Consider the following 144,179-nt stretch of genomic DNA (forward strand, 5'->3'; position numbering starts at 1 on the left):
CCTTTTTCATTTGACATGCAAATTAGGAATTTTATAGACACGCGTAAACAGCTTTTTATTGTGTGGATCCATTAGTATGTTATTTTTTTTAACCACTTCAGCCCCGGAGGATTTTACCCCCTTCTGACCAGAGCAATTTTTACAATCTGGCACTGCGTCGCTTTAACTGACAATTGCATGGTCGTTCGACGCTGTACCCAAACAAAATTTGCATCCTTTTTCCCCACAAATAGAGCTTTCTTTTGGTGATATTTGATCATCTCTGGTGGCCGAAAGAGAGAAGGACGTAACCGTACGGGAGCCATTCTGCCGCACTATATCTGCGTTAATAAACCGGTTAATAAACAGTACTACAACCCAAATTCAACCGGTTCAAATTCAACCCAAATTCAAAAGCAACCGGTTAATAAACAGTACTACAACCCAAATTCCAAGTTAGGACAATGTGCAAAATCTACATAGATACAGAATGCAATGATTTGCAAATCTCATAAACCCAGATTTTGATCACATAAAAAAATAGAAACAAAATAGAAAACATATTACAACATTTTTAAACAGAAAATGAACCAAAACAATAAATGCGATTTTAAAATTGATGACAGCAACACCAAGAGCTGGAGGAACATTTTGCAACTAATTAGGTTAATTGGCAACAAGTCAGTAAAAAGAACATCTTATGCCCTGTACACACGATCGGATATCTGATGGAATCTAATCCGATGGATTTTTTCAGCGGATATCCGATGAAGCTGACTTTCATCAGTTTTGCCTACACACCATCAGTCAAAAATCCAACCGTGTCCAACGCGGTGACGTAAAACACTAAGACTTGCTGAGAAAAATTAAGTTCAATGCTTCCGAGCATGCGTCGACTTCATTCTGAGCATGCGTGGATTTTTCTCCGATGGAATTCCACACAGACGATTGTTTTTTTCTATCCGTTTTTTATCCATAGGAAAATTTTAAAACACGTTCTATTTTTTTTCACCGATGGAAAACAAATCCACACACGATCGGTTTGTCCGATGAAAACGGTCCATCGGTCCATTTTCATGCTTTAGAGTTAGGCTAGGTTCACACTGCCGATGGATGCGGCTCATAGCAGGGGTCCAGTGCGTCCATGTTCTCCGTTTCAGGGACAAATCTGGAATGAATTTTTGCCTGAATTCGGTCCTGAAACATGGCCAAAGATACACAGGACTCCTGTGCAAGCCACTCTGTAGCCGCCACACCGATGTGTGAAACGGCTTCATGGAGAGCCGGTCACAATCTCCTGTCATGCAAATTAGATGCAGGGGAAACCGCATCCATTTCGCACTAGCTTAAACCCAGCCTCAGAGTGTGGGTAGAGGTTTACCAATCTGTTTCAAGAATTTCAGAATTATGTTCCTGAACATAAAATTGCAGACCGTATATCATCATCTATAGTACATTATATCATCAAAAGGTTTGTCGAAGCTGGAAAAAGCTCTGTGGACAAGGGACAAGGCCAAAACACATTATTGGACTGATGTTTGGGCCCTCCTGCACTGCATTAAAAACAGGTATGATTCTGAGGCACTGCATGGGCTGAAGCATACTTCCAAAAATCTCTGTGAACACGGTTTGCCATGCTATCCAAAAATACAAGGTAAAGCTCTGTCATACAAAGAAGAAGCCATATCTGAACATGATCCAAAAGTGATGCCATCTTCTTTGGGCCAAAGCTCATTTAAAATGGTCTGTTGCAAAGTGGAAAACTGTTCTGTGGTCAGACAAATCGAATTTTGGTAACCAGTGGCACTGCATCCTCCGGACTAAAAAGATTAGGGATCTTCCAGCTTGTTATCAGTATATTTATGTATATTGTTATATTAATGTGTATCGAATTAGCAGCGTGTACATCTGGAAAGTCACCATGCACCATGAATATTAAAAGATACAGTATATCCAAGTTTCAGAGCAGCAAATTCTCCCATCCAACAAATACAAATATTCGCCACCACACCATGGATCGCAAATAACGTCCAAAATGTTTTAATACAAAGAAGGCATTACAAAAAGTGCAACGTTTCAAGGCCATGCAGGACCTCTTCGTCAGGCAAGTCGATTACTTGCCTGACGAAGAAATCCTGCGTGGCCTCAAAACATTGCACTTTTTGTAATCCCAATGTTTTTGGGATTTGCTGCTTGCATTAGGAAATAGATTGGACATTATATCATATTTGCTTGTTTTAAACTTTTTTCTTACATTTCTTCAGTTACTTCCTGTTTTTTTACCTAGGCAAATTATGTCATGCATCCCAGGATTTTTCAGGAGGGTTAACAACTGGGTTACTTTTTAGGTAACCCAGGAGTCTTCAGGGGGGAGGAGAGGAGGTGGGGTTTTCTCAGCTAAGAACACGCTCCTGTTTGAATGCTTTAGCTAAGGGCAGATGGATTCCAGGAAGTATTATTTTGAGTAACCCAACGTCCTATCATTCCCGTCCCTAAGAGTGGCGAGACCTCCCAGTGTTGGAGTTTAAACAAATTTTGGGCCTCACATTCTGTATAGGACTCACCAAAAAAATTATAAAAATTCGTATTGGTCAAGCCACCCCATCCACCACATGCCGATCTTCTCCGCTGTAATGCCCACAAACAGATCTCTTATGATAATGAGGTACCTACATTATAATGACAATACCCAGTGCCATCCATGAAATTACACAAATTATGACAAGCTTTATAAAATTCGGCCACTTCTAAATAATTTTTTTGAAAAATTCCTCCAGTTGTTTACCCCGGACCAACATATATGCGTGGATGAGTCACTTGTCAAATTTAGTGGCAGGCTGGGATTCAAGCAATTTATCCCCCGCAAAAGGGCCCGCTATGGAGTGAAAGTGTATAGATTATGTGACCGAGCCACAGGGTAGACATATGCCTTCATAGAGTACGAAGGGAAAGAAACCCAGCTGCATCGCCCTAATTGCCTAGACTACTTAGGATCAAGCGGGAAAGTTGTTTGGGACCTCATATACCTACTACTGGAGAAAGGTTATCACTTGTATGTAGATAACTTCTACACAAGTCTGTCCCTGTTCCACAACCTTCACCGGAGGAAGACACCAGCATGTGGCACCGTGTGACAAAAAAACAGGAAGGGCTTTCCTCAAAGGCTCGTCAATATGAAGTTAAGAAGAGAGGAGACCCCCAACTCTTCCTTGGCTACCAGGAGGAAATTATCACTTCCCTTATATTCCCTGCTTCCGGTATGAGAGGGATGGCGCAGACACAAGGGACACTGACATGGTCACCTATACCTGGCAGGTAGTTAGTAGGACTCTCCTGCAATCCTTTTCTTGTGTCAGTTGTACATATTAAGGAATCTTAGTTTTATTTCTGTTGATTGCTGAATATAAAAATAAACAGATGGATTTATTTGTTCCTGCCCCCAATCCTTCCTTTGCTCAATGCCTGGACCACATACCCTCATCACTGTGCTATATGGTTTCTGCTGCACCACTGGCATGGTTATATCTTCTTAGTCCTCCATAAATTTAGCAGACATTTGTGCTTAAAGTAGTATAGGCAACACTTTGTTTTTCCATTTTAGATAGAGAAATGGATGGTTATAGCCCATGTAAAATTTTTGCCCCATAGCCAAACAGGAAGTAAGAGGAAATCTCTGCATATTATGGAAATCCCCCCCACTGGAAAATTTCAGGGCAGGTCTTAAACAGTAAGGGGTGTGACCTTGACAGGAAGGGGTGTATCATATTTAAATTAGGGGTTGCTCGAGTTTAGTCAGGCCTAGGGCAGCACAAAACCTTAATACACCACTGCTTCTGCCTACCGCATCTGTACATACCTCTGCCTGATTTGGAACTGACCTTGGACTGTTTGACCATGTTTTTTGCCTGCCTCTTGAACTGATCTTGTACCCTGCTACTGAAGTAGTGGGATTCATAACACAGGGGTCTCACATATCTGAGGCACTCCAGAATTGTTTTTCTGGATGCAGAAAACATTTTTTTTGTTTTTTCATTCCCAGATTAGGGTCTGGAGATCGGAGGCGTCAAAGAGATTTGGTTGGGAGAAACCTCTACCCCTGTCCCCATTCTGTCCTGAACGAGGCCCTACATCTGCCTGCTGCCTGTAGGACTTACTGCCATCATGCCATCATGCCTGTATATGGACAGTATCCCTGCCTGCTGCCTCTACTGACTGTGGACAGTATTCCTGCCTGTTTCCTGGACAATTGCTTTCGCTGTTGCTGACCAAGTCCCTGCCTGCTGCCTGGACCAGTGCTATCCTCTTGTGGACACCTGCGCTGCTAAAACCATAGGTAATATTTTGTTTACCCTTTGCTCAGCAGCAGGGGTGGACTGACAACTCATGGGGCCCCCGGGCAATAGAAGATTATGGGGCCCCCGAGAGGCAGGGCAGCTAAAATCTCAGGCATTTCACATCAAAAGCATGTCGGTTTCAGACATATCAGGGACAGATGTAAAAAAAACACAGATTTTTACATACTGTCCCTGGTTTTATTGAGCCTGGCAACCCTAATAGGGCCCCCTAGTGGCATGGGGCCCTCGGGCAGTGCCCGAGAGTCCCAATGGTCAGTCCGCCCCTGCTCAGCAGAATGTATTTTGAGGTGTAATTCTTGGTATGTGCATTCTATGTGTTTCTAGAACACCAGACAGTGTTCCTTGCATGTTGGGCCTCTGTATGTGGCCAGGCTGTGTAAAGGTCTCACACGTGTGGTATCGCCATACTCAGGAGGAGTAGCAGAATGCATTTTGGGGTGTAGTTGAAAGTATGCAATTGTGAGAGAAATAACCTATTACAATGACAATTTTGTGGGAAAAAAAAGAAATCTTCATTTTGCAAAGAATTGTGGGAAAAAAATTACAACTCCAAAAAACTCACCATGCCTCTTACTAAATACCTTGGATTGTCTACTTTCCAAAAAGGTGTCATTTGGGGGCATTTGTACTTTCCTGGCCTGTTAGTGTCTCAAGAAATAAGATAGGCATAACTTTCACAAAGTTTACTAATTTGGGTTATTTTTACCAAAGATATGTAGCTGTATAAATTGTGGACAAAATTTATGAAGAAAAATTACTAATTTGCAAAATTTGAACAGAAACAAAGAAAAATGTGTTTTTCAAAATTGTCACTCTTTTTTCATTTATAGCGCAAAAAAATTAAAAACACAGTTGCGATTAGATAACACTAAAAAAAAGCTCCATTTGTAAGAAAAGAAGGACAAATAATATGGGTACAGTGTTGCATGATTGAGTAATTGTCAATCAAAGTGTGAGAGCACCGAAAGCTGAAAATTGGTCTGGGCGGGAGGGGGGTCTAAGTACCCAGTAGGCAACGTGGTAAATGAACTACCTAGAGTGCTTAAAATCACTCTGAGGCTGCTTTCACACTGAAAGTGCCGCTGTTTAAGTTGCGCTTTTGCACCGCTTTTCGACCGATATTGGGGCACTTTTAACCCCAAAAAGCTTTTTTTTAGGTGCTTCGGAAATGCTGCCCATTCATAGCATTGCCCCAAAAATGCTGCTTGCAGAAATTTTCGGAACATCCCTCAATCGCACCACCCAGGTGTGAAAGCACCCATTGTAAGAAATGAGGGGCAGTTTTCAGACGCTTTACAGGCTCTATTTCCATCGCTAAAATGCCTGAAAACTGCCTCAGTGTGAAAGGGGTCTAATAGTTCATTGAGAATTACAACCCTACGGCTGCAACAATGCGACTGCTTCTCACTACTAGTTCCTTTTTTTAAACACCAAAGAGGACCTTCCAAACTCAGTGGATTTGTTGGCATAAACTTACGCATTTATGCCTTAGCAATGTTCACTTATTCACATTCCTGCGTTATATGAGGGGTCTTCAAAAAGTTTCTGGACTCTTTTTGATCACCAATGAATATATAAAAATATGGAAACTTTTTGAAGAACCTTTGTATAAAATATGATGGGATCTATAGATTTATATGAATGAATTCTGTTAAACAGGGCATTTAGCACTCTCTGCATGTAATGCAAAGCAACCCAGTTCATTACAGAAAACACTATTACAGTTTCTGTAAAAAAAAAAGTGCATAAACATACCTCCCAATCCTGAAACTTGAGAAAAGACATTTTGAAATGGATAAAACATTAAAACATGCACCAAGCACAGTTCTCTTTGGCAATGGCGGGCGTCGCTATATTTCACTGAATACCTAGAGAGGCAAGGTTAATCAGAGTCTGAGCCTACTTAGGTCCTGTTCACATATGGCTTAGCAGGAATGTGGGTTCCCACTAGCAATTTAAAAAGCTCCATTCACACAGTTCTGAGTGCCATGCATAAGGTAACCTGTTCACTTGGAAGCCGTTGATCGGCTCTTCCTCACTCGCATCTGACAGACGCGAGTAGAGGAGAGCCGATCGGCGGCTCTCCTGAAAGGGGGGGTTTGCGCTGATTGTTTATCAGCGCAGCCCCCCCTTGGATGCCCACACTGGACCACCAGGATGCCGCCCAGGACCACCAGGGAAGCACCCAACATGTGGATGGCCAGGTAAGTCCCCATGGCCATCCACATGTACAAATGTATGCATAACATATGCCAATCAGTGCCCACAAATGGGCACTGACTGGCACCAGCATGGCACAAACAAATTTGTGTTGCCCAGCAATGCCACCCACCAGTGTCATCAGTGCCACCCACCAGTGTCCATCAGTGCCACCCACCAGTGTCCATCAGTGCCACCTATCAGTGCTCATCCGTGCCCGTCCATGCCACCTATCAGTGCCACCCATAAGTACCCATCAGTGCCAGCTATAAGTGCCTATTAGTGCCGCCTATGAATGCCCATCAGTGCCGCCTATCAGTGCCCATCATCAGTGCCCATTAGTGCTGCCTTATTGGTGCCCATCAGTGCGGCCTTATCAGTGCCCATCAGTGCCCGTCATTGAAGAAGAAAAGGTACTTATTAATAAAATAAATTAACAGAAACAAAGAAAAACGTTGTTTTTTTTTTTAAATTCGCTTTTTTTATTTGTTGCGCAAAAAAAAAAAAATCGCAGAGGTGATCAAATACCACCAAAAGAAAGCTGTATTTGTGGGAACAAAATGATAACAATTTTGTTTGGGTTCAGTGTAGCATGACCGCGCAATTGTCATTCAAATTGCAACAGCGCTGAAAGCTGAAAATTGGCTTGGGCAGGAAGGTGTATAAGTGCCTGGTATGGACATGGTTAATGTAATAGTTACAAAATACACATTAGAGTGCAACTGTTGAGAAAATAAAAACACACAACATCACAAATAGAGTGCAGGGGTTAGGTCAATGTTTTGTACTAGTGACATATACATACTTGCTCCAAGTACGTTGTATTACTATTAGGGTTGGTTCCAGATTTTGAATGGGAAAGCATGTACAGCCTGGCTATATTGTTATCAGCCTCCCTTTCCTTTTCAAGACAGAAGAAGGATAAATGACATTTGTTCTTCTGATTGGGTTTCAGATAAATATTTGTAGAAATCTTTGAAGAAAAAGAACTTCATCATACTGATTCCTTGTATAAATATTCTTTTTTTTTTCTCTAACACATGCTATTTAAAAATATAATGCTACGTTGTGCTGCCACCTAGTGACTATTTAATGAATCACACTCATCACTTTTAGCAGATTAAAAAACCTTTTAAGGCCTAATGCCACGTACACACGATCATTTTTCGTCATGAAAAAAACTTTGGCCCGGATTCAGAAAGGAGATATGACGCCGTCGTATCTCTGAGTCCGGCCGTCGTATCTATGCGCCTGATTCAGAGAATCAGGTTACGCATAGATATCCCTAAGATCCGACAGGTGTAAGTGTCTTTCATGCTGGCCGCTAGGTGGCACTTCCGTTTGTTTACAGGAGGAATATGCAAATTACTATTTACGCCGATTCAGAAACTAACGACCGCCCGGCGCTTTTTTTTTATGTCGTTTGCGTTTGGCTTTTTCCGGCGTAAAGTTACCCCTGCTATATGAGGGGTATGTGCGGCGTATCCTATGTTAAGTATAGCCGTCGTTCCCGCGCTAAGTTTTGAAATTTTTACGTCGTTTGCGTAAGTCGTTCGCGAATACGGCTGGACGAAATTTACGTTCACGTCGAAAGCAATGACGTTAAAAAAAAACATAAAATACGCGGGGTCAAGGCAAATTTAAATACAACACGCCCCCAACATCCCAATTTGAATTACGCGGCCTTACGCCGCAACACATACGTTACGCCGCCGTAAATAAGGGCGCAAGTTCTTTCTGAATACAGAACTTGCGCCCAAAGTTACAGCGGCGTAACGTATCGGAGATACGTTACGCCAGCAGAAAGATGCGCGCATCTTTCTGAATCTGGCCCTTTGTTTTTAATAAATGTCATTTAAAATGATCGTGTGTGGGCTTCACATAATTTTTCAGGTTCTGAAAAACGACAATTTTTTTTTGAACATGCTGCATTTTTTAACAACGTTTTAAACAATGTCGTTTTTCGGGTTGTAAAAAATAATCGCGTGTGGGCTAAAATGATGTTAAAAACCCGCGCATGCTCAGAAGCAAGTTATGAGACGGGAGCGCTCGTTCTGGTAAAACTAGCGTTCGTAATGGAGTAAGCACATTCATCACGCTGTAACAGACAGAAAAGCGCGAATCGTCTTTTACTAACACAGAATCAGCTAAAGCAGCCCCAAGGGTGGCCTCATCCGCATGGAACTTCCCCTTTATAGTGCCGTCGTACGTCACCGCGCTTTGCTAGAGCATTTTTTAAAAACGATGGTGTGTGGGCAACGTTGTTTTAATGATGAAGTTGAAAAACATCGTTTTTTTTTAATGCCGAAAAATGATCGTGTGTACGCGGCATAATTCACACCAAAGCATTTTTGGTGCTTTTTGCAGAAGCACACTACAGTCCTTTTAACGACTTACGGACCACCCGCCGTCGTTATATGTCAGTACTTTGGCGTTTTATACCAGAATCTTCACCCCCTCCCCCCTGAAAGGTGCCAAATGTGACACTGGAGGGGGGGAGGGATCCAAAAAGCGCAGGTTCACTTTTTGTGTGAACCTCCGCTTTTAAGATAAAAGTGGTCTGAGCGTCAGAGATCCTTACCAGCAGGTAAAAAAAATATCTCCTAAACCTTTGTGGTTTAGGAGATATTCCCCTCGCAATAAGCCGCTGACTGCAGCAGCACATTCGCACAGGGGATTCTCGGCTGAAAGCCTGGCAGACGCCCGACCTTGCCCGAAAGAAGTCTCCCGCGTGCATGCACGGGAGGGACGACATTGCGGCTCCAGCCACTCACAGCGATGCACAGAAGACACGCCGCTTCAACATGTCATCTCCCTCGGCATGGACCAGGTGAGTTACCGATGCTTCGTTCTAAGATAAGTACTTCATAAGGGGCTAGGATGCAGAGCATCCTAGCTCATGATGCCTTTTGCCTTACAAGTGACAACAAAAATAAAAAAAATTTGCGACTATACAACCGCTTAAAATAGTGGTGAAACATCTTCATCATTGGAGAATAAGTCCTGTTGAACATCACCTGGATAAATGAAAACCTTCTGAATGATAATTTTAAAATCTTAATGATGTATCTCTCACATTAGCCCTACTTTACACTTACAGCTGTAAGTAACCTCTATGTCAGCCTTTTGTACCCATTTTACCCCAGAGGAGCCCTTGAAATAATTTTCAGATCTTTTGGAACCTCTGATAAAAAAAAAATTTGGGGGCCAGAGGAAAAATGGCCCTTACATTGATAGCCAGTGGGAACAAGTCAACCCTTATGGTGGTGGTCATAATAACACCCTTATAAACTGCTAAAAAGATCATTGGTTTCATGGTGTCATTGGACCTGGAACTATGTGACACCGTGAAACGGGAGGCCAATCAGCCACAGCTGAAGCAACCTCACGAGGAACCCTGGTTGGGAATGGCTGCTCTATGTGCACAGCTCTATGTGCACAGCTTAACACCCTTTCCATCCTAAAATCTTGGTAATGCTACTTACCCATCTGATGCATGACTACAGGATCTCCTTAATCAGGTCTCTTTCCCAGCCTACTAGATAGACAAGTGAAAGAGGTCATATCTGTTCTATGCTAAGATGGCAATCACAATCATGCAATAGAGGCCTGATGGGTACCGAATATTGCCTTTTCCAAACAGGAAGCTAGACTAGGCTGTGTCAATAGAATTTTAGGTACAAATGCTTATTTTGGCTCTATAAGACTGATAAAAAGCATCGATCACAAGTTATTCTCGTGTTGCAATAGAGAAAGCAATAAAGGTAAAAGTCATGGCTTGGGTGTTGTACCAACATTAAGGCCACTGCACCATAGTGCACTGAGCCCTTTGGCTTAGGGTACTAATTTTGACCCATAGTTTCAGGGAATGCTTGGCACTGTTGGCAGGGGTCCAAATAAGCCCTTACACTAAACCTAGGCCCAGATTCACTTAGGAGATACGATGGCGTATCTCCAGATACGCCGTCGTATCTTTGAGTCTGAGGCGTCGTATCTTGGCGCCTGATTCAAAGAATCAGATACGCCAGAATTTGTATAAGATATGACCAGCGTAAGTCTCCTACTCCGTCGTATCTTAACTGCATATTTACGCTGGCCGCTAGGGGCGTGTACGCTGATTTACGCCTAGAAATATGTAAATCAGCTAGATACGCCTATTCACGAACGTACGCCCGGCCGGTGCAGTACAGATACACCGTTTACGTAAGGCTTTTTCCGGCGTAAAGTTACCCCTGCTCTATGAGGCGTACCAATGTTAGGTATGGACGTCGGAACAGCGTCAAATTTTTCACGTTTTACGCCATTTGCGTAAGTCGTTCGCGAATAGGGCTGGGCGTCATTTACGTTCACGTCGAAAGCATTGGCTTTTTGCGGGTTAATTTGGAGCATGCGCACTGGGATACTTTCACGGACGGCGCATACGCCGTTCGTAAAAAGCGTCATTTACGTGGGGTCACAATAAATTTACATAACACACGCCCACATCCTCCACATTTGAATTAGGCGGGCTTACGCCGGCCTATTTACGCAACGCCGCCGCAACTTTTCTTTGTGAATACAGCACTTGCCTGTCAAAGTTGCGGAGGCCTAACGTAAATAGGATACGTTACGCCCGCACAAAGATGCACCCTCCTACGTGAATCTGGGCCCTAGTCCGTACCTAAAAAATATTATATTAGTTTGTACCTCAAAATGCAAACTTGGATCAGCCTGTCTCTGTTTTTCTTGTAAATTCCATTTGGTCCAAGCCATCAGTTGCTGCCACTTCAAGCCTGCTGCCCAGAGCAATATCCTCTGCAGTCTTTTTTCCATGCCGCCTCCAATTTTTGAACCACCAGTACCCCAGTCCCTCAATCATGGCAACTCAGCACCACCAGCCAACAACTTTGCCATCTATAGCCATCTATAGCAAAAATGTACTTACCGATCAAAACCAAAACTTCCTGTTGGATTCATTGTTCCAAGAATCATATTTTGGCACTTCTTAAACTGCTGATTAATGGTTGTTTTCCTGCATCATGGAGTAGTGAAAAGTGATAAAGTGCTTTATTTCAAAACAATCTCAGCTGCTAGACACCGCACTAGATTAACGCTTATATAAAGGGCTATCCATGAACTCCAAAATAACTTAAAAAGTGCCATGCTACCCAAAACAATTATACTGTACACACAGTGCAGTATTGATATGAATAGTACAATAAAGTGAACATTTCAGAAAAATGTATGTAAAAATTTCCTTTTGTGAAAATAATCAAATGAACAAAAGAAACAAAAGTCTGTGGGGTTTATTTACTAAAGGCACATAGGCCCGGATTCACATACATCGGCGCATATTTATGCCGCCATAGCGTATCTCCTTTACACTACGCTGACGCAGCGCAGAGAGGCAAGCACCGAATTCACAAAGGACTTACCACCAAATCTGCGCTGTGTTTCTTAGGCGTAAGTCGTCGTAAGTGGAAGTGGGTGTGAGCCATGCAAATGAGGCGTGACCCCATGCAAATGATGGGCCGAGCGCCATAAAGCTACGAATAACGAACGGCGCATGCGCTGTCCCGTGGACGCATCTAGTGCGCATGATCAGAATCACGTCAGAACTACTCCCTAAGATACGCCTGATCACTGCCTACGACATGAACGTAACCTACGCCTATTCATATTCACGTACAACGTAAACGACAAAAGATACGACAGCTTGTGTTCCCTGGTCCATACCTTTGCATGGGTTGCGCCTCATATATGGGGAATAACTTTACGCCGGACGTACGACTTACGCAAACCGTGTATATTATGCGCCGGGCGCAAGTACGTTCGTGAATCGACGTATCTCCCTAATTTCCATATTTGAATAGGAAATCAATGGGAGCGCCACATGCGTCCAGCGTAAATATGCGCCCACGATACGCCGGCGTAGGCAAGTTACGTCGGTCGGATGAAGCCTATTTTTAGGCGTATGTCAGTTTGTGGGCACGGCGCATAGATATGACGGCGCATATTTGCACTTACGCGGCGTATCTCAAGATACATCGGCGCAAGTGCTTTGTGAATACGGGCCATAGTCTGTGCACTTAAAGTGCAGTTGCTCTAGATCTGAGGGGAACATGCAAGGAAAATAAAAAACTGCACAGTATATTTGCATTGTGTTTGTTAAATTCAGGAATTTTAGAAAAGCATGGTATTTTAAAAAGTATCTGCATGTGAACAAAGGTTTTTGTTGTATTTTGTGATGTATTATTGTACTGTTATACATATGATTATGTGATGTTTGCACTAGGTATAGTTTGAGCGCTGCGCTGCTTATTTTATTTTTATTATTTTAGTCATATGTGAGTAAAATATTTTTGGTACTAGCTGACTATTTATTACGGAAACATTTTTTTTTGGATGCATTGTAACACTATATATTTATATACTATGTATGTATATATATATATATTAGTGCTGTCAGTTAAACGCGTTATTAACGGCGTTAACACAAACCCATTTTAACGCCGTCAATTTTTTTATCGCGCTATTAACGAGGTTCACCCTTTAAAACATTTTTTTTTTGTCAGCATGTACCTCTTAACCCTTTCACGCCGACGGGACGCATATATGCGTCCTCGGCGTTCGGGGGTTATACCGGGATGATGCCTGCAGCCGCAGGCATCATCCCGGTACCGTTGTTTAGAGCGGGCGATCGGCTATCCAAACATAACAACCGATGCGGCTAAAAGCCGCTCGGTTGTTATGCAGGAGGAGCGGGAGGGGACATCCTCCCCCTCCCGCCGCCTTTCGCTGCTCTGACCGGGCCTCCCGTCCCACCGGGAGACCCGATCCTCCATCCGCCGCGTTCTTTGTTCAGGCGGAGACTGACACTAAGCCGTAAACGGCTTTGATTCAGTCTCCGCATTGAAACCACAGAAGTGGCGTCATGACGTCACTTCCGGGTTTCTCGGCTGCCAATGGCGCCGGATTTAAAAAAGTACACAGTATTCAGAATCGCCGTTTTCGGCAATCTGAATACTTTGAAGTGCAAAGGAGGGCTCGGAGGTCTTTTAGACCCCGATCCCTCCATAAAGAGTACCTGTCACCACCTATTGCTGTCACAAGGGATGTTTACATTCCTTGTGACAGCAATAAAAGTGATCAAAATGTAAAAAAATAAAAAAACACAATTTAATATTATAAAAAATAAATAAATAAATAAGAAAACAAAAAAAAAATGTTTTAAAGGGTGAACCTCCTTAATCGCGCGATTAATCGTGAGTTAACGATGACATTAATGCGATTAATCGCGATTAGAAATTTTAATCGCTTGACAGCACTAATATATATATATATATATATATATATATATATATATATATATATATATATATATATATATTAGGGCTGTGGAAATTAACTATTAATTCATCGATTAATCTTTAATTTTTTTGATCGATCAAAATTCTTTTGATTGTTACTCACCTCTCCGCCGGCTTCAGGGAGTTCCGTCGGAGATCCGGTGATGTCACGGACACCAGCGGGGCTTGCCGTGTCCATCTGAAGGGCTCCTTTGCTGTGCCTTCATATCTGCATCCCGGCGGGACCTTACTATCTGCCACACGCAAGGGCTGTTACACTTCCCTCTATCACTTCCCTCTATTAACCTGGGATTCTACAACCATCCACTGGGAGTTGTGATAGTTCCCTTGACGGGACATCTACATGCCGACGGACTGATGTTAACCCATCCTCATCTGGATTCAGCAGTGGTATCGTTGTACACATTTTTATACCAGTATCATACTTAGCTACATGTTTTTATGACTGCTTTTGCTACCGTTTGGTATTACTCGCACCATTTTTACAGTTTATGTAGCTACATCGATTTTATCTCCAGTGCAATATTTATTTTGTTACCTACTTGAAGACTATAAAAGTTTTAATGCTATTTTCATTGAGAGCTGCCTTTGTGTGTTTTTTGTATCCTGCTATCCATTTTTCCAGTGGTTGGTAGCTGCACTGGGAATCAGCCTGCAAGGAGATCAGCTAAAAGTAGTTGGATCTGTATGTGCGTTATAATTAATCAAAATTAGTTGATTAATCGATTAAAAAAATAAAACGATTAATCGAACACAAAAATTTTGATCAGTAACAGCCCTAATATATATATATTAACCTTATCTTTTTATACTTCATTGTACAGCCTGTGAATGAAGTAATCATAAAGAGTTCTATTTTAGCACCTGAATTGTATGATTCTAGGTTATACTATTATTTGTTTCAAACATACTAACTGCTCTATTCATTCACGACTTTAACCACGTCCCACTTGGCCTATAGCAGAATGACGGCCGTGCTGTGGTTTCATTATCCTGACTGTACATCATATGATTTCCAGCATGATAAGCCACTTGCGTGAGCCCTCTGAGGATGTTGAGCTCAGCTCCTTTGATGCAATTGGATAACATTATTTCTCTGAATATGAGCTGTACTGTCATTCGATCTGATAAAGTAAAAGGTTGGGGACGGACACAAAGAAAAATTTGCATAGTCATTCTTCCAACAAATTTATGTTTACATTCAATATGTGTGAATTAAGCAAAAGCAAAAGGGAAAATTTATATCAAATACTTACCGTAATTTTCCTTTCCTAATGGACTCCATGGCAGCCTACATGTGGGTTAATCCCGCCTCTCATAACTCATAGGACCCTACTCCCATAAAAGGGAAAATTTATTATCAATACTTACCGTAATTTTCCTTTCCTGATGGACTCCATGGCAGCCTACGTGTGGGTTAATCCCGCCTCCTCTCCAATGCTATAGGACCCCATACCCATAAAAGTCAGCTCACCTATCAGTACTGTGTTCCGTAACTAGCCGACTCTTGGACCCCTTATTAACCTTTAGGGTGGGAACTCCGTCTGCCATGGAGTCCATCAGGAAAGGAAAATTACGGTAAGTATTGATAATAAATTTTCCCTTTTCCTGACTGACTCCATGGCAGCCTACGTGTGGGAAATAACTAGCCAAACCACACGGGTGGGTATGATGAACAGAAAAAAATTCAATTTGACCCGTCAACCAACAGGATTTACAAATACAAAATCACAGAAGATAGCGAAGCAGGCTCACTACAAAAGTGACATAAGGTCTTAATGGAGGCCATAGGGCCGTTTCACAGATAACATCTGGAGCAATGTGCTGGACTGCTGTCCATTAAACCACCATACTCCTGGTGGAAAGTGCCTTCACTGGCTCCGGAGGAGCCAAGCCCTCGACTCTACAAGCTTGTTGGATGGACTGAACGATTCAGGCCGCAATCATTCTTGACAGAGGCTCAGCCTCCCTAAATACCTAATTCATGCCCATTTCCTTAGAGCTTATGAGAATGAAAAAACAGACTTAAAGCGCACCCAAACCGGACAGGGGTGCAGAACTGACCCTCGAGGAAAAAAGAATCCAGCCTGAGAGGATGAGGCACCTGATCCCAAAAGCTGAGCTAGCTCAGGGAGGGAAAATAAAATCAAAGCTTGTGCGGCCAATAAGGAGCTACTACCATCACTTAGATCGCTTCCGCGTGAGGTCTTTTTAGGAACGTGAGGATGAATGCGAGTGGTCAGAAGGCGTATGCCCTCTTGGAACCCAATCGATTTGTCAGGACATCCATACCGGAGGCCTTAACTGTACGGCCCTGAGTGAAATCCCTCTTAAGCTTGAAGTTGCCAGTGAAGAGAATAGATCCACTTCGGAATTGACTTCCCAGGAACAGGATCCACTTGAATGTCTGCACATGAATAGACCACTTGTTGGTGTTTAACCGAATACGCGTCAGGAAGTCCGCTTGGACAATCTGGGCTCCGGGGATGCAAGCCGCTGAAATGCTGGAAAGGTTCTTCTGGTCCCAAGACAGAATGGGCTTGACCTCCCCCCGAGTGCTCCCTCAAACTCTTCATATAGGAGATCGCCGTGGTGTCGACCATTCTTAATGAAACTGACTCCCCCTTATGGAGACGGGAGAAGGACTGAAGGGCACCCTAAGCTGCCTGAGGCTCCAGAACGATCTAGCCCGGGATGAGAAGAAGCATAGCCAATTTGTCTTGGAGCAGGATCCATTCTGCAGAGGGCTCTCAAACCGGAACTGCTGGCATCAGTCGTGACCATGACCCATGAGATGGGGCAATTACGCCGGTTTAGAACTGAAGCCACCAGAAGAGGTTGCCCCTCATCCTCGATACGTGAAATGGGTTGACTGTTGCCCCTTGGTTTCCGTTGCTGTCGACAACCCAGCTGGAAAGAAGGGCGTACGTCTGCAGGGACCACTTGACCATAGGGATCGTGGAGCCCATTGGGCCGATAATCTTTGATACCATGAGGTCTTCAGCCATGAAGAGAAATTTAATTCTCCTCTGGAAAAAACGAGATCTTCCCCACTGGGAGTGGGATGGTGCCTTCCACTATAGAAAAAACAAAGCTGGGCTCCAAAGTACAGCGGGCGCTGGACTATTTCTAGGTGGCTCTTTCACTGATCTAGGAGCCATCCACAGCTGGCCAAGGTGGAGACTACCTTCTCCCTGTGAACCAGCAGCTACCCTTTGTCTTGGGACAGCAACAGGAGGTTGAAGTAGTGAAAGGACGTACGTTCTGATGAGAGCCACTATGGCCAGATGAATTCTAGAGAAGACTTGGGTGGGGTTGACAGCCCAAAAGGAAGGAAGATGAAATGTAGATGTTATCGTCCAACTTGCAACCGGAGGTATTTGAGAAACTCCTTCGACCAGAACATGGAGGTAAGTATTTTAAGTCGATTAAGAATAGCCAGACGGAGTCTACATTTGACCCTTCATACTACATATACTTGTTTAGGTAAGCTAAAACTGTCACTGGTCGCCATAAACCTTTTCTCTTGTGCTACGAGAGAGGGGGGGGTATACCCCCTGGGAATTTCCGTCCCTTGGGACATGTACCGCTGCTCCCTGCGACTTCAACGATTTAAGTCCACACAGATGTGCCAGAAGTTCCAGCCAGGCCTTTAAGGGTGAGCTTCTCCCGAGCGTTCAGAACCTTCCATACTAGAAACTCTTCCGATCAAACAGACGCCTAACCTTGGGGAAGACGTAAGTATAAGGCCCACTAGCCGTGACCGAGGCTTGAGTATGGAGACATATGTTCTCTGTCCAGGTTTCCAAAGCCTTAGCCATAGCTGTTAGCGCCAGGTCAGGTCAACAGCCATCCCATAGATTTTCTTGGGTCTTGGCTTATTCTTCTCTCCAGCCCGTCCTGAAGGACGCAGGATCTTTTAAAAGAATGGCAACCCATTTAGCCAACCGTATTAATGCTGCAACTATGGGGGGAGTGTTCCCAGAGACTTCACTTCTTCTTTCATGAAGGGGTATACTCTGGAAATGTTTTTTTTTTATTTTTTTATTTTTTTTTGATGAAGCAGTTTTCATGTCCACCATAGTCCACTCCGATGATATCCTTTAACTCCGTAAGAATCTTAAAGAACCTCTTCGCTTAGCCGGGGGTGGAAGGGTCCACCCACCTAAGGGTCTCCTTAACCATCCTGACTAGTGGGGGAGCCAAAGAGCCATCAAGGCCACTGACACTTTACATCACCTTCCAGCTCGCTGACCGAAGAATCCGGAGAAGCAGCGTAGGGCTGTAAGGATCCAAATCCTTTGGGCCGCATCAGCCAAGGAGCCATGTAGAATGGTGGACTGGCTCCGTGTGTGGGATGTATCCCATTTCTTTAGGGATTGATCTACCACATATTTCACCAGAGACTTTTCATACTTCATAGTTTCCAGTCTCTATTTCCCTCAACCGCCTGGGCATCACATTGGTCACATAAGGACTTGCCCTCCGGGACTCGTGTCCCATATCCCCAGCAGGCTCTGCGTTCAGAGCGGCTGTCACGGCAGTGGGTAAGGTGAATGGAGGAGGAATGGAGCGTCTCCTCTATTTGGAGGAGGAATGCAAGGTCTCCTCTATTTGGAGGAGGAATGCAACGTCTCCTCTATTTGGAGGAGGAATGCAACGTCTCCTCTATTTGGAGGAGGAATGCAACGTCTCCTCTATTTGGAGGAGGAATGCAACGTCTCCTCTATTTGGAGGAGGAATGCGACTTCTCCTCTCGTCGGAGGAGGAATGCCATGTCTCCTCTCGTCGGAGGAGGAATGCGACGTCTCCTCTCGTCGGAGGAGGAATGCGACGTCTCCTCTAGTTGCAGGAGGAATGTGACTTCTCCAGTTGCAGGAGGAATGTGACTTCTCCAGTTGCAGGAGGAATGCGACTTCTCCAGTTGCAGGAGGAATGCGACTTCTCCAGTTGCAGGAGGAATGCGACTTCTCCAGCCGCAGGAGGAATGCAACTTCTCCAGCCGCAGGAGGAATGCGACTTCTCCAGCCGCAGGAGGAATGCGACTTCTCCAGCCGCAGGAGGAATGCGACTTCTCCAGCCGCAGGAGGAATGCGACTTCTCCAGCTGCAGGAGGAATGCGGCTTCACCTCCAGTTGCAGGAGGAATGTGACTTCTCCTCTTCTGTCTAGACGGCGAATCTCGTCTAGATCTAGACAATAAATGGAGAAAGTTGTGGTCTGGCAAGGTCTCGGACATCCTGGACCACAAATTGCTGGTCCGATCTTTTGAAAGAGCTGCAAAAGAAAGATTGGGGGGTGGGGACACCAAACGCAATCTCAAACCCTTGAGAATGCAACCTCAGCCCCCTCCCCTTGCCTGCACCTACCCAGTGCGCAAGGGCTGGCTGCAAAAAGGCAGTGACCTGTCCATAACCTCTGGACAGGACGTCAGCAAAAAATACATACAGTCTGCGGATGACCCATAAATGCTACCCAGGCCAGGGAAGCCAACCAGAAGAAAAAACATCTATTTATTATTATTTTTTGTTTTTATATTATCAAAAATATAAATTTTTTTTTTTTTTTTTACATATAGTGCATCCTGGTGCAGACTCAGCATGGGGGAAGCCACCGCTCACTGTCTGAGGAAAATTCCCGCACTGACAGGAGGCAGACATTTGAATCCCCGGCCTGGTGACGTCACTGCCCCCTCCACCTCGCGCCTGCGCCGTGAAGACAGCCTAACGGCACCTGCGCGGTCGCCGGACCACCTGCCACTGCGTGAACACGAGAGCCAGGCCTCACTATCACAGAGGCCCCGCACATGCGCAGAGTGGCAGCGTCCGTGACCCGGAAGTACCGTGGCACCCTGGAACGCAAATGCATTCCATGCGCCGTGAGGGGACACAGAGGTACCGGAGAGTACCAGAAAATAAAGGGAAACAAACAAACAAATAGACACAGAGGCGACTGCCATGGAGGAAGTGAAAAAGGTTCAGACCTTGCCAGCCGTTGATGCGTCCACCTTCAGGCATACCGTGGCAACCTCCATTCCATCACTGGGGTGTATATTTTTGGAAGTGCAGTTGTTCACCTTTTTCCTTTCAAGCTTTGTTTCCATGCATTGCCTGCACCCAGGCTTCTGAGAGGACACTGATTGCTTAGTGCACTCAGCTGGAGCGGCAGATCCCTTCTTCTCTATGGAGTGTATACTGCCAAAGAATTGCACAGGCCAACTCGTAGCTCAGCCCTGAGCTGTACCGCATGGATGATATGCCAAAAATTCAGGAAATATTCCAAACGGACGCCAGCAGGAACAAACGTGATGTAGGTCCATGAGGAGGACAAAAAAGGAACACAGTACTGATAGGTGAGCTGACTTTTATGGGTATGGGGTCCTATAGCATTGGAGAGGAGGCGGGATTAACCCACACGTAGGCTGCCATGGAGTCAGTCAGGAAATCTTTGCTTCTAGTCAGAGACCGTGTTCCGTAATATAGCCTACTCCAGCAAAGGGAGGGAAATCCTGCTGCCATGGAGTCCATCAGGAAAGGAAAATTACGGTAAGTATTTGATATAAATTTTCCCTTTTCCTGACAGACTCCATGGCAGCCTACGTGTGGGAAATGACTAGCCATACACACCCGGCTGGGCAATTGCTGGTTAAAGAAAAAGGTTTAATTGACTCCGTCAATAGATAAAACATGTAAACCAAAATTAACCGAAGATAAAGAAGCCGGTTCTACGCAATATTGCGTCATAAATGTGTTTAACGACGACCAAGAGGCCCCTTTACAGATCACTTCAGGGGAGACATGCCGGACAGCCGCCCATGATGTGGAAATGCTCCGAGTGGAATGAGCGGTCACTGCTTCTGGAGGAGCCAAACCCTTCGCCTTATAAGCCCCTTGGATGGCTTGGACGATCCATGCTGCAATGGTTCTGGAGGAAGCACGCATTCCTTTGTTTTTCCCATGAAAGGAAACAAATAGATGATCAGATTGGCGAAAAGACGCTGTAGCCTCCAGATATTGCGTTAGAACTTCTCCGACATCCAAAGGATGAATATTAGAGTTCTCAGATGATCGAAAGGTGAGGAGGACGATTTCCTGGTTCTCATGAAAACCCAATGTTACCTTTTGGATTAGAACCTAGCATAGGAATCAATACAACACGATCTGGGAAGAATATAAGGAATGGTTCTTTGGATCCTAGAGAACCAATTTCGGAAACCCTCTTAGCTGATGTTATGGCTACGAGGAAGACAACTTTGAGGGAGAGATCTTTGATAGATAGTTGATCTGTGTTGACTTTCTGAGAAAAAATCCAAGACCAGGGGAAGGTTCCACTTGGAGAACCTCTGTTTCCTTTGAGGTCTCAGCCTCATAGCTCCTTTAAAGAATTGCCTGACGAGAGTGTGTCTGGCCCAGGATATACCTGTGAAAGCAGAGATAGCCAAAACCTGAACTCTTAAGCCTCGTACACACGATAGGTTAACCAGAGGACAACGGTCTGAAGGACCGTTGTCATAATTTAACCGATGAAGCTGACTGATGGTCCGTCACGCCTATACACCATAGGTTAAATAACCGATCGTGTCAGAACACGGTGACGTAAAACAGAACGACGTGCTGAAAAAAACGAAGTTCAATGTATGGGTTTTTTAACCGATGGTCGTGCCTACGAACGATCGGTTTTGACCTATCGGTTACCAATCCATAGGTTAATTTTAAAGCAAGTTGGCTTCTTTTTTTTTTAAATGGTTAAATAACCTATGGGGCCCACACACGATCGGTTTTGACCGATGAAAACAGTCCTTCAGACCGTTGTCCTCTGGTTAACCTATCGTGTGTACGAGGCTTTAAGGAGCTAACTGATAGGGGTAGATCAAGACCTGTCTGAAGAAAACCTAGAACATCTTGTATTCTGGGATCATTAGGAGAACCGTCCACGGAAGAGGTGTAGACTGAGAATTTTGACCAAATTCTTTGATAGACCTTTTTGGTGCTTGCTCTCCTAGCATTCAATAAAGCAGAGATTGCTCTGCTTGGGCACCCTAATGCTTCCAGCCTTCCCCTCTCAAAAACCAGGCCATCAGATGTAGATGGGTTGGACATGGGTGAGGGGTTATTCCTTGCAACAGGAGATCTGGCCTGGTTGGGAGCAGAACTGGATCCCGGAAGCTCGGTTGTAACAGCAACGGAAACCATGGTCTGTTGGGCCAGTATGGAATTATCGCTACGAGTCTGGACAGGAACCGGAGAATGACAGGAACTGGGGGAAAGGCATAGGCGCAGAGCCTCCACTGATCTGTCAGGGCGTCCACCCCGAAGGCCTGGGGACAGTGACATCTCATGTAGTACTTCTCCAGCTTGAAGTTGCATGGAGACGCAAACCGATCCACTTCTGGTACAATTCCCAGGGAGAGGATCCAACTGAAAACTTCGCTGTGGAGGGACCACTCGTTATTGTAGAGTGACGTTCTCGAGAGGAAATCTGCCTGTAGATTCTGAGCTCCGGGAAGATATACAGCTGTCAGATCTGTCAAATGTGTCTGTGCCCATGACATGATTGGATCTGCAAGTGCAAGTGCACTGCAAGTGCCTCCCTGGCTCTTGATATACGATACTGCTGACGTATTGTCAAGCCTTAGGAGAACTGAAGATCCCTTTATCGAGTAAAGAAAGGCTTGTAGGGCACAAAAGGCTGCTTGGAGTTCCAGGACATTGGATATTATCCTTCGGGATGGGAAGTCCCACTTTCCCTGAGCTACTTCTTTCAGGCAGAGAGCCCCCCAGCCTCTGTTGCTGGCGTCCGATGTAATTGTGATCCAGGAGACGGGGGCTATGGAATGGCAGTTGAGGAGATTCTTGCGCAATAGCCACCAGAGAAGACTTTCCCGCATAGACGAGGTTATCCGTATGAAATGATCCCGAGATCCTGGATCCCATTGCTGGAAAAAAACCTTCTTCCACTGTGCCCATTTCACAATGGGGACCGTGGACACCATAGTGCCTATTATCTTGAGACATTGTGAGGCTTTGAGGAAAGGAGACGCCATTGCATGACGAATTCTGTCCCGAACCACTGGGATTTTTTCCAGGGGTAAGGAAATGGTACTCAGTACTGTATTGAATCGGGCACCGAGAAAGATCAGAGATTGTGTAGGCTCTAGATGACTCTTCTCTCTGTTTAACAGCCAACCAAACTCGGTCAGAGTGGATATGACCTGGGATCGATGTATCAACAGCTGCTCCCTGCTTTGTGAAAGTAATAGCAGATCGTCCAGGTAGTGATGTAGTCGATTACCTCTGGTTCTGATTAGAGCTACGACAGCCAGTAAGAGCTTCGAAAATACCAGAGGCGATGTTGTAAGCCCGAACGGGAGACATGTAACTGGAGGTGAATACTGTCTACTGCAAACCGAAGGTACTTTTGAAACTCTACCGCTATCGGGACATGAAAGTAGGCATCTTTTAGGTCTATGGACACAAGCCAGTCGCCTGGTTGAACCGTCTGATGTATTGTGAGCAGTGACTCCATTTTGAATTTTTCCTTTTTGATAAAGGTATTTAGATGTGTCAAGTCTATCACTGGTCTCCAGGAGCCGGTCTTTTTTAGAACCATGAACAGGGGTGAGTACATCCCTTTGAATCTTTCGGCTGTTGGCACTTGTATGGCAGCGCCCTGGGCCAAGAGAGAGCTTGTGTATGATAGAAGGATTTGTCTGTGGGTACGAACTGAAGTGTGGGTGGATTGACAAATGTCCAAGAATGACCTGAAGATACTGTTTTGAGAGTCCAGAAATCTTTTATCAAGGCGGCCTAGACGTGTCGGAACTGAAGTAGCCGAGCTCCAACTTGTTCCGTCTGAGCCGACCCTAAATCAAAAAGACTTAAGAGCCTCACGTCCACCAGAAGAAGCCCCTTTTGTGGATTTCTGACCAGAAGGCTGGTTTCTTCTCCAGCTCTTCCTGAATTCACGACCAGGTTTGTACCGACGAGCATCTCTTGAACGATCCTGATCTTGCCTAGCAAAAGATCTTCTCTGACCGAAAGGACGACGATCCTGGAGAAGGAACCCCGACTTATCCCCTGTGGCATGGGTGATGGCGCTGTCGAGCTTATTCCCAAAGAGGGAAGACCCTTGAAAGGGGATCCTGTACCTTGCCTGTTTAGAGGCAGGATCAGCTACCCAAGGGCATAGCCACAAGGCACGTTTAGCTGTAACGGAATAGAGCATAACCCGTGCCACCAAGCGGATAATATAAAGGGAGGCCTCTCCCAAAAAGACGGATGCCATTCTTAGTTCATGGACTGGCATGCTTCTGACTATATCTTCAGAAATTTTTGCCAAGGTAGAATCCACTTCATCTGTCCAGGCCTCCATTGCCTTAGACAGGGCTGCAAGGGCCAAAGCTGGTTTACAAGCCATGCCTGCCGTAATATATATACGTTTGAGATCCGTATCTATCTTTCTTTTCAAACTTTCCTTAAAGGAAACGGTATCTTCCAGAGGGAGTGTGACGTGTTTTACCAGCCTCATTAAAGCAGCATCAACCAAAGGAGCTGATTCTAAGTGTTTCACCTCTTCACTTTTGAATGGGTACATCTTTGCTACTTTAGAGAGCAACAAGTTTTTCCTTTCTATGACAGTCCATTCATCAGTGATAATTTCTCCAAGTTCACCCAAAAGGGGAAAGTTTGGGCGCTCCTTTTTGAGTTGTTTGAAGTACTTCCTTTGTTTAGAAGGTGCTTCTACCGGATCTTCCCATTTTTAAAGCGACTTTGACTGCTTTGACCAAGTTTGGTACTAGGGAAAAATCAAACCCTGTTGAATTGTTAACACTTTCCACTTCACTAGCGGAGGATTCACTTGGGGAGCGGTTACGCTGAGATGGGCCCGGAGCTTCAGGGTCATCCTGCACAAGGACTGGAGCTGGGTCAACAGGAGGAATGATAGTACAGCTGGAATCAGATTTGTTCAGGGATTCCTGGACCACTCTTCTGACCAGAGCCTCCACGTGTTGGTCTCCATCTCCTCTTTCCCTTACTGCTCGGGAATAACATGGCTCACAGAGGGATTTACCTTCCGAGACCTAAGCCCTACATCCCCAGCAAACTTTACTTTCAGAGTGGCTGGAATGGCGGTGAGAATGACGCCCCAGATGTGGATTTGGATTCCTCTCTATGGTGTCTAGAGGATGATCTGGGACGTCTAGAACTCGACCTGGAATGACGATGTTGTGATCTAGATTTGTCATTGTCTTCACGTTCCGAAGGCTGATGTTCAGACTTAGAGGGGCTGACAGGGAAGAAAGAGTTAACATGCTCCTAAATAACAAATAAACCCAAACAGACAGGCAGAGAAAAAGAAATTCCATCCTACCTGCAGCGTAAGGGTTGGCCACTGGGGGGCGGTGACACATCCATAGCAGGAGTACACAAACTGAAAGCAATCCACCAAGCAAACAATAAGGGCAAGGCATGATAAAACAATTCAGCATAATAGAACAGAAGTGCAGCATAGCGTCTTACCTCAAGAACAGAGATCTGTGCCTGAGGAAGCAGCAATCAAAGCCAGCAAGATGTCCCGAGAATAGCTGTATCTGACAGCTATTTAAACCTGCCGCCCTGTGATGATGTCACCGCGCTTACCTCGCACACCGCGCGCCTGCTCTGTGTCCGGCGTGACCCCACGGACCTCGCGCGCATGCGCGATCGCGGCAAACTAGTCCGGACTGCGCACGCGCAACCAAGCCTCGATCAAGAACGAGACTTGCGCATGCGCAGATAGACTGAAAGCGGCGAACTGTAACGCAGATGCGTTCCAGCGACCATGATAAGGAGGAAACAAAACGGAGCCAGGACAAACAACACACAAAAACAGTTGCCATGTAAAATAAGCAATACATTACCGAAGCATCCACCCGATCCGGCCTGGAACTGGGAGCTATGTTGCCCATACTGCACGACCTGGGCATTTTTCTAAAAGCGGCCTCCTGCTAATAGCTAGGACGTTTGGCCATGTTGCCGCTTGCCTGCCAATGGCTGGCTAGTAAGCTCTTCAAGGCATCGCACTCACTGCCCGTGTCCACCCTGCTAACAGCTGGCATTTGTTGGACTCCAGAACTGCCTGAATTGTCAATCTTCACGTGCAAATCACCAGGACTGGACCGGAATACATTTTTTAAGGTAAGACTACCTAGGTCCTAGGAGGAGGACAAAAAAGGAACACGGTCTCTGACTAGAAGCAAAGATTTATGGGCCTAGGGTTCTATGAGGTATGGGAGGCGGGATTAACCCACACGTAGGCTGCCATGGAGTCTGTTAGGAAACTTTTTTTTAAGCAATTATCTTATCTGAACAAATATATTTTTTATTATAGCTGAAAGTAAAATACCACATTATGGCCACTAGATGGCGTTTAAAAGCATTGAAAATCCATATGTCGTTGTAACATAAGATACAGGGGGTCATTTACTATAGCGCCAATATGCGATTCCTCGGCACATAAAAATAGCACCCAATTAAGCCAATTAAGACTTCAACTGGGTGGACATGCAAATGGAAAATCACACTATCGCTATTGCCGCAAATCGACATATGAGGGAATAGTTGAAGTCAATGAGGCTCGAAACCTGCAAAATCTAAAGTCCTCACTGAAGGCTTATGTGCAAGTTATTTGCCATAAAAAGTGTATGGGGACCCGGGTACTGCCCTAGAGGACATGTATCAATGCAAAAAAATATGTTTTTTGCAGGACTAGAGAGTGAGACAGTGAGACACTTGTATAAGTGAAGGGAATGGAGGGCCAATAGTTCAAGACTGAAGCTGTAAACCATTGGAAAACCTGCTGTCATTTAGCTAAGGCTATAAAAACTTGTAAACTCCGATTGTTAGCTTAAACTTTAAACATGACTATGGGATTCTCCTAGGAAAATCATGTTTTAGAATAAATGCCCCTTCCTGGATCCTCCCACTACCCTATCTTCAGCAGCAGATAAGCACACAAAGGAGAAAGCAGCAGCCCAACTAACTCTCTAAGATTATTTTCAGCCCTAAAAATAATAAAGTCTGACTTAAAGCGGTTCTCCACCCTAAAGTGGAGTCCCGCTGATCGGAACCCTCCCCCCCTCCGGTGTCACATTTGACACCTTTCAGGGGGAGGGGGGTGCAGATACCTGTCTAAAGACAGGTATTTGCACCCACTTCCGGCCACACGCTACGGGCAAAAGACGGGTTTTTCTGACTTCCCGTCTGTCGCCCGTTGTGTGCTGGGAACACTCGGCTCCCAGCACACAGCGTGTGAGCCAATCGGCGGGCGCAGCGCGACTCGCGCATACGCCGTAGGGAACCGGGCAGTGAAGCCGCAGCGCTTCACTTCCTGGTTCCCTGAGCGTGGATGGCGGGGGGAGCAGCAGAGAGACGAGCGATCGCTCGTGCTCTGCTGCGATCAGCGCTGGACTCCAGGACAGGTAAGTGTCCTAATATTAAAAGTCAGCACCTGCAGTATTTGTAGCTGCTGGCTTTTAATATTTTTTCCCCATGGCACATCCGCTTTAAGAGCCTCTATGAAAGAGGATCTGGCAGAGGCAATTCTCTTCCTTAGAACTCTACATTGAATTGATTTGCATTTGCTAAGCCTAGAACTACATTTCAAGATTAATATAAACCATTTCTAGGTTTTACAGATTTTGTTTTTGGTTCATTATAGATAAGCTTTGTTTTTGTTCTAAAACAACCAAATAATGTGGTTTGTATTTTTGAACTGGTAAAAATCCTGTTCCTGATGTTTATGCCTGCTGCTACTATCCAGTCACTTGATTGATTAACCACTTCCATACAGGTACTTACGCAGCTTCCCGCCCAAGCCAATTTTCAGCTTTCAGCACTGTCGCACTTTGAATGGCAATTGCGCGGTCATGCTACACTGTACCCAAACAAAATTGGGGTCCTTTTTTCCCCACAAATATAGCTTTCTTTTGGTGGTATTTGATCACCTCTGCGATTTTTTTTTTTGCGCAACAACTAAAAAAAGCCAGAAAATTTGGAAAAAAAATTACATTTTTATTTTTTTCTGTTAATTTTTTTGTAAATAAGTTTTCTCTTTCAATTACGGGCACTGATATGGCGGCACTAATGGGCACCGATGAGATGGCACTGATGGACATCGATGAGGTAGTACTGACGGGCACAGATGAGGTGGCACTGATTGGCGGCGCTGGTATGCGACACTGATGGGCACACATAGGCGGCACTGATGGGCACACATAGGCGGCACTGATGGGCACACATAGGCGGCACTGATGGGCACACATAGGCGGCACTGATGGGCACTCATGGGCGGCACTGGGCACTCATGGGCGGCACTGATGGATACTTATGGGTGGCACAGATGGGCACTGCTAGGTGGGCACTGGGCATGGATGGGCACTGTGGGGTGGCACTGATGGACACTGGGGTGGCGCTGATGGACACTGGGGTGGCGCTGATGGACACTGGGGTGGCAGCACTGATTGTTGCCAGTCAGTGCCCATTTGTGGGCACTGACTGGCATCTTTTTTCTTTATGTTTTTTTTTTTATTTATTTTTTAGACTTTTTTTTTTTTTCTGGCTTTTTTTTTTTTTTTTGCCCACCCTGGTGCTCCAGGGTGGGCATCCCTGGTGGTCCAGTGTGGCGATCCGAGGGGGGGCTGCGCTGATAAACAATCAGCGCGAACCCCCCCTGTCAGGAGAGCCGCCGATCGGCTATCCTCTACTCGCGTCTGTCAGACGCGAGTGAGGAAGAGCCATCGGCGGCTCTTCCTGTTTACATCGTGATCAGCCGTGGTTGGACACGGCTGATCACGTGGTAAAGAGTCTCCGCCGGAGGCTCTTTACCGAGATCGGAGATGCAGGGTGTCAGACTGACACCCCGCATCACCGATCGCCGCGATGCGCGCCCCCATGGGCGCGCGCGGCATGAAATCGGCATGAAATCCTGCAGGACGTTCTAGAACGTCCTGTCAGGATTTCATAACCACTTCCCGGACGTAAATCGGCCATAGGCCGGGCGGGAAGTGGTTAATACATTTTTTTTTTATAAAACGTTGTTTTCATTGTGTTTGTCTTTTGCTTAAACTGTGCAATACAGTAGACTGTTGGCTTCCCAGCCAGTAGTCCTGTGGTAGCCAGGTTGCGTTTCTCTCCCTCAAGGAACATTTATCTACCGACTCCACAGCCCTGTGTAGAACAGTGCTGCAGCAAAATGACATTTCTAAAGGAAAAAATTGATTTTGGTTATAATGTATTGCCAGCTCCCAGCAATATAGATGAAAAAGCAAGGAAAAAAACTGCGTAGGGTCCCCCCCAGTCTATACAAGGCCTTTCGGGTCTGATATGGATTTTAGGGGAACTCTTCACTCCAAAATGTAAACAAAAAATTGGCCTAGGGGTCCACCCCAGAAGCCATACCAGATCCTTAGACTCGTACCAGGCCACATGCCCTCAACATGGGGAGGGTGCTTTGGGATCCCTCCCAAAGCAGACGAAGGGCAGGCGGACCGTTGTAATTCAGGTGCCCGAAAAGGGGCCAGACACCTGAATAGGGGGTGTCAGCAGCGATCTTAGATAGATTCATGCAATGCATGAATCTATGGCGATGCTCCTTCGACCCTTTATGGACGCACCACCACTGCAACCTTTGATCTTTCATAAATAAGCAAAAAGGAATTAGCTGAAAAAATTCCTCCCACTAAGGCCCCTTTGACACTTGTGCGAGCTGAAAGTCACGTGATTTTTTTTCTGCAATTTTGATGCGACTTGTAATGCCTGTGTAATCTTGAGGTCTATGGACCTCAAGTCGCATCAAAGTCAGACCAAAGTAGTGCAGGGACTACTTTGAAGTCGCTGTGACTTGAAGTCACACAGATATGAATGGTACTCATTGGAAATCTTGGGGTTCGACTTGTCGTGCCACTTTGCAGTCCCCAGTCGCAGGACAAGTTGCACAAGTGTGAAAGGGGCCTTAATGAAAATTCTACCCCCAGGAGGGAGCTCAGAGATAGATTAGCAGAGAGCTTGTCTATTCATAATACAGCTCTGCATGTTTCTTGGTTCCTCTGCCTGTGTGTATGTGTGGGGGGGGTGTCTTTCCTCCAATCAGCTCACGCAGAGTGTATGCCCAGACTCCCCTCCCATTGCTGAAACAGAAAGAAAAAATTCTAACATGATGTGTATTTTTTAACCACTTAAGGACCCCTTCATGACGATATACGTTGGCAAAATGGCACGGCTGGGCACATCAACGTACCTGCATGCGATCCGGTCCGAAGCTCCGTGACCGCGGCCGCGGGACTCACGGACCCGATCGCCGCTGGAGTCCCGCGATCGGTCCCTGGAGCTGAAGAATGGGGAGAGCTGTGTGCCCCGTTCTTCACTGTGGCGGCGTCATTGATCGTGTGTTCTCTTTTATAGGGAAACACAATCAATGACGTCACACCTACGGCCACACCCCCCTACAGTTAGAAACAGAGATGAGGTCACACTTAACCCCTTCAGCGCCCCCTTGTGGTTAACTCCCAAACTGCAATTGTCATTTTCACAGTAAACAATGCATTTTTAATGCATTTTTTGCTGTGAAAATGACAATGGTCCCAAAAATGTGTCAAATTTGTCCGAAGTGTCCGCCATAATGTCGCAGTCACGAAAAAAATCGCTGATCGCCGCCATTAGTAGTAAAAAATAAATAATTAATAAAAATGCAATAAAACTTTCCCCTATTTTGTAAACGCTATAAATGTTGCGCAAACCAATCGATAAACGCTTATTGCGTTTTTTTTTACTAAAAATAGGTAGAAGAATACGTATCGGCCTAAACTGAGGAAAATTTTTTTTTTTATATATTTTTGGGGGATATTTATTATAGCAAAAAGTAAAAAATATTGAATTTTTTTCAAAATTGTTGCTCTATTTTTTTTTAAAGTGCAAAAACTAAAAACCGCAGAGGTGATCAAATACCACCAAAAGAAAGCTCTATTTGTGGGGAAAAAAGGACGTCAATTTTGTTTGGAAGCCACATCGCACGACCGCGCAATTGTCAGTTAAAGCGACGCAGTGCCAAATCGCGAAAACTGGCCGGGTCCTTTAGCTGCCTAAAGGTCCGGGTCTTAAGTGGTTAAAGAATATAGCAAGCTGAAGACAGCAGATATACATGTAAAACTTATGTAGGGGGATTTGTTTCATCTCTGTGCATCATCTGAGGCTGTTCCCTTCACTCAGTATAGGGAGGATTTACATCCACTTTAATTATGGAAGCTGCCTGAGAATTAAGGGCCAGATTCACAGCCGAGATACGACGGAGTATCTCAGATACTCCGTCGTATCTCTCAGAGTATCTATGCGACTGATTCATAGAATCAGTTACGCATAGATAGCCCTAAGATCCGACAGGTGTAATTGTTTTACACTGTCGGATCTTAAGATGCAGTACCGCGGCTGCCGCTGGGGGGAGTTTGCGTCGTAAACCAGCGTCGGGTATGCAAATTAGGAGTTACGTCGATCCACGACGGTTTTTCGCTTTCGCTACGTCGCTGCTAGTCTAGTTTCCCGTTGCAAAGTTAGTCGTCGTTTTGGGTGCCTTAACTTTACACAGCACACGTATGTGCTGTATAAAGTATGGCCGTCGTTCCCGCGTCGAAATTTAAAAATTCACGTCGTTTGCGCAAGACGTCCGGGAATACGAAGTACGCTACGCACGTCGCTGTTCGAAAAAATTACGTCACTTCGCGCAAAGCACGGCGGGAATTTCGAAAAGGAGCATGCGTAGTAGGTCCGGCGCGGGAGCGCGCCTAATTTAAATGGCACACGCCCATTTAAATTACGCGGGCTTACGCCGGAGGCCGCCAGCGTAGGTTTTCATTGCAAGTGCTTTGTGAATCAGGCACTTGCGATGAAAACTTGTGGCGGTGTAATGTATCTACGATACGTTACGCCACCGCTAGTCTACGTGAATCTGGCCCTAAAAGCCCAGTTAAACCTTCTGCATGTATTATTTTAATGCAGTCAGGTTGCTTATACAGTATGCTGCAGCACAGCACACAGTAGAAAATGGAACAAAAGCACATATTAAATACTGTCTATGCAACATTAAAGTAATAAATACTAAAAGGTTATTGAACTTTAATGCTGCCCATGCACCAGTAGAATTTGATTTGAACATTTTTCATAACATTTTTTTTTTTTTCTAATGGTTAGTTACTGTAGTTTGGTGCCATGTTTCATGATTTATATCACTTGGCTCAGACCAAATTGAACTTTTCTATATAGTAGGGTGACCAATGAGTATAACACAAGTGGAATTTGGGTGAGCCAAGATGGTTTTCATACAGGAATAGCTTGGCTTCTTATACAACATTTCCCATTGAAATGCATGGCTGTCATGATGCCACGTTTGGTGCCATATTTTATGATTTATATGACTTGGCTCGGGCCAAATTGAACTTGAATTAATAGAGGGATGCCCAATTATATGAAAACAAGACACATCTGGGTGAGCCAAGATGGTTTTCATATAGAAAAAGTTATGTTTTCAGAATTACCCCATTAAATACAAGGCAATTAGGGAGACAGAATTGTTGTTAAAGAGGAGTTCCACCCAAAAGTGGAACTTCCGCTTAATCCACTCCTCGCCCCCCTTACATGCCACATTTGGCATGTAATTTTTTTGGGGGGGAGTGGGGGCTTCAGGAGGAGTGGGACGTCCTGTTCCACTTCCTCCTTCCGCCGAGGGGCTGCTAAGGCGAATAGTCATATCGCCTTTTGGCAGCCCCTCCCTGTAGGCGATCGCCTGGGACACGTGTCCAATCGGATGGCGCAGGATGGATGGCGCAACCGAAAGCTGTCACGGCCGGGTGCCCACACTTGGAATGAAGACGCGTCGCTGGAACGTCGAGCAGGTGAGTGTGTGTTTATAAACATTAAAAATGACTGGAACACCCCTTTAAAGTTCCCGATTTTATTATAAACTTTGCAGATGATTGTTTAGTAAATAATCACTTTTGTGAATGAAGATCCAACCTGAATAAGAAGCTGGCCGAATAACTGCTCAAGGACCGCCTCACGTAAATTTAGAGGGGGTCGTTATTTGGCTCAGACAAATATGATTGAGGGCAATTTAGCCTCTGTTCTAGCCATGGCTGTGCTGGGAGTAACCACCTTCGCTCGCTTGGGCGTGTTATTACCACCCCAGGCCAAGGGTGGCAGCAGCAAAGTCAGGGTGTATTGGGTGTTCCCCTCGGCAGTGAATCAGTGGGAGTGGTTGCCTCGCTGTGCATGCTGGGAGGGGTACTTAAGGCACAGATGCCATTGGTGGGGGTCAATTGTTTGCGCCTCATGGCCGCCTGGCCTGGGGTTGCGTGTTTCTGAATCCTGGCTTCGGGACCACGTTGGTCCGGGGTTGCGGCTTCGTCAGGTAGGCCCAGTAGTCAGACTGGGGCCTGCTTTTTCAGAGGTGATCCTGTGCTGTCCATCCTGCGGGAGGAAGCCACTTGATGAAGGTAGCCAGGGGAGGACCTATCCTGGAGAGGACCATGCAAGAGGCTGGTTTCTTGGGAGAAGGCCTGGAAACTTCATCGAAGGATGCAACGTGCACTGAGAGGCTTGACAGTGTTGGGTCTAAAGTTCTACTAAAACAAAGCTGGAGAGATCCGGGTGCTGAATCCTGTGTCAGGGGATTTTGGACCAAAAATGTCTCCTCATAAAGGAAGGTCTGTGGCAGAGACTGTACTTTATTCCGTGCGCCATCCCGGCTGCTAGGCCAGTGAGAGGGACCTATGCGGGTGAGCTATACCCACTCTGGCTAGAGTGGCGACGAGAACTGTTTGCTGGAAGCAGGAGTGTTTCCTATTTGTGACTATACACCTGAACCTACCTACCTACCTACCCTTCCACCCCTCCAACTTCTTTTCTACTAAGTTCTACAAATAAATCCCAGAAAAATAAGTTTATTGTGTGGAAATTGGAATTCTTCAGACTCTCACTTCACCCTGGACGGCGAGAAGATAGAGGTAACGTGCCACCCAAAATTACTCGGCAGCTCCTTCGGGGGTAGTGCTAAATGCGCAAAATCACGTATATGAATCCCGTCTTCGGCTGTCGGGCATGCGCGCCCTCCCTCTGTGATTGGAGCCAATCAGCGGGCCAATCTGCGATGGCAACCGTTCGTAGAGAGCCAGAACAGCAGTCTGCCTATGTAAACAAGGCAGACCCTGTTCTGCCAGAAAAGGAAAATGGAGATCTCATGTTTCTTCTAAGCAGAAACACAGATCTCTGCTTTCCTTTAGTCAAAGCATTTCCCCTACAGTTAGAAAGCACACACAGGGGACACAGTTAACCCTTTGATCACCCCTGATGTTAACCCCTTCCCTGCCAGTGTCATTTACACAGTGTAAGTGCATTTTTTTTTTTAGCCCGGATCACTGTATTGTTTTTGTTGTAACTTGTCCCCAAAAAGTGTCACTTAGGCTGCATTCACACCTAGGTGTTTTTACACCTGACGCTATTGCAGCCTGCAATACGCTGGAGGGGTGATTAAACATTGTCGGCTATGGAGATGGTTCACATCTCCACGCCGAAAAGCTGTACGCCTGAAGCTCAAAACAAGTCCCGGACCCTTTTCTTCAGGCGGCTTCGGCGTTCAGCATAGCCGACAATGTTTAATCGTCCCTCCGGCGTATTTTAGGCTAAAAAACAATGCGTTTTGTCGCGGCAAATCGCGGCACAATACGCCGCGTTCAGGTGTGAATGCAGCCTTAGCCTAGGTTCACACTGCTGCGAATTCAAAATCGCGGTAAAATGCGTGATTTTACCGCGATTTCGCGGCCGCGATTTTGCCGCGATTTGCCGCGATTTCAGCCGCAATTTAATGTAAATCGCGACCCGAAATCGCAAAAAGTAGTACAGGAACTACTTTTTGAAATCGCAGATGTGGCGTCGCACTGATTAGGACAGTGCCATTGCCGACAATTGCCGCCGATTTGAGATGCGATTTGACATGTCAAATCGCATCTCAAATCGTTCCAAATCGTACCCAGTGTGAACCAGGGCTCAGTGTCAGATCTATCCCCTGCAATTCCGCTAAAAATCACTGATCACCGTCATTACTAGTAAAAATTATTAAAAAAATAAAAAGTCCCTAAATCTATACAATAGTTGTAGATGCTATAACTTTTGCGCAAACCAATCAATATACACTTATTGGGATTTTTTTTTTACCAAAAACATGTAGCAGAATACATATTGATCTAAATTGATGAGGACATTTGATTGTTTACATGTTTTTATTGGAAATGTTTTATAGCAGAAAATAAAAAGTTTTTTTTTTTTTAAATTGTCAGTATTTTTTTGTTTACTGCGCAAAAAATAAAAACCGCAGAGGTGATGAAATACCGCCAAAAAAAAACTATTTGTGGGGAAAAAAATACATCAGTTTTATTTGGGTACAGCGTTGCATGACCGCGCAATTGTGAATTGTCCGTTAAAAATAAAGAATGGCCTGGTTATGAGGGGGTAAATCCTCCTGGACTCGGAGCTGAAGTGGTTAAAGCGGTGGTTCCCCCTTAAAACACATTTCTAACAATACATTTGGAAGACTGCTTACACTGCGGGTAGGCTGGCTTTTTTTTTTTTCGTACATACCTCGATATCGCCGTTTCATCCCTCGACTTCCGGGTATGAGTCTTGTGGCGGTGGGCGTTCCTAGTTGATTGATGTTCCTCCGACCGACGCATACTTGACGGCACGACTTTCCGAAAGAAGCCGAACGTCGCTGCGCAGGCGCCGTATAGAGCCGACTCTATACGGTGCCTGCGCAATGACGTTCGGCTTCTGTCGGAAAGTTGTGACGCGCAGTATGCGCCGGTCGGAGGAACGTCAATCAACTAGGTCCAGCAAGACTCGTATCCGGAAGCCGAGGGATGAAACGGCGATATGCGATATGATCGAGGTATGTACGAAAAAAAAAAAAAAAGCCAGCCTACCCGCAGTGTAAGCAGTCTTCCGAATGTATTGTTAGAAATTTGTTTTAGGGGGAGCCACCATCTGCATCATACATGATACCCCACTTTTTATTATCATCACGCTATGTGGGCAAGTTACCAGGGAAACCACCGGGAGGATGCAATGGGCGGAGCAGTCCCTGCTGACGTCGCAATGGCCCGCCCTATGGTTCCCATGGTGGAAAAAGTCCCGGCTCGCTGTGATACGTCTCAGGCAGCAGTGTCCCTCCGCCCAGACATGGAGTGCCCGCACCTTACGACCAGTGTTTGCATTGCTCCGGACTCCGCTGCCTTCCCCAGCGGCTGCCCCTCTTCGTGGTGCTGCAGCGGTGAGTGTGGTTTCCTCCTCCCCGCGCTCCGCCCGTAGGGGGGACGCAGCGCCGCCTGCCTGTGGTGCTCAGGAAAGTCCCCGGCTCCGGGCGCGGCCTAGTAGGGGAATTGTTGTTGTTAAGGGCAGGGACAGCCCGGATACAGTGAGCACCGGGGAGCCTTGTGGCTGTGTAAAGCTTGTTATATATCCAGCTTTTCCTGTGTCTACCCTGAAAGAGAAATGGAAGCCGCTATTACAGTGCCTGCACCTAGAGGAGGCTGACAACAACAAAGCCTCCCTCCAAACACGTGCACCCAGCCCTCCCCATAGACTGCATGGATAGGGCCTGCCATTGTGTCTGCGGGGGGGTCGCATTGATGAGCCAGGTGCTGGGCATCCTGCACTGATCAGCTCTGTCTATGCCAGCCTGGGATCATCCTACACTGGGCATCGTGTGCTGTCTATGCCAGGCTGGGATCATCCTACACTGGGCATCGTTTGCTGTCTATGCCAGGCTGGGATCATCCTACACTGGGCATCGTTTGCTGTCTATGCCAGGCTGGGATCATCCTACACTGGGCTTCATATGCTGTCTATGCCAGGCTGGGATCATCCTACACTGGGCTTCATATGCTGTCTATGCCAGGCTGGGATCATTCTACACTGGGCATCATGTGCTGTCTATGCCAGGCTGGGATCATCCTACACTGGGCATCATGTCCTATGCCAGGCTGGGATCATCCCACACTGGGCATCATGTCCTATGCCAGGCTGGGATCATCCTACACTGGGCATCATGTGCTGTCTGTGCCAGGCTGTGATTATCCTACACTGGGCATCACGTGCTGCCTATGCCAGGCTGGGATCATACTATGTTGGGCATCATGACCCATCTTTGCTAGGCTGGAATCATCCTGCGTTGGGCATCATGCAGTCAACATCCTGCACTGGGCATCATGTGCTGTCTATGCCAGGTTGGGATCATCCTACATTGGGCATCATGTCCTATGCCATGCTGAGATCATCTTACACTGGGAATCCTGTCCGGTCTATGCCAGGGTTGGATCATCCTACAATGGTCATCAAGTTCCATCTATGCCAGGCTGGTATCATCCTACATTTATCATCGGCCCTGTCCTGTCTGTGCCATGTTGGGATCATCCTACAATGGTCATCGGCCCTGTCCTGTCTATGCCAGGCTGGGATCATCCTACAATGGTCATCGGCCCTGTCCTGTCTATGCCAGGCTGGGATCATCCTACATTTATCATCGGCCCTGTCCTGTCTGTGCCATTTTGGGATCATCCTACAATGGTCATCGGCCCTGTCCTGTCTATGCCAGGCTGGTATCATCCTACATTGGTCATCGGCCCTGTCCTGTCTATGCCAGGCTGGTATCATCCTACATTGCTCATCGGCCCTGTCCTCTCTATGCCAGGCTGGTATCATCCTACATTGCTCATCGGCCCTGTCCTGTCTGCTAGCTCTGACCCACACTGTTCATCATATCTTGGCTATGTCACGTTTCTGACTGGTTTCTAAATTTTAATCCAACCCAAATCTAAAAAAAATTCTCGCAAAGGCATCACTTCATTGCAGATGCTTCAAGCGACTGTGCTTTTTCTTTTTTTTTTTTGTACAGTGGATTTGTCAAGCTTGCGGTTTGGATGAGATCATATCAGACAAATCTATGTAATAAAATAAATAGCATTTATTTTCTGATCCCTTTATTTAATAGCAGTAGAGGCAGTGTTAGCCCCATGCCTTTGTGTCCTCCGGCTTCTATCACACAGGCTGCATCATTTTTTTCTCTGCTGCTGCTTGTTCCCATTCTAGAGAAGCGAGGAAATCCCTAGGTGTGGGTCTGGACAGAGGATGGCGGTGGGGAGGTGACAACATGGGAACGTGCCTTTTTATTGTTACAAGTCCTTCTCTGCAATGCTTGTGGTTCCTGAATCCTGATTTGTCTGGGCGAGGCTGCGTGTAGTGGTCGCTTTTTCTGCCACATTCCTGTCTGGTACCCTTTCTCTCTGTGATCTGGAATTGCCATGGCAACAGTTTATCAATATGATGATTATACAGGATTTATAGAATGCCAACAGTTTGTGCTTCCCATTATAAAGGGAGACAGTACAATTGCTATATAATTCAATATGCAAGGGTTAGGAGGGCCCTGCTCTGGAGAGCTTACAATCTAATAGTTTAGGTTGAATATGTTGGTATTTATTTATCACTGGTATGTGTATAGTGTTGACAATTTTACAAAGCGCTTTACATACTGTACATTGACATCAATCCCTGCCCTCAAGGAGCTTACAATCTAAGGTCCCTATCTCACATTCATACATCCATTTACTAGGGCCAGTGTAGACAGGAGCCAATGAAAGCAGAACTAAACCCGACACTTTTTAACGGTTTCCCAAAACGGTCAAATTCAAGGCATGCAACGGATACCTGTCACATTTGCTTGTGATGTCAACCGAACTGTCAGATCATCAAATATCTGTTGTAACTGATTGCATGTGCAGCACCATGGCAACTGCAGATCAAGCAGAGGCTTTTTTTTTTTTTCCAACTAGTGGGTTGAAAACAAAACTGAGATTCTTCTTGCGCCCACACAAGCGATGTGGATGCAGAGATCTCCCCCCAATGTGCTATTATATTCTGACAGCAGAGATCAAATTTCAGCCATTTCAACCAATGGGAGGCTGTGCCAGTGTCCTGTTGAGAAATGCCCCCTATCGAAAAATGCCCCGGCCATAACTGCGCATGTGCGGTGGACCCTCAGAACAGCTGAGTTTACATCAGCTGTTGCCTCGCGTTGCCGTTCATGTAGGAGAGGGGCAGATATTTACATGTAGGAGAGGGGCAGATATTTACATGTAGGAGAGGGGCAGATATTTGCATGAAGGGCAGTGCTGGGGGCGGAGTTTTTATCGATGGCCAAACAAATCTACTAAAGAAATCTTTATCTAATATAGAAAAAGCCCCCCTTTAATTGACTAAACACGCCCTGCAAACATTCAAAATGAATAGCAGATAAAGATTTATTTTGGAAATTTCTTTGCCCATCGATAAATATTTTGTCCCCAGGACTGCCCATCATAGAAAAATCCTCCCCCTTCTTGTAAATATCCACTCCTCACCTACATGGACGTGCCTTGGCCACGCGAGACAACAGCTGATTGTAAACGCAGCTGTTCTGCGGCGCATGCGCACTTCCACCAGGGCACTATTCGATAGGGGGGCACTTCTTGACAGAACACCGGCACCACTGGGATCTGAAAATCAAAGGAGCTGGGCAGAAAATGGTCAGCTGGACAGTGACTGCAGCCATAAAAATTAAGAATACCTCCGCGCCAATTATAGAAAATACAAAAATTAAATAAGAATTGGCTACTATCCCCAAACTTAGTGAATATATCACTAGTGCGAATTGAAAAAGAATGGATAGGGGGGCGCTACCGTTGGGGTGGGAAAAAAATTGATTCGATTTAAAAATCGAGTTGGTAGGTCAAATCAATTCATATTAAAAAAAAAAAAAAAGATGATTTTTTATTTCCCAAGGACCGTCGCTGACACCGCGCCGGTCCTGGGGAGCTGTGGGCAGGAGTTTTTAGATGAGGCCGTGGCTTCGGGCTAGTCCGCGAGGCTGGATGCCGTGGACTAGGCCGAAGCCGCGGCCTTGCCTAAAAACTCCTGCCTGCAGCTCCTCGGGACCGGCGCGGTGGCCATCAAAAAAATAATAATCGAATTATAAATCGAGTTTTTATAAAAAAAATAGAATCACAGATTTTTTTAGAGGGGGGGGGGGGGGGATCGCCCAGCTCTAGCTACCGTGAATGATTAATACAAAAAATAAATAAAAATTGGAATCCAAAGTTTCCTGTTGGGGTGAATATGGACAAGAGAACTTGTGATCGCCTTACAACAAAAAAATATGATAACAGGTGTATGTGATTACCATACAGAGAGCAGTACAACCTGCTCAAAAGTGACACTAGATAGATTTTATATAGTAAAAACCTTGGTTTGTGAGCATAATTCGTTCCAGAAACATGCTTGTAATCTAAAGCACTTGTATATCAAAGCATTTTTTTTTTACAGGGTATAAAAGAGAAGAGAGGCACCTCTTCTTTTTTTTATACTTAGTTGTGACATGACACTCTTGTATCAAGACATCACTTGTATATCAAGGCAAAATTTATTAAAACACTTTGCTTGTCTTGCAAAATGCTCTCAAACCAAGGTTTTACGGTATATAAAATCTTAAACAATAAACAATGATCTGGAACGTGTTTACAATAATAGATAATAATCATAATAACAGAAATGGCTCGAGTGATCAAACTCAAAACCACAGCGTACAATAAATAAAAGTCCAGTGTGATGAACAAAACTTTCTTCCAATGTTGAAGATAAATGGACCACCTTCACCAACTAAAATGTCACCCAAAGTGCTCTGTAGATGGGTGTCTGCTTACCAGATGGTGTTGACCTTATTGGTTAAAAAAAAAAAAAAAAAAGGTAAATTTTAGGCTTTAGCACAATATTGCTTTCTGCAATGATGGAAACCGTAGACTGGATCCGTACCTCACCCCAATTGGGAATCTCAGACGAGATATGTGAGAAAAAATGTGGAGGAAACCAAAATAGCGTAATCCCATTTATTTAACCACTTAAAGTGGAGGTTCACCTAAAAATAAACGTTTAACATTGCATTTATGAGATTAATGACAATTAGAATAGGCTGTTTTTTTTTAAAAAATACGTCCGTACATACTATACATACATACTATGCGTTCTCACCACCGCTTCCGGATATGATGGTCGGGACTGGGCGTTCCTAATTGATTGACAGGCATCCGACTACGCATACGGCGCGTCACGAGATGCCGAAAGAAGCCGAACGTCGGTGCGCAGGCGCCGTATAGAGCCGCACCGACGTTCGGCTTCTTTCGGCATCTTGTGACGCGCTGTATGCGTCGGTCGGATGCCTGTCAATCAATTAGGAATGCCCAGCCCCGACCATCATACCCGGAAGCGGCTGTGAGAACACATTTAGGAAACGGTATGTACGGACGTATTTTTAAAAAAAAACAGCCGATTCTAATTGTCATTAATCTCATAAATGCAATGTTAAAAGTTTATTTTTAGGTGAACCTCCACTTTAAGGACCGCTTCCTGCAGATATACGTCGGCAGAATGGCACGGCTGGACACAAGCACGTACAGGTACGTCCTCTTTAAGTGCCCAGCCGTGGGTCGCGCGCCTGCGACCCGGTCCGAAGCTCCGTGGCCGTGGGACCCGCGGACCCAATCGCCGCTGGAGTCCCGCGATCGGTCCCCGGAGCTGAAGAACGGGGAGAGGTGTGTGTAAACACAGCTTCCCCGTTCTTCACTGTGGCGCTGTCATTGATCGTGTGTTCCCTGTTATAGGGAAACACAATCAATGACGTCACACGTCCAGCCCCGCCCCCCTACAGTTAGAAACACAGATGAGGTCACACTTGACCCCTTCAGTGCCTCCTAGTGGTTAACTCCCAAACTGAAATTGTAATTTTCACAGTAAACAATGCATTTTTAATGCATTTTTTGCTGTGAAAATGACAATGGTCCCAAAAATGTGTCAAAATTTTCCCATGTGTCCGCCATAATGTCGCAGTCACGAAAAAAATCGATGATCGCCGCCATTAGTAGTAAAAAAAATAAATAATAAAAATGCAATAAAACTATCCCCTATTTTTTGTAAACGCTATAAATTTTGCGCAAACCAATCGATAAACGCTTATTGCCATTTTTTTTTTTTATTACCAAAAATAGGCAGAAGAATACACTGAGGAATTTTTTTTAGATAGATGGATATAGATATATAAATATATTTTTGGGGGATATTTATTATAGAAAAAGTAAAAAATATTGATTTTTTTTTCAAAATTGTCGCTCTATTTTTGTTTATAGCGCAAAAAATAAAAACCGCAGAGGTGATCAAATATCACCAAAAGAAAGCTCTATTTGTGGGAAAAAAAGGACGCCAATTTTGTTTGGGAGCCACTTCGCACGACCGCGCAATTGTCAGTTAAAGCGGCGCAGTGCCGAATCGCTAAAACTGGCCGGGTCCTTTACCTGCATAAAGGTCCGGGTCTTAAGTGGTTAAAAATGGTTAAAAAAGCCAAATGGCTGCTTACATTAAAAGTGCCATCGCCCAGCACTGAGGCTGGATAGCATGTAAGAAGGTGGATGGTGTCCCGCAATCGGAGTAATGACTGGCGTGTGTTCCACCTCCGACGGCGAACAGCCAGAGGGACCGGAAGTGATGCAATCGCACCGCCTCAACGTAAGTTTTGTTATCGCGTCTTCAGGAAGCGACTGCAGCCAATCAGCCAGGGGACGGAGCCGAGTCATACAATCGACGGCTGTGGATTGTATGGCACGGGAGCATGCCTGCAAGTTAACCCCCTCCGGGAGGGAGCTTCCCAGAGGGGGTTAGCTCTTGTGGGGAGGAGCCGTGAGAGCCGCCGTGGGACCCCAGAAGAGGACGATCACGGCCATTCTGTGAAAAACGAACTGCACAGTGGAGGCGAGTATGATAAGTTTGTTATATAAAAATCAAAGCTTTAGTACCACTTTGGATCCTGATAGATTTCTCTAGTTCAACCTGTGGATATAGCTAGTTTTAGAGGCGTGTTTTTTTTTTTTTTTTTAATCACTTTGAAGAGATCTTTTCTGAATACTGTTTTGTCTCTGGGGCATATATATTGTATTAAAAATAGACTTTATAAGGTGGCTGTTTTGAAATGGTGTTTCATCATTGCTGGGAGGATATCCTGTAAGCAAAAAGCATCATCAATGTTGGGAGGATATCCTGCGAGTAAATGGCATGTTGAGGATTTGTAGCCATGTCATCACATAAATGGAATAGCAGTGATATAGATCTGTATCACATGACCAATGACCATTGGACTGGGTAGAAGCTGCTTTATTACATCCTTTGTATAAAAGTGTGGCTGTTGCCTATAGCAACCTGTCACATTCATTGTTTGAAAGATGAAACTTATTTGCTGTGAATGACAGCTCCACTTTTTATGAGCCCAACAAGTCCTAGATGACTAGGATCAGAACACTGCCTTGGGGCATGCCACAAACTGCCTGATGCTAGAAAGCAAGAGATACAATTTGTGTTGCATTCTCCTATTAGTATGTGTTCAATACACCGTCCAGCCACTTTATTAGGCACACCTTTTCAATTGCTTGGTAACGCACATTTCTTAACAGCCAATCGCATGGCAGCAACACAATGCATTTAGGCATCTAGACGTGGTGGAGACAACTTGCTGAAGTTCAAACTGAGCACCGGAAAGGGGATTTAAGTGACTTTGAATGTGGCATGGTTGTTGGTGCCAGACAGGCTGCTCTGAGTATTTAAAAAAAAAATGCTGATCTACTGGGATTTTCACACACGGTTTACAAAAGGAAAAATATCCAGTAAGCGGCAGTTGTGTGGCCAAAAATGAATTGTTGATGTAAGAGAAGGATGGGCAGACTGGTTAGAGATGATAGAAAGGAAACAGGAACTCAAATAACCACTCGTTGCAACCAAGGTATGCAGAATACCATCTCTGAACGCACAGCACATGGAACCTTGAAGCAGATGGGTCACAGCAGCAGAAGACCACACCGGGTGCCACTCCTGTCAGCTAAGAAAAGGAAACTGAGGCCACAATTTGCACAGGCTCAGCAAAATTGGACAATAGAAGATTGGAGAAACGTTGCCTGGTCTGATTAGTCTCAATTTCAGCTGCGACATTCAGATGGTAGGGTCAGAATTTGGCGAAAACATGAAAGCATGGATCCATCCTGCCTTGTATCAACGGTTCAGACTGGTGGTGGTGGAATGGTGTGGGGATATTTTCTTGTCATACTTTGGGCCCCTTAGTACCAACTCAGCATCGTTTTAAACGCAATGGCCCACCTGAGTATTGTTGCTGACCATGTCCATCCCTTTATGACTACATCTTCTGATGACTACTTCCAGCAGGATAATGCGCCATGTCACAAAGCTCAAATCATCTCATACTGGTTTCTTGAACATGACAATGAGGTCACTGTACTCCAATGGCCTCCACAGTCACCAGACCTCATCCAATAGAGCACCTTTGTGTTGTGGTGAAACTCGCGTCAGAGATGTGCAGCCGACAAATCTGCAGCAACTGTGATGCTATCCTGTCAATATGAACCAAAATCTCTGAGGAATGTTTAATCTATGCCAAGAAGAATTAAGGCAGTTCTAAAGGCAAAAGTGGATCTAACCTGGTACTAGCAAGGTGTACCTAATATTTCATACTTTCACTTTTTTCTTGTCTATTGAGGGACACAGGAACTCTAATACAGTTGGGTTATACTGATGCCTATGGGAGGTTTGTCATACTGGCAATTAGAAACATTTTAGGCCACCTCCCACACTGTATTGTACTGCACTGGTGAAGTAAAAAGAAGATACAATTTGTAAAACAAAAATATTTTCCAAAAAAATACAACTGTCAAAATACTCACAATTCCTCTTACTAAACACCTTGAAATTTCTACTTTCCAAAAAGAGATAATTTGGGGGATATTTGTACTGTCCTGGCATTTTTGGGCCTCAAGAAATGATAATTCGTCAATATATCGGGATTGATCAATTTTCTCATTATGCCATAGTTTGTGGACTCTATAACATTCACACAGATTACATAATTTACACTGATTTGGGTTATTTTCACAGAAGAAATGTAACGGACTGCAATATTTTATAATGGAAACAAAGAAAAAAATATATATATTTTTTTTTCATGTGTGTTGTTTTTTTTTTTTTTTTTTTTTTTTTTTTTCTGTTTAACAAAAAAAAAAAATAGGGTTGATTAAACACCACCAAAAGAAAGCTCAATTTGTGTAGGGAAAAAATAAAATTATAAACAAAAATTCATATGGGTACAGTGCTTCAGGACTGAGTAATTGTCGCCTGCCAACCATCAAATGACCTCAGTTGATCCGTTTTTTCGTCAGTTTTTTCCGACAGTTTTTTCATCCGTGTTTTTTTTTTTTTTTTTTTTTTTTTTTTGGGCTTTTTACATATTTTGATGAAAAACGGATGTTAGCGGATCGGATGGTAAACGGATCATCCGCTAACGTCCGTTTTTCATCCGTTCCGTTTTTTTGACGGAAGAAAAATAGGGTTTTCTTCCGTCCAAAAAAACGGAACTTAACGCAGACGGATGCTAACGGACGTTAACCCATAGGGAAGCGTTGCGGTCCGTTAACGGACGTCCAAAAAACGGACGAACGGAACGGACGTGTGAAAGAGCCCTAAGTGGCACCCCGTTCGAGAGAGAGAGAGTAATATGGACAGCCGGATGGTCCCTTACCGGGAATGATGGACTCCTAACACAGGAGTCAAACTCGCCTTATACCAAGAGAACGGCTTCAGACGTTCACACCGACAGCCGGTCTGATAAACGGACACCTCCCTGCAGGGATCACTCGCGCGGTGTAGCCTTTGGGCGGGTATCTGGTTGTTCACCTCCGATCAGCTGCTCTCATCCCTCCGTGAAGATAATTTAATGTTGCCGCTCCAAGAGCATTCAGCTCAAAGAAGTTCATTAAGTAGAAGGTGCAATATTAAAAAAAGAACTTCATAGTGCAGTAAGCAAATGGCACGTTATTCCAAAAAAAAATTCAAAGCACAGCAAAATGCAAACAAAATCTTTAAAAAACAGCTGCTAGTGTTCAGTTAGCTTGCCGATATGGTGTGACGTCTTAGGACTATCTCTCACCGACGCGTTTCCTTGTAATAAGCATCTACTGGGAATGTTGAGACGTAGAGTAGAGACATATCTGTAAACCCTATACAATCCTAACGTGACCCATTTACCGTTCCCTGTCCCACCCAGATTGCACCTACTGGGACAGTGACTTCCCGGGGGAGATTTACTAAAACTAGTGCATACAGAATCTGGTGCAGCTGTGCATAATAACCAATCGGCTTCCAGGATTTATTGTTAAAGCTTAATTGAACAAGCTGAAGTTAGAATCTGGTTCCTATACACGGCTGCACCAGTTTTAGTAAGTCCTCCCCTCCCCATGTTTCTTCATCCTGGATTTCAGACTCTTCATGGATACAAAATGTTCTATCACAGAACACACCTGCAGCTTACAGCATCACCAAACACCCACGTTTTTCTGTTGCTCTCAATTTCCTTTTTCTGACCTCCTTGTTTTTCCATCCCCACACAGTTCTGTTATCTTCTCCTCCTGACTGTAAACCACTCTTATTTCGTCCAGTCAGGTTGCAAGAACTGGCCAATCGTCACGCTTTTATGTGGGTGATAAAAAATAGAGCTGCCCTCTATCCCTAGCGTTTTCTTTGAGTCACCAGAGAGTGTTTTTCAGTCTCCATGGTAATGAATAAGGTATTTATATAGCGCCAACAGTTTAGGCAGCGCTTTACAATATAAAAGGGTACAGTTACAATAAAATAAAAGAGGGTTTTAGGAGCCCTGCTCATAAATAAGAGCTTACAATCTAAGAGGGTATGGCAAGTAAGACAAAAGGTTATAACTATGGGGATGAGCTGATGAAAGTGATAAGATTAGTTGGAGGCATTATGGGCATCCCTGAAAAGATGAGTTTTCAGGGATCGTCTAAAGGCAGCCGGAGTAAGTTGGCTGGACAGATTGAGGTAGAGAGTTCCAGAATATCGGAGAGGCTCTGGAGAAGTCCTGGAGAGGAGCATGGGAGGAGGAGGATACAAGGTAGCTAGAGAGTAGGGGGTCTTGAGAGGAAGGTTTGGGTGATATTTGGAGATAAGATTGGTAATGTAGCTAGGTCTTGTGCTATGATAGTTCTCACATTCTTTCCCTATTTTGTTTTAGTGAGATTGGTTGGTTGTCTGGCTGGGCAACCCTCTTCCTATGATAAAGTTTTCCTTGCCTTAATCCTTAGGGTTAGAAAGCTTGAGCCTTGATGTGATATGCTCCGCAGAGTTGCAGTACTAATGTGCATCCTTAAAATGAATTAGTAATTATTATTTTTTTCTGTTCACTTACCTGATTTATGCCTTAGCCGCTGCACGTAATTTCTGGTCTTTCATTCTCTCCTGGGAGATCTTGGTCAGCTTGACATGGCACTCCTCCTATAACATTTAACATTGGCGTCTATGGAAATTCTTGGTCAGCTTGACATGGCACTCCTCCTATAACATTTAACATTGGCATCTATGTAAATTCTTGGTCAGCTTGACATGGCCAGCTGACCAAGATTGCACTGCACTTGTGCGAGGTCGGCATACCTTTGTTACATTGCATGAGTATTCTATGGGTATTTTTATCTTAAAAGTTATATTTTGGCCGGAACTCCGCTTTACTGTTTTTGTGTAGGGAATGTAATAATACATGTATCCCTTTTCTTTATTTTCTGTATATGAACAAAGACTTATACCTGGGTATATTTTGATCTCTTGCAGTGTGCCGTTCAAATAAAAGTCCATGGGTCTGTCTGACATGTTCCAGCGTGCACTGTGGAAGGTGAGTATTGGATAACGCTGTGTGGATTATTACCCCCCCCCCCCCCAATTGGTTGATTTGTATGAATAAATACAGTTCCACAAGCAACATATAAACATCGCGGAAGCCAAGTAGTCATATTTATAGACACAATATAATGTCACTGATCTACTGGGCTGCTTAAAGTGGTTGTAAACCCTTTTTTATAACTTTATGCTGCAGGTAAGCCTATATTAAGGCTCACCTGTAGCTACCCAGGATATCTCCTAAACCTGCACGGTCTGCATGTGCCGAAGTGATCGGCACTGGGGCAAACTGAAGCATCGCTGCTCCTGCCAATCACGGCGCCGGAGCCGCGATACCCGAAAGTAACTCCGGGACGACATGTTGGGGGCCGGAAGGGGTAGACGTGGACCGCTGCAGGGGCTTCAATCTGAGGTAAGTAATACATAATGAGCTAGTATGCTATGCATACAAGCTCATTATGCCTTTGTCTTGCAGGGTGTTTTTTTTTTTTTTTGAGGAGGAGGGTTTACCTCTTTTAATGATTTTGAAGACCTAAGCGTGAAATGATACGCGTCTACGTACGTGAAAAACATAAATAATTATGGTATAGTAGATTAAAAATTTTTTTTGTAAACCCCTGAAACAACTTTGTAGTTCATTTCTTTGCACTGCGGTTCTGCTTCTCACCAAATATTCACCACACTTAGACTGGCGTCACACCTATGCATTTTTAGTGCTTTTTGCAGATTTGCACTACAGTCCATTTACCATGGTTTCCCATTGAACACGTTCTGTAGTGCACTTTCACGCTGGTTTGCTTCACAACTGCCAGTAAAATACTTAATGGAGCATTTTGCATTTGCGGTGACATGTGAGTTGGTTCCCATTCATTTCAATGGGAGGAGCATTTTTGGTGCCCCAGTGTTAACACCTTTATTGATTTTAAAGGTAAGTATTTTTCTTGAGCTTTTCAGGGACCTTTTTTTAATGCAACCGCGCTTAAAAAAAAAAAAAAATTCTCGGTGTGAAAGGGCCCTAACAATATTATTATTATTATGATTTTACTTGGGTGAATGCTACTTTAGAATGTTATTTTGCATTGAGCTTATGTCATTTTTGATTTTCTACTATGACACTGTTTTCCCCCTGTCTATATGTGGCACTGTATCTTTTCATCTACCCGCCCCCCACTCTGTGCTGTAGAAGGAGCCCTCTCACCCTCTCTGTTCCCTTCTCCTTGGCTCTGTCTTCCCCTGACTATGCGTTGCAATCTGTGCCCTCTCATGCTCTTCTCGGTGACCTTGGCTTCAAAGCATAACTAGGCAATAATACTTACCTTCCACCAGTTCATCCATCCATGCTACAAGGTTCTACTCTGGCATTTTCTATCCAGGCTTCTTCTGGGTGTCGGTGTTTAGCTGTCTTTATTGTCCTTCATGGGATGGTGTAATTCCTGCATAAGCAAAGGGGTGCAGTCATCTCGGTACACACACAGTGTGCCGTAATGTAAACTGAGCTGCATATCTGCAGCTTGGCATACATTCTACAGGGGGTTGCAAATGGGCTGGTAAGTGTATTTTAATGCAGAAGGGACGTTGCATGTCTCTTCTGCAATAAAAAGCGCATTTGCAATTTTTGGGGGGTTTTCAGCTTTAGATCCACATTAGAGTCCTTCCAAATTGTATTCGCTATTAGAAAATAAAGGCTCATTACTGTGCTTCTTAAGAAGCAATCCAGCAGCAGCAGAATTTACATTCAGGTTTGTAAATCTACTACTCAGTATGCTGCAGAAATGTCCGAGTGCTTTGCAAGTACTCTGAGCATTTTCTCAGCAAAGACAGGATTGAGACAGACATGATTTTTAAAAGCTGAACTCCAGGCAGATCTAAAAGACACAAATGAATGTCATTTTTGTGTTCATTAACCACTTGCCGACCAGCCGCCGTCATATCGGCTTGTTTCCACAAATCGTGTAGGTGTACGTCGGCACTTTTAAGGATGATGGCAGGCGCACGCATCTGATGTACGTGGTCGGCGACCGCGGTGTCTGCCAGCCACCCACAGTCGCGGACACGAGAGCCAGAACAGGGGTCTGTGTAAACAGATAGATCTCCGTTCTGATAGGGGAGGAGAGACAGATCTGTTGTTCCTACGCCAGTCAGTCCGTCCGTCCCCTGTTAGAAACACACGTGAGGGAACACATTTAACCCCTTGAATCGCCCCTTAGTGTTTAGCGCTCCCCTTCCAGTGACAATTACACAGTAATCGGTGCATTTTTTATAGCACTAATCCCTGTATAAATGTCAATGGTCCCAAAAAAGTGTCCGATCTGTCCGCCACAATGTTGGTCTTGCTAAAAATCGTAGGTCGCTGCAAGTACTAGTAAAAATAAATTTGCGCAAACCAATCAATATACACTTATTGCGATGTTATTATTTATTTTATTTTTTTAACCAAAAATATGTAGAAGAATACATATTGGCCTAAACTGATGAATACATTTCCTATTTTTTTTTTTTTTTTTGGGATATTTTATTATAGCAAAAAATGTATTTTTAAAAACGCAGAGGTAATCAAATGCCACCAAACGAAAGCTATATTTGCTCTTCTACTTCCCTTCTACCCATGTTCACTCTCTATTACTCTGCTCATTCTTATTTTCTTCCATCCATGTCTGTTCTCATTCAGTTTGCTAATTCTGCTCTTCTTCCACCCATGTCTGCTCTCCTTCGCTCTGATCTTTCTCGTCTTTGCCACTCATGCCCACTCTCCATCACTTTGCTCATTTTCTGGAATGTTTTTTCTTATACTGAAACAAACAAAATTGATTAACAAACATGTATATTGAACATAATAATGTAATTATCACTTTTGGCATAAAGGTATGTGAACGGCCATGCCAAGAAGCATTATGAGGATGCCCAAGTGCCACTTGCCAGCCACAAACAATTTGAAAAGTTAGAAAAGGAAAAAACACAGCACACTGTGTGTATGGACTGCAGCAGCTACAGTACATTTTGGTAAGTCTGGTTAGTTACTGTGTTTTTTGTTTTTCACTTTCAATAGATTTTTATTGAAACAATTTAAGGTACAAAACATGGCTTATGAGAACTTTTTTTTTTTTAAATTGCCCAGAAGACGTTAGACAGCTGGAATGTAGCTGCAGAGAATGTAAAAACATCCAACAGTATAAATGGCATGTTAATAAAACTTGAACCCTGCAGGTTAGATTGGGTATAAATGAGCCAGGTAAATTTGTCGCAGGGCGCAAAAGCAGATCAAGACATTAAGTCTGAATAAATGTGATCTGCAGTAAGGAAAGCGAAAGGAAGGATGTCCACCATAGGAAGTTTGGAAAGTGAGGTGGGGTAAAGCCTGTTACACACTATGGCCCAGATTCACAGAGAGCGGGCACACATTGGTTTGCGCTATGGCGGCGTAATGTACGCCACGCCGGCGCAGCGCAGAGAGGCAAGCATGGAATTTAGGAAGCCAGTGCTCCCCACGCTGCGTCGGCGTGGCGTAGGTTTCGAAGGCGCAGGTCGGCATAGGTGGAAATGGGTTTGACCCATGCAAATGAGGCGTGACCCCATGCAAATGATGGTCTAGGCGCCAGACAAGTACGTTAACGAACTGCGCATTCGCCGTAACGTGGACGCATCCCCATGAGCATGCTCACAACCACGTTGGAACAACTGCCTAAGATACGCCGGATCACTGGGTACGCCATGAACGTAACCTACGCCCAGCCAGACACACGTCAAACGTAAAATACGCCGCCTTGTGTTCCCTGGTGCAGACCTTTGCATGTCTGCTGCTGGGTTACACCTCCTTTATGGGGCTTAACTTTACGCCGGACGTACAACTTGCGCGCACCTTTCGTAGCCTGCGTCGGGCGCACGCAGGTTCGTCAATCGCCGCATTTCCCTGATTTGCATGTTTGAATGACTAATCAATGGGAGCGGCACCATGCTCCCAGCCTAAATGTGCGCCCACTCTACGCCGGCGTAAGCAAGTTACGTCGGCAGGGTGAAGCCTTTTTTTAGGCGCATTTCTGTTTGTGGGTCTTGCGCACAGATACGACAGCGCGTAAGTGCTTTGTGAATCCGGACCTATGGGTCAGTTCACACCAGATGCAGTTCCGTTCAGTTCTGTGTGCTTTTTTTTCTGCACAAAATGCATTCACAATACTTTCCATGTATTCCAATGGCTCTAGTTCACACCATGCAGTCAGTTTTCGGTCAGTTTCTGCACAGGAAACTGACTGCATAGTGTGGACTAGAGCCATTGGAATACATGAAAAACACAGTGCATGCATTTTTAGTGCCAGTTCACACCAGACGCAGTTCCATTCAGTTCCGTGTGCTTTTTTTCTGCACAAAATGCATGCACAGTGTTTTTCCATGTATTCCAATGGCTCTAGTTCACACCATGCAGTCAGTTTCAGGTGCAGAAACTGACTGCATGGAAAACACTGTGCATGCATTTTTAGTGCAGAAAAAAAGCACACAGAACTGCATTTGGTGTGAACTGGCCCTTATGAGTTTTTTTCCTCCCGTTCAACCCGAAAGAAACTGCCAACTGCCAGTCGGAGCTGCTGTACTAACTATCCAAAGTTGGTGCAGTTATCTCTTCCGCTAAACTATTGTTTAGCGGAAGCACTCCGCCAGAGCACTCCGATTGGCACTTTCTGCCATTGGCGGAGAGTACTGTTTGGGAGTCGGCCGGCTGCTGGTTTTCCCGCACGCTCGTCCGACAGAAGCCAGCCATACGGCCGCCTTCTGTCAGACAGGGTGCCACACACACACGGACCGGCTGTCGGACAGTTTTTATTGAACTGGTTAAAGTCTCCTGACATTCTGCTCATGTGTACTGCATGAGCATCGGGATTTTTTGATTGATTGATTTTTATTTTATTTTTTCCAATATTATTCTTCTACCTTTCTGTATACCAGACATCCAGTTTTCTTTAAGAATCTCTTGCTTGCAGTTACCGGTGTGATGACTTTGTTGTGAATGACACAAAGATGTGTTCGGTCCAGAAAGTTCGAGAGCATTTACAGAACCTGGAAAAGTAAGTCGCATTTTTATTCTGCTCCAATAGTTTTATTAGAGACTCGTCTTGTTGAGCATTGCAAAGCTTTTCTAGCCTGGCTGTCCTGTATCTTACAATAGTCTAATATTCTGATTTCAGTTTATGGTCACAAGCATAATATTCTGTTTAAAGATGTATTTGTCATAATGGTCTGTTTTTAAATGGCAGTTTTATTGTAAACCAGACCATCTGCCATTTCTTACTACTTTGTTCTCCCAACAGCTCTGCATTCACAGCAGAGAGGCACAGAAAGAGGAAATTCTTGGAAAACACTTCACATAAGAAAATACTTAAATTAAATGTAGGTAACCGTCTGCTACATATTTTTAATCATTAATTTTGATTTACCGCAGCAGGTATTGTCCAACAGTTTTTAAGCATATCCAAAAATGAAATGTTTTGAAACTTACCAGTTCTTTGATGCATTTGGTGGCTGCATTCGTTTTTTATTTTTTCAGAATCTTTTTAGCAAGTATAGAAAATGTCTCTTGATCTTGTTGGAAATGCAGTGCCCTAGTCTCTTCCTGTGAGCACAAAATTAAGCGGAAAAACAAGCTTATCTTGACTGTTGGCGCCTTCATTATACCATGTGTTGGAAATGAACAAAGACAGACATGTTTAAAGTCCATCTTTTGTGACAACAGCTGCCCCCGCGGATGCAGTAAAGAAAATAGTGTAGATACTAATGGACAGGATTGTGTGTTATTCACAGGTTTACCAGATGAGCATACAGGGGGAAAAAAGCCTGAAATAAATAATACAGCCACCATTTCTAAGGGCTGGTAAGCTGCAATATAATACATTTTTGTGTCTGAGTTTAGATAGAGATTAAAAAGCATTCATTGTGGAGAGATCGGGAGCCTGTGATTTCTGCCTTGAATTCCAATTTGCTGAATTAACCTTGGTTATATAATAGTAGCCAGTGAATATGTTCCATCTTGTACACCCAAAAGTGATGTCTAAAGGTTGCTGAACCAGTTCCCTTTTTATTAAAAAAATAATAAATAAATATATATATAATTATTTTTTTTTTAATTATTATTATTATTTTTATTGAATTTAAGAAAAAGTTGCAGAACAAAAAACATTGCCATTAAAAAACCCAATGCAGTATTCTTCCAATAGACTAATATCGCAAACAAAACATAAATACACTGACAAACATTTTATTAAAGGTGTATCCCTATCATAATCGCAATATGTGTCACGATTCTTCCCCATAGAGGAGGCCAGAGAAGCACCTCACATCCAGAAGCAAGAACGTCAACTCGTCTTCCCCACCAAGAGAAATCTAGAAGTTCCAATCTATTCACCCCCTCCACCCACATCACACTCCATCTCCCCGCGTTTGTGACATAACAACAAGGGGGAACAACTTGGGAAAATTACACCTCCCCGATTCTACCCCTACCTTCCTTTACCATTCTCATATCCATCCCTTTTATCCTTCCAACACTCATGATAACCCATTCAGGCCCAATATGGGCATTCTCAACCCAATCACTGTCCCAAATAAATAAATAAATAAAAATATTATTGGGGGAAAAAGAAACGTAATATAAAATATATATATTCTCTACCGTTCCGAAAACCATCTGTGATACTGAACAATTGTGACGGGCAAAGCTCTGACGATGCCATTCTTGGTGGTAGTTTTAACCACTTGAGACCCGCGCTGTAGACGAAAGACAACCACAGCACGGCTCTCAACTGCCGGGTGGATGTCTTTTTATTTGCATTCGGCGCAGCGGGGAAAAACTGTGCCCGGCGCATCCCTGAGATGCCGAAGCGCGTGCCTGGCGGCCGCGATGTCCGCCAGGTACCCGCGATTGGCAGTGAGAGCGGGGACGTGGAGCTCTGTGTAAACACAGAGCTCCACGTCCTGTCAGGGAGAGAGGAGACCGATGCTGTGTCCCTTGTACATAGGGACACAGATCGGTCACCTCCCCCAGTCAGTCCCCTCCAGACACAGTAAGAATCACACCCAGGGAATACATTTAACCCCTTCCTCACCCTCTAGTGTTAACCCCTTCCCTGCCAGTCACATTTATACAGTAATCGGTGCATTTTTATAGCACTGATTGGTCCCAAAAAAGTGTCCGATATGTCCGCCGCAATATCGCAGGCCTGACAAAAAAATCGCAGATCGCCGCCATTACTAGTAAAAAAGAATATTAATAAATCTATCCCCTATTTTGTAGGCCCTATAACTTTTGCGCAAACCAATCAATATTCGCTTATTGCTTTTTTTTTTTTTTTTTAACAAAAATATGTAAAAGAATAAGTATCGGCCTAAACTGAGGAAAAAAATATATATATTTTTTTAAAAAATTGGGATATTATATTGTGTGTGTGTTTTTTTTTTCAATTTTTTTTTTTGGACATTTTCTTGTTTATAGTGCAAAAAATAAAAATCGCAGAGGTGATCAAATACCACCAAAAGAAAGCTCTATTTGTGGGGGAAAAAATGCTAAAAATATAATTTGGATACAGTGTTGTATGACCGCGCAATTGTCATTCAAAATGCGTCAGTGCTGAAAGCTGCAAATTGGTCTGGGCAGGAAGGGGGTTTAAGTGCGCAGTAATGAAGTGGTTAAGGCTTCTTTCAATTAATAAAATAACATTACTTGTGTGGCATTTACATTTCTATGTATTTATGGTTAATTCTAATTCGTGAATTTACTTAAGCCCCCTTCACACTATTGCAGTACTGCATGCATGTGAATGCACTTTGGGCACATTCACATTTTCCCATAATTTTTTTGGGGTACCGCAGTCCAATGCACGTTCCTGGCAAGATGCTGTCGGGTGCCTGAGTACTTTTATAACTGCTCTAGGCAGACGCGGCAGCCTGTGGTGTGATGTGACACCTGGTTACCACCCGAGATTAAGCTCTGGGTGTTTGCGATTTGGTGTCAAACTTGAAAAATTTACACTGTAATGTGAATACATTCCAAACATGACCCCAGTTTTTACAGTAATGGACAGACATACAAGTGCCTGTGGAGGGTCCATTGCCAAAACCAACATTACAGGCTGCCCTCACAGCTTGGGGTCAGAGTATGTCTCCCAAGATTTCACTGAGGTTGCACCGATCTGGATTCACTGCTTCTATTGTTTTATTAAAAGCCATTAAATACTTGATTGAAGGATCTGTAGATAAAAACAAACTAGTTAAAAGAGAAGTTCAGTAACATGTTACTAAAGCAGCCCCAAATCCCCCACTGTGACCACAGGCGAGAGATGCTCTCCCTTCAGCCGCTGCCCACAGCCACGTCCTTCAGGGAGTTGTGCGTATAAATGAATTACTACCACTGCGGCAGATGGCTTGTAGTTTTCAATGAACTGCGAGGGTGCTGGTGAGTGCCCTTGTAGTTCACTGATTCTTCCGGCTCTTCAGTAACTGTCTGCCCAAACAGGAGGAACGGCCAGACAGCTGTAACGAATGTCTGCAGGAGCATGACATTGCACCCCAGATCTACTGATGGCAATGACTTGCAGGCATCATTGCGAAAAGAATAAAAAAATTGCACTGTTTTTACCTGCAAAATCGCGTGCGTTTTTATTTATTTAAAAAAACTTAAACTAAGAGTTATTTCTCTATAAAGCTTCATTTCAACAATATGAACAATACTTTTATAAAGCTTTTTATATTTCTTCTATCTCCCAAGGGAAGTACCACGGTGCTCTGTGCTACTGGTCTGCGGAATCTAGGAAATACCTGTTTCATGAATGCTATTCTGCAGTCATTAAGGTATGCAAGTAGATTCTAATAATGTCCTGCTTTCTTTCTGATGGGGGGGGGGGGGGGGATTATTTACCTTATTAGGTACCAGTAATATGTACTTATTCTTTTTTTAATCTTGCAGCAACATTCAACAGTTTTGCTGTTACTTCAAGGAGCTGCCAGCAGTGGAACTTCGCAATGGAAAAACTGCTGGTCGGCGGATGTACCATACGCGGAGTCAAGGAGAAGTTAATGTGTGAGTCCTATCTTACATCAGTCTGCTCGTGGATGCCCAAATCTCATTTAGTTAATATTGGGACTTTAAAAATTTGCTTTAAGTCACATATTTTCAAACCTATGTGTTTACAAGATTTTAGCATGACACATTCAGCTTGCATACTGCTAAGGTATTGAGCCATGTCCTTTAATCCCCCAACCCTGTTGTGAAGTAACTAGCTTCTATGTGCTGGAACGCCATTGTCTCTCTTTTAATTCTAAATAATTATGTTGCAAGTTAACACAGTGATGCTGGTGGATACCGTATATACTCGAGTGTAAGCCGACCCGAATATAAGCCGAGGAACCTAATTTTACCACAAAAATATGGGAAAACGTATTGACTCGAGTATTAGCCTTGGGTGTCCATCTGCATGCCTCACTGTGTCCGTGACTAGACTTATGTTTTTAAAGTGGATGTAAACCCGAATTTTTTTTATGTCCCAATGTACAGTATAAGATTTCCTTTCATCTGTGCCCAGTCTTGCCACACAGAGTTAATCCAGCTCTGAGCAATCCTATTTTATTGTTCAGTGGAAAAAAAAAAAAAGACTTACAGGGAAAAACCTTAGTCCGTTCCGCCCCCTTGCTGTGAGTGACAGGTTATTTACATATCTCATGCACTAGTTTCAGACATTATTTTTTTTTAATTCCCACCCCCATCCTTTTCTGAATTCATGTGGTTACTTTTCTGGATTTTGACTGGATGTTGGTGATCTTAGCAGAATTCAGTGTAAGAAATACACAGGAAAAAATGCATTTTGACAAGAGGAGTGTAGAGGTGGGTGGAGAGTCTACTGACATCACAACTCCACCCACGAGCTCCAGACAACAGATCCACCCACAGAATCTGCAGTTTTTCAGTTCTCGTAACAGACAGAGGGGAGACACTTGACAGGTAAGGATACATGCAGGAGGCATCTATATCCGTATAGATCAGCACTATGGCAGTAGTTTAGAAAGGATGAGAATGGGTTTACATCCACTTTAACATGGGAGTGTTAAAGAATATAACACTATAGAAGGGGTGCACACTTGTAGAGGAAGAGTGGGGTTATATGTGTGCCAAGTTTGGGGTCCAGGGCCGACTGGTACCGGGTTACCAAAATCCAGGCGATCGGGCGCAAAAAGGTGACTCGAGTTTAAGCTGAGGGGGGCATTTTCAGCACAAAACAATGTGCTGAAAAACTTGTCTTATACTCGAGTATATACAGTATGTTATATTGACAGCATGTAGTACCTTCCACATCAGTAAAAAGGTTCTATCTTTTCACATTTAATTTCAAATATGCCTGTTCTTCTAGGGATGTATTCTGGTGGATAATATTCACATGTTTGTTTTTGTAGGTCATTGGTTGAAGAGTTCCGGAAAACTCTATGTTCATTGTGGCAGGGCAATCAATCTGCATTTAGTCCAGACTCCCTATTCTATGTGGTATGGAAAATCATGCCAAATTTCAGGTAACTACTTTGTTGTTAAAGGGGTAAGAGATTTTGAAATAGCTGAATCTTTTTGAGTTTTCTGCTCCACTCCAGCATGAGAAAAAATGCAATTTCTTTATCATCTATTAAGGGCCACAGGAATGTAAAGTCTTAAACAGTCTGGTCATACGGCTGCCTACAGGAGTTTGGGACACCGAAAAAAAATTAAAAATAAAAGTTAAGCCAGCGCTCGTATAACCACTCCTACAAGCACCATGCTTCAGTGTTTTGTTAGTGTTCTAGGAGTTGGCTGCCTTTTCTGGTGGGAAAGTCTAGCTATACTTTTCTACCCTTTATGGATTTTGTTCTTTTTATTTTTCTTCAGTCAAGATACTGGGTGCTCCATAAATGGCTCCCTTTTGAACTATTAGGAGTGACTATCTGTCTTCTGTTGACAGTGACTTTGGTGAAACCTTGTCACTTTGGACAAAATCCCTTTTAATAACTTCTCCATCACAAGGACAAATGCCTGGAGCGTGGCACTTCAGCTGTGATGGCCTCTTGCATCTAAGCTTGTATCTCACATAGGATTCAGTTCATGTGTGTAGGACACGTTGGCTACATGCCTGTGATATTGAGGAAACTCTCAAGGAACATCTGCTTCACTATGCTTTTCTCAAAGCAGGTCAGGTGCTATGGACAGGGCGTAGTGGCAAATTTGCAAGTAGCTATAAAACACCTGGCGAGGTAGGTCAAATTTAGTTTGAAGGCTAGAGAAGGGCAGTAATTTGCGTGATAAGGGGTCCACTAGATTCCCAAAATGAAATACATTTCGGTATGTCCATGGATATGACATTTGGTGAGTGAGGCTATCTGGCACTTTGGGATTACAAACGAATGAGGTCAGGAGCGAGCGTTCTGAAGACAGCCCAAATGGTCCTGACAGCCTGCGCCAGAGTCGCCAAAGCTGAGACATAGATCCTAGTAGACGTTCGGGGGGGAACCTCGGCATCCTCACTCCAAAGTAAGTTATTTTGGTGAGTTGGGGGCCAGCCATATTTTTTTTTAATCTCTGTCCACTTGTTGTAGGACCGTTGTGTGAACCACAAAGCTATTGTGCAGAGTTGGGAGGCCTGATAGTATTTGATGAGGTTGGGAAATGCAAGGCCCCCGTCCGAGCGCGCTGCCATTAGTACCGTTTGGGGTATCCTGTGTCTTTTGTGATTCCAGGTAAATTTTAATTAGATCAGATTGGAGTTTTCTCAGATGTTTATAAGGGACATAGATGGGTAATGTTTGGTAAAGTGGCTTCAGGGAGTATCGTCATCTTAACTAAGGAGATCCATTAGGGAAATATGGTGCTTTTTCCATTGCATTAGCAGGGTTCTTATCGAGCGGAAGAGGGGAGGAAAGTTTTCTTGGTATAAAGTAGTGAAACTTTGGGTAATGTGTATGCCTAGGTACTTCAGAGAGGTTGTTTTCCAATGATAAGAGAAGTTGGCCTTCAGGTGAGTGATTTCCGCTCCGGGGATATTAATTGGGAGGGCCTCCGACTTCGATGTATTTTGTGACCTGACAGAGCTCCATAGCGGGCCAGTTCTGCGTGAAGGTTTGGGAGGGAAATCCTAGGTTGCGTCAGGGAGAGGATAATGTCCTCTGCGAACAGAGAGATTTTTGAATTGGAGGTGCAGGCTGTGCTTCGGGAGAGCAGGAGGGCTACTGATGGGACAGTCTCTGAGCCTTAGGGGGGGTGGCTTGGGCGCATAGGGGCTGAAGGCCTTGTGGATCCCTGCAGGCACTTGCGGTGTCTGGCTAGCAGGGTACATCAGTGTTGGCAGGGCAGGGAAGTCCACAGAGGAGATTGAAGGAGTGGGGGATCCTGCGATTGGTCCAATGAAGGAAGGGGTCCGACGTTGTCCTCAGTAGCTGGGGAAAAGCATCAGAGCACTGTGTGTAGTGCGGAGGGGGCGGACATGGCGGCATGTGCTCCATGCGGTGAGATCCCAGAGGGGATGAGGTGGCAGGGGGAACTCACCGCTCCAGAGAGGGAAGGAAAGTCTGTGGAGCTTGTCTGTGCCGGCGGGGGACCCTCGGGGGTGCGGTGTAAGCGGGCGAGGAGAGCTGTGTGGAATACTGGGAGCAGGCCGTGGAGGGGTCCTCTTGTCTGATCCGCCGGGAGGCATATCGTGCGGCGTGAAGAAGGACCGGAGATCCGCTGCGGTGCCAGGCGGGGGTTGAGATGATCCCCGGGGCTTTGTGGTGCGTGTGTACCTGGATTTGAAAATACGGCGCCCATGAAAATACGGCGAAATGTCCCCAAAAGTGCCTGTTTATCTCGGGCTGAGAGAAAGCAGGAGATTTAGGCTTCCATCCAGGACAGCTTCCGGTCACGCCCCCCCCACCTATCCTTTTAAGATTAGAGTCGTCTCCTCGTATCTGCCCTTGACATTGTTATTCCCGATTGATACTGCTGGTTGGATTGTTCGCCTGCTTCAGTGCAGAAAATCTGTGAATGGGGTGGTGGAACCCAACCCTTAAAGGTTATTTTTTAAACTCTAAAGTTTTTTTTTTTACCCTAATGCATTCTCTGTCCTTTTTGGTCCTTTCCTCCGAGTTAGATTCTGGAATTTGGGAAAGGCACCAAACTGGTTTCTTCAGGCAAAGTCCCAAATGCTATTTGCCAGACTCTAGACTTGGTGAAGTTGGTGTCTCCCTCCACTTGTCACTATCCCAGTGTTTCTCAATTCCAGTCCTCAGGCCCCCCCAACAGGTCAGGTTTTCAGGATTTCCATTATATTGCACAGGTGATTTGATCAGTTTCACTGCCTTAGTAATCACCGCAGCCTTTTCATCTGAGGGAAATCCTGAAAACCTGACCTGTTGGGGGGGCCTGAGGACTGGAATTGAGAAACACTGCACTATCCTGAGAGTACTCCCTTTCCATCACCCTGGTTTTTCTGAACATACTATTCCTGAATTTTCTTGGCCTACTCCATACGTTGGCTAATGTTGATTATGTCATTCTTGGCCACACTTTTCCAGAGTCCAGGTATAGTCTTCTATGCTGTCATCTAATGATCCCCCATTTTGAAGACTAAAGGTAATGCACATCATTGCCTCTCTTTTCTTCCTTGCAAGTAAGTATCCATTACTAGAAGGTCCTATGCGCCCCAGAAGGGTTAACCCTTCTGTAGATTCCCCCCAAGAGGGATAATGTTAAGTCCAGATGCCTTTTGGGGACCTGATTGCTGGAATATAGACCCTTTTCTGTGATTGGGATGTCTTGTGAGGAAGACTCCTTCGATTTCTTCTTTCCTATTCTCGGTCAAGTGAATATATCTAGTGCTGGTACTAGAATTCCTACCCCTCTGTTGTTTACAGGGGTAGCTTGGATGATTTCCAGAATTGTTTGTTTATGAATCTATTAGGCAGGTTTTTTGGGGGGGAGGGGGGGCGGCTGGCTTAACTTTTGTTTGCTAGTGTCCCATCCTTCTGTCATTGGCAGTATAACATGACTTTAAGAATTCCTAACTTCCTGTATACTGCAATGGACTTCAAGAACAATTTTCAATGCAAAATAAGATTGTTCTACTTTTTGTAATGTGACTCAAATGGCTGTTTTTAGATCATTTTGTAAGAAGCAATGTAATAAAAGGTTTAGTTGGTACTTTAAAGGTTACTTGCTCTCAGCAGTTCCAATTATGTGCTGCTCTTTGCAAAAAATAATAGTTTCTGATTTCATAATACAAAGTCATATTAGAAAATTAAAGAAATAAGCTTTTTACTTTAAGTAAATTCTTTTTTTTTTAAATCAGTAAAATGGTTTATTGTGCCAAAAATATAAGTACGGTACAAAGATATATATCAGCATACAAAAAACGTTGCAAAATAAAATTATTACAAAAAGACTTGCTTTGTACGCATGCTAGAACAGAGGCACCAGGAGGTGACCTAAACCAAATTCCGTCATTAAAGGAGTTTGAACTATGCCGGGCAGGTGAGAAACCGCCTCTCCCCCCAACACTAACACACACTCGGCCAACGGGCCAAAACTGAAAGTCTGCATTCCACCGTCTGCTTAAGCATTCAGAGTCCTTATCCATCCTTAAGTAGGTTCTCCCGACCACATTATGTAATCCCCACAGGCGCGTACCTCAACCATGGTCTAAGTTTTATACATTTTTTGACTGAGTCAGACATATTTTATAATTTTATGTTTTGTGCGTCAGGAAGATAGAATCGACTACATCTGTAACAGCCGGGTCATAACCAATCTCGGAGGTGCCAGTCCAGGCGTTTCCAGCCAGGGTTGCCAGATGGAATTAAATTTCTTAGGGGCATTTCTATGCTGATATGTATAATGTTCCCTCACTATAATAAGATTTACCTGATCAATCCATTGTTTCTTAGTCGGGACATGCGGGGACAGCCAGAATCTAGCTATCTGTTTCCTTGCTAGATATAGGAGCCTAATCACTGCTATATTAATAGGTGGGGGGTATACCTCTTCGTCCACGGCACCCAGTATACATACTATGGGGTCCAGTGGGACCCTAACTTGGTACACCGAGGAGATAACCTCTGTGACACTCCTCCAGAACCGGTGTAGCTTGGGGCACCTCCACATCAGGTGAATAAGCGACCCCTCCCCCTCGCATAGCTTGGGACACAGTGAAGAGTCCCTTCTTCCCCATCGAAACAGTTGAATAGGCGTACGATAAACCCTGTGTAACAGGAACAGGTGAGACAACCTGTGAGACTGCGAGACAGAAGTGAGAGGGCCAGCCTGTAAACAAATTTCCCAGGTCTCGCCATCAATGTCCCCCAAGTCCTCTGTCCACCCTCTTCTGCATGGCAGAGTTGCTGAGTTTTGCACAGACGACAATAGCGAGGAGTATACATGGGATATCATACCCTTTCTTTCCGTGCCAGAAAATACCTCAGTTAACAGCCTATTACTAGATAGCTGGAGAACCGACACCTGCCCCTGTGCCCGAAGGGCATGCCTGAGTTGTAGATACCTATAAAATTGTTGTCTGGGTAGACCAAATTCATTTTGTAAATCCTGAAATGATTTAAGCACATTGTTACTGTAAATCTGGGCGATGTTCTTAATTCCTGCCAGTTTCCAAACCTGAAAGCCTTCAAGCCTGAAGACCTCCATCAGGTTTAGGTTGTCCCACAAAGGAGTGTCCGCAAGAAATCCCGAGACACCCAAGGTGGATCTAACCATAGACCACAGCTTCCTAAGGAGGACCACGGTGGGTGCCGCCTGAGGCAGATGCGGAAAGCCCGCCTCCAAATTTGCTAGGACCGACGCACTCCCCGAACCCGTTCGCAGTAGAGTATCAATTGAGTCATTATCATTGGCCCGCCCCATGCCACACAGATGCTGCATTTGAGAGGCTAAAAAGTAGAATTTAGGATTAGGGACAGCCGCTCCTCCCTGGTCTTTATCATATTGTAACGTGGACAATCTGATACGGGCCACTTTTTTTTTCCAAATCAGTGATCTAAACAAGGAATCTATCCGGGTGAACCAACGACGAGGTATCCACTGAGGGGAATTGTGCATAATGTATAGAAGTTGGGGGCCCCACACCATTTTTATTAAATTTATTCTACCTATTACTGAGAGCGGAAGTTTGCACCAGGTATTACAGGTCATTTGCAGTCGTTGGAAAAGGGGCAACAAATTCTCCTCCAAGTATTTCTGTGGGTTAGCTGACACCTGAACTCCTAAGTATTTAAAAGATTCCACCACCTTCAGTGACCCCGCCGCCTCCGGTAGAGAGGCAACCGGACCATCCACAGGCAAAATGACGGATTTACCCCAATTTATCGAGAACCCCGACAAGGAGCCAAACCGTTGGATCAATTCCATAGCTGCCGTAAGAGATGTATCCACGTCTCCCAGATACAACAAGGTATCGTCTGCGTAAAGAGAAATCTTCTCTATCTGTTCACCTCTCTCAAAACCGATTATCTCAGGGGAGGACCTTATCCGCGCCGCTAACGGCTCGAGGGCTAGTGCAAAAAGCAGGGGCGATAAAGGGCACCCCTGCCTTGTGCCTCTGTAGAGCGGAAAGGGGTCCGTAAGGTCCCCGTTCACTCGAAGCCTGGCCGTGGGGGCAGCATAGAGTAACCGAACCCATCTAATAAAACCGTCACCCAGTCCAAAGCGTCCCAGGACCTCCCACAAATAGGGCCATTCGACGCTGTCAAAGGCTTTGGCAGCGTCTAATGACAGGATCGCCCTCTGTTTCTCGTTATCAACAGGTATCTGTAAATTAAGGAAGAGGCGCCTAATGTTGAGGGCAGTTGACCGGGAAGGAATAAAACCTGATTGGTCCGTATGGATTAGTTTAGTTATAACTTTAGCGAGCCTGGTGGCCAGTACCCTAGCCAGTAGTTTAACGTCTGTTGTCAGTAGTGATATAGGTCTATAGGAGTCAGCACTTTGGGCATCCTTACCAGGTTTCAATAGGAGAACTATAATGGCCTCATTCATGGAGTGGGGCAGGGACCCCTGATCATACGCATCTACAAACACTTCTTTCAAAAGAGGTATCAGGCCTTCAGAGTAGCGCCCATATACCTCCGCCGGCAAGCCATCCGAGCCCGGAGACTTGCCAGGAGAGGAAAGCGCCAATGCCTCCAGTAGTTCATCAGTCGTGAGCGGCGCACTCAATTGCGCCACGTCTGCGGCCGATAGACGCGGGAGGTGGCACTGATCCAAAAAGGAGGCAATCTCCTCAGTAGTAGGTGAGACTTTAGAGGAATACACATCAGCATAGAAATCTTTAAATGTGGATAGCACATCCGCATGAGATGAGACCAGTGACCCCGAGACATTAGTTATTGACTCTATGTGTGGCGAGCCCCTTTGTGCTCTCACCATCATAGCCAGCATATGACCTGTGCCCTCCCCGTCCTCGAAGTACTTCTGCTGAAGGAAAAATCTTTTATTCTCCGCCCTGGTCATAGTCACATGCTTAACCATATTCTGAGCCTCATTCCATGCCCTTTCGGTATGCTCAGAGGGGGAGTCCACATAAGCCGACTCAGCCCTCCCAGCCTCCCGAAGCACGAATTGTTCCCAAGACTTCGTCCCCGTTTTAATGGAGTTGATAGACCTAATAAACTGGCCCCTCAGAAAGGCTTTAAGAGCATCCCAAAGGACACCCAGGCCCGTGGAATTCCTGTTAATCCTAACAAAATTTACTAGTTCAGTATGAATAGGATCAGGGGCTGGGAACAGCGACATCCAGAAGGGATTAAGCCTCCAGCAAGTGCGCTTAGGGATTCCAGACGCCAGTATCTCAATACATAGAGGCGAGTGGTCAGAGACAGTCCTGGCCTCGTACTTTATGGACGAAACCAGGGGAAGCATCTCACTGTTGCCCAGGCCCAGATCAATTCTAGAAAGGCCCCTATGCGAGGCGGAGTGGCATGAGTAACATCTCTCCTGTGGGTGAGCAAGCCTCCAGACATCTCTTAACCCCAGCTCCTGTAGAAGCCGAGCAAAAGGCGTCTGGCTCCTTCTTGGTGTGGCCGCCCGCGCCCCAGGAGAAAACTTGTCAAGGTCGGCACACAAAAAATTATTAAAGTCCCCCACTACAAGAGCGGGGACACCGGGGTGACGTGACAAGAAGGTGGCCAGGGTCTTAAGAACCTCCGCCGAAAAAGGTGGCGGTATATATATGTTGGCTATAATACATGGTATGCCATTTAGGGAACAGTGCAAAAAAATAAAACGACCTCCAGGGTCTATTAGTGAGGAGATAAACGTATACGGTACATTTATGCCAATAAGTGTACTGACCCCTCTGGCATACGATGAAAAAGCAGAGTGGTACTGGTTGCTATACAGCCTAGAGGAAAATGGAGATTCCTGACCTGGTAGAATATGTGTCTCCTGCAGGCACACCACTGAGGAGCCCAGACGTTTAAGCACATGACCTACTGCCATGCGTTTCACTTTGTCACCCAGCCCTCTAACATTCCAGCTAGTTAACACAATCTGTACTGCCATGTCTTAGGTATAGAATCATCTGCAGCGAACACCACATAAATGCATTTCAAGTCAATAGACCAGGACCATCTTACAAATAATAAAATAAACACTATTCCATCTCGGTCGGGACAGAACACAAAAAAATAATAGTAGCGAGAGTGACCAGGTTGGGAGGAGAGAATCACATTTCTAATGTTATGGGGAGCATAAAACACAGGGTGAGGTCTCCCCAATGTCTCAGTCCAGGCGCATTGGGCACAACCTGTGGAAACAAATGTCAAGCAGACTGTAGACATATCATTCAAGAGAACCATTATCAAGCTCAAAAAGTTTAGCAAAGGAACCAAAAATAATAAAAAACCGTCGATGAGACTTCTTGTCCACGAGGAACTCAGTTCTAGTGGGCAAAGTTCACTAGCCAGCTTAAGGGCATCCGCCTCCAGCGGATCTTTTTTCAGTGTAGAACAAAACATATTTAAACAGTGCGAACACCTCCTGTGGAAACAGTTCTCCGCCTTGGAAGGAGGTTGAAATAGGACATCATTCCTGTCCCGCTGTTAGGTAATAATGTTGGTGCTTGTGAGTGAAGCATGTGGCGGTCACTCATTCCTGCGTCTTCTCCCCAAATCTTCACGCAGAGAGCGCTCCTCTCTATCCATCCATTGCATGGCTTGGGCAGGTCTCTCAAAGAAGTGCACTTCATTTCTAGCTACCACACGGAGCTTAGCAGGATAAAGCATGGCATACTGTAATTCCAGGAATCGCAACCGCTTCTTGACATCATTAAATTGGGCGCGCTGCTTTTGCACCTCTGCTGAAAAGTCTGGAAATAAGGATATCTTGGAGTTATCTATAACTAGAGCCTCCCCCAGGGTGCGTGCCTTAGACAGGATGACATCCCTGTCCCTGTAGTGTAACAGTTTAAACAGAAAGGCCCTGGGCGGGTTCCCCGGGGGTAAAGGCCTCAGGGGGACACGGTGTGCGCGTTCCACCGCAAACATTTGTGAAAAAGAGTCTTTTCCGAATTTCTCTGTCAGCCATTGCTCTATGAATGCTACCGGATTCTTTCCCTCCATTCTTTCTGGTATTCCAATGGCTCTAACATTGTTGCGGCGCATTCTATTTTCGAGTTCGTCAATTTTTGCCGCATGTTTAGCGACCATCAGTTGTTGGGCATGTGCCTCCCTCTGCATAGGGGCTATATCATCCTCCAATACACTAACACGGCCCTCAACATCAGTAGTGCGGTCCCGCAGCTTCTGCATGTCCTGGCGCATGTATGTCATTTCTGCCTTTACCCCCTTAAGTTCTGATGCCAGATGTGTCACTGAGGCATTACAGGCCGTAATTGCTGCAAAGATGTCCCTTAGTGTGGGCTCAGGCCCGTCCGGGCCTGAGGCCTCCACCGCATCCAGCACATGGGACCCTGGTGATGTACTCACTGTGTTCCACGGCAGCACTGGCGCGGATGGGTCCTCCAGGGGCACAGTGTCGTCAGCGTCGGATTGGGACCCGCTCCGGTTGTCTCCGCCATCCCCAGGGACCTCCAGGAGCTCGCGTGTGCTGATCGGGGAGAACAGCTTCTGAGCCGCGGCTTTATATTTCTCTTTCGCCGACTGCGCGGCGCCGCCATCTTGGATCGCGTGGTCCGGGGCCGTGCGGCCTTGTGTATTGCGCCGGGACATCCTATCTACGCCCGATCCGGTACCGTCGAGGGTCGCTGTAGCAGCCAGGGGAGTCCAGGTAAGTAGCGGGACCAAAGTAAAGCCACGAACGGCTTGTCAGCAGGATAATCGAGCGGATGATCGGCGGAGCTCACAGGACGTGCGACCGTCTACATTCCCAGCTAAGCCACGCCCCCACTTTAAGTAAATTCTTAGCAGAATCTGGAGCAGCTGTGCATGGCAACCAATCAGCTTGTTGCTTTCATTTTCAAAGCTTGACTACTTGCCGACTACATACCGCAGATGTACGGCGGCAGGTCAGCTCAATTGCACCATTTCGTGCAATAGACATGCGTACACCCCCAGTGTCTAAGTCACAATGTCGTCCCAAAAATATGCACTGTTATTGTACTAATGACACTGGCAGGGAAGGGGTTAACATCGGGGGAAATCTAAGGGTTATGTGTGTCCCTATGGGCTGCTTGCCAACTGTGTAGGGGATGGTCTGGCTGGATGAAGACTTAGCAGGAGCACAAGATCTCCAAAATCTTGAAAAGTTCTACTTATGTCTATTTAGCTGTAATGCTTAGCTGTGGCCACTGGGTGGTGCTGTCATAGTTGTCATGTTGCATGAATATTATTTGGCTAACTACAGGCCATGGTCATTGGGGTACCAAAGCAGTAAATCAACCACCAGATGATCTGCACCAGTTGTCTACTTTGGTTTTATTGCTGCTTTTAATTTAGACAGTATAAGGTGTGTGTATTTTTATTTTTTTGGACAATAGCTACTCTGATTTTAAAGACACTAATGTATTGTGTGTGTTTGTGTGTTTTTTTTATTTTTATAAATTCTTATGATGTTTATCATTTACTGCTTTCACAGGGGTTACCAGCAGCAAGATGCTCATGAATTTATGCGTTATTTGTTGGACCACTTACACCTAGAGCTCCAGGGGGAACTAAATGGCTCCAATCATTCAGTCATATCACAGGAGAACACAAGCCGACCTTCAAGCAGCAAGTGTTGTATGTGAGTGATGCAGCAGTGTAAAAGACTTTATTATTCCCCCCCCCCCCCCATGCTTTATAAACAAAGATAAGATGATAAAAAATGTTTACAGGAGAAGTATTGCCAAAGCTTTTTTGTCCCCTATGGATCACAGGAGATCTTTTCATTCTGCACTCCTGCGACCAAATTTCAGCAGACAGTGGATGAAGCCCGTTGATGTCACAGAGCTGGACCAGGCTCTGGAAAGAAGCCCAGAAGCATGCATCAGCATCTAGCTCAGCCTCTCAGCGATCCGCTGAGAGCCTGAGCCTGCTCAGCCCCTCCACTCCCGTGAGCGCTGGAGAGGAGAGCAGTGAGCTGCTGACAGACCTGGCTCTCTGTTTAGAGTGCAGAGGAAGAACTGAGTGATCAGTGGTGTTTGCTCGGTTCTTACTACAGAGCCAGCTGGGAACAGATGCAGCATCAGATAAATCCTGCATCCGCCTAGCTTAGTATAATTTTTTTTTTTTTTTAAAGCCTTACTTTTCTTTAAAAAAAATAAATAAAAATGTTTGTTGCAAAAAATTTAATTATTTGAGTGCGGGGAGAATTTGGTTGTCACTGAGGCTTGATGCACAAAAAATCTTCAGCAAAGTTCAAAAATGACTGTGATCCTTACACTTTAATATATAAGCTTGCTTTTTCCAAAAGATTGTATTAGGGCAGGCACAACAATTTTTTACATGCGTGTGTGGCAGAGTAATATAATTGGATATAGGCATAGATATTGCATGTCGTTTTTCCAAACTGAGCTGCAAATTTATTTTACGTAATGCCCAAGGCTAAGTTCACCCAAGTTGCTAATTTGTTTTCGGTGAACTCGGTGGACTGAATTGGCTACTGGAAATTCTTCCCTCTTTGACCTTGAATCTGCCCCCATGCCAGAGCCATTATCAATGGCATGAAATGGTTTTTCTGTCTTGCATTACCCACAGTGTAAATAGGTAGCGATTTTGTAATGCTCGTTATTACGGCCTCAGCAGGTGTGAATAGCTGAGAACTCCGGTACAGATATGCCTTTCTTCTTTCAGTTTGTAACAAAAACAAATATGTCTGCTTAAGGGCCGGCTCGCACTGGAATGCACAAATTCCTGTACAGCCTCACAGGCTCCTGTTTTCACTGCCCATTCATGTCATTTGTCTGCCAAACGTACTGGAGTGTGGAAAAAGACTACTTTTTCCGATCGCACCACAACCAAACTGCATGGTACTGCAGTACCATGCGGTTTGATGGCCACAAATGCCCTGTGTCTGTGAGATGCATTTGGGGTCCTGTCAATGATCTGGCACCTGTGCATGTCTCGTAAGGGCAGCGTGTTCATGTGTGGGGAACGTGACGTACCCGCACCGCATTCCTGTGTGAACAGGCCCTCCTTTTATTTAATGGAGCAAAGAGTTAGAGTGTTAAACTGATCTGCAGACGTTTTCAGATGTTGCCACATTTATAGAGACATTTCACATATTACTCAGGCGATGTGTGAAAGTGTCTGGTTTTGTTGTTGATTGAAGCCAATTTTTTGTTACAGAAATGGAGCGACAACAGTGGTGACCTCTGTGTTTGGTGGAGTTCTGCAGAACGAAGTGAACTGCCTAATTTGCGGAACAGAATCCCGAAAGTTTGACCCATTTTTAGGTCTGTCTTCTTAATAAATAGTGCTGAGCATTATTTTACATATCCATTAACTTTATACACTCAATGAGCTGGTTCTGGCCAGCTCAGTGGATGCACAAATAACTGGTAGACTCATTTATTTTTTTACAGATCTCTCTTTAGATATTCCCAGTCAATTCCGTAATAAACGTAGTAAGAACCAAGAAAATGGACCAATCTGCACACTCAGAGGTATGACTTTGTATACATTTTGTGTCATTTCTACTGTCTAGAATTTTTATAGTATTATACCCCCCCGGTGGATGTTTAGTTCTACACATTGAGCACAATTAAATAAACCTTTTCTAAGGGTCCTTTCACATGGGCTTGTCTGTGTACGGACTGCTCTTTGCTCAGCAGAGATCGATCCGCTGATCCCCACTGAGCAGGTGGATGACAGGTCTGTCTCTGCTCACTGTGCGGCGATGGACCTGTCAAAGCATCGCTGTCCTTTCATCCGATCCGATTCTCCAGACGGATGGAAAATTTAGGGTTTCACAGACAGGGTTGGATCGGATATCTGCGGATGTCAGCGGACATGTTGGCACTGACACTTGCCACTCCATAGGGCTCTATGGAGCATCCGATCAGGTCCACCTGAAAAACTGACATGCAAACCTGATTGGAAAGTCTATGTGAAAGGGCCCTAAATAGTAAACTATTATTTATATATTAAATAATAAAAATAAATCTCCCTCTCTCCTTCCTCCCACCCCCTCCTTCCTCCTCGATTTAAGCACATCTAGTCATATCTGACGTTTTTGTACATTTAGATAGATAGATAGATAGATAATTAGTGGGGTTTTCTAGTCATAGGTTCCTACTTTGCAGCCTATCTTAAATTTCCAGAGGCCTTACTGTTCACTTTTAAGCAAATCCTTTCACCGTGTTTAGCTATAACGAATGCTGTGCTTCTCCTGTGTAATTTTTTTGGATATGTAACTTGCAAGTGTTTCAGAACAATTGTCGCATACATGTACTGTATAGAGTCATGCATTTTTTTTGTTAACTGCTACAAATCCTCTAAATTAAAAACAGATGATGTACTTACCTGAGCGTCCTCTCGATCCAGCGATTTCCAGGAGAGCCTTTTCTCCTTGGGGACTCGCACTCCTGATTAGCTCTTGGCAGCAAAAAGCCATTGGCTCCCGCTGCTGTCAATCGCAGCCAGTGAGACAATCGGGAGACAGAGGGGTCAGGGCCAACATGTCTGAATGGACACACACAGCTGCTGCGGCTCAGCTCAGGTGCCCCTATAGGAAGCTGCTTGCTGTGGGGGCACTTAACAGGAGGGAGGGGCCAGCAGTGCCGGCGAGGGATTTGAGAAGAGGAAGATCTGTGCAAACCCACGGCATAAAGCAGGTAAGTGTTTTTTTTTTTGTTTGTTTTTTTACTTTAACCTTTTAACTTTAACCAAACAAGTTTTCACTTTTCGCTCACGTGAATTTTAGTTACACTTGAAAACTTGGTTTCTACTTTACCTGCAGTAAAAGGCCAGCTATGTTGCAGTTGATAAATGGCTCCCTCTTACAGGATTCCCATGCATGTGCTTTGCTTAATGTATTGCCAAAAAACACCAGAACTTCTTTTTTTTTTTTTTTTTTTTGAGGTGCTGTTTTTTGTTGTGAGATTCTCTTTACTGAACATTACAGAATGCCTACACTGTGCTCTGCAAGGGACACGTTGTACTTGCTGTTGGCAAATCATCCACATTAATTTCCTCCTTCACTCCAGCACTCAGATGTGAACATTTTTAGCAGAGGGATGTAGTGAGTCTCCCATTGGAGACAGTGAGTGAACAGCAGTGGTGGCATTTTCTATATAGATGTCTGAGGACACAACTTTGAAGCTGGCTCAACTTGTCTTTTAATTACAGACTGCCTGCGCAGCTTCACAGACCTGGAGGAGCTAGACGAGACAGAGCTCTACATGTGCTTAAAATGCAAAAAGAAACAGAAATCCACCAAAAAATTCTGGATCCAGAAACTACCAAAGGTTTGTTATTAAGCAGTAAAGTCCTTGTTATTGATTGATGTTCTCCATGTTATTCAAGTGATTTTAAATGCAGACAGTGAAAGGCAAAGTAATATAAACCAAAGCTATAATTCCCTATTCACGGTTAAAACTCCTTTTTCCCCCCTGTAAAAAAAGATTAGTTTCCAGTAGAGTTGCACCAATACCATATTTCTAACACCGAATACGAGTACTGATATCTTTTCTCAAGTACTCACCGATGCCAATTACTGACATCGGTCGTCTAGGAAGAGCAGGTAGAGGGGTGGTTTGGGAGGTGGGTGAGAGCAGGGTTGGTGAGGGTGGTGATCCAGACTTACTGGCTGGATCACTAGATGAAAATATAAGAAGGCAAGCCTAAAAATAGGAAACTAATGCAGCCATCACATCTAGGAATTGGTAAACTGCAATACAATAAATAATTTCTTTTGTGTTTTAATATTGCCTTAACTGACCGCATATGCATATTGAAGTTGATTTCTTTCATCTGCAGATGAATTTAGTGCCGGTTCACACTACAGCGACTTGGGATCCGTCTTGTCAGACCTCAAGTCGCCCCAAGTCGCTTGATATCAGTAATCCCATGTTAGTCAATGAGAGCCGTCTAAATGTACACTACTGAAGTCACTCCAACTTTAGAAAAGGTTCCTGTACTACTTCAAGGCGACTTGTACCCATAGATTTGAATGGAAGTTGCCTGCAAAGTCGGATCTCCATCTTAACTGAAGCAACTTTACAGGAAAAGAAAATAGTTTACCCAGGCAAACCCCTCCCTCCAACAAAGCTCAATATTCTGTGATTGGCCACAGCCAAAGTCGCCTGTCTGGAGGCAACTTCAAGTCGCGTTGTAAGTTGCTCAAAGTCGCACTGAAGTCGCCTCAAAATCGCCTTGCAAAGTCGCGCTGTAAGTCAGGTTGCCCCTGTGTGAACCGGCACTAAACAGATCAGATACAGAATAACAATGAGAGAAGAGATAACCGCTTCAGATGAACCAGTTTTTGTGGCAGAACTGTTTCAAGGGTTTTACTCTAATTTGTTCACCATTTCCTTGCCGAAAGAGGGCATTCACCCTGCTGCTTTCTTATGGCATTTTCATGGTGGAATACTTGGATGACCTCCTGCTGTGTAAACAATTGGTGCAGGCTCTGTTGGACAGCATGTCTAATGCTGCGTACACACGATCATTTTTCGGCATGAAAAAAAAGTTTTTCAAAAACGTCCTTTTAAAATGATCGCGTGTGGGCTAAAACAACGTAAAAAACCTGCGCATGCTCAGAAGCAAGTTATGAGACGGGAGCGCTTGTTCTGGTAAAACTACCGTTCATAATGGAGTAAGCACATTCATCACGCTGTAACAGACAGAAAAGCGCGAATCGTCTTTTACTAACACGGAATCAGCTAAAGCAGCCCAAAGGCAAATGGAACTTCCCCTTTATAGTGCCGTCGTACGTGTTGTACGTCACCGCGCTTTCCTAGATCATTTTTTAAAAACGATGGAGTGTGGGCAACGTCGTTTTAATGATGAAGTTGGGAAAACGTAGTTTTTTTTTCATGCTGAAAAATGATCGTGTGTACGCGGCATTACCTCTCCAGACATTACAGTGGTTCAGATTAATCCTTAACCACCATAAATATCACTGGAATCCACTCCATCAGTTGGAATATCTGGGTCTAGTCCTGGACACAGCTCAGGCCAAAGTAGTCCTTCCACAGTAGAAACTTTAGTGACTTCAGGTCTCAAATTTGAACTCTGCCGTCTAGAAGCTGTGTCCTAATAGCGGCCTCCTCCAATACATTTGCCCAGTTTTACTCCAGACACTTGCAATGCAACACTCTGTCGTTGGCACATTTTTCCATCTGGTCTCTGGACACGCAAGTCAGTTTGTCACTGAGAGGACCAGGCTGTCCCTGGCTTGAAATCTGGCTCTGGAGTCTTTCCTACTTGTCTCTTAGAGCAACGCTCAGCAGTTGTGAAGGGCATACTGGACTCGGTATGAGTGTCCAAGAAAAGGATTTTACAAAAATCCTATTATATGTATTTGAGTGTCTGTCTGTTATGTATATTTTATGAATGTAGCTCTTTGTACGCCAGCAGACCGAGCTGCATGTGTTTTTGTTTTTGTGTCAGGTCACATGTGTTTCTTTTCCCGTCAGCTGCTTCAGAGTAGACAGGTGATAATTCAGAGCGGCAGCTGGCATACATACAATAAATGGAGGGGGAGGGGAACTAAAACGAAGGACCTATTATTCCGGATGATTCTCAGTGAAATGATATTTACATTATATGCCTCTCTCTGTAGGTGCTATGCTTACACTTGAAAAGATTCCATTGGACCGCATACCTTAGAAATAAAGTGGACACATATGTAGAATTTCCTCTGCGAGGATTGGATATGAAGTGCTTCTTGTTGGAGGTAAAGTGTGTATGTTTAACTTCAGCATGGCCACAGGCTAGTGGGAGACTTAATATATATATAATATCTCTTATCTTTATTTTTTTAGTTTTGTAAATATCCTGTTCACGTGATAAAACTGATGCACTTGCACATGTGTAATGGAAGTGCAGTTCCACTCTTTTAATGCCTATTAATGGCAATTTGCCTGAATAAAGGAAGTCTGACTTGGGAGACCTACATGAACTGTCATCTGACTTTTGAATTTTAGTTTGAATCACAAAAAATTGGCCTGTTAAGCCGCATGCTGATTGGGCATGCTGATTGTACCCAAGTCAATTTATCGATCGACTTGAGTACACCCAATCTGTCAATGGCTGATTTGACATCCAGTAGCGTTATTGTGTACCGTTTTGTCAAATGATTTGCTGGTTTATCACTTCTTAATATATGAAATTATATGTATATATTTTTTTTACTTTTCTTTGCAACAGCCAGAAAATATGGGCCCAGAAAGTTGTCTTTATGATTTAGCAGCTGTTGTTGTCCATCATGGCTCAGGGTGAGTTGAGAATTTGTATTTGTGTATCTTCCTACCTTGGAGGTGATATGGGTAACAAAATAATCCTTTTTTTTTTTTTTTTGGTCAGTGTTGGCTCTGGTCACTACACAGCTTATGCCACCCATGAGGGTCGTTGGTACCACTTCAATGACAGTACAGTAACCGTGACAGAAGAGGAGACAGTGGGAAAAGCGAAAGCCTATATTTTGTTTTATGTGGAGCGTCCAGTCCCTGCCACTCCGGAAAAACTCTAAATACCTCTTTTCATTCCCATAAACTTCACACATGTCCACCTTTCCACTAATACTTGATTGGATTTTATTTTTACTTTATGCACTTTCACGGCTCTGTTGAGCATTGTCTGGCTGTCAGTGATAGAGTAAGATGTATTTACAGAACTCCATCGCCACCTCTGCTGCCATAGAGATCCACAGTTCTCTCAACAAAATTTAATGATGCAGTATATACACCTGAATTTTGACTAGGTAAAAAATGAAATAAAAAGTCAATGTGATTATGAAATAAGTTGATGAACGATGGTGGAACTCTGAATTTGGCTACGTTTTCTGCTGATTTCCAGTGAGGGCTCAATTCTAGAAACTTTCCTTTTTTGGGGGACATTTTGATGCAGTGCCTTAAACTGGAAGCTAAAGGCAAAAAATCTAGTTCTAGCCATGGTGCCTCTTTAATGACTACAGAAAATGGGCCTTTGGAAGAAGTATGATTACCAGTTTCATGGGGCAATTACAATGATCTGAACATTTGCACTCTGTACATTCAGCAGTTGTTAATGCGCTGCCATAGCGCAATGTCTAAGCACTCAGGCCTGGATACACGTGAAATAGTCTAGGTTTATGTACAATTCAATGTGAAGTTGGAATAATGCAGTTCTACCTTTTATGTATTGTCAATCCTTTACCAGCTTGTGTTGTAGATGATCCCAAATTTGGGATCTGGTAAGAAGAAACTCTTTAATGTACTTCTACACATTTTCTGGAGTAATGTGTCATCTGAAGCAACGTTAAATCACTTTTGAGTAATTTTTTTTTTTTTTATTATTATTTGAGACTGTCACTGATAAGTCACTAAAATTTATTTTTCAGTAAAGATTTGTTATCCTTAAAGTGGAGGTTCACCCGAAAAACTAATTTTTAACCTTAGATTGATGCTCATTTTGTCAAGGGGAATCGGGTAGTTTTTTAAAATCGAAGCCATACTTACCGTTTTAGAGATGCATCTTCTCCGTCGCTTCCGTGTATGGGCTGCGGGACTGGGCGTGCCTACTTGATTGACAGGCTTCCGACGGTCGCATCTATCGCGTCACGATTTTCCGAAAGTAGCCGAACGTCGGTGCGCAGGCGCCGTATAGAGCCGCACAGACGTTCGGCTTCTTTCGGCTACTCGTGACGCGATGTATGCCACCGTCTGAAGCCTGTCAAGCAAATAGGAACGCCCAGTCCCGAAGACCATACCCGGAAGCGGCGGAGAAGATGCATCTCTAAAACGGTAAGTACAGCTTTGATTTAAAAAAAACTATCCGATTCCCCTTGACAAAATGAGCCTCAATCTAAGGTTAAAACATTTTTTTCGGGTGAACTCCCGCTTTAAGTGCTCTAACCCTTAGCAAATAGAAATGAACCTTGTACTGTTCTCACAGCAGAATGACTTTTGGTTGGTCGCTAAGGGTAATTGCACTTATAATGATCCTTACTTTTCCTAAAACCTAAAGGTAACAATAGTGTTGAATTGCATGCTCTTTCTTTCAGTCTTCAGAATAATGCTGTGTTCCAACTGAGCCCAATGGATCATTGAATTGGATATCACTGAAAATGCCACATACAAAAATATGTGCTCAAAATTACAAACAAATAAACCTCCGACTTTACTGGCATGAATGGGAACATACATATGTAAAAAAATAAAATAAAAACCCTATAATTTTAATCCTTGGAAAACATTCAAATGCGTGCAACTGAATGGTCAGGAATGATCCATAAAAACGTATTGTGCTTGTTGCACGAGTCGGTTCTACACTGCAGCTTATTCATCACTCCTATTGATGGCAATATATTTACACATAAACAGATTGCCTTCGAAACAACTATAACATGTAAACTAGCCCTAATGAGTCGATGCGTTTCTCATTCCTGCTTCTTCAGGATGCATGAGAATTTAAGCAGAAAACAAATGTACTAAACCAATATCAAAGTTGCATATTCATTAAATGGAAGGAATGCTCTATGCCGGCATTCAAGGGTATCATGAATGTCTCTCTAGTGGAGGCTGCTTTTAAAGTGGTCTCTCATTGGTACTTGGAGCCCGAGGGCTTACACAGAATGTACCCAGATTCTTCTGCTCTTTGTTTCCAAGGTTGTGGATAAGTGGGCTCAAAGTTCCACTTGTGGTAAATTCGCGCAATTTTGGCTCAGAGCCCACTTATTACAAAAGTATCGGTTTTGTTCCCCCCCGCTGGCGCTAAGACTCCGAACCGAGTGATCAAATACTGCCAATTGCTTGGTTCTCAGGGATCCCTGAGCAGAGAGCTGGTGGCCGTCAGTCACCACTGTCTCTACTGCCTGACCCCCCCCGCAGTCAGTGGAGCGTTGAGCTGTGGAGGGGGCAGAAGCGGCTGGCTCAGGCTCTCGGCGACTCGCTGAGAGCCTGAGCTGGGTGCTGGTGCAGACGTATGGATGGATTGTGACTTCATTGTCGTGATCATTGCCTGAGCCTGGACCGGCTCTGTGATGTCTCCCGAGCTTCGGCTGTACTTCTCCTTTTGATAATATTCACTATGGTTACGGAGTATATTAAAGATCCCAAAATTGCTTTACTCAATGAACCTGTGGATGAGATACCTCAACATACGCAGGCTCTAATTTATGTTTCTGGTGGCCAAAATGGCTATCGCCACGGCCTGGAAGAAACCTGTGGTTGAGTTGGCGGTGATCAAGTGTAAGTTTACCTAGATAATCACTAATGAAAAGCTAGCCAACATCATATTTTATGAAAAATGTATAAATACAGATTATAAACATACTTCATGATGCTTCTGTCCAGTTGAAGAGAGTCTGGAATCCATGGATACAATATCTCCAAATGCCTATGTAGTGAGCACTCTGGGGGTGCGGACAGCACAGATCTCAACTCCTCTTCTGTTTCTTTACACTTCCTCTCTCTTCTACTTTGAACTCTTCTTCACCCTTGTCTCATTTCTTTATGACCCTGCTTGCACTTTGTCTATTTTCTGAGGATATTTTGAATGAGGGGAAACGTGTGTAACGTTGATGTTTCTACTGATGATCCTATGACTTGTCAGTATGTTATTCGTGAAGCTCATTATTTCCATGTTGACACTTTATGTTGCCTGCGTAGCCATTCCACACTTATTAATGCTCTTCAATAAATCAAGCAGGACTGATTACAGGCCGTATCCTTTCATGTTAATGTCTGCCTTTCATATTTTTTTTTTTTTTTTTTTTTTTTTAAAGATTCTTTCAATAAATACTATTGAAACAGAAAAATTACATATTCATTTATACTCTACAGCTATATTTGGTATTCTAGTTGTTTCGAAGGCAGGTAATCTGTCTGTGTAAATATGTGTAAATATATTGCTATCAAGAACAGTAACAAGCACAATGTTTTTATAGATAATTCTGACCATTCAGTTGCATGTATTTAAATTTTTTGTAACAATAAAAATGAAATGTTTTTTTTTTTTTTACATATGACTGTGTATGTTCCCCTTCATGCCAGTAAAGTTTGAGGTTTATTTGTTTGGAATTTTGAACCCAATGGATCCTAGGCCCAGGCTGTACATGGCTCCTGGACTTCTGCCCAAGCTGATATTAAAGTGAACCTGTGCCCATATCATACATGCTTAGGTATTTACATATTCTGAAGAAGCAGTAACATTCCCCGGTGGGATGGAAGAGCCTGGGAAGGTGGAGGGAGAGGAGCAGGACCCCCTTCCGCTGCTTGTAAAAGCAATCCAGTGACTATTTAGTCACTAGGCCAGCTTTTACTGAAAATGGCATTGCCTTCTCTAAAAAATTATACTGGGTGATTTCTGCAGCTGTAGTCATCATCCTGGTATAACCACTGAAAATTGGGCGGTATGCATACATCGCCCAGTGGCAAGTGCTCAAAGGTGTTTTTTTTTCTCTGCTTAAGAATATGTGAATAGTTTTTAAGGTCTATAGTATTGGCACAGGTGCGTTTTATGCCCTAGCCCACTCATTCAGCTGTCAAATACTAGTACTTCAGTGTGCAGTAGAGACTTTGACAGTTGAATGACATGGGTGGCAGACATCAAGGCCTCTTGTACAGCCTGGGGCAAGGATTGGTTTTAATTGAAGTGTTAATTCCCACTGTGTGGTGACAGAAGTTTTACGGCTTTGTAAAATGCTTGTCCCTGGAAGGACGCACAGAAAACAATTTGTTTTTGTGTGTCCCATTCAAACTGCAATGAAGTATAGAGCTGTGCTGCATTTTATGGCAGTGCAATGTACAGTGACATGAATAAAGTGTACATAAAAAAAAAAAAAAAAAAAGCTGCGTGTGATGTGCTGCATCACACACAGTTGGGAATCGACCCTAAAAATAAACTCTTAGGGACCAAAACTATTTATGAAATAATGCTGCATGTCTTTTAGCTTACAGAAAAATGCCCTTCTTTAATTACAGGTGTTTTTAAACATTGGTGACTTGTCATTCCTAATGTCATTGAATCTCTAATTTAGTCATGCACAACCAGCCGTGTAAAACTTTTGATAGTTCTCTAAAGCCTCATTTTCACCTGGGCATAGCAGAAACAAGCATTTCTGCCCGTGTTTCTGCAAACGTGCAACACGCTTGCGGTGACATTATTTCTTAAAGACACACCAAATGCGGGTTGCAGTCAGGCAAAAAGCGCGTGGCACAAAAAGCGACGGACTCGCTGCCAAAATATGGTACATGAGTTTCTTTAGCGTGATTTTGAATCAGGGAAAAGTCTATTCAAAAGAATGGTGCCACTCCAATAACATGGCGCAGTAATGTTGCTCAAGTGTGAACGGGGCCCAAGGGTGTCCCTAGGCATCCACAGATGGTCAGATTCAGTTGACTTCAGGCATCAATGTCACCAGAGCAGTCTCAGATATTTATTCAGCTTGTATCCATTGCATGTTGAATACATTAGAAGTTGTGTTAACCGATTTCATACAGCAACATGAGTCTTCTATGGTCTCCTTGTAATAAACAGAATCTTTCTGCATACCAACAGAGAATACAGCAGGTAAGGTATTTTCCAGTGTCACTAAGAAACTAAGTTGTATGTTCCAGTTTACCTTCACTTTACATTCCTGGGATGAGATATGATAAATATGTAATGTCCCATTTTATAAATGGATGTAAATCTGTAGTAGTGTTAGAATGACCTCGGCAGCAGCACTGGTCTTGTGCATGTCTGTCTGTTACGTCACTTGTCATCATTCAGCCCTACTGTTCTGATGTATTCATGTAATAGTTGAAACTTTTTTTTTACATTGATAATCATTAACACAAAATGGGTTTCCTCTTGGGATTGTAGGCCATATTTAATAAACTGGATAGGAAGAGTGCTGATGTGCTTTATTATATACTGTAACAACTAGATGAGAGCTTTATAAATTTCTTTCTCGTCCTTTGGGGGCCATAAGGGGAGAGTGAAGAGACTTACTAAAACTGGCGAACACAGAATTTTGGTGTAGCTGTGCATAGAAACCAATCAGCATCTAACTAACTTTGACAATATAACCTAGAAGCTGATTGGTTACTATGCACAGCTGCACCAGTTTTACTAAATCTCAAAAGATGTCTTTTACCTTGGAGATTTACTGCTGCCTATAGGCAGCTTAAACACTGGCAAATAAACTGTAGGTTAGCCCAGGATAACCCCTCCTACTACCAGCATGCATCAGTCTTTTACTAGCATCCTAGGAGGATGGATTACTTTAACCCTGCTGTGTAAAAGACTAACCAATTTATACTACCATTTATTTTAAAAACATTTTTTAATCAAGACTCCTCTCTACATCAATGTTTCTCAACTCCAGTCCTCAAGTACCCTCAACAGGTCATGTCATCAGGAGTTCCCTCAGTTGAAACGCCTGTGGTAATTACTAAGGCTGGGTTCACACTACTACACTACTTTCATCCTACTTTGCTCTGCTACATTGGTCCTACATTGATCCTACATTGGTCCTACATCCATCCTACTTTCATGAACAGGATACTACTTTGGTCCGACTTCAATGATATTCAATGGGCCTGAAGTAGGATCAATGTAGGACCAAAAGTAGTACAGGGAGCATTTTCAAAGTCGGACCGACTTGTGTAGGACACTACAAGACGCTCTCATAGGGAAACATTGAACACAGAGCAAAGTAGGATGAAAGTAGTGTAGTAGTGTGAACCCAGCCTAAAGCAGTGAAACTGATCAAATCACCTGTGCAAAATAATGGAAAGCCTGAAAATATGACCTGTTGGGGATACTTGAGGACTGGAGTTGAGAAACATTGCTCCACATTACTGCTAGAACTGGGCTCTTCAATGGCAGCTTACTGGTGTGGCTGTACTCAGCCAGGCTTTTGGATAGGACCGAGAGACCATTTAAAGGCTCAGGAACCAGGTGTTATGGCTTAATTAGCTGATAAGAGTGGGACACTTTGAGCCTAGAATATTCAAATTTTCTGAGATTGTTGATTTGGAGTTTTCATGAGCTGTAAGCCATAATCGTCACAATTATGACATATCACGACTTGAACTATCTTGCTTTGCATGTAATGAGTCTATCTCATTAGTTTCACCTTTTAAGTTGCATTAGTGAAATAAATGAACTTTTGCATGACATTCTAATTTTTTGACTTTCACCTGTACATTACCTTCTATTACCTGGTTCTTTGTGGGGCTCTTTCCAGGCTCCGTAATGGCAAGAAGTTAACTGCAGAGTGCTTTTCAGGTCCAGAGACACTGGCATTTTCTTATCAGTTGCCCCAAAGTAATGTGTGCCCTCAGCTCGCACGCATGGCTCTGGGCCGCTCCTTCCCCCACATATTCTGTATCTTAGTTACCTGCAGCCTTCGTGATTTCTGAACCATGGCTTACAGAGACTGATTTTGTGCCGATCCAGTGTTTTCCAGATAAGTTTATTATGAATACGTCTTAGTCTCCTGCTATTGCTTCCAATTAAAGAGACCGTTTCAGCACTAATTGACGTGGTAATCATACTTCTGAAAATAGAGAATCATCCTGTTGCTACTACCAGTGCGGTTTCCAAAGACTTTGCCATTGCATCTACTGTTCCAAAGCTTACTCTACAGAGATTAGCAACACCCTGACAAGCTGCTTCCTTTCACAAATGCTTAAAGCGGTGGTTCACCCATAAAAACGACTTCCCCCTATTACACTGCCCCCCCGCATTACAATACGAATATGCCATTAATTTTTTTTTGGCTGCTGTACATACCTGGGTACAGCTATTCACCCGTGTCCTCCAGGTTGCGAGTCCTGCGGGAGTGGGCGTTCCTACCATGGCGGTGATTGATGTTTTGACAAAAAAATGAGCTCCCCCCCGTCGCGTAAGCCGCGTCACGACTGCCGAAAGGAGCCGAACTGCGATGCGCAGTATAGCGCCGACTCGCCGTTCGGCTCCTTCCGCCAATCGTGACGCTGCTTACGCGACGGGGGGAGCTCGTTTTTTAGTCAAAACGTTAATCACCGCCATGGTAGGAACGCCCACTCCCGCGGGACTCGCAACCCGGAGGACACGGGTGAATAGCTGTACCCAGGTATGTACAGCAGGCAAAAAAAAATTAATGGCATATTCGTATTGTAATGCGGGGGGGCAGTGTAATAGGGGGAAGTCGTTTTTATGGGTGAACCACCGCTTTAATAGCCTTCTACCCATTTGGGGAGGAGTTTAAACAAAAGTGGCCTATCCCCCCTGTGAATCCCGCAGTGTCCCACATTAACAGAGTATCCGCCATCTGAAAGGAGCTTTTGAGCAGAAAAAAAGATGTCTAAACGTGTGCATAAATGTATTCCAATGTCTAGAATAAATCAATATTCTAGCCATTTACATTTACACTCGAATGCACATAAATGTGCGCAGATAACTTTAGAGGCGTTCTTTCTGCCAAAGGATCCAAATAATAAGCAGTAGGAAGCCATTTGTAAAACACTGTTCTTCCAGGCTGGGTCTCTCTTCTCCCCATCTTTGCTGTGACTTTACTTTGTCAAACCATGGCTTACTAGTCAACATCTCTTGGGAATCTTGAAGCTGCTGCAGTTTATCCTTTGAAAGTTAAGGCTACAACCTTTTTTTTTTTCTGTGTTCTATAAGCAGTTTTCATGGTTTCCAGGAGGCTTCCTGGCCTATCTCCAGCATGGCTCTCATGTCAGCATACAGTACTCATGTAGGACACTTTTGTATAACGTGCTGGACTGCAGAACCTGCTTTATGTGGCCTATCTGGACTGCATGGCCTTTGAGTGACTGCATCTTTTCAGATCTACTCGTGAAACCAAAATTAAGGACTCTACTGGTGGCAAGAGCACTCATGTCTGCAGTTTCTTTCTTAGGTTTAATCCATGGACAAAGTCTACTACCTTGCCGTCTTAAGAAATATCCCTTTCACTTCTCCACTCCCACTCTCTTCTTGTCAAGACCCTTCAAGCTCGATTTCCAATTCGTTTGCATGGCCTGGGGCTCCATGTCTGCCAAATGCGCAGACGAGCTGCCTTCCACATAAGGGGGCATTTTTACTTTCAGGTTCTGTTAACAAGTGCAAATTATTGGACAGCTTGCATCTCATATGATTGAGTGTAGAAGGTGATATCCCAGGGCTTCTCTCTCGCCCCCTTCTCAATTTCTCATCTCTAAGCATCCTGTGTTTCTGTACAGATTAGCAGATCCTCATTTAATGTTTTCTGACCCAATGTGACCAAACAGTTTCAAGGATTCTACTCCAGCTTGTCCATCATTCCTAAACCCAAAGGGGGCATCTGGCTCCTTGGATCAAAGAGCTAAGTGTATTCATTTAAGCTCAGCCATTCTGCATGGAATCTACCAGGTCTGTCATTGTTTTTCTTCACCTCCTATCAAAATCAGAGATACGTACCTACATATCTTATATTCCTCTGCACCACTACCCATTAGTGGCCCTTCCATTCAGCCTATTATCTGCACCACAGGTGTTCACTTAGTTGCACAGACTCCGTTTGACAATGGGTCTGTTTCCAGACATTATAGTGATGGATCCTGAACCTTCAGAAATCCGCATTGGGACAGACTTGTTTGGTCCTAGTCCCAGACACAGCTCAGGCCAGGGTCTTTGCATTAACTGCACATGCATAGGTGTAAACGGACTGTAGTGCGTTTCTACAAAATTCATGTGAACCTAACCTTTGTCATACTTGCTTACTAGTTAATGCTCTACCCTTAAGTGGGAGAATTAAAACGAAATACAAATCACATGCATACAATTAAAAAACATTATTGCAAAAAGAGAATAAAAAAAAAAGTACATCATAGAACTATTCCTGGGTATGTCAGTAAAGTAGAGATAATGGAAAATTGTTTTAAATACCATTGTTTTTCTTTCATGTCACCAATCCATGGCAGCATACATGTTGTAGTAGCTCTGCCTACACTTCCACCCATATATATGCTGCCAGGAAAACAGAAAACATTTGACCATGTATGGCAGCAAACAAGGGAGCGGAAGTAGACGTTGCTACTACCACGTGTATGCTGCTACGTTGGAGTCACGTAAAAAAAAGAATTACAAATCATTCATATTAAACACAGGCACACATTTCACCTGAATTAACATCTGAGGCATTCCGGACTGGAGTTTCAAAAGCCACAATGCCTCATTCTCCAAGCATGGGATTGTAGGCTGCAATATTCCAAACAAAAACAAACACACCAAATGAATGGAGGAAACATGACCGCGGCACTTTATTGTTTTAAATAATTAACAAAATTAATTTTATAAAATCTTTCAAGATCTGCATTTGAAGCAATAAATCTGCTCAGTCTTCATGACTCAAGCATAAATTATTAAACAGTCCCCCTTGAAACAAGGTGACAATCCTCTTAAAGTGCCAGCGACGAAGGGTGGGAGGGAGGCAAGCTTGTAATGTTGCTGCCGACCACTCTGAGGGAAGACTGCTGAGAGAAGCCCCTTTTATAGGGAATTTCATGATTCTGGAATGTTCTGGAGAAAACTAGAGCTTTCTAAAAAGGGCAAAAGAAATATTATAGTACAACTGAGGCAGAAATTGTTGCCGCCTTAAGCATTAGAAGGCATACGTAAAGGGGCAATCTAAAATACACTAATGCTGAGGCAAAATGCTGTTGCCATTTTAAGCAATAGGAAAGCAACAGCAAGCCCATGAAAGGTGGGCCCAAATTTATTGAGCCTCCTTTTTCCCCATTCCTCTCTGTGTTATGAAAAGAAAATATAGACCTATCACCCCACTGTTCTTGCAAAAAGTGTTGAGACACATTAGGGGGCTGAGAAAAAGGAGCAGGACACAGCCTAGAATTCATTAAAAGTGGCATAGACTCTCTTTAAAATTCTATTGGTGCAGCCAATAGATTTATGTACCTATCGAGAACAGGTATATGAATCTGTTGCATGAAATGGGGGCAACACTCAGGATGGGGTCTCCATTACCACGGCTGTGCATCATAGGTAACTCATTCCTGGCCCTATCCAGCTGAGCCAGGGGATTTCCTAGCTAACAGTTGGCTGGTGTCATTGTCCAATTATGTCCATTGCCATTTTTGGGTAATCACATCAACCAGCATTCCCACCTATTTGTTTATTATTGTCTGGCGCCCAGAGAATCTCCCATCTGTCAACTGAATGGTGGGGGTGGTTCATCAGATGCTATGATGGTGGGAGCTGCTGGCTTCATAGCAACCAAGGAGCCTTATGCGGAAAGCTGTAATTTTCTTGACCACTTACCAGCATGTACATTCCCCATGTACATCATCGGCATCTCTCAGAGCTGGTTATAAAGTGTTGCTAAACCCACAACAGTAAAACCAGTCTGTATATGCAGCATAGCATGCTTGTTATACTTACTGTAGAACTTAAAGGAAAAAATTTTTTTTGCTGAAATGACTGTTTACAGGGTATAGAGACATAATAGTTAACTGATTAATTTTAAAAACGATTAAAAATAGATAAAAATCAATCATATAATGTGCCTCTTAGATGCAAAAACGAAACTGAAACTAGTTTAGTCTTTGCATGTTATTTTATGCCTCTGTGCTGGACAGTGCCATAGAGAGTCATGGCTGGGAAAACGAAACTAAACTCTCCCATGACTTTTTTCATAAGGAGCCAGACAACCAGCAAGTGTCCAGAACAGAGTAGTATTACAGCAACATCAGAGCAAAAACGAGCAATGAGGACACGAAACCAGGACTGCAGAAAAGTAAAGGAAGCTATTTAGCTAGAAAAAAAAATTCCTTTAGTGACCCTTTAAGGGGTTAATCCTCTACATTGTGTAAAAAATGTTATCCTGTATTCACAGATCCTTCCCTCCTGCACCGTCTATCTGGGGAAGGCCAGCTAACACAGGCAGGGTAGCCGACCTGCACATGCTCAGTTGTGTCTTTTATGCTGGAGAGAACAGTTACTTGTTCTCAGAGCTAGCCAGGTCACATGATATTGACATCACACATGTGGGCATGTATAAAGGCTGCAGTAGAAATCTCCTCCTTCCTGGACTCTCAGCGCTGGAGAAACTGTTCATGTAACCGTGGTATACAGATCATCCAATATATAGGCAGTATTTCAATGTAAAAAGAAAATTTTATATGTAATTTTAATGTAAAAAGTAATATTTTCATATTACTGGGTTTAGTAAAACTTTAATTATCGCCAGTTTTCTTATCTGTGTAATGGCAGTAAATATTTTTGAAACTGCTGTAGCCATTGAAACAGATTCTAAAAGTTTCAGTAATAATAATTACCTCAATCTGGTGCATGTGCTGGAAAGCTTTACAAAACTGTCACAAGGCTTTCCTAAATGACCGTATTTATCGGCGTATACCGCGCACTTTTTTGCCCTGAGAATCAGGGCAAAATCGTGGGTGCGCGATATACGCCGATACCCGCGCCGTGTTTGAATGCCTGCGCCGACATATACCGAGCGCAGTACACTTGGGTACATTCGGCCAGGCTCGGCTTCGCTCGTAGTCACGCTCTGTGACGTTTATGCGCGAGAAGCCGAGCCTGGCCGAATATACCCGAGTGTACTGCGCTCGGTATACGGCGGCGGAGGCTTCGTAATGAGCGCGGGAAGCAGGGATTTGACATGAAGACAGCACGGGAGAAGCCGGGAGGACACCACTGGGGCCGCAGACGGACGCCGGACCGGACGAGGCCGCCGGGCAAGACACCAAAACTGTTAGTAGTAAAATGTTTTTTTTACAGGATTTTAGGGTCAAAATTAGGGGTGCGCGCAATACCCCGATAAATACGGTATGTACAGTTGTATTCAAAATTATTCAACCCCCACTGAAATTGATTGTTTTGCCCAGTTTGACATTGATTTTGATCATTCAGTCATCCTGCTTACAATTAAATCAAAGAGGCACGTGTAGGTCAGACAAATATAACATAACATTTATAATGAAATAACCACAAATGTCTTTTCTGTGCTCACATCATTATCAGTTTTATTCAACCCCCAAGTGACATTCAATCTTAGTACAATATCCTTTTACAGTTATAACAGCTTTTAAACGTGAAGCATAGCTTGACACAAGTGTCTTGCAGCGATCTACGGGTATCTTCGCCCATTCGTCATGGGCAAAAGCCTCCAGTTCAGTCACATTCTTAGGCTTGCGCACTGCAGCTGCTTTCTTTAAGTCCCACCAGAGGTTCTCAATTGGATTTAAGTCTGGTGACTGCGATGGCCACTCCAAAATGTTCCAGCCTTAATTCTGCAACCATGCTCAAGTGGACTTGGAGGTATGCTTGGGATCATTGTCCTGTTGAAAGGTCCAACATCTCCCAAGCCTCAGGTTTGTGACGGACTGCATCACATTGTTATCCACTATCTCCTGGTACTGAAGAGAATTCATGGTACCTTGCACATGCTGAAGCTTCCCTGTACCTGCAGAAGCTAAACAGCCCCAAAGCATGATTGACCCCCCGCCATGCTTCACAGTAGGCAAGGTGTTCTTTTCATCATAGGCCTTGTTCTTCCTCCTCCAAACATAGCGTTCATCCATGGGCCCAAACAGTTCTAATTTTGTTTCATCAGTCCACAGAACACAATCCCAAAACTTCTTGTGGTTTGTCCACATGACTTTTGGCATACTGGAGTCGACTCTTCTTATTCTTTGGAGACAGCAAGGGGGTGCGCCTGGGAGTTCTGGCATGGAGGCCTTCATTACGCAGTGTGCGCCGTATTTTCTGAGCAGAAATTTCAGTACCCACATCTGACAAATCTTTTCTCAGTTCCTCAACAGTCACACGGGGACTTTTCTCCACTCTACGCTTCAGGAAGCACACAGCAGTCTAAGTCAGCATCTTCTTTCTGCCACGACCAGGTAGCGTTTCAACAGTGCCCTTTGCCTTGAATTTGCTAATGATGCTTCCTATGGTGTCTCTTGGTATGTTTAACATCTTTGCAATCTTCTTATAGCCATTGCCCTTCCTGTGAAGAGTAATCACCTCTTCTCTTGTCTTCCTGGACCATTCTCTTGACTTCACCATGTTTGTAACCACACCAGTAAATGTCTAGAAGGAGCTGAGTATCAAAGTCATTTTAAAGCTGCCTAATTGGTGCTTATTAGGCTTTATTGCTGCTCCCTGACATCCACAGGTGTTTTCAATACCTGATTGAAAACACTTCAATGAACCTCTGTTCTTCAGAGTGGTAGTCTTTAAGGGGTTGAATAATTGTGTAAATGAAGAATTCACAAAAGAAACATTTACTACTGTATTACAAAACCAATTGATGTCATTTTAGTTGCATATGGTTCTTTAAGAAGTCCTTGTAGGATTTCATTCAGAATACAATTACAAATGTACACTAAATTCCCTAAAACCCTTTACAGCATTGGGGGGTTGAATAATTTTGAACACAACTGTACAGGCTGTATGAAAGGTCCTATACTGCCAAACAGTGTCAGAACTGCTTTATTAAATTCCCTTAGAAAGCCCCTCGGAAAAAAATAAAATAATGGATTCTACTCATTTCCTACTTTACTTACTCAAGTGTATCTCTAGACAAAACTTTCTAGGTTAGAATAAAGTATGGTGTGCGCTCTACTACGGACTTCCTAACTTATTATGACATCTGGCCAATGTTAGTAAGGTTGTTAGTAAGTCCTCTCTAACCATAATTTGTAATATCGTACTAGATTTTGTGGGAGGTAGTTGGATTGAAGACACACTTCTCTGACAAGGGCAGATTAGGCTGATTTTTTTTTTTTAAGTGCTGATATGTGTGCCTAAATATAACCCAGCAGCTGCTATGTGGTTCCTTCCATATATGTCTGGGCCCTTTAACCTCACAGCTCCACTACACAGCAGATCGTATTGTGACGCCGAGCCATCCTCCTGGAACTGGTAAGTCTGCACACTCATTTGTTTCATGGATCATTTTTATGTCCTAACTGAAAAGTTTATTTCAACACCCAAGATCATTAGTTTGCAAGACACATTGTTTGGTACATTGTCTTGGATTTCTAATTGTATTTATATTTTCTATGAAAGTTATTACATTTATATCTTACTGATGGTTGATCGGCATGTAGTTTTGCCAGTTAGCAAGATGCACTTTATATGGCTGGTCACTGTGGTTCACACTTGAGCTTCTTCAAGCATTTGTTTTTTTTCCTTTGGGTTGCAACATTTTTGTTGTATTTTTGTTTTTATTATTATTACTTTTAAAGGCCTTGTACACACAGGTGCATAAATATCCACAGACTAGTGTCATATTTAGATCAGTAAAAAACGTTGCCTTACGGCTCTGTATTTTACACATGAGTGTTGTATAAGCGTATGCATGTAAATCGCACCTCCCCTTTGAATGGTAGATTATTATTATTTTGCCATTCTGGGAGCTAGAAGGATCTCTGCACATATATGCATGTGAACACGCACTATACAGGCCATACTCACTTTTTTTGCACAGGAAATTTTAGTCAAGAAAATCTGGAGGTCATTTACACTAAGATTCACGTAGGAGATACGACGGTGTATCTCCAGCTACGCCGTCGTATCTCTGAGTGTGAGGCGTCGTATCTTGGCGCCTGATTCAAAGAATCAGATACGCCAAAATTTCTCTAAGATACGGCCAGCGCAGGTCTCCTACGCCGTCGTATCTTAACTGCATATTTACGCTGGCCGCTAGGGGCGTGTACGCTGATTTACGCCTAGAATATGTAAATCAGCTAGATACGCCTATTCACGAACGTACGCCCTGCCGACGCAGTACAGATACGCCGTTTACGTTAGTTTTTTTCCGGTGTAAAGTTACCCCTGCTATATGAGGCGCAGCCAATGTTAAGTATAGACGTCGTTCCCGCGTCGAATTTAGAAAATTTTACGTCGTTTGCGCAAGTCGTCTGTGAATGAGGCTGGACGTAATTTACGTTCACGCCGAAACCAATACGTCCTTGCGGCGTACTTTGGAGCAATGCACACTGGGATATTCCACGGACGGCGCATGCGCCGTTCGTGAAAAACGTCAATTACGTCGGGTCACAAGTTATTTACATAAAACACGCCCCCCTGTTCCACATTTGAATTAGGCGGGCTTACGCTGGCCTATTTACGCTACGCCGCCGCAACTTACGGAGCAAGTGCTTTGAGAATACTGCACTTGCCCGTCTAAGTTGCGGAGGCGTAATGTAAATAGGATACGTTACGCCCGCACAAAGATACGCCGATCTACGTGAATCTGGGCATATATTGTCAAAAGTATAGGGTCGTTTCTGGGACCTTGCTGTGTGCACATTTGGTGGAGGGGGGATTATGGTGTGGGGTTGTTTTTCTAGGGGTTGGCCTTAGCCCCTTGGTTCCAGTGAAGGGAATTTTTAAGGCATCAGCATACATTTTGGACAATTTCATGCTCCCAACTTTGTGGGAACAGTTTGGGGATGGCTCCTACATGTTCCAACACACCAGTACACAAAGCAAGGTCCATTAAGACATGGATGAGCGAGTTTGGGGTGGAGGAACTTGACTGACCTGCACAGAGTCCTTACCGCAACCCTATTGAACACCTTTGGGATGAATTAGAGCGGAGACTGCGAGCCAGGCCTTCTTGTCCACAACAGTGCCTGACCTCATAAACATGCTTCTGGAAGAATGGTCAAATAGACACATAGGGCCAGATTCACAAAGAGATACGCCGACGTAACTCGGAATCTAAGCCCGTCGTATATTTACGTGTATGCTCAAACTGAGATACACTTAAACCTACCTAAGATACGACTGCCTGCGCCGTCGTATCTTGGGGTGCAATATTTTCGCTGGCCGCTAGGTGGCGCTTCCATTGAGTTTGGCGTAGAATATGCAAATGAGTAGATACTCCGATTCACGAACGTTTGCCCGTCGCAGTAAAGATACGCCGTTTCCGTAAGAGATACGCCGCGTAAAGATAAACATGCCCCCTAGGTGGCGTAGCCAATGTTAAGTATGGCCGTCGTTCCCTCATTCAAAATTTTACGTTGTTTGCGTAAGTCGTCCGTGAATGGGGCTGGACGTAATTTACGTTCACGTCGAAACCAATACGTCCTTGCGGCCTACTTTGCCACAATGCACACTGGGATATGTACACGGACGGCGCATGCGCCGCTCGTAAAAAACGTCAATCACGTCGGGTCACCATTCATTTAAATAAAACACGCCCCCCTCATCCTCATTTAAATTACGCGCGCTTACGCTGGCCCTATTTACGCTACGCCGCCGTAACTTAGGAGGCAAGTGCTTTGTGAATACAGCACTTGCCTCTCTGACTTACGGCAGCGTAGCGTAAATAGGATACGCTGCGCCGCTGTAACAATGCGCGCCCCTACTTACCTGGCAGGGGAGACACCATGATCATGAAGGTGGTTCTCCCAGGGCGAGGCACGGCTATTGCACACTCTAGGCCGTGCTGATCGTGGTTGTCTTCCCTGCCGCTTCTCGGCCTTTTGGCTGGGACTGGGTGTGGTATCTGTCCTTATCAGTTGTCAGCGGAGCGCTGAAGCACCTCCTACATGGGGAGGGTGGATGCATTCCAATTAAGTCATTGCACCTGGAAGGATGGTTTCAGCAGGGACTACGCTGTGCTGCCCGACAGAATACTGGGAGCCGGCCCATGGTTGAGTCTGAGCCATCTGGAAGGGTGCTCCTGGTGAGGATGGGTACTGCGCTTGGTCTTGGTCTTTTTGCCGAGTTCTAGTCTGGCCTTCTGGCTGGCTGGTGTAAGTGCTATCTCTGTCAGCGATCCGGTTGGAGGAGCTGGTAATGCCCTGGGATAAGACGGGGTAGAGCCATGCAAATCCGCTGGGTTGACGGAGGGTCTGGAGGGGCTAGTATTGGTGGAGGCTGTTATCTGAGCGGCAGTTCTCCCCAAGAAAACCTTGAAGGGCTCTCTAGCTGGCAGGGGTGGAGGGCTGCACTGGCCGGTCGGGGGGTCGGATATGGAACGAAAAGCCTATGGTGCATGTGCCCCTGGAGTGGCAGTCCAGGGGTATCTGAAGATCACTGTGTGTGAGGGACACATTGATTTAAGATACCACGGTCACTGCACCAGATACACGCTTTTTTTTAGCACCTGCCTCCTGGGCCGGGCCTTTTGGCTAGGACCGGAGGAATTTTTTATTCCTGGCCGGAGGGCCTGGTCATTGTTTCACCACAATGGCCACTTCTTTCACTCTCCTCTCCACTATCCCTTCCCCCACTTTATTTTATTTAAGCCTGTGTTTGTCACTTTTTTGTCTTTTTTTGTTGTGCACGTTTTGTCACTGTGTGATTAGTAGGGTGCGGGTCCTCGGGCCAGCCCTGAACGTCTTGGGAGTGGGTGGACATGGCCTTCTGGCTTAGTTCGCCTGCTCTCATGGGGTCTCCCTTCGGGGGAGCCCCACCTAGTACTGGGAGGGTTCTGTTTCGGCAGTCCCTCCGAGGAAGTTGGGTCCGTGTCGGCTTCGGTTGCTCGGACCACAGTACCTCAGTCCCCGTCTGGAGCCTAACGCCCCGGGGGATCAGGGTTTGGGTCCCTCTTCACAGGAGGACCACTTGACGTTGCACCCGTCTGCACGTTTTTGTGAACACTCTTTATGTGTGTGCACATTTTTTCTGCACCGGGTGGAGTTTTTTGGGTGTGTTCACACGCCATAGGCTTTTCAAAAAAAAAAAAAAAACAATGCGCGCCCCTACCCGAATCCGGCCCATAGACACACTCCTAAATCTTGTGGACAGTCTTCCCAAAAGATTTGAAGTGGTTATAGCTGCAAAGGGTGGGCCAACACAATATTGAACACTACGGATGAAGACTGGGATGCCAATAAAGTTCATGTAAAGGCAGATGTCCCAATACTTTTGACAATATAGTTAGTATATCAGTTCTTTGTGCAAGCACTCTTTTTGGCTTTTTTTATGCCTATTTGTACGTGCATTTTTTGAGAATTTAAGCTCGAGTATTTTAGTTTTAGGCAATGGAAAGCTATTTACTAGAGAAAGAGAGGGAAAAAATTGTGCAAAAAAAAAAAAAAAAAAGCATGTTTTCAGGGGCTTCCACCTCTCCCACCGACGATAACGGTGATCTTGCGGCGAATCCGTCGCAGAGACCACCATTATCGTTTACAGAACTGCCGCCTGAAGAAAAGGAAGAGATGGATAACTCGGTTGTGGCAGCAGCTGCTGTCATTACCAAGATATCCCTCTTCAAAGTAGGGACATATATAGTTGTGCGGCGGTCCTTAAGTGGTTAAGTGTGAGTATAATGGAACTGAATATAACGGAATTCTCAATGAGTGTTGAAGTGCTTTGGGAAATGTGCTTAGGTGTGAACTGGACATTTTCCAGAGAGATATATATATAATGTGTATCTCTTACTCAGAAAGGATTTTTTTTTTTTTTTTTTATAATAAGAAGAATTCATTTGAATTCACTTTGCTGGAGTCAGGCCAGTACCAGATGAGTTCTGGTTGCTCTGGGTTACTTCACATAAAAGCTAAACATTCAGAACAACTTTCCGAATAAAGCTTTATGTGTCCACAAGTATAGCTGTATGTGAACATCTGTGAGGATTTCTAGCCTGTCTATGATTTTTCTTCCATAGTCTCCACAATTACTGCGTCATCTGGATCCATCTGTGGTCGCGCGCCATGCCGGGAGTGGATACTACAACGCTAACTGATCTGAACCCCGAATGTCTTCTGCATTTGTTTTCCTTCCTGGACAAGGACAGTAAGAAACGCCTGTCACAAACATGTCACAAGTTGATGGACATTTTCCAGGAGCCTTCAGTATGGAAACTGCTAAATTTCAGCTCCCCATCTGAACTGAACAAGAAGAATTTTGTTTTGGGACCAGCTCTGAAATCGTTGTCCATTTGTTGGTATTCCAGCCGGGTAAAAATCTGCAACGTTGAAGACTGGGTGAAAACCACTCTCCAAAAATCCATGTGCAGCCACCATCTTAATACCGTCAGCGACTTCCTGCTCCAGGTGTCCAAGAGGTAATGCCAAATTCACCACTGGGTTAAGCTGGACATAAAATATACTGGAAGTAGAGACACTGGTACCCTGACTAGGCTGGGCAAAGTAACAGTGTCTCCGCGAAGGAGAACCCCATTAATTCAACTTGCCTACATTCCCCCACTCAGTGTTGCCAACCTACCAGATTGAAATTTACTGGCACGACACCCGAAATTTACTGGTGCAGCCACGTTTTTGCTGGCATTTCAAAAAAGCTACTAAATTACGTTTTTAGGTGCAAATTTCAGTATTACAAACAAGTACGCTAGGCAAATAGCAATGTGATTTAAGGTAGATATTAAGGTAAAAAAACATATTTTTGTTATTTTCGATATAATAAGGGAAAGTTATTTAGTCACATCACCCCCTGCCTCCATCCCCCTCTGCCACCAACACCCCCTGCCTTCACCCCTCTCTGCGGTGCCGCAATCTCCTCCTGCCTCCAATCTCCTCCTGCCTCCAATCTCCCCCAGGCCCCCTGCCTCCAATCCCCCTCTGCCTCCAATCACCTCCTGCCTCCATCGTCCCCTGCCTTCATCCCCCTCTGCGGTGCCAACATCCCATGTCTCCATCCCTCACCCTCTGCGGTGCCACCATCCCCCTCTGCAGTGCCACCAACACCCCCTGCCTCCAATCTCTCCCTGCCTTCATCCCTCTCTGCAGTGCCACCGCAGCCACCATCACCCCCTGCCTCCAATCTCCATGCGCAGTTCCAAGCTGAACCGATCTCGGCTATTTTTACTGGCACATTCCCGCAACCACGGACATTTACGAACGGGGGAAAAAGTGCCCGTTTTAACGAACTGTCCATAAAAATATTAACGGTTGGCAACACTGCCCCCACTGCTCCTTCCATCACAGCTGCCAACACCGGTATGGAAGAGCATGTGACCTTTCCCCCTGTGATACCGCTCAGGGCGTACGACGGAGGGAAATGCTCACTTCCCCCGGGTCACTAGCACTGCTAAATGTCCTATTGGGGGTATTTCACTTCACTTTCTGTCCCATTGCCAAAACAGGAAATCCCAGTGTTTTACCAGAACTATGATCCCCATTGAAAGAATTAATCTATATTCTTGTTCTGGTGACAGCCTCTGTGCTGACAGTAAACCAATCAAAGAAGGTGAATCTCCCTGATTGGGGGCACAGATTGCAATAAAAAAATCTGACAGGTGTTCTAATCTCTCTCCACTCTATCCAAAAAGAAAAGAGTTTCCTTTAGTTATACTATAAAGTGTAATTACCACTTGCTGACCATGCTATAGCCAAATGACGGCTACAGCGTGGCCGGCTAGTTCTAGGGAACCGTCATATGACAGCCTCCCGTTATCACAGGTGGCACACTCTACAAATACTGCAGCTGCTGACTTTTAGAAAATAGACACTTACCTGTCCAGGGTGCCTGCAATGTTGGCAGCCAAGGCTGAGCAATTGCTCGTCTCTCGGCTGCTCCTACCGCCATCCTCTGTGAGGGAATCAGGAAGTTAAGCGTTGTGGCTTCACTGCCCGGTACCTTACTACGCATGCGCGATCTGTGCTCTCACTGGTCCCTTCTGTCTTCTGAGACCAGTGTGTTTCCCAGAAGACAGCGGGGGGGTGACGCGAAGAGGCGTGACTCCCGTAGCAGTCTTTTCCCGGAAGTGGTGCAAATACCTGTATTATACAGGTATCTGTACCCCCCTCCCCCCTGAAAGGAGCCAAATGTGACACCAGAGGGGGGGGGGGGAGGTATCGGAAAGGGGAGGTTCAATTTTTGTGTGGTCCTCTACTTTAAGGTAAAGAGCCAATCGGAGGCTCTTTGCCACGTGATCAGCTGTGTCCAATCACAGCTGATCACAGATATAAACAGAAGCCAGTTATCGGCACTCCTTTTCTCATGCTGACAGCGTGAGGATAGAAGGGAGCTGATAACCAGCATGTTCTGCTTATGAAAGAAGTCCCATCAGTGTCACCTATCAATGCCCATCAGTGAAAAATAAAAATTACCCGTTTGCAAAATTTTGAAAACTATGAAAAAATATTGTTTTTTTGGTCTTCGTTTATTTAGCAAAAAAGTAAAAACCCAGTGGTGATTAAATGCCACCAAAAGAAAGCTTGATTTGAGCGGAAAAATGTAAAACGTTTTGTTTGGGTACAGTGTTGCATGACCACGCAATTGTCAGTCAAAATGTGACGGCACTGAAAGCTGAAAATATGCCTGGGCAGGAAGGGGGTAAAAGTGTCGGGCAGGGAAATGGTTAAACCCAACACTACATATATTGCAGCTTACCAGTCCTTATATGTGGTGGCTGTATTCCTTTTTCCCAGCCTTTATCCTGTTATTGTGTGTCTTCATATGACCCCCCTGTAATTCATAGTACTGTCAGACCGCGTACACACGGTCGGTCCAAACCGATGAAAACGGCCTGAAGTCCAGTTTCATCGGTCCAAACCGACCGTGTGTACGGCCCATCGGTCTGTTGTCCTTCGGACAAAAATTAGAGAACTTGCTTTAAAATTGAACCGATGGACGGCTGACCATCGGTCCAAATCGGTGGTTAGTACACAAAAGCATCGGTTCAAAACCCGCGTATGCTCAGAATCAAGTAGACACATGCTTGGAAGCATTTAACTTCGTTTTTTCAGCACGTCGGGTGTTTTACGTCACCGCGTTCTGACCCGATCGGTTTTTGGAACGATGGTGTGTACGCACATCAGACCACTTCACAGGTGAACCGATGAAAACGGTCCGTCGGACCATTCTCATCGGATTGACCGATCGTGTGTACGCGGCCTCAGAGTAGCACTAAACAGGAGGGGAGAGCAGAAAGATGACCAATGTGCTGAGTCTCTTTCAGTCATACACATTTAGATGATTCAGATGGATCCATAAAGCAGGCCTTCAACCAAAGTGCCGCTTACCAGCCCCTTTTTTCACACCTTTTTTTTTCGGGGAGTAGGTATCTTTTTTTTGACCGGTACCAACTTCCACTTCTTCAATCGTCACCTTAGGTGAGGATAATGTCAATTTGGCCTTCCTTTCCTCCACCTACAGCCTTCTGGGACATGTCACACATCCCAGGAGGCTGTAGGACCAGATTAACTGTGCAGTGTAATCTCGCCCATGCTCAGTGGGGAGCCGGCTGTGAGACATCAGGAAGTCACTGCTGGCTCCCACATTAAAGGTAGTGGAGGGATCAGTCCGACAAAGAATCATAAGAAGACGGCTCTGGATTTTATTGGCTGGTAACTACATGTCTGTTAAAAGGCAGTAGTTACAGTATTTGTAGCTGTTGACTTGTAATCTTTAGGAAGCCCTGGGTGAAGCTCCTCTTTAACCAATCTGTCCTGTCTGACAATGGTGCTTGGATCACAAGACTGGCTGAAATATTACAAATCATTCGGTAGGTCTATTTGGCTACTTGTCTAAGGCCGCGTACACACGATCAGTCCATCCGATGAGAATGGTCCGACAGGCCGTTTTCATCGGTTCACCGCTGAAGCAGACTGATTGTCTGATGTGTGTACACACACCATCGTTTTCAAAACCGATCGGGTCAGAACGCGGTGACGTAAAACACACGACTTGCTGAAAAAAACAAAGTTCAATGCTTCCAAGCATGTGTCGACTTGATTCTGAGTTTTGAACCGATGCATTTGTGTACTAACCATCAGTTTTTACCTATCGGTCAGCCGTCCATTGGTTCGATTTTAAAGCAAGTTCTCTTTTTTGGACAAGGACAACAGACCGATGGGGCGTACACACGGGCGGTTTGGACCGATGAAACTGAACTTCAGTCCGTTTTCATTGGTTTGGACCGATCGTGTGTACGCGGCCTTAGAGTTCCACTTTATGGAGAATCTTTTTACAAAGCATTAGATCCTCCACTGAAGGGACTTTCCTTCAGTCCTGGGTTGCAGGTTAAGCCAGATACATGGATCAAAATTTGTCCCGTTCAGCAGGAACTGGATACATTTCAATCCATGTGTGGGCTACCTGGTTGTACACAAGTTGATCCATCAATTGACTTATGTACATCCAACCTATTAGGTTTTTCCCAAACGAATAACACTGCTATGCAAGAATTACAAGTGGCTCATATCAAGACTCAGACACTTATACAAATACCATGTTAAAATTACAGCTTTAAAAAATGAAATAAAAATAAAAAAAATAACTGGGTGAAATGGTGTTTTTACATCTGTCAGAGAAAACTGGATGAATGGCTGCACACTCCGGAAGGATGCCAAAATCTTTATTGTAGTGATCAACAAACAAAAGAATATACAGCACAGCGAGCACCAGGAGATAAAAATGTTAACGCGTTCCACACAGATACCAGAACTTAATTGCTATGATTAAAACGCAGTTATCTGCGTGAAACGCGTTAACATTTTTATCTCCTGGTGCTCTTTGTGCTCTATAGGCTTTTATTTGTTGATCACGACAATAAAGATTTTGGCATCCTTCCGGAGTGTCCAACCATTCATCCATTTTTCCCTGTTGATCTCGGAGGCTCGTTGGGCGGGCACCTCTGCTTTGGAAGCAACGCTGGACTTGTAGCACTCATACCTTAATCAGTGTTTCTTCATCATTGGACTGTTTTTATTTTTTTTGTTCTAGGTGCCCAAATCTTCGGACGCTGACATTGTCGGGCTGTGCCCATGTGACCGATGAGCCTCTCCTCCAGATCATGAGACATTGCCCAGATCTTCAAAGTCTACAGCTGGAGAACTGCTCTGGGGTAACCGATAGACTGCTGGCCGTGGTCCCCTTGCGCTGTAGACGACTTCATACTCTTCATGTGAACTTCTGCAGAAACATAACAAAGAAAGGCCTCTCACTAGTGCGACAAGGATGTCCGGAGCTCACTCTACAGGCAGATCGGAGTGCAGACATGTTCACCGACAGGCTACCTAGTGAAAGCATTCCTATAAAGAGGAAACCAAGAAGACTCGTACTAGATGTGGACTGGATAGAAGCATAGTACTTTCCTAGGTCACAATCACCTAAATTAGGCTTGTACTGAGAAATACTTGGAAAGATGTTAGTTGCCTGGCTGTGGTGCTGATCCAAGCCTATGGAGAGAACAGACCCAAGACAAGTATGCAGCAAAAGTGAAATCAGAACTCCTGATATGTACTGTACACGTCTGGTCCAGGTTATGAAAGTGTTGAATTCAATAGTATAGCAGGACAGCCAAGCAACTAGCATCTTCAGAAGGATAACTTGGCAATGGCAGCCTTCATATTTTAAGCACAGGTTTCCTTTAGGCCGGATTCACACTAGTGCGGAGCGAATTCCAGCTCTGTTATCTCTGCAAAACATAAGAGCTGTTCAGCAGATCATCTCCATTTTAGCTGCGAATTTGGAGACCTGGGAGTGGAGGAGGGGGGGGGGTGTATTGAGTAGAATAAGGCCGGAATCACACTAGTGCTGTGCGAATTTCAGCTCTCTTATCTCTGCAGAGAGATAAGAGAAGTGTTCAGCAGATTAGCAACTTTTAGATGCGAATTTGGAGACCTGGGAGAAGTTGCGGGTGAGAGGAGAGTGGGGGAGAAGTGTATTGAGCTGAATGAGAGAAATTCCTGAACAAACCTGAACACATCTGCGAATCAGCTGCGTACCCATAGAAGATAATGGGCTTGAATTCGCACCTGAGCCGCACCGCAATGCCTAAAAGACGCACACGGTTTTACTGCAATGCGCAGTGCGAATGCATCGCACATATGTGAACCAGCCTCATTGAAAACAATGTATTTAGAAATGTTCTGCGTATTGGATGCGGTTTAAGCCACACTCAATTCGCATAGGTGTGAACCTGGCCTAAGAGAAATCCTGATGAGAAATTAACACATCTGCGAATCAGATGCGTGCCCATAGAAGATAATGAGCCTGAATTTGCACCTGAGCCGCACCGCAATGCCTAGAAAACGCACACGTTTTTTGGGCAATGCGCAGTGCGAATGCATCGCACATATGTGAACCAGCCTCATTGAAATTAATGCATTTAGAAATGTTCTGCGAATTGGATGCAATTTAAGCCGCACTCAATTCGCATATGTGTGAACCCGGCCTAAAAGTGACCAACACGATTTCTATTGCTATCTTCAGCATGCTTCAGGAGGTATTCATAGACTGGAGACACATTACATGAGACTGTAAAGCTTCATACACACGATCAGATTTTCTGACAAGGAATTGCGTGATGACGGCCTGTTGGCCGAAAATCCAACCGACAATTGTCAGATTTTCCGTGGACAAATGTTGGATGGCAAGCTTATAAATTTTCAGTGGACAACGGTCTGTTGTCAGATTTTCCGATCGTGTGTACACAAGTCCATCAGACAAAAGTCCAAAGTACAAACACGCATGCTCGGAATCAATGCTCACCAAACACGGCATTAGCAGAAGGTGCCCAAAGGGTGGCGCTCAAGAGCGGAAATTTCACATAGTACATCACTACGTTCATGTTTGTTGGCCGACAATTCCTTGCCATTTGTATGCAAGACAAGTTCCTGGCCAACGGCCTTCGGACAAAAGTCTGACATTTTGTCTGTGGAAAATCTGATCGTGTGTACAAGGCTTTAGAGATTACAGCTACTTAACAAAACAATGTTTCCACGTTCTTTCTTCCTACAGCCTCTTAAAAAAATTTATAGAGCCACATCCATTATAAATAATCAGAGATAAAAAGGAATGAACAACACAGAAAATGTAGGATAGTTGGAAAGAAATAAACCAAACAATTTAACTCCTAGAAGCCAGTCTAAAGAATAGTTTTCAAGGATTAGCTTGTGTAAGGACCTAGGTAAGGAGAAAAAATGATTTATGTTCCAATGCCTCGAAACGACACAAAGATTGGCAAGCCGCAGGTTGGGCACCAGGACATAGTTGGTATTAATCACCAAAATAATATCTGCGCTAGGTCAATTAGTGTAAACAAGCAGCCACTTAAAACCATGATACCAGTTAAGTAAGTAATCTGCAAAAAAAGCAGAGCTAGTTCAAATAATAGTGTTGTCAAACAAAGCATATTACCTACAATATAAATTCATAAAAATCAAATGCGAGAAAGTTTATGAGCAGAAAGTGTCCAAAAGAAAAGTCCTAATAAATCTGTTCACTCACAAGCGATCCACCCTCGGAATTGTGCAAAAATTCCTTCCGATCCGTTGAGCAGAGAGACTCCACCATGGTGTGAACTAATCAAATGTGCCTCTTACCAGAATGGTTGGACCAGTAGATTGTAAATGGTCATAAATGCTCAACATATCAGTGCAGACGCGATTCCTCCAACCTATGTCAGCGGTTTCCAGCAAAAAATAAACAAGCTTCCATGTTGAAATATGTAATAAACTTAATCCATTTATTGAATTCCAGCTACAACATGAGAGTAAAAATAAATAATCCTATCTGTGTATATAAAGTCCTGTAGCAGGCTGGTGGCTCAATAAAGAGACGTAGAGTCTGGCTGACAAGCAGCACAGACCCCACGCCACCACGTGATGTCATCACAGACCCCACGCCACCACGTGATGTCCTCACAGACCCCACGACACCACGTGATGTCCTCACAGACCCCACGCCACCACGTGATTTCCTCACAGACCCCACGCCACCACGTGATTTCCTCACAGACCCCACGCCACCACGTGATGTCCTCACAGACCCCACGACACCACGTGATGTCCTCACAGACCCCACGCCACCACGTGATTTCCTCACAGACCCCACGCCACCATGTGATTTCCTCACAGACCCCACGCCACCATGTGATGTCCTCACAGACCCCACGCCACCACATGTCATCACAGACCCCACGCCACCACGTGATGTCATCACAGACCCCACGCCACCACGTGATGTCATCACAGACCCCACGCCACCATGTGATGTCCTCACAGACCCCACGCCACCATGTGATGTAATCACAGACCGGTTACGTTGTAGTTTCATTATTTTCATGATGAAATTTTGGAAACAAACAATACTGGAGTGAAAACAATTCTGTGTCGGATATGAACAATATGACTAAAAGCAAGACATTTTTTTTTAAATTTCAAATTGGATAGAGTGGAGAGGGATTAGAACACCAGTCAGTTTTTATTGCTGTCTGTGTCCCCATTAGGGAGATCCAGCCTCTCTATTTGTCCTGTTTATCCACATCATTGAAAGTGAAAGTAAAAAAAAAATCCCACATTTTGGGTTGTCCCCAGAAGGGGGGAATATAGGGGAAATCTTCCAATGGGGACATTAGTTCTGGTGACTTGGGGTTCCCCAAAAGATTCCTTTAATTTGCAGGGATTTCCTGTTTGGCTATGGGAAAGGAAGCGATTGGAAATCTCCCCAGTGGGACAAAGATGGCAAAAATAAACCTTACAAGGATTATTACTGAAGGGTAAACTTGTCATGTGATTTGACAGATCAAAGTTGCATGAAAAGTCGCACCCTATTTCTGGCTATGGAACCGTTCAAATTGATGCAACTCAGACTTCGGCGATTTCATGTGAAACTTGCATTGACATCTGAGCATGAAGTCACCCAGGTGTCAGCAAGCAGCACATGAAATCGCATTGACCGGCGGCTTTGAAATCGCACTTCAAACCTGCATTCGCTGTGTGCAATGCATGCAGGTGCAGCATTTACAGGGTTAAAGCAGGAGTTGAGGAATCATACTGTTGTGAAAAAAAAAAAACTCACATTAATGCAACATGCTAAAAATATATACATCATTGCATTGCGTTAAAAAAATGAATGTCAGCTCAAGTGCTTTTCACAAACGTCGACACGTGCTAAACAAAATGGGCGTGGTGTGACTCCATATCCAGAATCTGGATTTCCACTGTTCTGTGTCGCACGGTGTTCATGTGAATGAGCCTATAGCGTTTCCCTTTGCCCTTCACATAAAAACTGCAGCGAATAGATGTGAACCAGCCCCATAAGAAAATAATATTTCAACTTGATGTGCATTTTCATGCAAGAGTTTTGCTGTATCAAAGCAGACAAGTGTGAATAGGAACTTAAAGTGATTGTAAACGATCGCCTTGCAAAACAACCCATTCAGTTTAAAATAGAAAATAAATGCAAAACATTTTTTGTATTGGTATAAAAAAACAAAAAAAACTTTATTAATACCCACGGCCTGTCAGGGAGAGGAGACCAATGCTGTGTCCCTTGTCTATAGGGACACAGATCGGTCACCTCCCCCAGTCAGTCCCCTCCCCCCCACAGTTAGAATCACTAGTAGGGAACACATTTAACCCCTTCCTCGTCTTAGTGTTAACTCCTTCTCTGCCAGTCACATTTATACAGTAATCAGTGCATATTTATAGCACTGATCGCTCTAAAAATGTGAATGGTCCCAAAAATGTGTCAAAAGTGTCCGATGTGTCCGCCATAATGTCACAGTGCCAATAAAATTGCAGATCGCCGACATTACTAGTAAAAAAATAAAAATAAAAAATAAATCATAATTATGTCCCCTATTTTGTTTTGCGTAAACCAGTCAGTCACTATACGCTTATTGCGATTTTTTTTTTACCAAAAATATGTAGAAGAATACGGATTGGCCTAAACTCTCGCTCTTTTTTTGTTTATAGCGCAAAAAATAAAAACCGCAGAGGTGATCCAATACCACCAAAAGAAAGCACTATTTGTTGGGGGGAAAATGACATCAATTTTGTTTGGGAGCCACGTCGCACGACCGGAAGTGACGCAGTGCCGGAAGCTGAAATTTTACCTGGGCAGGAAGGGGGTATATGTGCCCAGTAAGCAAGTGGTTAAAATACACTTTAAACTAAGGATTAAAAACAAAGTATCATTGCCTAACAAGGTTTTGATACCCTGCTTTGTAGAATCAGAATGGAAACAGATGAGCGTTTTTTCTAATGTTAAATCTTTAAGAATGTCATCTAATTTTATGTTCATATCCATCATTCGGGGCCCATTCACATCTTTGTGTTGTGGTAAAATGTAGTAAAACAAACATTACCACAACTTGCCGGTAATGCTGTAGTGCCATAAATTATGAATGACATCCCACTATTCACACAATGCACTATTATAGAAATAGGCAATTCACTGCACATGTTGTGTTATTAAAAATAAATAAAAAAAGATCCAGTCTGGTTTGGTGTGTATTCAGCACCATCAGCCCTTTCAGAATGAATGAGCCGTCTAAGCAGAATGTGAATAGGACCTTATCCAAATAGAATGGGTAATGTTTTTATATTGAATTGTAAAAAAGCATTTTGATATTGTATATTTTATTTGTTATTTAATGGGTTTGATTAAAAATGTATTTGAACAAATCTGTATTTTATCTTCTGTCAAAAGGAAGGTCTGAAATACTGAGAAAGTAACTGAGCAAGTTAAAGTGGATGTAAACCCCAAAAAATGTTTTGGTGTCACAATGTAGAGTATACGATTTCCTATAATCTGTGCCCAGTCTTGCCACACAGAGTTAATCCAGCTCTGAGCAATCCTCTTATTATTCAGTGAAAATTAACAGCCTTCCAGATAAAAACCTGTCTAAATACAAAGTCCTTTCCTCTCTCCTTGCTTTGAGTGACAGGTTATTTACATATCTAGCTTGGACATTTGTGACGGTATTGGTATGATATCCCCGTCAACGTTCCCTTCTTCCCATAAAAGAAATCACAGCAGCATCCATACATGAGGCAAGGCTTAATGCTGGTATAACACAGAGTTTTAATAGTAAAAAACAGAGCTTATATGTGGTTACAACTGTTACAATGACAAATCTCCGCCCCCCCTTACACAGTGGGGGGTCTTCAATACAGCTCCTTTGAAATAAAGATATTTCTTTGAACTACTCAGTAGCTAGCCGGTTCGGCACCGCATATAGAGAGATAATTATCACAAGGAAGCAATCAGCATAATTAACATGAGCCACTTATCTAATCACAGTAACCAGTAAATACAGGGCTAAAACAATTAACATTTGAAACAGGGCTGGCTGCAGAAGAGTAATTACAATTAACAGCCTTAAACAAGCAGGGAGGATTAAACTGAAGCATATAGGTAAAAAGTCCATCACAGACATGTTTATCATATGTTATGTTTATCATAATATGAGGTGATCCACAGTATAAAAAGTGAGAAATCCACCCCTCCCCCAAATAACACATCCTGGTAATATACCATGAACTGTGGATCACCTCATATTATAACATTTTAAAGCTTACATCCACTTTAAAGCTTCTGGTTTACAGCATTTCTATTCTGCTACCCAGCAGCAAAAAACGGCACCCCTCATCCTCATCCGCACCAACAAGGCTGTGTCACAAATCACTTTAATTCACAATACAGATTGCATTCCAATTGTACAAACGGCTTTAGATCTATGCAATGTAAAGTCCTCCTTGGGCTTGCCACATGACTCGCATTTTAGATTGGCATTTGCATTCCCATACTAAGGCTTGGGTGGAATTGGAAGGTGTTTCCTCGTCTCCTGTTTTACCGCTTACACATTTGCCTTGGATTGCTGCTTGCAAAATCCCACCTGTCGCCTGCTCTCACCCTTTGGTGGGTCCTACCTTGCAAACTTTTAGGGCTCTCTGTAAAAATCTACATTTTTCCTCATTATATGGTCCCATGACTCCTGTTAACTTAAACCCAGAGATTTCTTTAGAACAATCGGTGTTTGACGTATCCGGTTCCGCATACGTCGAATCGATCAGAGCTGAAACCTTTTTTGACAACGGTAAACTTCTTACTATCAACTCTTTTAAACTTTCCCACCCTGACATTATTATACAACCATCTGGATATGAACAGGTTAAACATTTTTTCAATCGCACTGGCTCGAATTCTGTATGGTGTAGACGCAAGTCTCCTTTTGAGAACTTGTGTCTCCAAAATTCTCCTAAAAAACATTTGATTTCCGCGATGTATGCGTAATTTTTTGCAACGTTCGACATTAAGAATGATGTAGTGAATCTCAAATGGGAAAGCGACCTAGACGTCTCCCTCTCGAGTAATGAATGGGAACATGTTTTTCAACATATACATAAGGGATCCCTGAATGTATTGACGCAGGAAAACAATTACAAATTATACTCTAGGTGGTATAGGACCCCTGCCATCATTCATAAATATAATGCAAACATTTCTCCACTATGTTGGCGATGTAACCGTGCTCAAGGCACACTCTTGCACATATGGTGGGGATGCGATCTGATCAGACCCTTCTGGAAGGAGGTCCATCAATTAATTTCTCGCATTACAACATATACCCCTGACTTCACTGCCGCCCAGTATTTACTACACCACTCCTCTCTACCGCAATACATTTATAATAAATCATTGATGTTCCACCTAATCAATGCTGCCAAACTATGTGTACCCATTCGATGGACACAGTCATCACCTCCTTCCATTTCGGATTGGTTTAATAAAATTGGATACATGGCCGGAATGGAAGAACTCATTTCCCAATCTAAAGATTCTCCTAAGACCTTTTATGAAAAATGGGCATGCTGGTTGTCTTTCAAGAACTCCGCTGAATTTCATTCTTTAAGGACTGCTTCACTATAATCTGGTATTATTTCATCCTCTCCGGACTCCACTTCTTATACGTACTTGATAGGGCTATTTTTTTTTTTTTTTCCTTCTTCTTCTCCTTCCCCCTCTATCCACCATCCCCCTTTTCTTCTCCTTACCTTTATTCTTTATTGACTTCATAATTATCTGTATGTCAATGGTATTTTCCTTTTAAGGACTGTTTTTAAGGACTGTTTTATGTAATGTGCATATTCTACAATTTGTACATGTTTAATACTCTGTATTTATTTATGAAAATTTCAATAAAATATTTGAAACAAAATTTCAATGCATGGTTATAGCTAAAAGATACTGTACAATCAGACAGCTGTAATATGAATGCCCCTTTTATAGACACATTTCCATATTTTGCATAGTGGGGCATGGGGATTTATCAAAACTGGAGCAGGCAAATCTGTAGCAACTGTGCCTGGCAACCAATCAGTATCATCAGAGGGCTAAGAATGCCTCAGACTCTCCAGATCCAATGGATCAGCAGCATTTGTGGAACAGAAGTCTTATCAGGATAGCAAATATTATTCACTTGAACCCATATTGGAAATCAGCATCAGAAAGGTCTTCTTAATGAATCAGCCAAAAAGAGGGGCCTAACCTGAGATGGATAGGTCTCATTAAGTCCTTAAGGCAGTCCCTGTTCCCGACAGAGAATACCTGCAGCATGTTGTTTTGCCTGCTGGCAGTCCAGGGGACACATGGATCCCTCCCTCTGACATCCTTCACCAGCAATGTAGGGTCTGAGATGCACCTTCTAGCATAAAGCTCTCATCCATGTCCTTAAAGTGGATGTAAACCCTCCATTACACCCAGTGAAGTGAACAGCCTTGGATGATACACAGAGATGAACCAAATCTCCCTACATAGGTTTTACATCCACATCTGATGTCTTCAAATTTATATATGGTTTAGAAAGTTCATATCGCGTTATGAGATTTTCTCTTTTCTCGGTTTAACACAGAGTGTGATGTCTGGGCATACAGCCAAGATATTTAAAATTGCTGACTGGAGGAAAGGCACACACCCCCTCTCATCATAGGCAGAGACTCTCGGAGGTGTTTTGTAACAGGACCAGCTCCCTGCTAATCTATTTATATCAACCTCCCCAGACACAAATTTCAGGCTGCTTTTATCGAATGTGTCTGAGAATTTGTCAGGAGTTATCAGGCTGATAACAGAGGAATGGTTCAGGAGAGAAATAAGGGACATAGCTCTTTGAAGAGAGATAACAAAACACTGCAGATATATGTGCCCAGCTCAAATTTCATGAATTGGGTTTACATCCACTTTAAACTACCAGCTGGAAAGAACTGGTTTCCCAGGGATTGCCCCCTAGGGGAATCAGCATGGGTAAAATGGAGACACGCAGTTAGAGGTAGACCGATGTGGGTTTGTCTCTGGCCGAAACCGATATTTAGAAAATCGGGGCGTCCAATGGCCGATATTTTTTTTCCTTTCATCTCAGCAAATCTAGGGTGGAGAGGAGGTTATTGTTTAGGGTGGAGTGCAGCCTATTAGTGCCCACCAGTTCAGCCTGTCAGTGTCCCTCAGTGCAGCCTGTCAGTGCCACATCAGTGCCCACCGGTGCAGCCCATCAGTATCCATTAGTGCCCACCAGTGCAACATCAGTGTCACCTCATCGGTGCCCACCAGTGCAGCCCAGTGTCCATTAGCGCCACCTTATCAGTGCCCACCAGTGCAGCCTATCAGTGTCCATCTCACCAGTACAGCTCCTCAGTGCCCACCAGTACAGCTCCTCAGTGCCCACCAGTACAGCTCCTCAGTGCCCACCAGTACAGCTCCTCAGTGCCCACCAGTACAGCTCCTCAGTGCCCACCAGTACAGCTCAAGGTCATTCACTGCCAGTCTGCCAACTCATCAGTGCCCACCAGCGGAGCGCTCGGCTCCGTTCCATCCCCTTGCCTGGCCAAGGAGAGCTCCATTCGTCCCCTGCCTCCACACTACAAACCCCAGAATGCAGCACAGCCAGTAACAGCCAAATCGGCAGCCACCGCTGCCGACTTCCTCCACTGGGTGAAAAATACAACAAAAAAAGTCAGCAGACAGCGGCCGTGATAGCAGCCGTTTAGAATAAACGGTGGGTGTCTTATTTCCACCCAGCATGCCCCTGCTTCTGATCCCTCACACTCAGCCTTTTTTCACATAATAATCGGCCGATGCAGATTTCTTTAAAAAGGCAAAATATCGGTCGCCCTCTACCCACAGTATCTTGCTTAACTTAAACAAAACTACCTTTCCTGGTACAATAAGGACTACTGTACCTTCTTGATGGTAAGACACAGCAATACCTAGATTGTGTCCAGCTAGAAAGATTCTACATGTTCTGGGAATCCAGAATACAGTCTGAGAGGACGATTCTCCAATGAGAAAAAACCTTGTCAGGCATCTGATGGGAAAGTTGAGTAATCCGGCGTACCACCTGATCCTTAGAGGCAGACACACAGGTCTTCTCAGAAACTAGACCCTCAAAAGGAGATGGGAGAGAAAAAAAAAATTGGGAAGTACCTCAACACCCGATACTCCTGCAAATGTGGGGAGATGGGTAACTCCCTGGTATTGGGAGGTCCTGTGGGCAACAATGCTGTAAACCCCACCACCACAGAGCTATGCTCATCACCTACAGGTGCTCTTCACTGGAGGTTGTCTGAGTGTCCCAAATTGGGGATGCCAAGAAAAGGCACTAGGACAGACCTAAATTCTGAGAAGCACCAGGTCTGCAGGGGTGACACTGATGGTTTAAAATCTGGTTAGGGCAGAGGACAGTCATAATTAAAATAAAGGGTTAGGGGTGGTGGCGCTGTCCTACCTATAAGCTACCCGTGCCAGATGGTGGGTAGGGTACCCAATTGGGTGAACCAGGTAATATTCAAAAAGTGTAAGAAACAGATGTGTAAACCAACTGTGTGTGTATATAAAGTGCATACAAATAGCTCTAAGAGCCAATATCTAGGTCCTGACACACAGTGAAAAAAAAAAAATGTATGCTGTACAGTAGAGGCAATAGGTAAATAAAAATAACACAAACTATACTGCAGCTGTAGTCTAACAGCAGTGCTGTGCAAATAAGGAATATATATATATATATATATATATATATATATACTGCGTGCAATAATAAACAATGAATGAGTGGTTAACCACACTGTGTGGTAATAAAGTGATGAAGAAATTGGTAAATCAAAAAATAGTGGGTGATAAAGTCCCAAGGCAGTGAATGGTATCTGATCCAAACCTTGAAAAAACAGTCCGAAACAATCCTTCAATAAAGCTGCACTGCACAGATAAAAAATAATAAAAAATATATAAACAGTCATAGTTGACCTCCCTTAACCTGGCAGATCAGGGGTTCTCAAAAAAGGAGAGGAATGACACTGAAGGGTACCAGATACAACTGATGGTCTTACATGCTTCAAGGGGAAAGAATTTCTCACAGGGTGAGGGTGGTGGCCAGGAAGGGTAACTGCTCCAGAGACAAACTTCATCCTCTCCTCTCTCTTCAAGCTCTGGCTCATATGCAAGAGACCCCAATTAATCTCTGTGGTGGCCTTAGGTACCGTATTTATCGGCGTATACCGCGCGCTTTTTTGCCCTGAAAATCAGGGAAAAATCTTGGTGGCGCGATATACGCCGTTACCTACGCTGAGTTTGAACCACTGCGCCGGCATATACCGAGCGCAGTACACTCGGGTATAGTCGGGCAGGCTCGGCTCCTCTCGCGGTCACGTCCTGTGCGTCCTTTACGCGAGAGGAGCCGAGCCTGCCCGACTATACCCGAGTGTACTGCGCTCGGTATATGCCGGTGCAGTGGTTCAAACTCAGCGCGGGGATCGAGCGGGGAGGACACCACGATGGCCGCAGAAGGACAACGGACCGGACGAGGCCGCCGATGGACGACGGGCAGGACGCGATGGACGATGTGCAAGACACCGACTAGGGGCATCCAAACTAAGTATTTTTTTTTTTCCCCAGGAATTTTTCTTCAAGTTCGGGGGTGCGCACTATACTCCGGGGCGCGTTATAGCCAGATAAATACGGTACTTACAAAACCAGGCAACTTATTGCCGATAAGGCCGGAAGGTAAAAGGTGACCAAGGTCACTGCAAATGGGCAAGCATGAGCGGACCAGAGTTCAATGTGTCTGTCACTCTGTCAAGTGGATGACATCAGCGCTCACCCCCTGCCGCAGTAGCAGGTATTTCAAAACACAAGCTAAGGTAGCCTCCAGTGCTCAGCCTGATCAACCAACTCACAGAGAGAGTCTTCTGAGACAGGGCAAGCACTGCAACAGTGCTACATACGGCTCTGGACTTAGAAAGTGATCCACAGATAACTTGTTACCAGGATATGGCCTGGAAAACACCAAATGCAAAACCCAGTGGCCAAAGGCGACTTCCAAGCTTTAGGTTCAGTTCAGTGGGATCTGGGTACAGAACCCCAAAGCTAAGCTTAGGAAGCGTGATCTGGATAGCTGACATTTGCAGTCCAACTCTAGCAAGGAACCTTGAAGAAAAAGTTCAAATAGCTGATAAAAAAAGCTAGCACAAAAAAAAGGTTAAACTTTCCCAGCAGAGCCGGAGAAAGGGAGTCCCATCTTCATTGGATACTAGCAAAAAAAATAGCAAGTCATGTTGGGTGGAGGTGGGGTTATCGTTGCCTAGTCTACATGTTTATTCCTCCTGTATATAAACACCACAAAAAGGTAAGCACATCCTTATTAACAAATTTAGATACTATTCCCGTGTACATATAAGTAGTCACTCCTCCAATATGGAGGTCACCGCCGTAGCCAAAACATATGCATAAAGAAAACAAAATCCCATGGAAACACCAAGACAGGGTATAACCCTAGGGATGGAAGGGGCTACGATGGCAGTGACGGACAGTAATATATGTTACAAAAAGTTTATTTATAGGTAGATAAATATATACAACTTCATGAGATGAATAGTATCAAAAATTTCTAAAAAGGTGAAAATCCACCATTTCTCTTTTTGGAGCAAAATCCTATCAAAATCTCCCCTTCTAGTCGGCAACTTTAAGGAATAAATACCTTTGACTTTCAGCCCATCTGGTTTGCCATCATGACATAGTGCAAAGTGTTTCGCCACTGGCCTTTAATGTCCTTTTTCTGGGTCTCTTTCTTTCTCCTTTCTTATGTCTCCAAGATACTGCCCAATCCTAATCTTGGGTTGTCTTTTCGTTTTACCTATAAATATTTTTGGACAAGGACAGGTCAACATATAGATAACCTTTTCAGTGGAGCAGTTAATGAGATCTCTAATCTCATATTCCTTTTCACCTTTTGCGTCTCTAAATACCCGAGTTCTATCTACATAAGTGCAAATTTGGCATCTTGAGCATGGAAACATGCCAAGGCTGCGTGGGTACTCTGACAACCAGGACTTGTTCTTCTGCCTGGTGTATTCTGATTGGATGAGCATGTCCCCTAGGTTTTTTGCTCTGCGAGCCACCATTTTTGGACTTTCACCAACTATACCAGCCAGGCCTTGGTTGCTAGTGAGTATGCCCCAATCAGTGGCGGCTGGTGCTCAAAATTTTTGGGGGGGCGCAAACTAAAAAAAAAACAAACAATTGCAGCCTCACTGTACCTATCAATTGTCACCACTGTGCCATGCCATCAAAACGCAGCCACCGTGCCATGCCATCAAAACGCAGCCACCGTGCCATCAAAACGCAGCCACCATGCCATCAAAACACAGCCACTGTGCCATGCCAAACGCAGCTACTGTGCCATGCCAAACGCAGCTACTGTGCCATCAATTGTCACCACTATGCCATCAAACACAGCCACTGTGCCCCCACTTGTCGCCACTGTGCCCCCACTTGTCGCCACTGTGCCCCCACTTGTCGCCACCGTGCCCAGTACCCCCCCTGGCACTTACCTTTATGGCTTCTACGTCCCTCGTCCCGCCCTCGATGACGCTTCAGCCAATCAGGTTACCTGATTAGCTGAGACGCCTGTCAGTCTTATCCTCAGACGCACGGCCAGTACGTCCCGAGGATGAGCTTCAGGAAGCCGACTACAGCCTCAGGGCTGTACTCGGACAGCCTATCAGGGCCGCTGGCCCTGATAGGCACTTCCACACAGCCAGCCAGCTGCTGCTATTCAGCTGACCGGCGCTCAATGTCCGGTCAGCTGAATAGTGGGCGGCAGCGGCGAAAATATACAGATTCATACAGTGTATATTTTACTGGCTGTGAGCGAGCCAGAGGGGGCGGCGCTCCTGCGTCCCTATGGATGCACCGCCACTGGCCCCAATGCTTTTCTAGTATTGTTCTCACCCTGTTCCATTGGGAACCATAGGTGGTTATCAGTCTTATGGGGCCATTCTCATTTTTCTTATTTTTTTTTGTCTGAAATTATGAGGAGCAAACTTTCTCGGCTTCGTTTTGCCACTTTCCGTTTTGCCGATTTAATTTGCCTATGGGAATAGTCTTTCCCTCGAAACCTCCGATAGAGTTCCTTCCCCTCCTTGTCAAATGTAGCAGGGTCCGAGCAGTTTCTTTTGATCCTCATAACTAGGTTCATTGGTGCAGCATTGGCCGGCCATAGTTAGTTGGTATTTTAGTCAACATTAGTATATACCAAACTTTTAGAAATTTTTGATACTATTCATCTCACAAAGTTGTATATATTTATCCACCTATAAATAAACTTTTTGTAACATATATTACTGTCCGTCACTGCCTTCGTAGCCCCTTACATCCCCAGGGATACCCTGTCTTGGTTTTTTCATGGGATTTTGTTTTCTTTATTCCTCCTGTAGGTGGCAGTATAACCCAACAGTGTATGGCTTCCTTAGCCAGACAGACAAGAAATAAAGGTGCCTTCAGATTGTCCGATTACTGTCTGGAAATCAAGGATCAAACATTCATAAGTAAGAATTAATTTTTACTCTAAAAAAAATTACAAAATGTTTTCAAAGTTTTTTTTTTATTTATTTTTTGGTCTGGAACATAAAACTATATACAAAAACACTATACATTACTTTTAAAGTGACTCTGTAATGTTAATAAAAAAGTGTAGGCACCTAAGGAGGTCCCCACCCAAAGCAGCAGCATTGATCCATGTCTGCTATAGCCAAATGCGGAGTCACCTAAGGGCAATGAAACCCCATGGCTTTGAACATGCATACTAATTTAACTATAATGACAATTTGCGGTTTTCCAGACCAGTGAGATATTCACTATTTAGGAAAGTTATGCATTTGGTGTTGAAATAAAAACGTGAAATAAGCTCTAAATATTATCCTTGAGCTTTATCTCCTGAGTATACCCCAAGCTGACAGCAGCATTTCTCATGACAGTGACCCCCCTCCCCCTTATAGGTTGTATTGAAGTCCCAACAGATGCATGACCTATGTGAGCATCTGCAGTAAAGGCAATCAAAAAACAGCAACAATCTTCTTCAGTCTGTTTTTATTTTCCTGCATAACTAGTCCTGCACAGGCATTTTTAAAATTAAAACAAAATAAATAGGAATATTCATGTAAAACTGTTCTTGGGGTGAACATTAAGTGCACCAATGTACAATATTCAAGTACAGCACTGACCAGGGTCATGTGGAGAACGTCATCAAGGCCCCGGCCTCTTCCCCGTCCCTCAAAAAAATAAAAAATCCGCTCTCCATGCAACTTATTCTTAGATTCAGAGTGAGGGGGGGGGAGAAGGGCGAGTTCACTTTATTTTAATTTACAATGTAGGGAGAAAATTAAATACAAACAGTTTTTCTTGTTATTAAAAGAAAATATTGCAGGTTTTGTAAAATGCTTGGTGTAAGAACAACCCTTAGACTGCTGGAGAGCGAGCGGAGCTTAGTAGTCTGTGTCTGATCCTTCAGCGTTGTCCACGTTGCGAGACAGCATGTAATTGTCCATATCTATGGATCGGCAGTTGTTGATTGCATAGCGCAGGCGTTCGGCCATCACTGACTGACTCGAGTACGGAGGGAGTCGTAGTTGGAAAAAGCATGTCTGTGAGGTAGGCAGACTATCGTGAGGCTGCAAAAGGCAAGAAAAAGAAAAAGGGTAAATATATCCCTTATAGCACACCCTCTTAAAATTTTGTCTAAGCGCTGGCAGACAACTGCTCTCCAGACATTGGAAATCACCTATCCCCCCGACCGCAGTCGTATGGGTGAGTGAGATGAACAGCATTATGCTTATGGAGGAACTGCAGGCCAAGTCCATTGACACCTATGCTAAATTCTCCTTCACTTGGGGTATCTGGAGGCATTACTCTACCTCAGACAAGCTTAAAACCAGGCTGAGTCCAGCCTGACCTCCTGAACATCTGTCGAGTCCCGGCCCACCCTATGCCCTAGATTGTGGATGACCGTCACGGAGTGGAGCACCCGCCTCCCCCTCCCCCTTCTTTGCCCCTCTCTACATTACTTCTCTTTCTATTTCTATCTCTATTTCTATTTCCCCTTTGTCTGTTGGCCGTTCCCCAGGGCCATTCAATCTGACCATACTGTTGTTTCATTATCTTCCCGCTAGACTGGTACACTAGCCGAACCTTCGGGTTACGGTACGTTCCCCATGCTGTCTAATTGCTCCCTGAATCCCAGCCCTGACTTTATTTATGTCATAGTTATAACTGCCCTGGTTCCTGGCCGCAGCAGGCTCCCAAAGGGGCGTCCAGGCCACGGGTAGTCTCTGCCCGACGCTGGTCTGCATTGTATATTTGTTTGTATCACCAAAGTGCCTACATAACATTTGTTTGTACCTTTTTGTCTATTTGGTATGGCAATGTAAGTGTTTTTTGTTTCCACTTTTACTGATCGGGTCACCCTTTGTTGGGTGCTTGATCTGATTTCTTCTGTTATGTCTGTTATACCTGTCTAAAAATGTACAATAAATACTTATTGAACCTAAATATATCCCTTATATCAGTGGTCATCAACCCTGTCTTCAGGGCCCACTAACAGGCCAGGTTTTATGTATTACCTTGGGGGAGATGAAGACTAGAATACTGCAATCACTGAGCAGCAAATGATATCACCTGTGATGTATTCCAGTTATCTTGCAAACCTGGCCTGTAAAGCCCGTACACACGATCGGAATTTCCGATCCCATGCCCCATCAGACTTTTTATAGAGGAATTCCATCGGAGTTTAGATAGAGAACATGTTCTTTTTTTACTCGGAATTCCGATGTTAGTTTGGCCGGGCAAAAGCCTGATCGTGTGTACGGGGCATTAGTGGGCCCTGAGGACAGGGTTGATGACCACTGCCTTATATTACAAGAAGGGTAACCAGATTAACAACTACTCTCAACATCTGGAAAAGGCCAAAAAGCTATTGAGCCAGTCATAACATTCGGGGACACCTACTTAAAGGATTTCCCTCTGCAGGGGAACCATGTATTCTATGTGTTAGGGCCATGATGTGTTACAGAGCACCTTCCTCTCGGTCACTCCACTAAAACCCTTAACATCAAATTTAAAATTCACACATCAATTAAAGTGTAAGCCAATACTATTTTTTTTGTATTGTTACTATAACCTTCTGCTTGGTAATGACCACTGTCACTGGGATTAAAATTGAGGCTAAACCTCACCAATGGGTGGCAAATAACCATAAAACTGTCACAGGTTAAGATGAAGTGTAGAATCTGTTCTTATCAGTTTTGGGGAGAGAGAACAGAGTACCATGTATTGTAAAGGAGGGGGGGGGGGGCTGTCTAGTATCTGGTCTGATGTCATTAGGTAGGAATGGTGAGAGGGCCCTTTTCCTCCCTTCTGCCCTGGTCATTGGTGCACAAGTCTAGTCTCCAATTGAGGGGAAGGCACTCCCTAAGCTTCCCAAGTTCTAATGCCTTCTTGGTAGGGATGATGCTGCACTGGTTTGGTCAGGGGCTGGGCCGAGAGATGCCCATGGTGTATGTGCCCCAGGAGTGAGACAGTCCAGGGGTGCCAGAAATTCTCATTTTGGAGAGCTCATTTGAGTTAATTTATATTCCTGGCTGAATGGCCCCCTATTGTACCTAAAAATGTCACCAAAGTCCTTTCTCCACTTCCATTCTACGTGTGTCTGTCTTTTTTTTTTTTTTTTGCATGTACACAGTCATGGCACTTAGCCTGACTAGTAGGGTGTAGGTCCTTAGATTTGCCCTGAAAGTCTTGAGGAGGGCGGCACATGGCCTTTTGGTCAGATTCTCTCCCTCCCATGGAGTCTCTCTTTGGTTGATCAAAAGTTAATTAGCAGGGACTGCCACACATTGATCGAAATTCTGCTGGTCCCTTTTCAATCAGCTGAATTTTGATCAGTGTATGGCCAGCCAAAAAGGACAGCCTAATGATATACGACTTATTTCTATCTTACATCAGCATGCCTGAACTCTGTTTGCCTGGATAACTAGCTCCTGTGCATGCACAGGAGTAACGTCATCCTGCGCCAGCCAACAAAGATGGCCGTCAACCGGCACGAACGAGACTATTGGAGGTCTAATAAAACTTGCATAGGGTGTCTGTGTGAAACGCCATCTACAATTTCTCATTAATAAATACTATTTTACCCACCCGATCAACCTTCATGATCTGGAAGCGCTGAGAGATGTCTGCGGTGTTGGCTGGAAGCCTGGATCTTCCAGAAACAAATCTCATGAAAAGGACCCGCTCCTCATTGGAGAACTCCTCCAGAGTCTGCCAGAACCACTGTACCAACTGGTGTTGTTCATCCACTTCTCGGTACCGCACTACCTTCTTCAGGACGTCCACAGAGATCTCTGGCATCCCGCATACCATTTGCTCTAGCTGTCTGGCAGTGAGGAGAGAGAGCAGGGGAACTGGCACAATCCATGACATGCCTTCTCTCACGGCTGCAACCTGGGAAAATCAAAAAGTCCATTACATTTCTGAAATCACCCTGAACACCTAAATTGTTACAGCTCTTCCCCACAGTGATTTCTATAGGCAAGTAACACCACCACCACAGAGTTTGAGATTCGTCTACATTGCAGATAACTGTATGTAGTAAATTATGTTTTTTTTATCTTAATGCATTCTATGCATCAAGATAACAAGCCTTCTGTGTGCAGCAGCCCCCCTGATACTTACCTGAGGTCCCACTCTGTCCAGCGAGGTCCACGAGTGTCTCAGCTGTCCCAGATTCTGCCTCCTGATTGGCTGAGACACAGCAGCAGCGCCATTGGCTGCTGCTGCTGTCAAAGTCAGCTAGCCAATCAGGGGAGGCTGGGCCGGGTCAGGGCTCCGTGTCTGAATGGACACAGGGAGCTTGCGACTCAGTCCGGGTGCCCCCATAGCAAGCGGCTTGCTGTGGGGGCACTGAACAGGAGGGAAGAGCAAGGAGCACAGAAGAGGAGGATCCGGACTCCTCTGTGCAAATCCACTGCAACAGAGCAGGTAAGTATAACATGTTTGTTATTTTTATAGAAAAACAAACAAACAAGACTTTACAATCACTTAAAGGGGTGTTCCAGTCATTTTTAATGTTTATTAAAAGTCAGCAGCTACAAAGTGTAGCTGCTGGCCTTTTAATAAACATACACTCACCTGCTCCACGTTCCAGCGACGCGCCGGCCGAGGCACCGCTCCGCCCCTTTCCGGCCGGCGTCTTCATTCTAAGTGTGGGCACCCGGCCATGACAGCTTTTGGCTTCACGGCCGGGCACCCACTGCGCATGTGCGAGCGGCGCTGCGCCATCCGATTGGACAGGCGATCGCCTGGGACCTGTCATGTGTCCGAGGCGATCGCCTACAGGGAGGGGCTGCCAAAAGGCGATTAGACTATTCGCCTGATCAGCCCCTCGGCAAAAGGAGGAAGTGGGACAGGAAGTCCCACTCCTCCTGAAGCCCCCACCCCCCCCCCCCCCAAAAAAAATGACATGCCAAATGTGGCATGTAAGGGGGCAAGGAGTGGATTAAGCGGAAGTTCCACTTTTGGGTGGCACTCCGCTTTAACAGTAAGGGAAACCAGTACTGGGGAAGTCTGGAGCCTGCCACTGCTGACCTCCCCTGAAAATACTAGATCCCTGGCTGTCAAACTTATCCATTGGCTTTAGAAATTTCTAAGTCACTAGCTCTGAACAAGTATGCAGGTAAGGATGGTTGTTTCAGGTCAATTATTTAAAAGGTGTTGAACAACCAGGGAACAAACCTTTTCCCCAGGTGGTCAGAAATTCTGTTAAAGCATAAACTACTCAGGTAAAAATGGAGGTGTGGTTATGCTGATCTGAAATACGGATGCCATGTCTGTCCATATTAAAAGGCAACGTGTACTAGGCTTCTACAACCTTGGAAACCGATTGACATATGAAAAGGGGTGGCAGCTTAAAGCAGCAACTCCAGGAATAATCTTTTTCACAAACTTTCATTGGTTCAGCTGGGCCCGATGTAAGTGTCCATTATCTGATATCCAGAAAGCCGCTGGGGATACTAAAAATGATTGCAGTAATCTGCGATACATACAGTGATGGCCGTGATTTTCAATGGCACTACCACCATTTAGAGAATGTCTTGTAATGATTTCAATGAATACAAAGAGCTCTTTGACTGGACAAGGTGTTTTGTGATGTCCATCCCTGTTACCTTGTTCAATCAGGGATGTCTTGTATTAAAAAATAAATAAAAAACACAACGATCACACAGCTATCACTGTAGGTAGAAAGGTCTATTATATTGATTTTCAACAAACCCAGTGGCCCAACAGGTATTAGCTGTCGATACTTACATTGAGCCAAGCTGTAGTTCTTCATTAAAGTGGAGGTTCACCCTAAAAAAAAAATTCTAACAATATATTGAGAAGACTGATTACACTGCGGGTATGCTGGGGTTTTTTTTTTTTTTTTCGTACATACCTCGTTATCGCCGTTTCATCCCTCGGCTTCCGGGTACAATTCTTGCTGGACTGGGCGTTCCTAGTTGATTGACGTTCCTCCGACCGGCGCATACTGCGCGTCACGACTTTCCGACAGAAGCCCAACGTCATTGCGCAGGCGCCGTATAGAGTCGGCTCTATACGGCGCCTGCGCAGCGACGCATACCCGCAGTGTAATCAGTCTTCTCAATGTATTGTTAGAATTTTTTTTTAGGGTGAACCTCCACTTAAAGTACCATGTTATCAGTATAAGAACACGATGGCTAAAAACCTGTATACTATAAGCAGTATATTCTGACTTCTTGTTCAACACGGAGGATCCATTTATATGATGACACTATTTATATTCCGATACTCACATAAAATACGAAGTAAAAAAAGACAGGATCACTAAATTGGAACTACCACATCGATGTGTTTTCCACTGACCAGATATGATGTCTCAGTCTCCACCTTGACGCGTTTCGTCCCTCCCACTGGGCATCTTCAGAAGCTTCTGAAAAGGCTCAGTGGGAGGGGCAAAACGCGGCAAGGTTCGAGATCCTGTCCTTTTTTACAAATTTTGTGTGAAATTTTAATAAAAAATTGAATCACACTATGTGGGCTTCTCTTGCCATTCCTTTTGCAAGTGAGAGCACACCAACATTTGAGCACTAGATATAAATAAACGCAGCGCTGCGTTTAATTATTTGTTTTTTCAGGCACAATTTATGAGACGTGTTTCACGCTAGCAGCTTCAATTTTAGTTTTACTTTTATATTTACATCTTTAGAAGTGGTGGCACGCAGGATTATTACGTTTTCAACATTTGAGCCCTGTTGCTACATGGAAGAAGCGATCACAGAGAATGAATACAGGTCAGAGCAATACCAAAGCACCAGCAATCCAAGCGCTTAGCTCTCTTATTTCATGTCCACAGCTGTTGGTGAGTGTGGGAACACAAGTTTTCTGCCCCAATCATAGATGGAAATGGTGCAGCACCACTAAAGACTGCACCATTGATATGTTTGTGTAGTATAATGAAAATGAACCCCGGGACATTGATTATGCATAAACATTTATGTTTAGCACACGCTGTATTTATTTGATATAGGCAGCGCTTTGATTTTATATACTAACTTGAGGGTGTAGAACCTTTTTATAACAATTGTTTATAGGATTTTTTTTGTTTACTTGTTTTGGTTTGATATTTCATCTATTTTATTTTTCAATCACTGATCCACAATAGCAGAAAGTGAATTTTCCTAGCACGGGTAAAAAATAAGTATTTCAATGAATGAACATAGCCTTTCGGTTACACAGTGCCATTATACTGCACAGCTGTTTACAGACCTGCGTACAATGGTTCTGTTGTGATAAAATACACTACAAGGAACCTACGTGCAGCTGTGTGCAATGATGAGCTTTTGCATGAAAGACCTGGAGTAAAAGCATATACCATTCCAAGAACCACACCAAGGTAAAAAATATGTTTCCGTTATAAGTTTTACTGGCTCCTCACCTGTCGATCCATCTCATGCAGTCTGTAATCTATAGCTCTCTCCACATACTCTTTGCGGTTAGAGAAGGTCAGAGGGATGCTGTTCCCTCCAGGAATAATGGGCACCATTTTTCCATCAGCACTTTGACCCACAAAGGAATCGAGGGGGATCATCTAAAGAACAACAAAAATAATGGTAGTGTTTAAATTCCATGTTCCAACATTATTTCTTGTCCATAATGAGAACTCACTGGCTGCAGTTACATTCAGTTAGGAAGTTCTGCTATGAGTGTTTATAGAAGGAAGCAGATGGCAAGAATATACCTCTGGGCCAGAATGGCTCTGTATTAGGGGCATTATCGGGGGCCTATACTCCCTTTTTTTGAAGAATCGGTAAAAACAAAAAACGTACAGATATTGCTTCAAGTGGTTGTACTGGGGTGATGCTTGCAGCTGCAGGCATCACCTTGCTACCATTCTTTGGAGCAGACAGTTGGCTTCCTTGTAATAACAACTGATGCAGCTTAGCAGCCGCTGGGCCATTATTACAAGTAGCGGGAGGGGACCTCGTCCCTCTCTTGCCACCTTCCGCCTCTCAGCCTGGGTCCTGTCCCATCATTAGGCCCTAGCGACCAGCCAGCACATCCGCTGGCTGGCCAGAGACCTGAACAAAGCCGATTGTTTTGTTGGGGTATCGGATCGAATAACCCGGAAGCGATGTCATGACATCGCTTCCAGATTACTCTCATCCTAAAGATGCCAGTTTCAAAAAAATAGAAAGTATTTAAAAACGCAGATCTTGGCGTTTTGAATACTTTGAAGTGCAGGGAAGGGGTTTGGGGTCTTATAGGCTCCAGATCCCTCCATAAAGAGTACCCGTCACATGCCGATTACGGTCACAAGGGATGTTTACATTCCTTGTGACAGCAATAAAGATGAACAATTTTTTTTTAAATGCAAACGGACAGTGTAAAAAGAAAAAAAACTTTAAATCTACAGAATATCGGCACCTGATATCCGCTATCGGCCTTAAAAGGCAGCCGAAAAATCAGCATCCGCCTTGAAAAAAAACTATCGCTCAACCCCTACTCTGTATATAAGATTTCTGTAATGTAGGATTCCCTCCAATCATCACTATAAACCTAGAATTGTTTTATAAATCAAATCATTGCTACATCTATGCACTATTGACCTTAAAGCGGAAGTAAACCCATCCATAAAACAGTTCCTTTTCCGTCACGTGCCGGAAAATGTAACATTCCCATTGGTTGTGCTCTCAAACAAACTGTCAAACCATCCAATAGCTGGTGTCTTAACTGATCACATGTGCAGCATCATGGCAGTTGTAGATTAAACAGAGGCAAAGATGGCAGCTTCCTTGGCTGAAAACGATAGGGGGGGTTTACTTACACTTTAAAAATTAAAATAGTCTTATATTTATATGTGCAGCAACCAATCCAGTTTCACTCTGCTGACCTCAGATCAGTACAAGATAGATACGGATTGCCTTCTATGGTTTACTCCACCTTTTCAGCAGCGTACTGCATAGTGGGGCATTGAGTTCCTGTCCCTGAGGGTATTATTGTATTTAATTTCCTAGCCATTAGAATCCTGTAGAACACAACAACAAGCATAAAGATCCTTTGGGTCAGTTCTGAAAGTCCTAATAAAGAGCGCCATGATGGCAGGTACCTCATGGAAAGTCTCCTCTGTGATGCCACTGTCTTCAATGTGAAGAATGCTATTGAGAGTCTGCACATAGAGCAGATCAACCTCCTCCAGGTCCTCCAGTATTAGCGGGATACAGCACAGCTGCTTCCAGACCAGGGGGGCCAAGTGCAAATCAAGCGGCTTCTTGGTGCGGATAGCCACACCCATTAGGATACCCAGAAACTTGAACTGCATAAGGTGTTCATCTAATCCAGCAGAGGGGTTGAACAAGAACCTGATGATAGAAACACCAGCAGCATTATACCCAGAATTTCCACATAGTAGGTTTTTAGTTTTCAGTATATTAGTATTTTAAAGACAGCACAGTGAGATGAACAAATTTATCACACATTTACTAATCAACTGGGATAAACAACAGTGGAGAGTACTTAAAAAATCACGGGTTCCTTGTTTGACATTCACTAGAAATAACAATAAAATACACATTTTCCCTGGTAATAAAATAAATAAAAATACACGTAATAACAGTAAAATGGTTGTGCATACCTGTCCCTGTTATAACCCACTTCAGCAGTTGCATTTGGTGAAGGAATGAGGAGATCAACCACTCCTGTTTCCAGCTCCTAGTGAAGAAGAGCAGCAGAAAACATAAAAAATAAAGGCATACCAAGAAGCATAAATAAAAAAATAAACTGTATGTTGTTTACTCTTTCCTACCCATTTTTCTTTTACGTCTGTTCTACCTGTAATGCTAAACATTCATGAACAACAATGACAGACTCCGGTGGACTTTATACATATATCACTTATGATGTATATTCATGTTTACTTAAGCCAGCCATAGACCGTTCGAATCCCAGCCGGTCTCTGTTGGGGAACCACGTAACGGCAGGCTGATTGTACCCAAGTTGATCAACCAACTTGGGTACAACCAGCATGTTGGATTTTTCTACATACGGTTACTGGCAGGCACTATTGTATTCTGTCATCAGGGGGGCAAGGGGAGCATTCCTGGCTGGCAGAATACAATAGTGCAGTGGGAGGCATTCCCCCATGAACAACGAGTGTGTTGATGGTGTAAATCAAGCAATTTTCTTTCCTTCCACCCGTGGTGGAAGGAAAGAAAGAAAAAAAAAAAAAAAATCAGATCTATAACCAGCCTTAATGTATATTGAAATTGGCTACATGTATCAATCATTACCAGTTATTGTTCATAGCTTATTAATTAGCTGGAATAATGAAGCCTTTTTATGTGTCTATTATGCTCCCCCTTTCCTTTTTTGTATCCCTAAAACGGCTTACAACCTTTTTAATAACAAAGGATTACAATTTTAAGTAATTGTTATAAAATGTATACAAATATAAAACATTACATACTTTTGCAAAACCAAATTTACAAATCATTCAGAAACACAAAACACAACACATTAAAAAAAAAAATGTTTTTCTTTTTCTGTGGGTGGGCGACCGGGGGGGGGGGGGGGGGGGAGTGGGGGCCCACTCCCCTTTTTTTCAGATGGCCCAGGAGAATTTAAGAGGAGTATATGCTAAAGGAAAGATCCATTCTTGCATTTATGTGTATTTTTTGTATTTATGTGTATTTTTTGTATTTATGTGTATTTTTTGAACAAAGGATTACAAAAAATTAAATAAAAAATACCTTAAAACACGACTCATTGCCGACAGCTGTATAAAGAATACAAAATTGGCAAGACAAGAATGTTGTAATGTACAAACACATTTGTTTATTTTAGGGTGTGAAGTTTGCCTTGACCTAAGAAATTACCAGTTTCATATTATTGTAAGAAAATGTAGATTTGGTCAGAACGTATCTCTTTTTTTCCCCATTCTCCAGAAAATGTGTTAGTTGCACCAGTGCAGCTCCAGGTCTCATGGCCTGCAAAAAGCGAGCTGCGGATCTTCCATACCTGTTTAGCCTCTCTAATGTTTTGAGAAATAATTTAAAGTGACCCTAATGCAGAGTTTAGATTCACCTAAAACTGTGTAGATCTAACAGATAAAAGTATTTCTGTATAGGGTTTGTGAGGAGAGAGATCAAAATTAGTGCCAATAGTTCTTTAAATATTTTTTTTTTTTTAATTCCATAAATTACACAGAATGTATTTGTGCTAGAAAGCAAACACCAATGAAGGTCTGTTAGAAGAAAGCTCACCTGACACATCTCAGTTATCGTATCATCAAACACCCCTCCAGCATCATCCGCTCCCTCGCCAACAAGCTTCACTTTCCATGCCCGGGAAGGAAGACGCAAGTCAGATGCATTCAGCTTCACTACCTGGCGGGCAATCTGCACAAATATGGGTTTACACTTCCTACCCCTGTCGGATGGACAATAAAACAAGACATTGGTTGGATAAAAAATTATATTCAAAGTCTAGAGAAATTGTGAGAAAGGACATTGCAGACAGCCCACAGTAACACGACCAACCTGGTGGAGATTCTCTTTACAGTAATCTGAGGTCCGTAGTTCTTTCCTTGAACCATCGTCTTGCCAATAGATCGTACCATAGGAAGTGTATAGACTCTTGGAGCCAGCAATGGTCTGAGCTGACCCTGTACAATACCCCATGTTCCTGCATTGTAGTGGGAAGTACTACTCTGCAAAGATAAACAAACATAACAATCAGATACAGAAAGGAAGCAGCATAAGGTTTACCCATGGTACTGTAGGACTATTGTAACAAAAAGAAAACTAATACCCCCAGATGGGACTTTAAAGGCCAGACTCCAGTACAAGATATATAAATTTTATTTAATGGTTAAACCAAGATGGGTTGACATTTGTTCACAGAAATAATCTGGATGTTGGATTACATGAGTCTTCTGGAACAATCAAAAAAAAATAACATGAAGTAAAAGTAAATATAAAAATAAAAAAAAGAGTGACACCTGGGACACAAGTCCGTTTATGGAACCAAGAAAAAAACAAAATAAACCTTGTGACAATAACATACAAAATAGATTAAAAAACACTCTGTAGAGAGCAGTGGAGATTTTCCCGACGCGTTTCCGGTCTGTTGATAGAACAAGAGACCTTCATCAGGGGCCACAGGAGTGTATGGTTATAAGCTCTTTTCTCTCGTTTGTAATAAACAAAAGGATTGAAAAGTTAACCCTCAAGTTTTGGGTTCTAGGTGTCCCCAGAATAAGATTTTAGGGTCCTAGGGTGCTGAAGGGACGAACGCTATTAGGACACCACATTTAAAACCACGGCATTTGGCACCAGGTTCCCCTGTACATATTCAGCTCGGGACTCCCCCGAGCACTGTTAAGAGGACCGTCCGTATTGGACTCAGTGGACTCACTGACCTGCTGCAATTCTGCCCTTAAGTCCCATATCTGGGACATCCTGTGTTTGAGGTCAGTCGGAGCCATCCCTCCCTTTTCCTCCACCCCTAGGACCCTTAAATCGTATTCTGGGGACACCTAGAACCCAAAACTTGAGGGTTAACTTTTCAATCCTTTGTTTATTACAAACGAGAGAAAAGAGCTTATAACCATACACTCCTGTGGCCCCTGATGAAGGTCTCTTGTTCTATCAACAGACCGGAAACACATCGGGCAAATCTCCACTGCTCTCTACAGAGTGTTTTTTAATCTATTTTGTATGTTATTGTCACAAGGTTTATTTTGTTTTTTTCTTGGTTCCATACACGGGACTTGTGTCCCAGGTGTCACTCTTTTTTATTTTTATATTTACTTTTACTTTATGTTATTTTTTTTTGATTGTTCCAGAAGACTCATGTAATCCAACATCCAGATTATTTCTGTGAACAAATGTCAACCCATCTTGGTTTAACCATTAAATAAAATGTATATATCTTGTACTGGAGTCTGGCCTTTAAAGTCCCATCTGGGGGTATTCGTTTTCTTTTTGTTAGAACTGCCAGGGATGTGGCCACCCTTCCAGTCCAGGGACATATGAACCCCTCTTCTTCATATATTTCTGTAGGACTATTGGAGACTCACACAGAGTATTTTAGAATAAGGGCACTTGCTCCCAAAACCTGTTAGTGCCGGTTCACAATAAACCACTTGAGATTCGACGTGCAAGTCCTCAAATCGCTGGACATAAGAAATGCCATAGAAGTGAATGAGAACCATCTTAATGTACACTACTGTAGTCGCTCCGACTTCTGAAAAAGTTTCCTGCACTACTTCAAGGTGACTTATATCCATAGATTTCAATAGAAGTCGCCTCCAAGTCGGATCTCCATCTATATTGAAGTGACTTTACAGGAAAAATAAAATAATCTACCCAGGTACTCCCCACATTTACCCAGGTAACCCCCTCCATTCCACAGAGCCGAATGTTCTGCGATTGGCCACAGAAGGGGTCACCTGTCCTGAAGGCGACTTTAAGTTGCATTGTAAGTTCAAAGACGCGTTGAAGTCGCCTCCAAATCACCTTGCAAAGTCGCGCTGCAAGTTGCCCCTGTGTGAACCGGCACTTAGGCTGCATTCACACCTGAGCGTAGCTTGTTTGGTAGTTTTTTTGGGCGTTTTTTTTGGGCGTTTTGTCATGCGTATTTGCGCACAGCGTCGTCCGGCACTTTTGTACTTCGACGTTTTTTATTTTAGCCAATAGGAAAAATTATCATCTTTTCATCACTTGTTGCTATGTTGGTAGATTTTATTCTGCCTGGGTGAAATGTTCTATTGATTAAAGCGACAAAACGCCCATAGCAAACGCTCGTTGTCGCGCTAGTCGCTTGAATCAAGCGTTTCCATTACTTTCTATGGGAAATACAAATGCTCAAAAACGCCCAAACCGCCTGATTCGCGCGACAAAAAAGTGTCCGGAACTTGTTTGAGCTTCAGGCGTTCGGCGTCAGGCGTTTTGGAGTGGAGATGTGAACCATCTCCATTGAGAATAATGTATGATTTCCCTTCTAGCGTTTTTGAGCGTCGCGTTTCAGGTGACAAAACGCTCAGGTGTGAATGCAGCCTTAGGCAGGGAGCTCATCATGAAATACATAGACCCCAGAGTACAGTTATTGTCACCCATTTATTAATGTAAACAAATAAACCTCATCAGGGCAGGTCTCTTTTTAGTTAGAACGGTTATCCAAATGCAAACACACGTTCACAAGGAATCCAGAGAAATTCATAACATAATGCCACCCTCATATGGGTGCATCATGTTCAATACAAATTAATGGTTCTAACTGAGACACATGAAAATGAAGGAGAGGGAAGATGGCAGAGATGGTCTTAATACCTGGTTATTAGGGCTGAGGTTCAGTAGTCTCCAGGATGAATACATGAGATCAGAGAAATAGTAGAGGAGACGCAGCCTGGTACGAACTGTGTGGGTGCAGATCTCTTTGAGAGAGCTGTATTGTGGAGGGACGACATCAGGGAGACCCAATTGTAATGGCACTGAGACACCTACAAATACAACACAATCATTCACCGGTTATGCAGAATTCAGGTAATCGTTCTGTGCAAGAAAGTGTAAACTTTTTCCTTCCTGTTCCTTGAGGTAAAGAAAACGAACAAACACCTATGCAGAGATATTTTTTAGCATGTGTGAAGGAATTCTGTAAACTCCACTCTTCTAATCAATGTGTTAATTTTACATCAAAATTACCCAGTTCATACTTGTGACACTTAAGCTGGCCATACATGGATCGAAATCTGTACAGTTCAGTAGGGACCAGCTATGGGCACCCTGGTTGTACACAAGTCAATCGAGAGATACAACCAGCCTGTCTAGTTTTTCGCAAACAATTAGGGCCAGCAACACTAATCATTGTGTTTTGCTGGCAGAGAAGGCTCCCCACCTGCAGAACACAATAGCGCTGCAGAAGGAAACCCCCCATCAACACTGACTGTATTGATGGGGGAACCAAGTAATTTTCTTTTCTTCTACACATGGAAGGAAACAAAATTGCATAATCTGTGGCCCGCTTTAGATCCGTCTTCTTGCTAGAGATATTGGCAGCTCTAATCATTCTTCCTTTTATTTTGTGGTATTTTAGTAAGGCAGTGGCCTAACTGGGTCTTGATGCAATAGATCAGATTCAGTCCTGTAGCCACAGTCGTCTCCCACATCCAAGGCAATACCGGTGACCAGGGCAGGACTTAGGGTGGTGGGGGCCCCTGGGCTTGAGTGTTGAAGGGGCCCCCTGGAGCTGAGAATTGGGGGAGGATCGAAGTTGTTGAGCGGGGGGCGCATTAAAGTTGTTGAGCGGGGGGGGTGCGCATTAAAGTTGTTGAGCGGGGGGGGGGGGATTTTGCAGTTGTTGAGGGGGGGAGTGCCTCTCGCCCGGGGCCACAGACTGTCATTAGCCCGGCTGTCGGCTTTCTTCCCTTCAGCAGCCACAGTCCTCCACACACCACTCCGGTTCCTCCTGCTTCCGTGCTGCCTCCTCTTGCAGTGCGGGAAAATTAACCCTTTTGCGGGACTGCAGGAAGAAGCTGTCTGTGCGGGAAAGTCCCACAGAATCCGTGCGTGTTGGGAGGTATGCGCAGGGCCGCCATCAGGAATTTTGGGGCCCCTTACACAGCTTAAGGTATGGGCCCCCTGAAGCAGAGAACCTAGGGGGGGGGGGGGGGGGTGCTGCCGCCTGAAATTGAGAAGCAGGGGGGCCTTTACAAAAAAAAAAGAAGAAATCAAATTATATATATATATATATATATATATATATATATATATATATATATATATATATATATATATATATATATATAAAGGGGGGTAGCCATCCGGGGCCCTCTGGGCCTTTTAATAAAAAGAAAAAATAAACCTCTGGGCCCTTTAAAAAAAAAAATGTTTTTTATAAAAAATACATAAAAAAAAAAAAGGAGGTTTCCATCCAGGCCCTGGGGACCTCTGGGCCCCTGGGAACCTCTGGGCCTTTTAATAAAAAAAAAACAAAAAAAAAACATTTATATAAAAAAAAAAAGGGGGGGGGGGGGTTGCCACATGGGGCCCTGGGGACCTCTGAGCCCTTTAATAAAAAAAAAAAAAAAAAAAAATTATATATATATATATATATATATATATATATAAATATAAATAAATAAAAAAATATATAAAAAAACATTTTTTTATAAAAAATAAATAAAAGAAAGGTGGGTTGCCATCCGGGGGCCCTGGAGACCCCTGGGCCCTTTAATAATAATAATAATAATAATAAATATATATATATATATATATATATATATATATATATATATATATATATATATATATATATATATATATATATATAAAATATATATAAAAAAAACATTTTTTTATAAAAATTAAAAAAAGGGGGGTTGCCGTCCTGGGCCCTGGGGGCCTCCGGGCCCCTAAAAAAAAAAAAAAAAAAAAAGCCCAGTCAAGGCCAATGGTAAGTCCGGCCCTGCCGGTGACCCACAGCAATGACTGCTGAAAACGTTGGACCCCAGGCACTGGTAAGCACCTAATTTTGAAGCATCAGCAGCTACAGTATATGTTGCTGCTGTCTTTACAAAAACAAACTGGGAGTTACTCTTTAACCACTTCAGCCCCGGAAGAATTGGCTGCCCAATGATCGGGTCATTTTTTGCGATTTGGTACTGCGTCGCTTTAACTGACAATTGCGTGGTCGTGTGACGTTGTACCCAAACAAAATTGAGGTCCTTTTTTTCCCACAAATAGAGCTTTCTTTTGGTGGGTTTTGCGCTAAACAAAAAAAGAGCGATCAGTTTGAAAAAAAAAAAAATCACACACACACAAATATTTTGTACTATTTTTCTATAATAAATATGCCCAATTGTTTTTTAAAAAACAGTGATTTTTTTTCTCAAATATTCTTCTACATATTTTTGGTAATAAAAATTGCAATAAGTGTATAATGATCGGTTTGCGCAAAAATTATAGCGTCTACAAAATAGGGGATAGATTTATATCCTTTTTATTATTATTTTTGGCGGCTATCTGCTATTTTTAATCGGGACTGCGACATTATGGCGGACACATCGGACACTTCCGACACATTTTTGGGACCACTGGCATTTATACGATCAGTGCTATAAAAAAGCACTGATTACTGTAAATATGTCAGTGGCAGGGAAGGGGTAAACACTAGAGGGCGATCAAGGGGTTACCTTTGTTTGCCAATGTGTATTCTTAACTGTAGGGGGAGGGGACTGACCTTGAGTAAATTATAGATCGTGGTTCCTAGCTATTAGGAACTCACGATCGGTCTTTCCTCAGCTCACAGAACAGGGATGTGTGTGTTTACACACACACGTCCCTGTTCTGCCTCTCGTGCCCGCGACTGCTCATGCCCCCCCCCCCCCCCGATGCAGCACCTGCTAGCCCGCTTAAAGCGACCAACGTACAGTTACGACGGTTCACGCAGCGGAGCCAGCCTGCCCCAGTATAACTGCGGTGGCTGGTCCGTAAGCGATTAAATTGTAAAGTCTAATTTTTCTCCCTATAAAAAATAAACATTTTATACTTACCTGCTCTGTTGTAGTGGATTTGCACAGAGCAGCCCAGATCCTCCTTTTCTCGGGTCTCTCTTCTGTGATCCTGGCCTCTCCCTCCTGTTCAGTGCCCCCACAGCAAGTGGCATGCTATGGGGGCACCAGCGCCGAGTCAAAGCTCCCTGTGTCCATTCAGACATGGAGCCCTGACCCGGCCCCCTCTCTCCCCCGATAGGCTAGCTGACTTTGACAGCAGCCAATGGCGCTGCTGCGGTGTCTCAGCCAATTAGGAGAGAGAATCTCAGGCGCCTTAGACACTCGTGGACAGAGAGGGACTCAGGTAAGTGTTGGGGGGCTGCTGCACACAGAAGGCTTTTTATCTTAATGCATAGAATGCATTAAGATAAAAAAAAAAAAACCTGTCTTTACATTAGGATGGGCAAACACAGATAAGTAGCAAAGTCACCTGGGGCTCTTGGAGGGACAGGAGTTGCTGTCCATGCTGCACTATGGCACCGTCCTGCTGAGATCTGACGAACGTCCTTCCCTTGTAGGGTTGTAATCAGTGTAGGCTCACGTACATGATTGGTGTGACCAAGGCCAAGCTGAGAAAAAAATTAAATAAAATTAATCCAGTTATGCATTCATTAAAAAAACAAAACAAAGCATTAGTGTATTCCTACATAGAACTAGAAGAAATTTGTCTGTCTTGTTATCAGCCTCCTGAATTGGAATTTACAGTGAGTACGAAAAACTATTTCTTTCTATTGGACTGGTCTAGGATTTTTTTTTTGTTTGCCAGTGTGCAGTCCTCCTGTAGGCAACTGTATATCCCAACTGTATCTGTTATGATTAAAGCCATGTAGGCTGAAACACGTCAACTGATTTCCTCTGCATACTGTGGTTTCCTGAATAAACAACAAGATTTTAGAGCAATAGCGGTTGTGTGGATCATCTTTATGGACTAATATCCTAACTGTATATGATTTCCTATGTTCCTCAATGGACACGATAGAAATTACATTTTTGCTCTCGGGTTTAGTTATCCTTGAATCAATATTCTGCTCATCATAGGCTACAGGAGTAGAAGGAAGCAGAACCTCAGCAGCCATTTTTCACTGTAGTCAAGCACCAGATGGAGTACCATTACAAGGATTTCTAGGGGAAGGTTGATGACTGTGCACATGGAAAATGCTTGCATTTATAACACCAAGTAAGGATATACTGTATAGGTGGTGGATATTACTGAACATATACTTTTGCCAGAATTTAGCTATGAAGAAAGGCAAGGCTAAATCAAACTGCATAAAGTTTGTTTGTAGAGTCAAGAAAAAGTGCACAGCTCCAACCCTTCAAGGGCTCCCTTCATACGCTGGAATCAGGAGCTGGACTGGAGTCCAACACTCGCCCACACATGGCTCAGCATAGTAAAAATAAATAAATAGAAAAGCTGCACAATGATTAGGTATTCACAAGCAACATTTTTATCTGCTGACAAGCTTCAGCACGTAGTCCTACCCCAAGGATCACTCCTCTGACATGTTACACCTGATGGGCCCAATCACAGGATTGTCCAAGACTGAGCCCGGTGGGTGAAACATGTCAGAGGTGTAGCCTTAGAGGTGGGACCATGTGCTGAAGTACAACAGTTGATTAAAGTTTTGTCTGAAGAAACCATCATTGTGCAGGTTATCTTTTCAAATATTCTGCACAAGATTACGTCATACGTAGTACACCAGCATGCATGTATAAGAGATCATCTTGATTTAAAAAAAGCCAATCGATGCATATTTTTAAAAATGTTGTTTATATGAATAGTTTGTAATTATAAATGTATATGTGTGGACGACCATACATGCTCATTAGATATGCAGGTTATACTTCCTGGTTTTTAGTGTTACATAATACTTTTGCCTTACTGCTTCTTCCCACGATGCAAGTCTATCAGTCATCTTACTGATATGAAAACAACGCACTACCTGTGTGGCTTATATCTTATCTCAACAGGTACCAGGGAAGCAGAGCGAAATACAGTGCATTGAAGTGGTGCCAATTCACCAAGTGCGTGTAGATGTGAACACCAACCTGCCCCTCGGAGTTACTTCCCCATGCATACACTTCCTCAGAGGAGGAGAGGGCCAGTGTGTGTTCCGCTCCCACTGCAATGTCCTCAATGAAAATGCCCAAAAGGCCAGGAACCAACTGAGGACGATTGTGATTTCGAGCTCGACCCTCAGGTAAGCCAATCAAGCGATCTGGAGGGCAACACAAGTACAGGAAAGGTTTGTATTAAAGGCGGATACAATATCATGTACATCACAGTAAATAGAAACATGAAGAAGGAAAGCAGGGCGAAGCAATTATGAGAAAAATCATTAGAGGAGAGGCGATTGCCTTTTACAACGCACTATTTAGGAAAATAGCAAGCTTCGCGGCACCTACCCTGTCCAAAGGTGTAAATGTGACCGTCTTTAGTCAGCGCAACCGAGAACTGTGTCCCACAAGCCACCTTCTTGATGCCAATGCCACACAGAATATCCACTTTCTATGAAGTAAAAGAACAAACAGGAGTCAATGCAAACAAAGATTCTTCATTTCAAAGCCCAAAAGGTTGGAGCCCCTTACGATGAATTAGGTTTAATACTAGTTGTATTCAAAGCGGAACCTAAAAAAGGTTGTTTGACGCCAGACTGGGCCCCCTAAACCACAGGTCTGCTAACTAAGGAACAAAAAATGTCTCATTACACCTGTGAGAGGGCTGGCCTTGCTGTCTGGACCATTTACATTGCAATTGCTGGAAGAGCAAGTCTATCAAGCCGTGAAGGACTGCTACACCAACATGTGTCCCAGCCTTATACTTTTGAATTTTTAATAGTGGATTTATAAATTGGAAGAAGATTGTCTGAAATTCACAGGTCTCCCTGTCCCCCCTCTTAACTTCTGCCCTTTTCCTCTTCTTTCTCCCATCTCTCTTCATTACTCTTCTCTTCTACACCAATTCTTTTCTCTCTTTGTCTCCACTTGATCCCATTTTCTTTTCACTTGCTACTAGCAACAGGGACAAACGTCAAATGCTGTACAATCCTACAACATAGAAAATGTCCCATCTTTATGACCCCAACACATATGATCTCAGTATATTGTACCACTTTATTCTAAATCATGGCATCCAGTTGTCCTCAACCTGCTAGGTTACATGTTTTGTTAAAGCTCTCTGAACACCAGTCAAAGTCCATCGATAAATAAAATTATTAGCTTACAGTCCTGTTTACACCTTGCTTTTGCTTGGTGCTTCGATGAGGCTTCAGTGGGGATTCGATGAGGCTTTGGTGAGGCTTCAAGCAAGCTTTGCCATAGACTTCTCTGAAGGCTTTGAAGATGCTTTGAAGCACCACTAAAGCTACATGGGGTATCATTTGTGAAGCGAAGCAAAGTAAAAGCAAGGTGTAAACCAGGGCTGTGGAGTCGGAGTCGAGGAGTCGGGGGAAATTTTGGGTACCTGGAGTCGGAGTCGGCAAACAATGCACCAACTCCGACTCCTACTAAATTTAGATTGGAATAAAAAAAAATAAAAAAAATAAAAAAGCAAGTTTAAATGTCCCAATTCACAAAAAGTTATAATTAATGACTTCTATACTGTAAGAATAAAGACCAATGCATGCAGTGCCTCACGTAACCGCAAAACGAACACGTTAAGTGACCGTGAAGAAGCATGCTTTTCATGTGCTTCACTATATGGCACGCAACGCACAATTAGGAGCTGCGATACTTATACTTTCCATAGTGTTGTGTTCTGCTTTTACAGGGAACGCATGTTAGAGAACCAGTAAGTGTCCAAATAAAAAAATTCCAACAGGAGTTTTATAAAGCACTAAAAGAAGTTGAAAAGTATGATCGCTCATCAAAACTTACTGTTGAAGAAGCCATCCTTGTTTATCCAGAGATCGTTAGTGATGTGGCCAGAATAGTTACTGCAATGCCACCCACCCAAGTCAGTGTGGAAAGATTATTTTCAGCCCTAAAAATAATAAAGTCTGACTTAAGAGCCTCTATGAAAGAGGATCTGGCAGAGGCAATTCTCTTCCTTAGAACTCTACATTGAATTGATTTGCATTTGCTAAGCCTATAACTACATTTCAAGAATAATATAAACCATTTCTAGGTTTTACAGATTTTGTTTTTGGTTCATTATAGATAAGCTTTGTTTTTGTTTTAAAACAACCAAATAATGTGGTTTGTATTTTTGAACTGGTAAAGATCCTGTTCCTGATGTTTATGCCTGCTGCTACTATCCAGCCACTGGATTGTTTTCATTGTGTTTGTCTTTTGCTTAAACTGTGCAATACAGTAGACTGTTGGCTTCCCAGCCAGTAGTCCTGTGGTAGGTTGCGTTTCTTTCCCTCAAGGAATGTATAAAATACATTCGCATATTAATACAGAGGAGTCGGAAGTACATAAAACTGAGGAGTCGGAACATTTATCTACCGACTCCACAGCCCTGGTATAAACAGGACTGTAAGCCAACCATTTTTTTTGTGACAGGAGCTTTGACTGGCGTTCAGAGAGCTTTAACAAAGCCTTTAGAAATCCATGTTTTGAAGCAAGTGTAAACTAGCCGTTAATGTGTGGTGAAGCTGAAGCAAGTGTAAATGAGCCCCAACATGGTCATGCACCTATGTTTGTGTCATATCACACCCCCTACCACACTTATCTGCCTCACATTGTGCTTATCCTAATGCTCTCTAACCTTAATATACATTTTCTGTACTATTACAGTGTTAACCATCATACTTTTAGCATTCTGCTTTGAAACATAAAAACCTATAAAATTCTTTGTAAAAAAAAAAAAAAAAAAATTGGATTCAAGGTTTACACATGCACTAGGCACATCAGGATTTCATAGCCATTCCACTTGATTAGGGTTTGACTGCACATGTTCTTCTTAAATTACGGTTTAATATAGCCAAACAATGGTATAATAAATAAAGCACATTTTGACTTTTTTTGGCATGTAACATCATAAATCATGTCAGTCTATACAGGAGAGAACAACAAAAAAAAAAAAGCACCAACCTACAGAACAGTGTACAGAACGGAGTAGTCACCTGTGGAGAAGATTTGGCAGTAGAGTTTCCTAAACCAAGTTTTCCATAATCTCCATCTCCAAATGCCCAAACTAATAAACCATCAGAAGACACAGCTAGTGTGTGATTTAATCCACAGGCCACCTGCAGACAAACGGACATTTAGTGGGAAGGTCATTTATGCATATATGGAGTAGTTTACAATTAAACTAAAGCGCAATAATCAACAAGCAGAGAAATCAAGTCCAAGAACAAAATTCAGAATAAATACTAAAGTCTGCAGTGCACATAAGAGACTTAGGCCCGGATTCACATACAGCGGCGCACATTTATGCCGCCGTAGCGTATCCCCTTTACGCTACGCCGACGCAGCGCAAAGAGGCAAGCACTGGATTCACAAAGCACTTCCTCCCAAATCTGCGCTGGGTTTCTCAGGCGTAAGTCGGCGTAAGTGGAAGTGGGTGTGAGCCATGCTAATGAGGCGTGACCCCATGCAAATGATGGGCGGAGCGCCAGACAGATACGATTCGCCAACTGCGCATGCTCTGTCCCGTGGACGCATCCCAGTGCGCATGCTCACAATCACGTCGGAACTACTCCCTAAGATACACCGGATCACTGCCTACAGCGTGAAGGCAACCTACGCCTAGTCATATTCACGTCCTACGTAAACTAAGTCGGCTTTTGTTCCCTTTGCATGGATGCTGCCGAGTTACACCTCCTTTATGGGGCATAACTCTGCGCCGGACGTATGACTTTACGCGCACTTCGTAGGACGGACGTACGTTCGTGAATCGGCGTATCTCCCTCATTTGCATATGTGAATAGAAAATCAATGGGAGCGCCAAATACGTCCAGTGTAAATATGCGCCCACTCTACCCCGGCGTAGGCAAGTTACGTCGGTCGGATGAAGCCCATTTTCAGGCGTATCTAGTTTTGTGGGCACGGCGCACAGATACGACGGCGCATATTTGCACTTACGCGGCGTATCTCGAGATACGTCAGCGCAAGTGCTTTGTGAATCCGGGCCTATCTATTGTCATTGAATTGTTTAACATAACCTGTATCCAGATCATACACACATACGGTATATTCTGTAAACCACTTTAAAACACATGTTAATCTAGGAGAGCAGATCTTGGCAGTCTGTTAGCCTTCTAATGTAAACAGTAGGTGCTTTTTCGGTGACTAATTTTTCAGGAATAAACTCGCAGGTACATTTTTTTTAAAAAGCATTACATTTTATAGTATACAAAAACATTGGTAAATGATCAGGTATATATTTACTATTGTCCAATCAAAGAGAAAAAAAATACGGCACCACGATGTCGCAAAGATAAAAAAAACATATGCTATTTTTTTAGATCCATCCAAAAAAAAAAAGGAATACCTGTAATTGACGCGTTACTACTGCGGTTATAGAGTGTTAAAGAGTCACAGATAGGCAATGTATTCATATTACCTGACCAATATGAAATCCTTCCAGTGCAGTCACACGTTCTGGCAATTTCTTGTTGGATGTGTTGCCCAAGCCAAGACGGCCGTAATCTCCATTTCCAAAGGTAAAAAGCTTTCCATCAGCTGTTACTACTGCAGAATGTTTGAAGCCACAGGACATCTAGAATTTGATCAGAAAGAAATGTTTTGGTAGTATTGCAACATCGGCTATATATGTCTGTACTTTGATCTAGAATAGCCAATGCATGCCCATAACTTGAGTAAAGACAATGACTTGTGTTACGGTGCGAGGAGTGCCTAGGGCTTTAATCTTCACGAGTAGTCACACAATATATAATGTCCACACACACACACACACACTTAATGCCTTGCTACTGTTGCCATGCTCATGGGGCCCAATCAACTTGTTTTACAAGAATGGTCAAGATTATGGTGGAAATGTCTGTCACTGTCACCATGACTCGTGTGTCCTTACACTAACGTCACATAATTTCACCAGTTGTTGCCTGTCTGTTGTAAAGGAACCAATGAATCTGCAAGGAGCCACCGAAGAAGAAAGACATTTTGACCTGTAAATTCTATAGCCTGGAGTACAGTACAGGCAGAGTATTCATATGTCATGGGTTATAGGTGTGTACATATCCCCTAGGCACCTCCCATATAACCCTACCCCACGAGTCCTCAGTTGTGTAGCAAGCAATGGAGAGTAAACCAATAAATGGTGGTCTGTGTCCTGTACTCCAAAATCCTCTTATGTTAATTGTACAATACAGTAAACAGACAGAGTATTCACACACTATGGAATGACCACAAGCAATAAATAAGAAGGGGGCAGGTAACAATGAGGAAAACAGAGCTGTGCCAACAGACACAACAACAAGGGTCACAAGAACTTCAGAGTGCCGCTGTAAGAACCTTGCAGCCAAAAGCTGCATCAACAGATGATCGAACGTCACCTAATAAAACTTTGACAATATATGATCAGGTGTGTCCTTACACAACTAGGACACAAATGCTGGTGGAATGGGCATGTAAAAGTGCAGGAGGAGATTCTAGAATGTAAGCGCTTGCAATCAGATTCCTTATTTATCGTGCACTTGTCCCAAGGACAGGACAAAGCGAATCCAATCATCTGATTGGAGCAGTAGTTTTGAGGTATACGCTAAAGGCTCTGACTACATCCAGGCAATGTGGGGGGATTTCCTTTGCATGCTTAGAAGCAGGGCATAACCATAGGAGAACTATGTCCTCACTTAGGATGGCCTTGGGTGTAAGACAACTTTGTCCTTTTCTTTCCCTTCAGCGTCTGCGTCCTCTAGGACCGGCATATCGAAATTCAACTTGAGGTGAAAAATGGGAATAGAAGAAGGATAAGGCATTTTTGGGCCCCGGATAAAGATGTCTGTATTAAAGCGGAGTTCCACTAGTTTTTAGGTTTGTTAAATGTCAGCAGCTACAAAAAGTGTAGTTGCCGGGTTTTAATAAACAGACACTCACCTGTCCCATGGTCCAGTGATGCGGCCGCCCAAAGCCTCGCTCCTCTCCCACTCCTCTGCACCGTCATTGCAAGTGTGGGCACCTGGCTGTCCCCAAAAAAATGACATGCCAAAAAGGTGGCATGTAAGGAGGCGAGGATTGCTTAAAGTGCAAGTTCCACTTTTGGGTGGAACTCGGCTTTAAGGCCATAACCTGTCACAGGAAATGTGACATAGGTGCAGAGAATTTTGCTTAAGCTAAATAGGCCACTTGTTGTGTGCTAGAGCTAGAATCCTATGCAGAGGACCAGTGCTCGAGTCGGTTATTGCTTTGGTGCATGAGATGCATCGTCACTCACTGCAGTTGAGTGTTGTGAAAGCCTTTGGCAAAGCGTAGGTTTGGCTGCAATTTTCCATAGTTTCTTTTGCCTGCCTGGTGTCGCCCATAGCTGAAAGTGAGGGTATTCCCTAGTGGGGTACTCCTGGAATGGGGTACAGAGAATAGGTGAAGTATGTCCGCAAGGAGTATGTGGTAGCCAAGGTGCAGACTCATGTAATGAATTCTTGTGGTGAAATGGCAGAAGGAAGTGCCTTATAGGGGCAGTAAATGTGCAACCAGTGGTGTGATGCAATATCTGGTCATCTACCTGAAAGTAAGCTCGGAGTAGTTTTTAGTAGTAGTTTTAGTGCTCAAGTGTGAAGAGTTTAAAGTACACTGCAAGGTGAATACATTCCAAACATAGTTCCATTTTCACAGTACCGGTTAGAGATACAGGGTGATCCTGTCTTTCCTGTCCATAATGCTGGACTGTAAATAAGGTCCAGGCTTCACTGTCATGGTGGGCATACCCTCGAGGGAGTCTTCAGGAACTAGATTCCATAGTGATGGACCCTAGCCCTGTAAAGCACCCTGCGGCTGGTGGACTCAACACATTACAACAAATGTCAACGTGAGCACCCATGCAGGAACCAGTGCCTAAAACAACATTATAGGCCGTCCCCACAGCATTGGGTCTATTGTTGGCATTGGAAGATAGTAAGGGGTTGACTGAAGAACACGAAAAAAATAATAATTAACTAGTTAATCTAACAGTGACTCTCTCTATGATGGAGAAAAGATCCATCACACTCAAAACTGTGGACTCAAAGTGGGGTAGGGTTATAGAGGGGGTGCCGAGGGGATGCTTTACCCGTGTCTAATAACCTGAAAGTATATGCCTGTAACCCATGGTGTATGAATACTATTTGGCCTGTACTGTGCGATTAAGATAAAAGGATGTTGTGGCTATACTACCCAGAGCTCCCCACACTTTAAAATGAACCTGGGAAAGACAAGAGCCTCTGAGTATTCATAGCTATAGTATTAAGGAAACTGTTAGAAAGAGGTTATTATTAGTCAAATACATTATCAGGAAAAGAGGCTTACTTAATTGAGCTAAGAATTACAGAAAGGAGAACATTTTGTAAAAAGTCCTATGTACATCCATAGTACCAAATAAGCAGTGTGTTTACCTGCACCACTTCTTCTCCTTGTAACGCCTCAATCTGTCTGGGTCTCCTCTGACGGTCACTATTTCCATGTCCTAGTTTGCCATAATCTCCATCTCCCCAGCTGAACACCTCTCCACTCTCTGTCAGTGCCATGGAGTGTCCATCTGAGCCACAAGAGGTCACGAGCTGTGTCACCACAAATCCTGTTATCAAGAAAAAGCCAGGTTTGAAAAAAAAAAAACTACTTTTGCACAACAAAATTTTAATAAAAATTCTTTTTTTTTTGTCTGAATTTCTTTGCAATTTGGCTGCCTAATATCTTTATTAGATGGTGTTAGATATTTTCTGCTTTGGGTGTTATGTGTAATTTCTGTATAAGGATGCATTTTAATAAGAAAAAAAACCCTGGATAGAACATCGATCCGTTTTTTAATGTGGTCTCCCCATTAAGGATATTTCCCTGAGCACCTGTCCCAGAGACTCAGAAAAAAATCTTCCAGAACCGAGAAAATCCCAGATAACTGATGTCACCCAAAACCTGACAAAGGATCCAACTCTTCCCCACTCTATCCAAAATATAAAAATAAGGTCTGGTGTTCTCTATAAAAATGAACCATTCAAGGTCGAAAGAATTAAGTCTAATCAAAACCTAGTTAAATGGTCAATGCCAATATGTTAAAGTGTACATCTACATGTGGTGTACATGTGTATTTCAGTAGTCAGTTACACTGGATGGAACATTGGCCAGCCCCCCCGGAAGATAAAAAACACAACTATGGCTTTGCTCTGTAATCCATCAGAGATTAGGCAGCACTGCAAAGTAGAACTATTGTCATACCCTGCAATGCGGAGATGACAGTCAGTACATGAAGGTCATCTGAATTGCCTTGACCAAGGCGACCGTAGCTCCCCTCTCCGCAGGCAAGGACAGTACCATTAGCTTGAATAACGAAGGTACAATTTTGGCCACAGATTACCTAAAATTAGTAGAAAACATTGTGAGAAGGAGGAAAAAAAAATGACACGTTGGCTGTGTAATATGTAGTTTACAGCACAATGATTATTGATGTTAATAACCTTTACCTAAATGCTTTAAGAGGGGTACACAATACAATTTATTTTTAACACATATACACAAGCAGACACAGGGAGAAGGCCCTGTGTGAATAAATGTATAGTCTTACAGATTGTTAAAAGTTAAACTGCTAGCTTACTGTAGGAGGAAAACAATCCTTAAATAAAAATTTAAAATATATATATATATTTTTTTTTTAAAAAGGGGGGTTGCCATATGGGGCCCTCTAATAAAAAAAATATGTATATATCTCTATCTATCTATATCTATATCCACAAATTATTTTTTTTTTTTTATAAAAAATAAATTACAAAAAAAGGGGGGTTGCCATCCGGGACCTCTGGGCCGTTTAATAAAAAAAAAAAAAAAAAAATTATATATATATATATATATATATATATATATATATATATATATATATATATATATATATATATATATATATATATATATATATATATATATATAAAAATAAAACAAACATTTCTAAAAAATAAAAATAAATAAAAAAAAAGGGGGTTGCCATCCAGGGCCCTGGGGACCTCTGGGCCCTTCAATAATAATAAAAAAAATATATAAACAAAAATAAACATTTATAAAAAAATTATAAAAAAAGGGGTTTGCCACATGGGGCCCTCTGATCCTTTTATTAATAAAAAAAAAATTATATTATAATAAAAAGAAAACAAAAGAATTAAAATAACATTTTTTTTTTTTTTTTTATAAAAAAAAAAAAAGTAAAAAAGAAAAAAAAGAAGAGGGTTGCCATCCGGGGCCCTGGGGACCTCTGGGCCCTTTAATTATATACATATATATTTTAAAATATATATATATATATATATATATATATATATATATATATATATATAATAAAATAAAAAAAGGGGGGTTGCCATATCGGGCCCCTTACAGGTGTACTGCCTGTACCCCCCTGATGGTGGCCATATATATATATATATATATATATATATATATATTTTTTTTTGCTACTGCAATACCTGCTGTGCCTGGGAGAAGGATGTGGCTGCTGATGGAATCATCACATTCCTGCCGGCTTCTGCCAGTTGTCCATGGCGCCCAGCTCCCCACATGTACACATCACATTTACCTCCAAGATGCCAGTCCTGCAGAGTAACAATTGAAATTAAAAACACGGCACTAGAATAAAAAAACACAGGTCAGGCACACGGACATCATTCAAGTTT

General features: G+C 43.8%; 3 protein-coding genes, 1 long non-coding RNA gene and 1 other non-coding gene across 11 annotated transcripts in view; 3 read left to right on the top strand and 2 right to left on the bottom strand.

Annotated features, from left to right (window-relative positions):
* Nucleotides 1-36,069: 36,069 nt before the first annotated feature.
* Nucleotides 36,070-76,150, top strand: USP3 (ubiquitin specific peptidase 3). Its single transcript, XM_040343075.1, has 15 exons — nucleotides 36,070-36,228; nucleotides 47,709-47,769; nucleotides 50,637-50,774; nucleotides 52,745-52,828; nucleotides 53,072-53,150; nucleotides 56,521-56,603; nucleotides 56,719-56,832; nucleotides 58,200-58,313; nucleotides 68,842-68,988; nucleotides 70,533-70,639; nucleotides 70,769-70,849; nucleotides 72,534-72,652; nucleotides 74,971-75,084; nucleotides 75,558-75,625; nucleotides 75,714-76,150. Exons 1-15 carry the CDS (start codon nucleotides 36,075-36,077, stop codon nucleotides 75,877-75,879), a joined length of 1,629 nt encoding a protein of 542 aa, XP_040199009.1. The 5' UTR covers nucleotides 36,070-36,074; the 3' UTR covers nucleotides 75,880-76,150.
* Nucleotides 76,151-89,943: 13,793 nt separating this feature from the next.
* Nucleotides 89,944-100,691, top strand: FBXL22 (F-box and leucine rich repeat protein 22). The gene is made up of 3 exons (XM_040341518.1): nucleotides 89,944-90,248; nucleotides 94,954-95,352; nucleotides 99,975-100,691. Exons 1-3 carry the CDS (start codon nucleotides 90,154-90,156, stop codon nucleotides 100,336-100,338), a joined length of 858 nt encoding a protein of 285 aa, XP_040197452.1. The 5' UTR covers nucleotides 89,944-90,153; the 3' UTR covers nucleotides 100,339-100,691.
* On the top strand, nucleotides 92,701-92,859 carry LOC120933896. Its single transcript, XR_005748153.1, has one exon. It is a non-coding gene; the product is annotated as a U1 spliceosomal RNA (small nuclear RNA).
* A 14,199-nt stretch (nucleotides 100,692-114,890) lies between the features above and the next one.
* The window catches only part of HERC1 (HECT and RLD domain containing E3 ubiquitin protein ligase family member 1), a 232,131-nt gene continuing 202,842 nt past the window's right edge, over nucleotides 114,891-144,179 (bottom strand). For 5 of the 7 annotated variants that reach the window (XM_040343077.1, XM_040343079.1, XM_040343080.1 and 2 more), the window contains 16 exons: nucleotides 143,973-144,098; nucleotides 142,738-142,876; nucleotides 141,921-142,102; nucleotides 138,938-139,093; nucleotides 137,496-137,618; nucleotides 134,833-134,935; nucleotides 134,476-134,645; nucleotides 132,857-132,995; nucleotides 129,206-129,375; nucleotides 126,413-126,582; nucleotides 126,137-126,302; nucleotides 124,510-124,586; nucleotides 123,985-124,237; nucleotides 122,314-122,466; nucleotides 118,497-118,802; nucleotides 115,649-115,975 (listed from right to left, as the gene is read on the bottom strand). In XM_040343077.1, coding sequence (XP_040199011.1) covers nucleotides 115,790-115,975; nucleotides 118,497-118,802; nucleotides 122,314-122,466; nucleotides 123,985-124,237; nucleotides 124,510-124,586; nucleotides 126,137-126,302; nucleotides 126,413-126,582; nucleotides 129,206-129,375; nucleotides 132,857-132,995; nucleotides 134,476-134,645; nucleotides 134,833-134,935; nucleotides 137,496-137,618; nucleotides 138,938-139,093; nucleotides 141,921-142,102; nucleotides 142,738-142,876; nucleotides 143,973-144,098 — 2,619 coding nt within the window. In that variant the 3' untranslated portion in view covers nucleotides 115,649-115,789. Of the gene's footprint in view, nucleotides 115,976-118,496; nucleotides 118,803-122,313; nucleotides 122,467-123,984; nucleotides 124,238-124,509; nucleotides 124,587-126,136; nucleotides 126,303-126,412; nucleotides 126,583-129,205; nucleotides 129,376-132,856; nucleotides 132,996-134,475; nucleotides 134,646-134,832; nucleotides 134,936-137,463; nucleotides 137,619-138,937; nucleotides 139,094-141,920; nucleotides 142,103-142,737; nucleotides 142,877-143,972; nucleotides 144,099-144,179 lie in introns of those variants that run through there. The other 2 variants (XM_040343076.1, XM_040343082.1) reach the window with 2 other exon arrangements.
* Nucleotides 117,992-118,490, bottom strand: LOC120931532. Its single transcript, XR_005747876.1, has 2 exons — nucleotides 118,361-118,490; nucleotides 117,992-118,314 (listed from the first exon to the last, which is right to left on the bottom strand). It is a non-coding gene; the product is annotated as an uncharacterized LOC120931532 (long non-coding RNA).

Source organism: Rana temporaria, chromosome 3, assembly GCF_905171775.1.
Source record: "Rana temporaria chromosome 3, aRanTem1.1, whole genome shotgun sequence".
Taxonomy (NCBI): domain Eukaryota; kingdom Metazoa; phylum Chordata; class Amphibia; order Anura; family Ranidae; genus Rana; species Rana temporaria.

What these genes read in the sequence shown, in the direction of transcription:
- USP3 (XM_040343075.1), top strand. Translation starts at nt 36,075, where the DNA reads ATGGTGGAAAAAGTCCCGGCTCGCTGTGATACGTCTCAGGCAGCAGTG. An exon ending in AGCAGCTACAGTACATTTTG is followed by an intron (nt 50,775 to 52,744) that starts GTAAGTCTGGTT and finishes TCTTGCTTGCAG; the next exon opens with TTACCGGTGTGATGACTTTG. An exon ending in GCTATTCTGCAGTCATTAAG is followed by an intron (nt 56,604 to 56,718) that starts GTATGCAAGTAG and finishes TTAATCTTGCAG; the next exon opens with CAACATTCAACAGTTTTGCT.
- FBXL22 (XM_040341518.1), top strand. Translation starts at nt 90,154, where the DNA reads ATGTGGTTCCTTCCATATATGTCTGGGCCCTTTAACCTCACAGCTCCA. An exon ending in GAGCCATCCTCCTGGAACTG is followed by an intron (nt 90,249 to 94,953) that starts GTAAGTCTGCAC and finishes TTTCTTCCATAG; the next exon opens with TCTCCACAATTACTGCGTCA. An exon ending in CTGCTCCAGGTGTCCAAGAG is followed by an intron (nt 95,353 to 99,974) that starts GTAATGCCAAAT and finishes TTTTTGTTCTAG; the next exon opens with GTGCCCAAATCTTCGGACGC.